The 144179-nt window shown below is 38.2% G+C and overlaps 1 protein-coding gene and 1 long non-coding RNA gene across 2 annotated transcripts; both read left to right on the plus strand.

The window, feature by feature from the left end:
• The first annotated feature begins 13932 nt into the window (after nt 1-13932).
• LOC144284251 (uncharacterized) lies at nt 13933-114432 on the plus strand. Its single transcript, XR_013352614.1, has 3 exons — nt 13933-14000; nt 111886-111985; nt 113161-114432. It is a non-coding gene; the product is annotated as an uncharacterized LOC144284251 (long non-coding RNA).
• A 15189-nt stretch (nt 114433-129621) lies between these two features.
• LOC144284136 (ubiquitin carboxyl-terminal hydrolase 17-like protein 6) lies at nt 129622-131229 on the plus strand. The gene has a single exon (XM_077848482.1). It carries the CDS (start codon nt 129622-129624, stop codon nt 131227-131229), a length of 1608 nt encoding a protein of 535 aa, XP_077704608.1.
• Nucleotides 131230-144179: the final 12950 nt, after the last annotated feature.

A 144179-nucleotide genomic window follows, 5' to 3' on the forward strand; every position in this document is an offset into this window, starting at 1 on the left:
GTGAGCAAGTTTTTTTTTATTCTCTCCCTGCCTCAGTTTCCTCATCTGAAAAACGAGGAGTCTATTCTAGTAGTTTTGAGAGTTTAGTCAATACAGGTAACGTTAAAAGGGCAGTGCTGGCACCAAAATAAACTCTGATATGCTCTAACTCTTCCTTTGACCAGCAACATTTATTTTTCTTCACATAGAACTGTATCTTGCAGTCATTCCTGCCACATGGAGAGATTACATTAATATTATATTATGTAAAATCATTAGCTCAGTAACTATTGTATGAAACTAAAATGCACCCCTCAGATAGGGAGGGGCAACACTCTTCATCAAGCCCTGTACACGGGTATAATACACAAGAATCATAAAGAATGAATATTTTATGGATTCCAACCTAGAAATATTCACATTCTATAGATCTGTGTTCAGGCCAAGGTTCTGCATTTGTAATAAGGGGCCTCAGATATGAATGATTTAGGTAATCCAGAGAGTAGCCTGAAGAGCATTATTTTAATTGTTCTACTTTCATCCTTTTATACCTGCAGTCCTCCTAGTTATATTAGACAGGAGTGATGGGATCTCTAAAATCTACAGATCATACATAAATTGCCCATGAACAAACAGGGGTGGAATGGATAAACAAATGTCCTTTTTTTCCCAGGAAAGCTGGTTACTTCGCTCCCTTAGAAAAAAATTGACTATCGCTTTTCTACTCCCAAACTAGCTCTTGTTATTTAAAATACATCTTATTAAAATTACTTCTGTTATAATTTGGAGATCCTTAAATTTCCATCTGGCTATAGCTTCATTCCCTGTCATAGCAGTGCCTTTGCCACAAGCGTCCAAGGCATGATTATGCCAATCAGTCATGTATTAGAACATTTTCTGTTTTCCCAAGAGCATGTCTAAGAAGCGAAAATTAAAAAAAAAAAAAAAACACTCACACACCCCTCACAGTTTATAATCTGATTTTGCATGAGAAGTCTGCAAAACCACAATGATACGAAAATCTGTGAGCATCTTGCACCAAGACATTGATGGTATTCTGGTTTTTCGATATCATGTGGATTCTTTAAAAATTAATTTCTCATCTTCCGAGTAGCTAAATATTTTGAAACTATGTAATTTTTCCATCACAGAAAAAAGAATTTAGAAACATATTTCTTGGCATATCATTCCAATGGGAATTTCATGCAAAAGTAATATTTTAACAGCAGGCTGGAAGGAAGACTCATTGCCTTGTCAAGTGCCAGTTACAAAATTAGACACAGCCTTAAAGGGAATAAATGGGGGATTAAAATGTTTTTGAAGCTGCTCATTTGTCTAAACTTTATTAAAATTTCCATGAAAGGGTAATGATATTGATCGACATATTGTCATATATACAGAACAAAAACAAAGTGAACGGAAGAATGATAAATTATTTCGCCTTAAAAATTCACGTTACTGATGGCCAGTGCTATCTGAACTGTATTTAGATGAATTAAGCAGATGCTACCCTTCTATTTCTAACAAAAGGAATGAAATTCAAATCAAAACATAGGAAGGCAAATCTCAGAAAAGTATGTGAAGGTTTAAAGCGGCCACAAGTCTACGAGTTGAGATGTCCTTAGCAAACAATTATTCCATCTAATACATCATTGATATCATTACCATATTTATCACCAGTATGCAATGTTTATAAATTGTGTTGACCTCAGTGACTAATTTAGGTTACAAATCATGAATCACTGTATCATTTTTCGCTTCCGTTTCTTTTAATGTCTGGGTCCTTTCTGGTTTCAGAGTGATACATTCTGGGTTCTGTAGTCCTTTGGGCTAATATCTTTTATACAGGGTGGGGGGGGGGGCTGAGCCATCTATCCCTTTGATGGAATCTGCTTTGTAAATAGACTGATGTACACTTTTTGTACACAAATATGTTTGTATACAAATCATGTTTCCTACTTTGAATTTTTTTTTCCTGTGTGTGAATATATCATCATACTCCAGAGTAAACGACTGGATACACCAGGTCTACTGGAGTAGACCGTATCTGGGGATCTCACGGACAGAAGAGTGATGGGTGCCCAGGTGCCTGCTTCTTTCGGGCCCCCCCAAAGAGTTGTCGGTGGGGTTTTAAGCCACACAGTGTTCTGTTTTGTTTCTTAAACTTAGAGGAAACTTCTTTTTAAAATGACAACAAAGGGGATCCCCGGGTGGCTCAGCGGTTTAGCACCTGCCTTCAGCCCTGGGCCTGACCCCAGAGACCCGGGATCGAGTCCCACGTCGGGCTCCCTGCATGGAGCCTGCTTCTCCCTCTGCTGTGTCTCTGCCTCTCTTCCTCTCTCTCTGTGTCTCTCATGAATAAATGAAGAACATCTTAAAAACAAATAAAATGAGAACAAAGAACATAAACCGTTGTGGCCGCGATAAAGGGACAGCAGGGAGGACGGGGACGGCCAGGGACTTCCACGGCAGGTCTTCTACCTCCTGGAAACGAGCTCGTCCCAGACTCTGGTCACTTCGTGGTCTTCTTGGGTCCGCTCAGCGGTCTTCCCCGGAGAGTGGGTGAGATCTGCTGCTTCCCCGCGCCCCGGGCCCCCCAGGACCTGAGGGCTTCCATCACCTCCTTCCGTCCCTCACAGGGCTTGAAGGGGTTGGAGAAAGATCTTTTCCCATGCTGTTTGTCTCATAAAGCCCTATTTTTTTCTCTTCCAGAACCTTCCAGAGTTCGGCTTTGGCGAGTCCCCCGACCCCGTGTCCGAGCACCTGCAGCGAAGGAGGGTGCACGGGGCGGGAGGGCTCCGGGGCTGCGGGCGGCGGGGCGGGCTCGGACACCGGGTGGGCTGGGGTGGGGTGTGGAACTCGCCAAAGCCGAACTGTGAAAGGTTCTGGAAGAAAAAAAAAAAAAAGGGGGGGGAAAGGACCTTATGCACACAAACAGCATGGGAAAAAAATCTTTCTCCAACCCCTTCAAGCCCTGCGAGGGACGGAAGGGGGTGATGGAAGCCGTTTGGTCCTGGGGGCCCCGGGCGAGCCCGAGGAAGGCGCAGATGCTCCTGGGAGCCCTCCGGCCACGTGCACCCTCGTCCCCTGCAGGTGCTCCCCTGCAGCTCCTCACACCTGCCCTTCCGCAGTCACTGTCCCTGCGTGTGGCTGCGCGGGGGCACCCAGGTCCTCCGCCCCGCTCCCCTCCCCCCACCCCCCGCAGCAGGTGCACCCGGGAGGGGGCGCAGGGGGGCCCGAGGGCAGCTGCCAACCAGGGTTCAGACGCGGAGGCGGCGCAGGTGCAGGTGCAGGTGCAGGGACCTCGGGGCTCGGCCGCTTCCTGTGGCCCCGCGCACCCCCCCCCCCCGCCGCAGTGCGCAGGTGCGAAGGCGCCCGCGGAGGTCCACGGGCTGGGGGGGGGGCTCCAGGCAGCGCCCTCGCCGCCAACCCGCAGGTGCCGGAGCGCAGCCGGGTCAGGCCCCAGGCGGGCCCTGCACCCCCCAGGAGGGCCCGGCTCAGCGGGCGGGGCTCCCCGAGAGGCCGCGGTTGCCTGCCGGGCTCCCGAGGGTCTTCCCCGCGGCGCATCCCCTCCCGCGGCAGGTAAGGCTCCGCGCCCCCCGCCCCCGTCTGCTCCAGAGGCCCCTCGCGCCCGCAGGACGCCGGCCGTTGGGTCGTTGGGCTGGTCCCGGGCGGGGCGGGGCGGGCTGTCGGGCCCCCGGCGCCCCGGGCCGCCGCCTGGGTCTCCCCGCGCAGGGCGGCCCGCTGAGGGCTGCGTCCCCAGAGAAGCCACAGGCCAGCCCCGGGGCAGGCCCGAGAGCGCCGGCGGGTGCTCCCAGGAGGAGCCTGGCGGGGCCTGGCGGGCTGCGGGGGGGCCGGGGGGGGCTTCTCCGCCTCCCCCGGGGCAGCACCAGGAAGCCGAGCAGGGACCTGGGGGAGCCTGGGCCGCTCTTCTGTCCTGGAGCCCGCAGCCCGGAGGCTCTGCCAGCCTCCCCCTGTTGGGGCCGGGGCACCCTGACACCTGCCAGCACCTGCCGAGGCGGGGCCCATGGCTGCAGCAGGGCCACCCCCGCCTGACATGACCAGGCCTGGGGGGCGAGTCCAGCAGCTACATCCCTGCACATCCCTAGGAGGGGAGGGAACGGCCTCCCGCCTGACATGACCAATGCTTGGCCATTGTTATTAACCTTGGCCTTAGTCGTTTTTCAGGGCGCTTAGTGGAAGGCTTTTTTTTTTTTATTTTGAGAGACCAACTTACAGCAGGAATCAGTCTTTGATTAATTTGTTCCTTTCTCTGTTTAAAAAAGTATTTTTTTCCATTAATATGTGAGCAGTAGTTTTAGTATATTACACCTCTTAATTTGTAATGCCTTTAAAATTATGATTTGCTTATCATTTAATGTGCATCATTATAAAATTAGATCATAATTTAATCTATGTATTTGTCCTGTATATGAAAGAACAGAAATCTTAGGAGATATTATAAATATGACTGACAATATGGTCTAATTTTAAAAATTATGGTGTCAACACACTTTTACAACTTTCAATATGGAAAAGTATTCACAGAGTTTCTCCCTTGTTTTGTTTCAATAGAGATAATATATTTACACAGTAAAAGAGAAAAATTAAATTGTGCAAAAATAAAGTATATAGGCTCTAACAGGCTCCCTCCATAATCCCCAAATGATAGCCTGTTCTCTAGAAGTCACCAGATATTTTAAGGTTTTAAAATGTTTTTAAAGAAAGACCTTAAAATATCTGGTTTTGTTTGATTTGATTATTAGTACCATCGTTCTAATGAATTCAATTAAAACATAATATACCAATTTGAGTTTACACATCCTGTTGTCCGTTCTTACAGGCAATAAACGTGGGGGTCCAGCTTCTGGAGGCAGTTAGGTCTTGAAAAAAAATACCTGAACACTCTGTACCTACAGTCTCTAATTTTTAAGCAGAATAATGTTAACTTATATCTTAAAAAATCTGTTGTTAGGATTCATTAAAATGCATTCAGCGTTCAAACTGGAGAGATTTACAAGTCAGTATCATGGCTATGTACATATTATTAACGACATAATTAAGGTTAGCGATGGTCTCAAGTAAGAAAACATGTATCTTTTTCTTTAAACCACGTGAAGGAGCATGTTCAAGCTCTCAGATTCAATTCATTCTCTTTCTTACACTTTATCAACTGCTTAAAACAATTATCATATGTTAGATTGCTTTGTAATCATACCATAACTACTGGTACAGTATTGTGATTTTCTTGGAGTTAATATCTTGTGGATATAGAAAAGTCATATGAAAATATTGCAATTTCTATAACCTAATTTTTTGATTGGGAACTACATTATCTTGATCAAAGAGCCATCTTTATCTTCTTACTTCTCAAGTATATACATGTAATTAGATTAATTGTGCTAAAAAGACAGTCTTCATGGGGCCTCCTTTGTCTTCCTTTCATTTGAATCTTGTTTTAATTTTCCTAGAATACTTTCTTAGGTTAGTTTGGATACTGGAGTTGGCTGAGTCAGAAATGACTCCAAATAATTGTTACTTTAAAAAAAAAGGTAGTTTGTTTCTCCAATAAATATAAGGTAAAGAAACTCCATAACTGTCTTCTGTTTCATTGCTCCATTATCTCAACACATGGCTTCATTCTCATAGTCCAATATGTCTACTCCAGTTTCCTCTATGATATTGTGATTTATGCATGAGGAGTGAAGCGATGAGGAAGGCTGGGATGTAGAGGGAGGATTTCTTTCTGTTAGGGAAAGAACCCTGACAACTCTTATGTTTATAGTGCAATGGTCTGAACTTAGGCCTAGAGCCATACTTAGCCGCAAGAGAGATTGGAAAAGTTTGCTTTAGCTGGATGACCATTGCTCAACAAAATACTCTTACATTGCGAGAGGAGGTTATTAGAGGGCAGCTTGCTGTCTCTGCCACAGTTCTTGCTCTTGAAAAGATAAGAATACTTGCATATCTTTCTTTTCACACGCAAAATTCACAAAGTTCTTTCCATTATGTCACCCATCCCAGGATTCCTAGCTAATGTGTGGTCTTCTCTTTCAGGGTCAATTATAGTACCAAGTGGTCTGACCATATATAAACTGAACTTAAAAACAAACAAACAAACTAAAAAACAAAGGCAGCTTATCTGTACACACTCCCCTCCCCATGCCAAATATGCAGTGGTTTGGTTAACATAGGCAATCGCAATACAACATACAATTTGAAAAAGGGTAAACAGAAATAAAACACTGAACAACTGCTCAAGAGCTATTATCCTATTTCGCTTGGTCAGAATTATGAAGCCTTTAGGCAAAGGCAGAGAGGTAAATCCCCTGGTAAATCCATATGTCAGCCCTGTACTGCTTTCTAGGACAAATCCCTATGTCCTTCACAGTTGAAATTTGTTGTGCTAAGTGGTCCTTCCTTTTCTGTTGTCTTCTGTACCCTTTATGAGATCTACAGAGCATTTGCAGCTAAAGTTTTCCTGATGCAGTTTTGGGATAGAACACTCACAGGCTTCTGCAGACATGTAGTCTCTGCAACAAAACATTTTTAGGAGCACCTGGGTGGCCCAGTTGTTTAAGCATCTGCCTTTGGCTGAGGTCATGATCTCCTGGTTCTGGGATGGAGCCCTGAGAGTCAGGCTCCCTGCCCGGTGGGGAGCCTGCTTCTCCCTCTCCCTCTGCTCCCTGGCTCTTGCTCTTTCTCTCTCTCAATCTCTATCTCAAATAAATAAAATCTTTTTACAACCTGACAATACATTTTTTAGCCAAAAAAAAAAAAAAAAGAAGAAGAAAAAGGAGGTTTCTAGTGTTTTTACTTTTCATCAATTTCCTCTGCAAATGAACCCAGATGGAGAGCCTATCTGGACATAGAGATTAAACCTGAACACTCTCATCTGTGTATTGGTGTTTGTGGTTTGTCCTTCAGGATCTCTCAGATGATAGGAAACTGCAACCTGGCCAGTTGTTTAACATTTAACAGTTATCACTGAGATCTTATTGTACCAAGTTGTATTGTCAGTACAAGTTTGATGGTTGTCCAATTTTTTTGTGTATTTTTCAAAACGTAGATCTTTTAGAATTATGCATTTTTCATCAGAACTTTGAAAACTCAAAAAAAAAAACTTTGAAAACTCATGTCTATGTGTTTATGTCTGGGAACTCAATGTGCCTTTCAATTAAAAGATTTATCAGACAGTTGTCTAATTAGTTCCCATAGATAATTGCATCAGTCTTCCTGGCCTTTGTCAATGTATCTATAATCCTATAACCAATGTTAGTAAAAATGTTACTTTTTTTTACATATTTTCTAACTTTGTTGGGATTTATAGTTTTGCTGTGATTTTAAGAGGAAAATTAAATTTAAAATGTGTTCCCAATCCACTTCCATTTAAAACAACAAAAAACATACAGAGATGTGAATAAAGACTAGAGCTTTACAAATGAGAATATTTACCAGGACTATTTCCAACTCCCAAACTATTTGGGAAGACAAAAGTATTTTAATAATACAGTTTTCTTTTTATCTATAATAAGTAAAAGTGTAAGTTATAAATTCATTTATTTTTACTTTTAATTTTTTGTTGTCATTGACGTATTTAATATGATATTATTCACCATACTGCATATTACAAAGTTAGTGTTACATTCTGAGAATTTTGAACAATAGAACTAAGTTAAAACGATCGACTAAATATATCACAATCTCTCCCATGACTGTGACAGCATGAAAAGCAAGATGTATTTTATATGTAAATAAATGTGGTTTGGAGCTACGTTTTTCATTCTCAAGTGATAGTAGAACTTTCTGATTGATGGCTTTATGTTAATAAATAGCTGCACTTTGAGAGACTGGGCTGTTGGAAACCACAAAGCAACTGAACAGTGGAGCAGTGGAGAGGAGCATTTGTGTGCATTGTGAATGAAGTTACATATTTATACTTAAAATGCTATTTGTCATACATTTTAAATCTTTTGACCTCATATGAAACTTTATTGATCAATCTTTAGAACTATTTTTTGTTTATCTCTGTATAAATTCACACATATTCATCAATCTGTCTACCTGGGCATGATTTAATTAAATGAGGATTTCACCTGACTTCTTAGCTGATTTTGATAATATACCCACATTTTTTTTCTTCAAAGCCCCTAAAGAACAATGTACAGTAAATAAATGTATAAAAACTCAAATATTTATTCTTTTTCATTACTAGGCTTTTGACATAAGCCTAGTAATGTGCTTCACAATAGGCCTGGACAAGTATGATGAGAGAGGTAGATTATTCCAATGCTAAAACTTCTTCCTTGTCTCTATTACTCCTTTAAACTTTGAATCTACTTGTATCCTTTCCAGTTCATAAATTATTCTTTGAAGGATATGTTGTAAAAATATCCCTAATATTGGCTCCCCCTGCCCTTGAAACCATATTTTGGTGACTCGGAGAGCTAAATCTGAGTGAATTTAAAAGAAATAAGATATTTTGTGGGGAACTTGGGTGGCTCAATCAGTTAGGCATCCAACTCTTGATTTCAGCTCAGGTCTTGATCTCAGGGTTGTGAGTTCAAGCCCTATTTTTGACTCCCAGTGTGGAGCCTACTTAAAGATGATATTTTTAAAGGGGAGAAAATAACTTGTGTGGGACCTGAGAGAAATGGCATCAAGCTAGTTTGTATTATCCATTTCATTTTGTTTTGTTTCTTAGTATGTAGAAAGGAACTGTGTGTGTGTGTGTAATATTCCTGAGAATAAAATTGCACAAAATATAGAGTAAGGAAGGAAGAATAAAAAATTGCTAGAGCATAAAACTTAAATGGACAGAGGAGATTCTGTCTAGAAAATAAACAGATTCAGTTAGTATAGTACTTTGACAATTGATTCAAGTAACAGTTGGAAAGAGAGTACATAAGGTGCAGATCCTGAGAGTGGGTATGTGTGGTAGTGGGATTCTGTAGAACATTTTTTTAATGTTGAAATTAAACCAGCAAAGGGTAAATCAGGACATCTCCTGAAATTAGGGAAAAGGGAGGAAAGAGAGCTAGAATTTTTGAGGAGAGCAAAGACAGTAAAGGAGCCATCTAGGAGAGTGGGAGATGAAGGACCTGGAGTTGTGTGATTGTTGGACAGCCTAAAAGTTCCTAAGGTTTGTGCCATCACATAAGTAAGGCTGATTAGTTGCAAGAATGCAGAAATAAATGTAGACAATTGGGTTAACTCAGAAGTGGTGCTTTTTCCAAGTGAGTTTAAATTAAAAAAAAAGAGGGGAGAGACAAGGAATTGGTAAAAGAAACATTATATTGATTGACCATGGTATTTAAGATGGCTAAAGACAAGAGGACACCCAATAGGTAAGAGGCAGTGGAAATGCAGTAACATTTGTAGCCCCTATGGTGTAGAGAGATTCTTGGAGCCTAGATCCTTTTTTTTTAAGATTTTATTTATTTATTCGTGAGATACACACAGAGAAAGGCAGAGACATAGGCAGAGGGAGAAGCGGACTCCTTTCAGGGATCCGGATGTGGGACTTGATCCCGGACCCTGGGATCATGCCCTGAGCCAAAGGCAGATGCTCAACTGCTGAGCCACCCAGATGTCCCTGGAGCCTAGATCTTGAAAGAAGTGACCTCAAATGCTAGTTGGCAAGGATCAGAGAAGGAAATGCCTGAAATTGAGATGAAAGATATGCAGAAATCTGTAAGGACAAGATCTGTGGTGAGTTGCTTTTGTAGGGTGAAGAATAGGAACATCAAGGGAGAGGACTCAAGGTGTCAGAAGTGAAGGTGTTGGAAGGATCATCTATACACATACTGAAATCCCAAAAAGACAGGTAACCAGTAAACAGGATGACAGTGAATTGGGAACTGAAGTCATCCAAAAATAAGGATTAATAATGTAGGTATTGGGAAACTGCATCAATAATTTTCATAATTGGAAATATAAAGTAATAACAAGAATTTTATTTTATTTTTTAAGATTTTTAAAAATTTATTTAGTCATGAGAGACACACACACACAGAGAGAGAGAGAGAGAGGCAGAGACACAGGTAGAAGGAGAAGCAGGCTTCATGCAGGGGGCCCGACGTGGGACTCGATCCTGGGTCTCTTGGATCATGCCCTGGGCTGAAGGCAGGCACTGAACCGCTGGGCCACCCGGGATGCCCTAACAAGAATTTTAAATGCAGATAGTTTTAGGGAAATGCAGGAGATAATAGTTTTAAGGATGGGATGAAGAACAGGAAACACACCTTTTTTATATCCAGACCCAACGGTTCAACATCTTTTCAGTGGCATAGAGAACAGTTTCTATGTATAAAGACTATGTAAAAGCACTGACCTCTCAGGCAGAGTGCAGGTTTATTGGAACAAAAGGAGTAAGGGTGTTCAGAGAAAATATGAAGACAAAGTGGATTTTGCAGATGATTGGTCATTTCAAAAGGCATGATAGAAAGAGTTCAGGAATTGGGGAAGGCTTAAAAGTGATGAGAATAAGGAAGATTTAATCAATTTGTAGATTGGAATGCATAAGATGCCTAATAAAATGAAGGTTTAGGCTTCCTGTGATTACCTATTTGCACAGGATGAGAGGGCATAATGAAATCAATTCCATCATATTTGAGACAGATGACAGTGGCAAGGCTATGGATTTTAGAAGGGAAGGACATCCATTGATGTCTGGAACTTACTCATGATCCCTGTCAAGTGAAGCCAAGAGATGAGCAAAGTAAATTTGGGGCAGACCGAAAACCAAATTCGGAAGCTATGAAAAAAGTAAATGGCACTTGGCATGGTCAAAAACACAAAAAGGCCAGGTAGGATGAAGATAATTGAGATGAGGTCAGAAATGTGGCTAAAGGCCAAACCATGTAGAAACCAGCAAGCTCTAAAAGACTTGAGTTTAATTTAGAGTGAAATGAAGAGTCTTTAGAAGGTTTTGGGCAGATTTAGATTTAGAATGGCTAATATGAGATTTGTGTAAAATAAATATCCAGGTAAGCAAAAATGGTAGCTTAGAAAAAAGGCACAAGTGATAGAGGTGTTGAGAATTGGTAGGATATTGCCTATATTTTGGAATGAGGTCCAAATTAGATTTTTTGTTGGAATGGATATACACTTGAAGGACAGAGAAGAGTCAGAGATCATTTAAGATCCTTGTTCTAGCCGCCGACCATTGAGTTTCCATTTACTGAGATGTAGAGGGCTGATGGAGAGATTTTGTCTATATGGAGATAAAGTCAGGAGTTCTGTTTTCAACAAGCTGTATTTGAGATATCTATCAGACATGCAGATGGAGCTGTTAAATGAGAAGCTGGTTTTATGAGTCTCGAGTTCATGGATAGGGTTGAGGATTTAATTTACACTAATATTTTATGCTTTTATTTACATTTTTTCCTTAAAAATGTCATAGTTATACTATTGGTATTTTTTAGTCAGCATTTTAACTTTTCTCTGTATGTTTTTAAAAATGAGTGACACTTTCCTCTTTTCACCTTTCTTACCCTGCCTTCTGCTCATTCCTTCGAGAAGTTATAATTTGATTTCTATACTTATTAACTCTTCATTCATGATTTTATCTCCCTTTGCATTGCCCTTTCCCTGGGAACATGGTCCCATTTTATTTGCCTGCTCATTAAGTGTCTCTTTTCATTCTCCTCTCATTCTCCTATTCAGTTCAATATTGAGCTTTTCTTTTTTCTTTTTCCTAAAATAAAATATTTCATTTGAAAAATCTCTAGTATGTTATCTTATGGATGCAGGGCCTTCTCATATCAGTCTTGTTTTTTTATATATTTATTTTAATATTTTTATCTGCTGCTTTATACATTAACTCTTGTTATAGAAAAATTATTACCTGTTTACTGAATTTGATCTCTTACGTTTACGAGATTATCTTTTCTGAACATTTTGCTGATTCTTGGTTTTATATTCCTGTTTTGAATCTGAGATTCCCATTAGGTTGTTTTGAGAGTACTACATATAGCTTACTATACCCTGCCTCCAGGTCTGGTGCTGCATGTGTGGTGATATATACTTCCAGATGGTATGCCTATCTATGACTGGACCTTTGAGCATGGAACCTTTTGATTAATCTGTGTCTCTTGCACAGGGTTCTTTTCTGCTTTCTGACCAAAGGGTCCTCATTATTCCCTCCTTCCCTTAGGGTAGATGTTTCTGTTGCCTACTGTTTAGTATGATAAGTGAGGGATAAAAAATCTGATTAGCCTGGTTGTCCCTCCAAACATTCCAAACATTCTAAGGCTTTTCCCTATCTCCAAGATGTCCCACATTTGAGTTCAGAACAACTCGTATAACAAACAGAATTGGTATAGAAATGAAAGCACACTCTGAGTTTAGTCACAATCTTCCTACCAAATGTATGCCAGGAATTTAACTAAATACTTTGTATGGAATTAACCATCAGATGCATGAAATAAATCATATTAGTATCCCCAGTTTGCAGAAGAGGGTTGTATCAGAGTCCAAATCATTTTACCAAGGTCAGTATAAAATAATCCATCCAATTTCCGTTTGGCAACATGGCCCATACCTAATCCACCATGATTTTCTAGCAGGTCTCAATGAGATGTGTGTGTGTATTTCCTTTTCTGTAATTTGGGTGTTGTCCTTTGTCCACTCTGGATCTCCTATTTCAGGAATGACTCCTTTTTGTTCTACCTATCTTTTCTCAGTGATGTTCTCACATCGTTGCCCTTTCCTGGGGAATTTTCTTTTTTCTGAATTAATAGTGAAGGGATAATACAAATTACGGGCAAAGTATTTTTAGCAATTATCTATATTCATCATTTTAAGTCTAGCTACAACTTTGAAGTATTTAAAGTTTCCAGCACTGCAATTATGGCTGTTTTCCATGTTTTAATTGTTACTCTTTGTGTATGAATGTGAAAAGAATTTAGGATAAATCTGAATTCTCTTAAATTATATATAGCATTGTGTTTATGTCTACATTCCTATTTTCTTTTTTTTTTCCTATGGAAAGGGTCCAAAGATTTCATTAGTCTTCAAATTGTAGTAAATCACAAAGACACACTATGTAGGAGAAACATGTCCCTACATACGCATATAATACTATGCTTCTATTTTCTAAATAAAATGGGAAACTAAAAAATGCATACAGACCTAGCTACATGAAAATAAATATTTTTCATTGGATTTACCATTGGAAATGAGGGTAAAAAGAGATCCGTGAAAGTACAAAAATGCTAAATCCTAAATCTTGCAAATATAGGAGAACAACAAATGAACATTTCTCATTTCCTCATAAAATGTAACATTATTTACAGACCACATAAAACACGCAAAATCGCTGTAATGGTAGTAAATATGTATTATCATTCTAAATCAAGCCATAACTAATGACACTCTGGGAAAGGTTTAGCTTATACTGAGGCTAGGTGTCTTGCAAATGAAAAGCTATTTAAGTGCTAAAATCAATTGACTATATAATACCATGTTTTCTGATGGGAATAGTGCACAAAAGATGCCTGGAAGTTGTTTGTTACAATGGCTAAATCAGATTCTACCTCTGGTTATTATCAACCCATACATTCGTCATTATAAACTGCTTCATATTTATTTTATTATATTGATTTACTTTAGCACCCAAGACAGTTTGTACTCCTACAAAATTCAGAAAACATTGATTTACTTAAATTATTCAATACTTTACTGTATGGCTATTATGTCATTTAACATTTTAGACAAATCAATACAACTTTTTTTAATTGCCTGTCACATACCTAAGGTATCGCAAATGTGTATCGCTGGAATCATTAATTTGCACTATGTTGATGACATTTTTATAAATCAACTAGCTTAAAACCATAAAGTGGCATATGTGGGGGGAAGTACTAGGATATGAAATGAATAATTTAAGCTAGTTGGAATATATAACTGCAGAATACTTTATTAAGTTTATAATAATTCTATTTCTCAAATAGCTGAAAGGTGGACTGCTGTCTTCTGAGGACATTGTGTATGATTTCTTTCCCCTCTTTTAAGTCTACGTAAGTATGACAGATGAGATGCTAAGTAACCTCAATGCAATGTTTTCTATTCTGAGAACTCTTCTATGGAGAATTTTGACTACAAGGTAGAGGAACCACACTGTATTTGTGCAGAAAAAAATATACTTCAAGCATATTTTTGTATATCAAGTGATAGTGTGCTATCCTTGTGTTTTAGACGAGACCAAAATAATCAAAATGGTAAAAAGAACTCATCCAACAAAATGATCATCCAAAAGTGTTATAGGTCAACTTGCTGACACTATGTCCTTTTCGAACATTCTAGAAAAAGTTATTGTGCATGTCTCAGTTTTCAACCTAGGATATAAGGCCTGCATGGGCAAGAATTTACATCTGCTTTACTAATTATATATATATATATATATATATATATACATACACACACACACACTCATATGTATATATACACACATATATTACATATATTTTACATGTAATTACATTCCTAATAATAGGTAATCAGTAAATTCCTAATAATAGGTAATATAAAAGTAAATATTTCTTGATAAGCAATGGATCAGAAAGTATGATAATTGTTCTGTATTTTATTTAACTTGGGTACTAGCACATGATGCTTGAGGAAGCTACATTTGTATTTTCCTACTATATCTAATAATATTGTGTTACATAAAATATGTGCAACATAACAAAAGTTCATGTTTAAGTGGATATGGTGGTCATATTACATTGAAGCTGTATTTGAACCCAGTATCATTATTGCTAAGATATCAGCTATACATTATAGAATGATGAGAAATATAGCAGAGCTTGAAGAAGAAAATAATAGTCACCCAAAGTCACAGCAGCCAAAAGATAGCAAGATAAATACCATTTGTATTTTGGAGAATAATTTTGCACTTGCATATAAATTACTATACTCCAAGACTGCCCTGACAATTCTGTTTAATACTGTCACATATCAAAATACATTTAGAATTACCTACTTTAAATTTAGCGATATTGTAGCCTTGAAGAGTGTATATTGTATGAATGAGTGTGTTGTTACAGTTATACTTGTAATAATTATTTATGTAACTATTTAGTCATTGATTTTATACTGTGTTTGAGGCATCTATTATGATCCAGAAATAGCTGTAGATAATTTCTTGCAATTGAAGAACTTTAGGTCTGAGAAAGGAAAGTACAAATGAGAACCTTAAAAGTGTGCTCGAAGTGATAGACTACAGGAAGAACACGGTGTAGGAATATGAACTATATCAGTGCTTCTAAAATCATGTCTAAAGCATCATTACCCTCTCATCTGTCATAAACTAATACTTCTGAAGAATCCAACAAGAAACTGAAATTCCGGAAAAATGAAAACAAAACATGGAACATATCAATTTTCATTATTAGGTTTGGTAAGGATAAAAGTATATCCAATAGATCAAAATAAACATAGCATTAAAAAAAGAAAATATTCACAAAACATATACTTGTTGATCCTTAAAAATGAACAGACTGGAGATGAGCTACAAGAATCAGTTTTGCTCTAATAACACTGTGTCCTTACACATCACACCTAGTCAGAAATTTATGAATGAAATAGCAGTTCCCTGTATAGAATATTTTTAGGTCCACTTTAAGGAGGTCTATCAATATTTACAGTTTTTATTGTGGTGAAAGTGCTTGTTATGTACTTACTACCAAATCTAGAGTGGATTATAACCTCACTACTTGCAGGAGGTAATACATATTTAACCTCTTATATAGTTTGAAAAATATATGTCAAAGAAGCGAGACAGAGGTGCATGTTGATAAAAGTAGGAGAGGAGATTATAAAGCAAGTTCAGCATACTAATTTATAATTTTTATCCAAATGTAGAGTTATACTTGGTTTTTGAAGTATACTCCCCTAAAAATTTATAGTATAAATCTTTTCAGTTTAAGCAAGTTTTTTGATGAAAAAATGTTTAAAAATAGATTCAAATCCGTGGATCTATCATTGATTGATCTAATTAATGAAAAATACAAAGCAGGGATCCCTGGGTGGCGCAGCGGTTTGGCGCCTGCCTTTGGCCCAGGGCGCGATCCTGGAGATCCGGGATCGAATCCCACATCAGGCTCCCGGTACATGGAGCCTGCTTCTCCCTCTGCCTGTGTCTCTGCCTCTCTCTCTCTCTCTCTCTGTGACTATCATAAATAAATAAAAATGTAAAAAATAATACAAAGCATTGTATTAAAATAATAAGGGATTGGTGATAACTTCCCTCTTTTATATTTTTATAAGTTCCTATTTAAAAAGTTTTTATTTTAATTCCTGTTAACATACGTAGTTAACATTAGTTTAAGGTATACATTACAGTGATTCAATACTTTCATTCATTACCCTGTGCTCACCATGACAAGTACACTCCTTAACCCCCATCACCTATTTAATCCATAGCATCCAGCCTCCTCCCCTCTGGTAACCACCAATTAATTTGTTTGATTAAGAGTCTGTTTCTTGATTTGTATCTCTCTCTCACTCTCTCTCTCTCTCTTTTCCCATCTGCTCATGTGTTTTGTTTCTTAAATTCCACATATTAGTGAAATCATATGGTAGTTGTCTTTTTGTAACTTATTTTGCTTAGTGTTATATTCTTTGGCTCCATACATATTGCTGCAAGTGGCAAGATTTCATTCTCTTATGACTGAATAATATTCCGTTGTGTATATACATATACACTACATCTTCTTTATCCATTCATCAATTGATAGACACCTTAGACTGCTTCTGTATCTTGGCTATTGTAAGTAATGCTGCTACTTAAATTCAAAATGTATGAAAGACCAAAATGTGAGACCTGAAAGTATACAAATCCTAGAAAATAACCCAGGGGTAACTTATTTAACGTCGACTATAATAGCAACTTTTTTCTAGATATGTCTCCTGAGACAAGGCAAACAAACACAAAAACTATTGGGACTACATCAAAATAAAAAGCTTTTGAACAGTGATGGAAACAAGTAAAATTCAAAGGCAACCTACAAATGAGAAAAGATATTTGCAAATGACATATCAGATAAAGAGTTAGTATCCAAAATATGTAAAGAACTTCTAAAACTCAACATCTCAAAAGCAATCCATTTTAAAAAAAGGGCCGAAGACATTGACATATGAAAAGACATACCATCAGGAAAATACAAATCAAAACTACAATGAGATACCACCTCACAGCTCTCAGAAGGGCTGCAATCATCAACAGACATGGGGGACAATTGCTGATAACTTTCAACTAAGTACATATTAGCATCATGACCTGTTTTACTCATAATTGTTAAATTATGGAACATGTCATAACATTTCCTACAAATGTTTTTCTTCCAAACTTCCAACTTTATTTTGTGCCCTTGGATCTTATCTGCCATGTTGCATTCCTTCCTTGTGTGAAAGGATTAAAATCATTAAAAATACCAAAGAAAGATTGACTATCCAATTCTCATCATTGAAGAGTTGGAACCAAACTGGTTTCTTATCTGACAGGAACATTGAGAGTTGATTCTTCAGTTCCAAATTTGCAACTGTACTCTTGCCATTGAAAAACATTTTACTTCAGCATGAATTAACACTTGTTTACAGTCAGTTCTTATATTATTAATTGAGCAAATATTGATTTTAATACATCGATTTATATATTCACAATTTTAATACATGTGATCAAATATATTTAGTTTGTGCAACTTACTGATTTTTTTGGCCAAGTCAATCTTACTAAGGAAACTAGTATTTGATTTATATTTTGATGCACCAATATTAATTTAGTGCAAGCTTTTGCCTTTAAAACATATTTCTACTCAAAACCTGAAGTGTGAAGTCCATTTCACATCTCTTCGTTGATATAACACAAACACAGAGCTAGCTGTATTTGTTGGTAGTAGATCCTCCAACCCCCCCCAAAAAACAGAAAAAAAAAAAACGGCAACACAATTCTTGCTTCGTATCACCATTAAGATAATGGACACAAATGCCTGTATTGGAAGTATTCTGTATTAACAATTTCTGTGCATTTGTCAAGTACAATGAAAAAGGCTTTTCTGGATTTATTTGCTCAATAATTGGTCTTTTATATCTTTAGTCAGTTGCTGACCACTCCCAGGTATAGTGCCGTTGGAGAGTATCCCACGAGCTTCCTTCTTGCATCAGATTCACCTAACATTTCTAATCAGTATTGTCTTTCACACATGTCATGGCAAATGTACGTGTTAGATATTAGTTTGTTGGTCTTACAAAATCAAAGTGCTACTTTATAAGAAAAACTGGAAAATAATAATGTTTATATGTAAAATACCTATCTGCCTCTGTCAGCTTTTTTGTTCAGTAGTTTTTCAGGTAACTTGCTTTGAATTTATCCCTATTAATATTATGAATGTAAATGCTGATTAAATTTTGATGATTTCATGGCCAGTTAATCTCTGCAAATAACATAGTGAACTTCATGCTTCAACAATAGTTTGGGATACAAAAACTGAACTCAGTACTTAATGAAGCTGGAACAGATCATTTGGATCTATACATTTCAGAGTCCTTTCCAACATTATTATTTGGTTTAGTAATATTGCACATTCAGAAGTTATGTGTTTTTTTTTTCAGGAAAAATTCAAATGAAGTTTGTTTTACCATCTTTGAATTGGAATTCAAATATACATTTCAGGGATCCCTGGGTGGTGCAGCGGTTTAGCGCCTACCTTTGGCCCAGCGTGCGATCCTGGAGACCCGGGATCAAATCCCACATCGGTGCATGGAGCCTGCTTCTCCCTCTGCCTGTGTCTCTGTCTCTGTCTCTGTCTCTCTCTCTGTGACTATCATAAATAAATAAATAAATAATTTTAAAAAAAACAAAAAAACCCCAAAATATACATTTAATTTTCTAATTTGTCTAATACTTAATAATAAAATTTTTAAAATAGGCTTTGCTAATTTTTTAAAAGATTTTATTTACTTGAGAGACAGTATGAGTGAGAGAGAGAGAGAGAGGAGAGGAGAGGGAGCACAAGCAGTGGGGAGGGGTAGATGGAGAAGCAGACTCCGTGTTGATCAGGGAGCCTAATATGGGATTCCATCCCAGGACTCTGGGATAGTGGCCTAAGTGGAAGGCAGGCAGACACTTAACCCACACGGCCACCTAGGTGCCCCAGGTTTTGTTATGAATTTTAACCTGATAAAAATATTTTTTTCTTGAAAAACATAAGATGATTAGCAGGATAACATTAAACTTTTCCATGTAATTTAGAAATATATCAGAAAGTAGAGACTTTTCAGAGTAAATCTATTTATCATAATTGACTTGAGTTGTGCTCTAATTCTCCTTCTGTAAGGAAAAAGCAAAGATAAAGTTGCTACTATGATCCATTCAAAATGTTGTCTTCAAGATTTCTGAAGTGTCCTAGCCAGAAGCATATCCCATAAATGTATTCTGCAGGCAATCTTTAATGCAGTAATCTAAATTGTTCAGATATGGGATATACATTGCAAATATTATTGTCATTTTTTGTATTACTATGTCCTTACAGTTTATCCCTAGTAAAAACATGTTTTCCACTACATGTGATTGATTCTGTCAAATACAGCTTCACATCACACTCCTTGCTCATGCCTATACCTGAAATTCTCCACAGTCCCCCCACCCTGCTAGGTGGCATGCTAGGGTAGTCAGCGCTTATATTTTACATGTTAGAGTAAATGTTACCTCGGAGAGGCATAATCAGAGTTAAGTGAATTCTATTCATTCTCTCAAAACATCCTATACTTGTAGAACCTAATCCAATTTCATATTATGTATCTGGCATGTGTTACAGATTTTGATAAAGTTAAGGACCATGTCTCATTCCTCATTATGCATCCATTTTTTAACGTGCTGATGATACATAGGAGGTCTTTACTGATCACATGCTGAATGAATACTTGAATATGATTATTTGCAATGGCATAGGTTGAATATATATATAACTGAATGCTTTTTGGACTTGCCAATGATTTCCAACCTTGTCAGTCACTCAACTGGATGATTTAAGTTGCTTTATTACTGTGTTTCTGCTTGCATTTGACTCATTAGAATCAATTTAAGACAATCAAAGTTTTGTGTTTTTAAAAAGAAAGCCAAATTAACATGTAGAATCAGAAGCAATTAAATCTGTATTTTAAACATTTTCAGTATGTCCATATGAGACATAGTTAGTTTCATAAAGAACTATGATTCATAGCAATATATTCTCTTAGTGTTATATCTCAACTTACTTCTACACAGTGTAATTAATTACCTGAGGAGCTTCTACTTAAACATTTCTCCCAGTAGGTCACATGATTTCTGTGGGATATGCATTTTCATTACCAGTAGCACAGCTAATGTGATAAATAAGTGGAATCACATCTTTAAGAGTGCAATTATACAGAGGGATTGATGGCTTCTATAAAAGCATCTAAAACTTAGGCTAATAATGCTGCATATTAGGTGTGACTTTTTAGTAGTTTTGAAGGAAAACCAAATTGTACATAGAATAACACTTTAGAAAATAGAATAACCATGTAATTTGCAGAAATAAGAATGACCTACCTACAAAGCTTTGGATGAGCAGGAGAATCAGTTGTTGATGGGCTTGAAAGCATTTGTCTTACATATGACTTTTTTAAATATACAACTACTTTTGTTCTATCAACTTCCTAATTTGCAAATTCTAGGCTTAGATCCTAAAGTATGTTATTTTATCACTAGTATCACTCTATATTACTAGTTAGCTGTTTTATTTTATTTTTTTGTTTGTGAAGGACAAATTGAACACTAATTAATTTAATTTGTGTTAACATTATCTCTAAATAATCTGATTTGGTATGATCCCATTACCAGATTCCCTTACATAAGAACAATCTCATTAACAAGGCCCTGAGATGTCACTTTAGATCCATTTGGTAACAGAGATACAGGCATAAACTCATTACATGAGGCACTCCCCATTCTTAAATTGATGAGGTTTGCTCTAGCTATTGTTTGGGAGTAATATGCCTATAATCTAGTATTTCTGGAAGGAATAAAGAAAATCACTGTTTTTAAGAGAAAAGCTTATAAAGAGAAGGAAAGAGGAAGGAAAGGAAGGAGGGAAAGAAAGCAAAGACAGACTGAAAAATTAAAGGTATAAATGATTTCTTAATCACACTACACAATAAGGTAATACTTATTAAGTTATAGAAACATTTTAACCTGCGCTACTCAACCCCATAGAGGTTCTGATTATGACTCAATGCTATTAAATTATTTGAAGACAGACAACTATAAATACTTCGCCATTGTTACTGAGACTGTCTTGTATCTTCAAGGAAACTGATATGAATGTGCATCTCTTATTTGAATATTCGTTAAAAATTAGCAATACACCAAGTCTACTGACAGTATTTGATTGATAAATCTAAGATCCTGTGTTATTTCAGTACCCTCCTCTTACTGAAATATTGAAATATAATGGGTGGTTGAGTACGGATGTGTGCAGGAAGCCAATGCTCAGGGCACCAGACAGAAAGCAAAGCTTCTTTATTTCCTTTATGTTAGGATTCAAACTGAAGTACTGTGGGCAAATTAAAACTGATATGACAGGAAAGTTTTCTGATACCCTCTTTCATTTCCAAGCTGGTAGATATCTGGATTTTTTATGTGGCTAAAATGAAAGCATGAATTGTAGGGAGATAAGTTTTAATTTTTTTTTAAATGTGTAAGTTTTATTTAGGAAAATAATAGCATTATAAGCTATCTAAGGAAGAATAGGAGTTTCTACCTTAATCCTTCTTTCCTGATTCCCACTCCCCAAAGGTAAACCTATGCGACTCATTCATCTATTTCTTCTGGCATGTTGCATTGTATTTCTAAACACTGGAATCGCTAATGTCACAATTTCTAGATTTTTCTGTTTATGAATAGTTGTCTGCCTGCTGTGGATTGTGATGATGTAACCTTGTTCAAAGTCCTGTTACCCATCTTCCTCGCCACATACTTTCCAGTGCTCAAGTCTCAGTTCCTGGCTCAATGTTCTACTATTTAATTTTATTATTATAATAATAAGTAAACTGGCTCCCATCATTTATTGTTCCTATTACATTTCCTGTTTGGGACAGCATTTTGCTTTTCTTGGAGCTAGTAATTATTTCATGTGAGTGTATGTGTGTATTTTCTTTCTTCCTATCACTGATTGATTAACCTAGGCTTTCCAAGAGAACTGTAGAACTCATCTCAACATGCTCAAATATTTTATCAGGTAAGATATCCATTCCATCTTTTTTTTTCTTGGACTCACGTTTCCTGAAACACTTGGTGTTCATCTTGCTTCCTGAACTGGTTGTGTTCTAGATCTGACAAAGAGCTGTTGTAGAGGAACATTTTATTTTGTTCCTGGGAAGTCTTGTGCCTTTTTTCTGTATTGAATACTTATCTTTTGTTTCCCACACTGTTTATTTTTTATGATTCACTTTTATCATTTTTATGAAACATGTACTCTAGTAGCTTTCTGAAAAACAATACATGAAGATAAATATTTTGAAGCTTGCTATTCTTAAATGGTCTTTGTACCATTTGATATATTCTTTATATCCTTTGATATTTAGGTTGACATTGATATCCATTTTTGATTTAAATATAAAGTTTATTGATATTTTGGTCAAAACTGCAGGTTTTTTACTATTAGCTTTGTGACACTCACTAGCTACTTGCTCCCAATATTTATTTGCATTGTTTTCCCTTTATTTCCTTTGTGGTGTCTGTGTGCTTATCAGAAAGACATCAACTGGGGATCCCTGGGTGGCTCAGTGGTTTGGTGCCTGCCTTTAGCCCAGGGCGTGATTCTGGGTCCCAGGATTGAGTCCCACATCAGGCTCCCTGCATGGAGACACAGCCCTCTGCCTGTGTCTCTGCCTCTCTCTCTCTCTCTCTCTCTCTCTCTCTCTGTTTCTCTCATGAATAAAATCTTAAAAAAAAGACATCAACTATCTACCATTATCAATTAGATTTGGTTACTGTAGAGACTGAATAACGGTGGCTTAAATCAAATATTTCTCTCTTCAGGTAGCTGTCTAAATATCCTCAGTTGAAGGCTGACATGATAGCTCCCCTATATTAGGAATCTAGTTTATTGATTCTTAAATCTCTACTGTTCCACCATATGGCTTCCATTTTATCATTTGCCATGGCTGGCCCAGCCACTTGCATGCATGTCAGTTAGCAGGAAGAGGAGAAGGGAGAGTAGGGCACCCATTACCTTTAATGGCATTGCCAAGAAGTCACACATATCAAAAACTTTATACTTTGCAAGCCAAAAAAATATAATTATTTTCTTTTCTGAACACTCCATTTGCATAGCATTGTGATATATTTTTAAAGAATGCATTTCATTTATGTTGCCTGGCTTTATACATTTACTGGAATTTGTTTAAAACTAAGAACGCTGCCTCCTAAAAACAAACAAACAAACAAACAAACAAACAAAAACCTAAGAATGCTGCTTATTTCTTCTGAGCTGTTTCGTTTTGTTGGTTTTTTGTTTTTGCTATTGGTATGGACACATGCATGGTGATCTCTGGAAAACTATAATTAAAAATAGGGCAGTAAGGTGGCGATTGGAAACACTTTTTGGATGGGTTTCGTTAACAGAGTAAAGAATTTTACCATAGTGTGGTTAATAAGAGTATGTTAATCCACTGGGCAAATCTGAAATGTCATTATGTTTTGACGTTTGGTCTGTTCCACTGCTCAGAAAGAATCCTGGGAAGTATGTTAAGAAGAGAGCAGAGGGGTGTCACCATGCGCTTTGCAGGCTTGCATTCATTCTTAATTTCATTCCTTCTCTGAGTTTAGTTATTTGATTCCAGAGCCTTACTAACCCAGCCTTCTCAGAGACGTTACTTTCTCTATTATGCTGTGGTGGGAAATCTACATTCTCTTGGTAGCAAAGCCTTGCAGAAAAAAGTCTAGGGGCCTCAGTTATACTACTTGCAGTCTTAACTCTCACATTCCAGCCTTCAGAGATAGTTGTTGCATCCAAAGTTCTGAGACCCCTGTTTTCTGTTGGATAAATTAGCTGCTATTAATTGGCTCCATGACTGTAAGGATTATCTTCCTTTCACTGCTAAGTCAGTTGTCCTTATTTATCTACTTTCCCTCAAAATTCATCAACATTTTTTATCTGTACTTGTACTGGAATACAATTTGATATTTTATTTGTATTGCTGGGGTTTAAGGAGGGAACAGAGAGAAAACCATTGGATAAATCCTTCGTACATAAGTGGAATTTTCCTAAATTTACTTATGGAGTAGCTTTGAGGGTAACAAAGGAATATTTTATCTTGTAAAAAACAAGAGCAGGGAATAGAGATGTGTTGCTCCCAAATGGCAAACTGCTGAGATTGCACCTGTATGAGATACCTGGAAGCTAGATCTCAGGTCTCTGAACTCTCATCCTCAGCAAGCGGACATGACACAAAGCAGGAAGGCCAAGAAAGACTTCAGCAATGAGGACAGGCCATTTTTCAATTTGTAGGCTACCCAAGCAGAAAGAGGACCCTCCTGAGACATAGTCATGTTCTATCCCTCTGTTAGAACTGTCAACCAGATGCTACCTAGAAACACAGATCTTTGATAAAGTCCTGTCTTTTGTCAACACACTAAAAGTCTTATCCCTATTACATCATAAGACTCATAACACTTCTTTTGTGCATGTTACTAAATTCCTCCTACTGGAACTTTACTAGAACCAGGATTAATCTAATCACTGAGTAGTTAAAAGTGTGACAGGAATCCTGAGATTTTGCTCAGCCTTTCTGAAATGCTTTAATCAACTTTTAAAATTACCTTTCTTTATAAGCTAAACAATTATTTTTACGTGTGATATAGCCATAATTATGGAAAGAAAAGCATTGAATTAAACATACTACCTGGAGTGTGGCTAGTTACATTAGACTGCACTTGGTGTAATAGTTTTTTGTTACTTCTGTAATAAGTTGCCACAAACTTAGTAGCTTAAAAGAACCACAGAAATTTATTATGCTACAGTTCTAGATATCAGAAGTCTAAAAGGAGTCAGAAAGGCTGCATTTCTGTTCAAACTCCTTGTGGGAAAGGGAGAAGGCAAAAACTGGAATCTGTACCTTTGCCTCTTCTAGTTTCTAGAGAGCATCTTTATTCTTCTCTCATGATCCCATCATCACATCGTCTGAACCTCTGCTTGTTATTGTATCTCCTTCTCGGACTCTAACCTTCTGGCCTCCATTTTATAAGAACCTTTGTGATTGTGTTGGGCCCACCTAGGTAATCCAGGATAATGGTCTCATCTCCAGGATTCTTTTTTTTTTTTAATGCCTTTTAAAAAACTATTTATTTATTTATTTGAGAGAGAGAGAGAGAAACAGATAGAAGAGCCTAAAGTAGGGAGGAAAGGGAGAAGCAGACTCCCTGCTGAGGATACCATACAAGTGGGTCTCAATCCCAGGAGCCAGGGATCATGACCTGAGCTGAATGCAGAGGCTCAACCAACTGAGCTACTCAGATGCCCCTCACCTCCAGGATTCTTAAGGTAATAACCAGTAGTCCATTTGCCATGCAAGGTAACATAATTACAGGTCTGGATATTAGGAAACAGACATCTTTGAAGAACAATTATTTGGTCTACCATGCTTTGGAATCATGAAATTATCTCTAATTATTAGATCTACTTACAATACTTAGTATGTTGTTACTTAAACACACACACACACACACACACACACACCACAATATTCCAAAGACTGTGCTCCATCTTAACTTTCTCTTAGGTAAACATTTTTCTTCCAACATAGGGATTTTATCCCCAAAATATATAGCTATCATTTTTAAATAATGAACATAGTTCTATTATATAAAATAGTCATTTACAAAGATGTTTTAAGATGTGTGTGTTAACAGAAATGACAAACATAGGGGAAATCTTGTATTTCCTTTTGGATACAATAGTAAACATGCTATGTTGTTACTCAGTCTTAAAAAAATTGTGTATGTTGACAATTCTAATGTTAATTGTGTATTTTGTACTAAGAAGCATGTTTGTGTTTATTGAGTTCTTTTTGAGTCTTTTGCCAATCAGTTACAAATAAATGGAACATGTAGTTATTTGGTTAAAATAACCGTTGAAAAATAGATATTTGTGCAATTTAGTTGCTAAACTCATAGAAAAAAACTATAATATATTGAACATGTGCCTGTTAGTTATTCTAAGCCTAACAGTTTAAATCCTAACCTCAGTGAGATTTCCATGTTAATTGAGTATGCCAACCAGGTATCTAGCTATTCTTGGAGTGTTGTCATTTCAAATATTTGGTCACCTTCTTTTCAGACCATTTTGTTTTGGAAAATATGCTCAGAATGCAATTAAGATATACTTTGAGAAACTGCAAGGCACATACCAGGAGAAATGTTAGCACACACAGAAAAAGCAAGAGCCACTTACTTTTGTATTACTAAACAAGCAAAGACTTACTTTGTATAAGAGAAAAAATCCACATAGGCTTTTTGTGTACCCTCAGTTCATGTGCTTTGTTAATTTTTTAAAACTTTTATACATGGGATTCTTAACTAATTTGATTCTTTTTTACTGGCATTCATTAAGCTTTTCCTCTCTCCTGGATCTCCTCAAAACATAAACACCCAAATCTCTCTCATCCTTGACTTTCTTAATTTCTGCACCATTTTCATCTCTGCCAAGTTTCTTGAAAGAACAATAGGCCGGTATAATCCCAATTCATACTACAGTGCTCTGCCTTCAAATTTATAACTCCCTTTTTCCTCTGAAACTTCTTTCTAAAATAAATTCTATATTCAAAACAAATAGGAATTCTGAGTGCCTGTCTTGATCATCAATTGTTTAAGTATCTGTGTCATCTTCCTTTTTTATTTTTCTCCTGTACCCCTCCATATTTCCTTTTTCTTTTAAATCTGAGGATCTGAGGATCCACCCCATGATATGCAGGATTCCAAAATGGCAGCCCAAAACTGTGCCACCCTATACCTGTGAAATATGATGTAATATCACCTCTGTGATCATATCATGTTGTATAGCACAGGAAATTTATTTGATTGGACATGAACTAATCCTGTGAACCATTTAAAAAACAGTTTCTATCTGGCTTAGCAGATGGAAACATTTGAAACAGAAGGATGTGATGCACTGTGGATGGCTTGAAGATAGAGGAGATTATCTGACATGGAAGTAGGTGGCTTCTAGAAGCTGAGAGCAGCTCTCATTTAACAGACATTGAAGAAATGAGGACTTCAGTCTTACAACTTCAAGGAACTAATTTTCTTTTGAGAATCCAAATGAGCTTGAAAGGGAGAGCCCTGAATTCTGGATGAGAAAATAGCTGGTCAACATTTTGATTTCAACCTGAACAGAGAATCTAACCAACCCTGCTACACTTCTGACTTACAAAAACTTGAGTTATTAAGTGGGGATTCTTTTAAGTTAAATGGTTTATGGTAATTTATTACACAACCATAGAAAATTAATATATATTCTTTAAGATGTTCCTTTTATTATTGATATTTTTGTATACAGGAAAATGCCATCCTGTCTTGATGTTTAAAAACCACTTGAATATTCATAAACACTATATATATATATATGTTTATATTTATAAATATAAAGAGGAACCAGTTGTTGAAGGCGATCAGTTTATATAGTCAGATTGAGAACAACTGAATAGAAATCATCACTCCATTAGTCAATATAGACATATAACAGGCATTCAGTGTAAAATCCAAGTTCAAGTTCCACAGACCAAATGTTTTATATTTAAACAATATTTTGCTATCAACCATCCTAGAAATAGTCAGAACTTTATTCATGAATTTTAGTCTAGAAATCTCCATCGATTTGAAACAAAATTGCATAGATAACCCAATTATCCTTCCTTTCACACTTGTTGATTTCTATCTCTGGAGGATTATTTTCAACATACTTGTAGAAACTAAAAATATTTAAGTTCAGTAGTCTAGAATAATACTTCCAAAAGTATTTTATTTTTTTCTTTTTGAATTAAAAAAGGATATGTGAATTAGAAATGCTAAATACCTAAGAGTTCTCATCTGAATTCACTGATATATCTCTCTTGTAACACAATACCAATCCATAACAACTGAAAATAAAAATTTAAGAAGAAAGCAATAAGTCAATATGGCAGTCACAATAAAGAATTTGCTATCCAGGGCAGCCCAGGTGGCTCAAGCAGTTTAGCACTGCCTTTGGCCCAGGGCCTGATCCTGGAGACCTGGGATCGAGTCCCACGTCAGGCTTTTTGCATGGCGCCTGCTTCTTCCTCTGCCTGTGTCTCTGCTTCTCTCTCTCCTCTCAGTGTATTCTCAGAAATAAATAAATAAAATCTTAAAAAAAAGAATTTGCTATCCAAAAATTTATATTTGTATATTGAGGCATTTGCCGCACATTCAGAGTGTCAAAAAGAAATATCTGTATTACTTTGTTAAAAAAATAGAATCAGGACAGTTCAAAGATATACAAACTCGGTGAGTATGTTGTGTTGAAAGTTTTTTAAAATTGTTTTACAGACGGCTAAATCACAGGTGATCAACTACATTTCTCCCTACATTTTTATTTTTATTAAATTTATTGAGCTAAAGTCAAAAGACAGAGAGAAAGAGAGAGAGAAAGAGAAAGAGAGAGAGAGAGAGAGAGAGAGAAATGGGGAAAAAAGAACATAGATCCCGAGTTATACATTATGTAAGTTTGAGATACTGAGTTTATGGTTTATCAAAGATTTGACTTGAACTATACTGTAGATTAATTGGACCTAACATGTATATGCAGAACATTTCATGCAATAGCAGGATACACATTTTTCTCAAACACATATAGCACATTCTCCAGGATAGACTGTGTATGAAGTAAGAAAACAAATCTTAGAAAATTTAAAATTGAAATAATAACAAGTATCTTTTTTTGACAATAGTGATATGTAACGAGTAATTAGTAACAGGAGGAAAGGTGGAAAATTCACAAATATGTGTCAATTAAACAATATGCTCCTGGACAACCAGTGGGTCAAAGAAAAAATCAAAAGAGGAATAAAAAATATCTTGAGAAAAATAAAAAGTGAAACACAATATTCCATATACACAGGATGGAGAAAAGACAGTCATAAGAGGGAAATTTGTAGTGATAAACACCTAAATTAAGAAAAAAGAAGGATCTTAAAGAACTTACCTTACATTTCAAGGAACTAGAAAGAAGAAACTCAGAAGTTTAACAGAAGGAATGAAATAACGATCAGAGCAGAAATAAATGCAATAAAAAATTTAAAAAGCAGTTGAAAAAATCAATGAGACTAAGAGCTGGTGTTTGAAAACATTTTACAAAATTTGACAAACAAGCTATATTAAGAAAAAAGAAAATTCAAATGAATAAAATCAGAAATGAAAGAGGACACAATGCAACTAATTATATGCCAATAAATTGGAGGAACTAGAAGAGACACATGGTTGTAAACATACTAACTACCAAGACTCAATCATGGAAAAATAGAAAATCTGAAAAGACCAATATTTAGTAAGGAGATTGAATCAGTAATCACAAATATCCAAACAAAGAAAACCCCAGGACCAAATGGTTTCACTGGTGAATTTTATCAAACAATAAAAGAAGAATCTTCACAAACTCTTCCAAAAACTTAGAGAAGGGAACTCTTCTAGCCTCATTGTATGAGGCTAGCATTACTCTGCTGCCAAGGTCAGATAGAGACACCAAATAAGAAACTATAGACCATATCTCTGAGGAAAATAGAAATTTGAAACTGGATTCAACAGGATATTAAAAGTCATACACCATATCAAGTAAGATTTATCCCTGGAATACAAGGATGATTCATCATACATAAATCAATCAATGTGATACAGGTTTATAGAATAAAAGTTGAAAATGATCATTTCAATAGATGCAGAAAGAAAGACATTTGATGGAATTCAACATCCATTCATGACAAAAACTCTCAATAAATTATATGGAAGGAACATACCACAACTCTATGTGATATATTTAAGGCCATTTATGACAAGCGCACAGCTAACATACTCAATGAAGAAGGAATGAAAACGTTTTTATACAAGATCAGTAGTTAGACAGGATATCTGTTCTTACCACTCCTATTCAACTAGTTCTGGATATTCCAGCCAGAGCAATTAGATAAGAAAAAGAAATATCCAAGTCAGAAAGAAAGAAGAAATATTTGCTGTTTGAAGATTATATGATCTTATAGATACAGAAAATTCTAAGGATTCCACAAAAAAAGCTATTATAGCAAATTCATTAAAATTGCAGGATTCAAAATCAACATAAAAAATTAGCCGTGTTACCGTAGACTAACAACAAGATATCTGAAAAAAGAAATAAAGAAAAGAAACTCATTTACAGTAGCATCAAAAACAATAAAAACCTGTATACTGAAAACTGGAAGACTTGGATGAAAGAAATGAAGAAGTTGTAAATGAATAAAAAGATCCAACCCCATGTTTGTGGACTGTAAGAACTGATATTAAAATAACCATGTTACCTCAGACAAATCAAAATTCCAATGGATTTTTCTCCTAGAAATAAAAAGAGAATTCTAAAATTCATACAGAACCACAGATGACCTTGAATAGCCGAAGTAATCCTAAGAATTAAGAGCAAAGCCAGGGGCACCACACTTGCAGATCTGAAATTATATTATAAAGCTATCATAATCAAAACAGTATGTTACTGACATAAAAATAGGTCGTAGACTATGGAACAAAATTGGGATCCTAGAAATGAACCCTCAGATATATAGTTTAGTAATATTTGACAAGGCAGCCAAGATACTTAATGAAGAAAGTAAAGTTTCTTCAATCAATGGTGTTTGGAAAACTGGATAATCATAAGTGGAAGAATTAAATTGGACTCCTATCTTACACCACTCACAAAAACTACCCAAAATGGATTAAAGACTATGAAACTCTTAATAAAAAAAAAACATAAGGAAAAGCTTTATCGGTTTCACAATGATTTTTGAATATGCCACCCAAAACACAAGCAAGAAAAGCAAAAATAAATAAATGGAATATGTGAAATTTTATCATAGCAAAAGAAAAAGTAACAATACAATGGGGGAAAAAACTATGTAGGTTTTTTTTTTGTAAGGATATAATATTTGTAAACTATCTGTTAAGGGGTTACTATTTGAAATAGTAAAATATGTTCAAAATATAATAGCAGAAACAAAGCAACTCAAATACTATGATTTGTAAAATGGACAGATGCGAATACACTTTTCCAAAGAGGGCATACAAGTGGCCAAAAAATATATTAAAAGATATCAATATCACTCATCAAGGAAATGCAAATGAAACCACAATGATATATCCCCTCAAATCTGTTAAAATGGTTGCCTTTTAGAGAAGAAATAATGAGTGTTGCAAAGAAGTGGAGTAAAGGGACCATTTGTGTGCTATTGTTGGGATTGTACATTGGTACAGCCACTACTGAAAATAGTGGAGGAACTGTTGATATGTCAGTCAAAGGGTACAAACTTCCATTTAGAAGATGACTATTGGAGAGCGCATGGTTCAATGTGGTGACTATGGTTAACATTGCTACATTAAATACTTGAAAGTTACTAAGAGTTACTAAGTTACTTGAAAGTTAGTACTTTCAAGTACTTTCAAGTACTAAGTAAGTTACTTGAAAGTTTTAGTAACTTGAAAGTTACTCAAAGTTACTAAGAGAATAGATTCTCTCTCACACACATGTAATTATGTGAGATAATGGAGGTTTTAACCAACTTTAGTGTGGTCATCATTTCACGATACACAGAAGTATCAAATCACCATTTGTGTACTTTAAACTTACGCAATGTTATATGTCAATTCTATCTCAAAACTCCAGAAAAACTAAACTTCGTTGGTTAGGACATTTTTGAATTACAAAAATATGGGGAATACGTATATAGTACGGTGTCCACATACCTCAGATCCAGTTCCCTCTATGGTGAGATCTTACATTCTAGCATGGTACATTGCTATAGCTAATGAACCAGTACTGATGCATTATTACCAACTTACATAACTTGAGTTTTTCTGTTCCAGGATCTCATACCATATTACATTTCCATTTTCATGTCTCTCCAGACTCCACGGTAACGTTCTTCAGACATTCCTTGTTTCTGAGGACCTTATCAGTTTTTTAAATTGCTGGACAAGTGTTTTGTAGAATGTCTATCTGTTGGGATTTGTATAATGTTTTTATGAGAGTAGACTGAGGTTATGTGTTGTGGAGGAAGATCATGGAGGTAAAGCATCATTTCCAACATGTCATATCAAGTGTACATACTATCAACATGACTTGTCACTATTGATATTGACCTTGATCACCTAATAGAAATGATTTTTGTCAGATTTCTCCACTATAAAGTTACTCTTTCTTACTCATCCTATACTGTGCTCTGGAAGAAAGTCAGTATACACAATGCAAGAAAATAAAGTAGTGTTGAATTTCACACAGATTTTAAATTTTTGTGAGTATATGCTGATATAAATAAATTATCAGATGAATTAATCAACAGAGGAGACAAACCGATGCAGAAGAATTCCAAATTTCTGTAGTAATAATTTAGTTCAAGAAGGTAGAACCCCGTAACTTCCCCCTCCACTTTTTTTTAATTCCTGAGGGACAAAGAGGGAGGCAGAGACACAGACAGAGGGAGAAGTAGGCTCCATGCAGGGAGCCCAATGTGGGACTCGATCCTGAGCCAAAGGCAGATGCTCAACTGCTAAGCCACCCAGGTGCCCCAACTTCCCACATCTTAAGTGACTTTCCTTTTGACTTTTTATGTCTGAGCAGATATATTAGATGACAGACTAGGAGTAGAGAATATTTAAGCATATGATGGCTGGTATTTTCCAAAAAAGTTAATAAAGTCACTTACATTCTTATTCAAGCATTCTAATGAAACCCTAAGCTAAGCATTATACTTACTAATGACACAGTGGAACATTTAAAACAAAAACTTAAAAGTTCTTTGAGAAAAAAATTATATAAAAGAACAAAGAAATTATATGAAAATTAGATAAAAAATTGGAAAGAGGGATCCCTGGGTGGCTCAGCGGTTGAGCTTCTGCCTTCAGCCCAGGACCTGATCCTGGAGTCCCGGGATCAAGTCCTGCATCGGGCTCCCTGCATGGAGTCTGCTCCTCCCTCTGCCTGTGTCTCTGCCTCTCTTTCTGTGTCTCTCATGAACAAATGAATACAATCTTTAAAAAAATTGGAAAGAATTTCCAGGAAAGAGAATAAAAATCTTATTAGTGAAGTGATAGATTTGAAGCCTTGTAAACAGCTCCCAGATTTCTAATGTATTTTCACAAGGGTATACTTTTAACTATACACAGCCACCCATACATGCATATATATTCCATACATTTGAGTTTTCTACATGTACAAAACTCAAATGTACACTCACATGTCTCTGTGAGTGAATGTGTACATGTGTGCATGTGTCAGTATATGTGAATGTGTTTGTGTATGTCTAAGTGAATAATGTCACTATTAGCATACTCCTTCATGTGTCAAACAGTTTGAGAAATTCCTTGGTTTATTCCATGGGAACTTTCATAAGCTGGAAAACAAAGTGTCTTAACTGGTAAATTACAAAATCTATGATATGTCAGGAGGTTATATAAAATTACCTACATTTAATATTAATGATCATTCATTCTCTTGTGAATATATATTGATAAATTTTTTCCAATGTATGTGATTTAAATACTTTTCATCATGATTTAGAAAAAATGGTGAAATTTGATGGTTTTGGAAAAATAATTTATGATACCTCATGCACAAAATATCTTCAATCAATGTTTGAATTGGTTTTATTTAAATCTAAGTATTTTTCTGATTATTTAGAAGGGCATGTTAATTTCTTCCTACATTTTAAGTTATGTAAAATGCCATCAATTATTTATGAAATCTTATTTTGGCAAATTTTAGCCATTTCCATTTTCACTGACAATAAAATTGATATAAAGATGCAAAGGTGCTTGTCACCTACGTTGTTGGCTTTTTTTTTGTTTTTTAAGATTACAAAGCTACAATGTGAAAAACTAAAGATAAATCTTGGCATTGGCAGAAATATGGTTGTCTTGGGGTGCCTGGGTAGCGCTGTTGTTAAAGCAACTAACTTTTGCTTTTGGCTCAGGTCATGATTTCAGGATCCTGAGACCCAGCCAGTGTTGGGCTCTGCACTTTGTAAGGAGTCTGCTTAAGTCTTAATTGTTTTCTTTTTTTTTTTTTTCCAGAATTTTTTTCTAAATGACATAATCTTGCTTAAAACATCACCCAGAAACCCATTTGCTCTGACAAGAGACTTTTTAATTAACAGTCACATCTGTGCTATTACACTATATTTTTGCAAAGCTAGCAACAACTTAAACCACATTATTAAATCATGAAAAAAATGCATAAATCTCAATGGACTTGTTTGGTGTTTCAAGAGCCAGAAATAGTGATCCCTATGCCTCTAGGGTCTTGCCTTGAATTACTTAAATGTTTTGTAATGATATTATTAAATATTTAACAGTCGAATATTTTGAGCTCCTTTCAAATATAAATGACATTAAAAATTAACCTGTTTAAACTATTAAAGGTTACCTGAATGAAATTGATTAGAAATATGTTTCAAATCTATTTAAAGTAGCAGTGGTGCTAGAGGATGCAATTTTCCAAGAGATCAATAAACCAATAGTTTAATATTAAAATTAAATATATATCAAACTTTGAAAATATAGGGGGCCTATAGGTCTGGGTCCGTTTAAAAACATTAAGATGAATTGTTCTTGCTATATTGTCCTCATCTAACTTCTGTATACAAAATCTTTATTTAAAAAAAAGACCGGCCTTATTATATATATAGCTTTATTAATACCATAAGATCAAATGCTAAATTCTCCTCACCTTCAGGGTTTTCATATTATTTCTTTCCCTTTTAATGTATTATTTTCTAATCATTTCCTGAAAAGTTGACTAGAAATTTTGCAACGTCTTTTTTACCTTTAAATTAGAATGCACATCCTAACTCAGGAATTCATATTTAATATTTGATAATAAAATATTACTGAAATAGGGGAAGTGTGAAATCTATATTTATTCAGTAAATTATTTTCTTTTAAAGTCTTTATCAAGTTAATAGCTATATTCTGCCCTTAAAAAGTATAGGATTTCAGAATCATAATGAGGTACATATTGAACATATTAATATTAGGTCTTATTAAGGAAAATATAATTGTACACAGTGGAAAAGCATTTAATATTATGTCAAATCACTTCATGGAAAATTGTTGAAGCTTTACTCAACTTTAAATCAAATGCAAATCCAAGAAGTAATTATAATTGATTTTATGGACGAGTAAAGCAGAACTTTTAAAAATCTGTTTCTTAGAAAGTTGTGAATAACACAATTTAATTTGTCTTGATATCACTGGAGAGCAGGAAAAGCTGATTTAATTTGGTAATGATAAGACTTGTCCTCCTTTTAAATACAATATTTAAAATATCTCAGCTAAATCTAATGATTTACTGATTTATATAAAAAATTCAGTGCAGCATATAATAATATTGTTTTGTCACAGAAAGTAAAAAATAAAATAAAGAAATAAAAAGAAAGGGACCATGAACTGTGGTTCTGTAATTTAGAAAGAGGAATATGTGAATGTTTGATGTTTTTAATGAAAGGATAGTTGTAATTGGTATTATTTAATGCAGTCTATACAAATAAATCTATACCTATACCAAGGAGCATGAGTACATGAATTTAGAGTGTGACTTTTTCCTTTTTATCTTTGTGAAATACTTCTTTTAAATTACCTTTTCTATTTATGCATTCATTAAATAAACCTACACAATATTTTATTATGTCTAGACACATATTACACATTTTCATGGAGATTTATTATGCAACATCATGCCTCTCTTCTTGCAGAATTACAAATATTATATATACCATATAATTGAGATTTGGGTTGCTAAATGCATCTCATCTTTAAAATGAAACAGACTTTAGTAACCCAAGCCAGAAAAACAAAATAGGATTAGCTTTTGATTTAGGAGAAAAAAAAACAAAGCAAAACAAAAACAAGAAACAGAAAAACTACATCTTTTTCTGAGGCAGCAGAGAAATAAGAAAAGTTATTTCAGATGCTGTTAAGGTTGTAGGTAGTTAAGTACCCCTGGTGACTGGGGAAGTGTGAGAGTCTCAGAAAAACTGCTGTCAATAAACATTTTACAAAGCTGTCTAGGAAAGTGGAAGAATGTAGAAAGATTATCGATATTGGAGTCCTTGAATCTTCATTGATGTCCATTGGTAGAGTTAGATGATTTGCCAAGATAGGGGTTAGAATCCTGGGTAAAAGAAATGGGAATGATTATGGTAGGATTAATTCAGAATTGGAAGATGAGGGACGATTTATCTCAGGGGAAAGAGAATTTTTTAAATCATCAAGAAAGTGATGGGAATGGTGAACTGTATTGTCTGCATTGGCCAAGAAAAAAAAAAAGTCAAACAATAAACGGGTTGTTAAATTAGAAAAATTGTTATTTCAAAGACTTGCGTATAACAATAGAACTGATAAACACAAGTGGTGAAAGGAAGGGTTTGAGTGAAATAGTGTGATAAAAAGTAGAGAAGAGGACTATGACATTGAATCATCAAGGACAATTTTAGGTACAGCTCTAGTAGTAAGTAGAGATGAAGGCTACTTGAGTTTACTTTAAAATATATTTCTCATGAAGATGAAGTCTATAAACCTCAGTTTCTTTAGATGACAAAAAAAAGATAAAGTGGCTTATTGAAGTATTGCTAAAATTAAGTAATAGCAAGTGATTGATATTGCACCAGGCACAGTGTTATATATTCCATCTATGGGTGAATTTTTAAAATTCATTCGTTAATTTTTTTCCTCTTTCTTCTTAAAGGGATGGTATGATTAGTGATCCCTTTAGTTTCATTTGTCAGATTTGTGTTTTTCAAATGAAATATTGTCTCTGTCTATAATCTACTTCCTCATGGATTTCTGTATGTCTTCCTGAATTAGTTTTGTCTATCCTTTCACAAATGCAATTCAGTATCAAACCTATCTCAGTCATCTTTCATGTGCAGTGCCTTGGCCACTAGCCAAGTCATAAAGTCTATCAGACTTTCTTTTTTTATTATTATTATTATTTTTTTCTATCAGACTTTCTGAAAGCTGTTTTTTGGTCTCTGGGTATCCAGCCCACTGTGATTTGTTTAATGGTTTGACGTTGCTCAATACCTCTTCTCTAGGCATTGTAGATTGTCTCATTATATCAATCTCACATAGTTTCTTGAGTTTCTATCAAGCATACAAGAAAATTCTTCTTTCCATTATTCTGCAGATACTCTGCCTGCATTGTGAGCTATCTATCACCCAAAGAAAAGAGTAAATCTAAAGAGTTTCTCTTTATCTGCATCAGTAATTTCACATCTAGCACTGAAGTTTTTATTTTCATGTAGCTTGCTCAAGTGTTCCTTTTTCTCCTATTACATTTTTCATTAAAACGATTTCTGTTTCTTGGCATGGAGTCAAACTAGAAATAATTATTGACTGATTTCTCCATCATTAACTTTGAGAGTTTCTTGCTTGTTGCTCAGCCGTTTGTTTGTAGATATATTAATTACAGAATCTATTTCACATACTTTTTTCTAGTATTTGTTTTAACATCTCCCGTGTCTTCTTGAAAAACCTAGAATCTATCAGCCAGATATATAACCCACCTTCTGTGAAATAAGACAGGATAGAAAATTCATGGTTACACTGTAACAGTCATTTGATCTATTCCTCTGTTTATCACTCCTACAATAGGTGATTCAATCTCAAACTCAATTCTCAGTTTTGTTCCAAAGTGGAGATTTTCAGGGCAGTATGAAGCTTTATTAACTCTTTCAGCTCACTGGGATTCCATTATAGTTTGTGCTTTAATGTATGAGAATTAAAGACTTGGTAATAGTGTGTATTTCTAGTAGCTCATCAATATTAATTGCATTTTCATTCACTCATTAGATTTATCTGGGGGTACTCACTGTTATAATTAAGTTGCTTTTAGGTGTACTAAAGGCAACTTAAGTGCCTTAGGTGTACTCTAAGGGTTTAAAAGCAATACTTTCTGAAGGTGCCAGGTTGGTGACCAGAGAGTAACCAAGACCCTGTGAAAATTGGACTATTATATTGACCTCCATTTCACTATTTTTTTTCTCATTAATCTTTATTATGTACCTATTATATACTACATTTAGTGCGAAGCAGCAAGGGTATATAAATATATGCTAGCTTTTTTAGCACTGTTAGTTGAATAGTAACAGACATATTAGATCTTCCTGCAGTGATTTCTTTGGCTCAACAGGCAGCCAATTAGCACTCTAAGACGTAGAACTATAACATCACAAACAAGCTATTTGCGTATTTCAGTACTAAATTAGTTTTCCTTTAATTCAATGAAAGTAATGCTAATGATAAAATCTGATGAGTGAACATGCATTCTCAAGCATTTTCTTTTATCTCCAATTCATTTTATTTTCCTTTATCACTTTTCTTCAACATTGAAAGGGACTCATTAAGGAAAATACAAAGATATTAATGTAAAGATTTAACTGATATAAAGCGTACTGTCCAAGGTACAGGTACATATCAAATAATTTTAGTTAAAATAATGGCACCTGGGAAGCATTTTAGAGTATGGTAATCTCGAAGCTTGATAAACTGGAAGAGCCATCTAGATGTAGTTGCATACTATCTTCACTCAGCACATTTACAATAAAGAAAACGAAAGATATTTAATTTACCATTGTATTAAGAAATATTTTATGTTCAACAAAAAGTTTACTTTAACATTGGGATTGCTTTTTAATTTATGTTTTTTAATAATTCCTTCTAATGACACAAAACCTTCGCTTCAGTTATATTCACTAAGGAATTTCATTCACTAAAAAGCATGTACTAAATCTGATTTGTTAAAAAAAAATCCTGGAATGCCTGGGTGGCTCAGTGGTTGGGTGCCTGTCTGTGGCTCAGGGCGTGATCCTAGGTTCTGGGATCGAGTCCCGCATTGGGCTCCCTGTGAGGAGCCTGCATCTCCTCTGCCTGTGTCTCAACCTCTCTCTCTCGGTCTGTCTCTCATGAATAAATAAATAAATCTTTAAAAAATCCTTTCCATATTCAGATAGATGAATCTAGTAGTTATGAAAGTATTTCCATAATTTAAATTCAGCCAATCAGTCATGGTACTATTTGGTGTAGTTTTGTTGGACTCTCTAGATAACTTAGGTAATTGGAGAATTACTGCAGATTCTCTGGCAAAGGTGTTTTTATGGGAATAGTGAAGAACTCAGAAGAGTTCTTCTCAACAAATAGTGCAGTGGAACTTGTGAGCTGCGATAGCAAATATGTGATGGCAAGATGAAGGAATTATTGACAATTTTCATACAACCAGAAATGCCATAGAGTATAATTGCACTTCTATTTTACTTGCTACAAAAAATAATTCAGAAACATTGCTAAGTAAATTATTATACAAAATTTCCACAACGTATATTTTATATTTTTGAAAGAGCTTTTTAAATTTAATTAAATATATCTTTTAATCATATATCCCTCATGCTCAATTTAAAAAAACAAGTGAAAAGAATTCATTAAGATATGCCTAAATCTTTTCTTTATTCATATTCTGGAATTTTAAATCTAGTTATTGATTAATTGGTGTATCCACATCTGTGTTTTTCTGTACAGTATTTTCCTCTGTGATTTGAAGAGCTTCAGTAATGTAGGATTTCTGAAAATGTACTTTTTATTTTCTTTAAAAGTTCTTTTAGGCTACTGACATCTCTTTTATAACATTTGATATTGCCATATTCTTTGTATTATTGTCAACAAAAGAATTGCAGTCCAAGCTAGCATATGTAAAGGAAATAGAATTTTCATTATAAAATTCCTTTAACCAACTATGATTACAGAACATGTTCTAATTTAGGAAATATTAAAACACAAGTATGTGTATATGCATACGTGCACACATAAGTGATGAAAAAAGTTCATTCATTTATAATGTTCTTAACAACATTGAACCCAAAAAACCCCAGCAAATGCTTTCCTTTAGCCAATCTCTATTATCTCAACTTTGAGTTTTAATATTTTTTCTCCTTTACCTTTACTTTTCTTCTGCCTCCTTCTCCTTCCTTATTTTCTTCACATATTATAAAGGTCATTAGGGACATTTATTTTATTATCATGCATGATACTTTCATACACCTGATTCATTACTGTTAGGTACTTGGAGATATTGTTGAAAATGCCAAGGTTCTCGTCATCAATAGGTGTTGAAAATGAAACCTATAGCTTATCCAGCTACATTTTATTGTACAGTAAATTGATATTTCACAAGGATACTATATATAGACAATTATATTAAACAAGTAAAATGATGTATTAAAAGTGTTTATATTTTAATTAGTAAAATTGCCCTAGGTAATTTATTTGATTATATGCCAATTATGGGTTTTATAGTATTGAAAGGAATCTTTCATCATTTTTCCACTGTTTTATGAGGTTAAACCACACTAGTCTTTTTAAATTCCTGTTAATCACCATGGCACTGCTCTGTTTTCCTGTTGCATGTATGAGTCCTTTCCCATGAAGTTTATTCCTTTAGAAATCCTCATTCCTTTGCTAGATCTCTTCTCTAAATATGATTCCTCTTTGGTAAGTTAATTAAAAATTAACATTTGAGTTTTGCATTTTTGTATCCAGTTATTATGAACAAAGATGATACATATATTCATGTGAAGGTTTCTGTGTGAATATGAGTTTTAATTTCTCTAGGATAAAAGCCCAGTAGTGCAATTGCTCTGTTTTAATTTTATGAGAAACTGACAAATTGTTTCCCAGAGATGTGGCAAGCAAAAATTGAGACCCCAAATTCCCACCCTATAAACTCTTCCACTTGAGTACCAGTAACAGCTGTGAATATGATGAGAAATATTCCTGTGATATGGTCAAAGGAATTTTGAAGACCTAATTAATGTCCCTAATCAGTTGACTTTAATATAATCAGTAGAGAGGTTATCCCTATGTGGATCAGACATAATTAAATGAGCCCATGTTAAAAGATACTCAAAGCAGAGACTGATCTCTTGGCCTGAGGAGCAAATGGGCATATTGCTGAGTGGGCCATGTCACAAAGACCCAGAAGTGGCCACTAGACATTGAGAATGCTCTCCAGCCAAGAGCTAACAACAACAACAACAACAAAAAAAAGAGGATATCAGTCACAAAACTACATATGAATGAATTTCTCAAACAACCTAAGGGAGATTGAAAGTGCTTCATTCCTTGATTCAGGGTCCACATTTAGGGAACACCTTAATTTCAACCTTTTCATACCCTGAGTAGAAGATCTATAAAATAAAATATGTGGCTGGATTTTATCCTCAGTTCTTGGGACATAACCTTTAAGCTCTTGGAATTTGCTAAGTGATAGGAGTGTCTATTATTCATCATGAGCCAATCAGATTGCACCAGATAATGTATGCTAGGAAGGTGACTTATGGTGGGACCCTAGGTAGCCAATGCTAAGGAAATGGCTCAAGATGGGGTTTGGTCAAGACAGAAAGACCATGTGGTCAAAGAGTTGAGGCTTTAGGGATTAAAGGGGGCTGGCTTTAACTTGAAACTTCTCCCTGAATAAAAGAAGAGTGAAACATAGAAGACACTGGCCTTTTAGTTGTGCTACCTGAGGGGCCAGTTTCTGCCTTGCTTCACATGGAGTGTTGATGGAATAGCCAAAAATAAGATACCTAGAGGCAGGTGAGAAAAAAATAACATGGTAAGCTGCTTGCTTGCGGAAGGTGAGATGGCTCTGTGAGATTGAGAGAAAACAGAATCTGAGGCTTCTCCCCCAAGAAAGAGATAAAGTGTTGAGTATGCCTGCTATGGCCCTGATCTATCAATGAGCTGTTGGAGGAAGTAGTTTGTTTCTTTTTACGTGGAATGCTGAAGGAACTGGCATAATTTAATGAGAGCAACTCAGAACAAAGAAAAGGCGCAGGTGGCTTACTGTACCCAGACTGGCTCAGCAACAGAGAGAGAAGGTACAGAGTTAGACACCTGGACAAGGAAGGAGGGATAGAAATAAAGCATGCATCCAACATACTGGCCTATTGTACAGCAGTCAGACACCAGATGGAACAAGAGATTATGGGCTCCTAAAAGGAAAAGAGGGATCCCTGGGTGGCGCAGCGGTTTGGCGCCTGCCTTTGGCCCGGGGCACGATCCTGGAGACCCGGGATCGAATCCCACGTCGGGCTCCCGGTGCATGGAGCCTGCTTCTCCCTCTGCCTGTGTCTCTGGCTCTCTCTCTCTCTCTCTGTGACTATCATAAATAAATAAAAATTAAAAAAAAATTTAAAAGGAAAAGAAACCAGTCAATCCTTTGTTCAGTAATTTATATAGAGAAGTCCAGAGAAGACACATATATACAGAAAAGGCTTGAGAGACTCCTAAAATCTCTCCCTGGATTGACAGGTGAAGATTTTCCTTGTCAAAGATGGTAGATAAGGACTTGGAGAGGTGGCTATTTTTTCATATGCACAGACAGCAACACAAAGATGTAAGGAACACAAAGGATCAGGAAGCCATGACACATCAAAGAAAAAAAATAGAAATCTCCAACAAGAGACCTTAAAAAATGAGATCTATAAATTGCCTGACCAAAAAACAAAACAAAACAAAACAATCACTTTAAATGAGCCTAGTGCATTAAAAGGAAACATAGCAACAGTAAATGAAATCCAGAAAATGATGCATGAACAAAATAGAAATATAAAAAAGGGGGAAAAAAGAGCCAAACAAAAATTCTGTACCTAAAGAATACTGAACTGACAAATTTAATAAACAGCTTCAACAGCAGACTCGATCAATCTTAGAAGGAAATAACAATCAGCAAAGTTGAAGAAAGATCATTTAAAATGATCAAGTTAGAGAAGCAAATACAAAACAGAATGAAAGAGTGAAGAGAGACTAAAGGACTTATGAGAAACCATCAAACAAATCAGTATATACACAGTAGGAGTCCCAGAAAGAGACAAGACAGAAAAAAAAAAGGACGGAAAACTTATTTTAAAAAATAAAGGCACAACAAAGGATCTGTACTTGGAAAACTATAGAACACCCATGAAAGAAATTGAGGAACACAAAAAGAAACGGAAAGACATTCCATGCTCATGGATTGGAAGAACAAATATTGTTAAATGTTTATGCTCCCCAGAGTAATCTATACATTCAATGCAGTCCCTATCTAAATACCATCAATAATCCTAAAATTTGTATAGAACCAGAGAAGACTCTGAATAGCCAAATGAATATTGAAAAAGAAAACCAAAGCTTGTGGCATCACAATGCTTCACTTCAAGTTCTATTACAAAGCTATAATCACCAAGACAGTATGGTACTGGCACAAAAACAGACACAGATCAATGGAACAGGATAGGGAGCCCAGAAATGGACCCTCAACTTTGTGGTCAACTAATCTTTGACAAAGCAGGAATGAATATCCAAAGGAAAAAGACAGTCTCTTCAACAAATGGAGTTGGGAAAATTGAACACCCACATGCAAACTCATTTTATGATGTTGGCATTACCCTGATACCCAAACAAGACGAGAACACTGCAGGAAAAGAAACCTATAGGCTAATATGCCTGATGGACATGGGTACAGAATAGTCAACAAAATACTAGCAAATTGGATTCAACAGTGCATTAGAAGTATCAAACACTGTGACCAAGTGTGTTTTCTCTTTGGGATGACAGGATGGTTCAAAATATACAACTCTAGTCCTTGGGAGTTTTTTGAGTAGACAATTATATCACCATGTTAATTTTTTTTTATTTTCCCAAACTGTAGATCTTTTTATTTCATTTTCTTGCCTTATTGCTCTGTCTAGGATTTTCTGTACTATACTCAATAGGATGCTGAGAGCAGACATTCCTGTCTTGTTTAAAGGAAAGTCCTGAGTGTTTAACCACTAAGTATAATGTTCAAGCTTTCTTATTCCTTACTGATTTTCTGTCTACTTTTTATGTGAGTTATTTGTAAAAAAAAAAAAAAAAAAAAAAAACTTACTATGATTTGCCTTGTTCTCTTTTCAGTTCTTTTTTATGTATTCTGAAGTTTTGTTATTAAGTTCATAAACATTTAGGATTGCTTATTTCTGGTGAATTGCTGATATCAATAAATAGTGATCATTTTATCCCTAATAATATTTTTTCTCTTAAATTTATAACATTTTATTTTCAATAGCTGCATCACTCACAATCTCTACTTTTTAAACGGGATGATTAGCCTATTTGAGTTTGATTTGGCTGCGATATGGTTAGATTTGTATCTATCATTTTGGGCTGTGTATGTGTGTATGTGGTTTCTTTGTACCTTTGTCTTAGTCTTTCTTTTTTAACTTTCTTTTGAATTAACTGAGTTTTTCATGACTGCCTGTTATTTGCTTTGTCCATTTATTAACTGTAATTCTTTGTGCGTGAGATAGATTACTTTAAATTTCCTAGTATACATTTCTACTTGTCATATTATGCTTTCAAATAATATTGTATCACTTAAAACTTATGTAAACTATAAAATGAATATTTCCATATATACTTTCCCATGCTACATGTAATATTTAAACATTTCTTTCTACATATGTCATAAGTGCCATAAAACATTCTTATTATTTGCTTATAAACAATTATTCTTGAAGGGAATTTAAATAGGAAATTATATTTATTCACAGATTTTTAGTATTCTTCATACTGGGTTGTTATGTGTTAATATTTTATTCTAATAACTTCTATTAACATATTTCAGGGCAGATCTGTGGGTAATGAATCCTTATAGTTTCTGTATATTTGAGTCTTTGCCTTTGTTTTGCCTCTGTTTTGCCTTTTTTACTGGATATGAAATCTAGGTTGACAATTTTCTTCTTCAGTCCATTCAATTGTTGTTCTATTATATTTTGTATTACCTTGTTTTAATCCTGTAATTGTTCTTCTATCCATAATGTGTCCTCTTTCTCTGATTACTTTTAAGTTCTTCTCTGTGTCTCTAGCTTTGAAAAACTTCATGATCACGTGCCTTCGTGTAACTTTCTTTGTATTTCTTGTATTTGGAGTTTGTTGAGCTTCTTGGATCTGTGGGTAAATGATTTTCATAAAACCTGGGGAAATTTTTGCTCCTATTTTTCCTATTCTTCTACCTTCAATCTGGCAACTCCCTTTGGATGTGCCCTGGGCACTGTCTCCAGGCAGTCAGCTGAGATGTTGATAGAGGTCTTATTTGTATCTCTCAGAAATCACTGTCCTACACTGACAGAAATTATCTACTTTTTTGAAAGCCATTAACTTATATATTGTGTTCAGTTTTTGAGGCATTTTAGGAGGATGGCTAAGATACTGTGGCCAGAAGGTTCTCTCATCTTTTTAAAATGATTTATTCTAGGAATGCCTGGGTGTCACCGTGGTTGAGCGTCTCCCTTCAGCTCAGGGTGTGATACTGGAATCCCAGGATCAAGTCCCCACATTGGGCTTCCTGAATGGAGCCTGCTTCTCCCTCTGCCCGTATCTCTGCCTCTCTCTCTTTCTGTCTCTCATGAGTAAATAAATAGAATCTTAAAAAAAAATACTTTATTCTGAATGGTTCTCCTCAGGATTTCCATCTTACTTGTTTATTGATTCACTCATTCTTGTGAAGCATGATGCATTATTAGATGAATTTGAAGTACAAAAATAACCTCTGATACTTAAAGTCCTGACATGAAAATGCACACTCACTTTAAAAAGCTTTTGTTTTGTCTTCCAAACTTACAAATTGCAAAACATTCCAAGAATCCGTTTTTGTGCAGGGAATCTCATTTCATTTTACAGATTTAAAAAGTCAGATATGTAATGATATGAAATGTATAACTCCTGAACATTTCCTCTCATGAACTTTTCAGATTTATTTTATTTTATTTTATTTTATTATTTTATTTTATTTTATTTTATTTTATTTTATTTTATTTTATTTACTAAATATTTTATTTATTCAATTGAGGCAGAGAGATAGATAGATAGAGAGAGAGAGAGACCATGAGCAAGGGGAGAGGCAGAGGGACAGGCAGAGGGAGAAGCAGGCTCCCCAATGAGCTGGGAGCCCGAGGTGGGGCTTCATGCCAGGATCCAGAGATCATGACCCCAAGCTGAAGGCAGACACACTTAACCATCTGAGCCACCTAGGAGCCCCTGAACTTTTCAGATTTATATATGCAACTGTCTTCTTAACATTTTGGGTTGGGTACAAAATACAGATTTTAAATTTCATTAAAAAGAAAGGGAAGAAAAGGAAAGCTAAGGAAAGAATTTAAGGGAGGGGAGGAGGAAAGAAAGAGAGAGGAAGGAAGGCAAGAAGGAAGGAAGAGAGGAAGGAAGGAATGAAGGAAGGAAGGAAAGAAAAGAACACAATTGTAGATTACATACTCTGTCTCTGCGTATCTGCTCTCCTATTAGCTTTTCTGTCTTGGTAAATCCCGAAACTGTATATGCAGCTGCTTGGGTGGGAGGAGGTGTGGGAAAATCTTACAGTTCTTTCTTCTCTTTCCTCCAACCTCAAACCATATCTACTCTAATTCCTAATATATCATGTATTTGACCAGTTTTTATTTCCTATCTCAGTAGGGTCTTTTCCTAGACTATTTCAAGGATTTTGACATTGGTTACTTCAGTTTGCCTACTTCTTTACTTTTTGAAACTTGCATTTTCTCTCCTGAACACTCCCTAAACTTTACTTTCTGAACTTAAATTCCTCACCAACAACCAGAACATGCCTCCCCATTTCTCATCAATCTTCCTCACATTTGCTTATTCCTAACCATGAATCATAATATGACTTTTGCTAACAAAACTTACTTGAATCCATTCTTCCTTCCATTTATCTCATTTCTGGACAACTGAATTTGTTGATTTCTTCAGTTTAATCCTTTTCTGAACTCAGAGCTTTTTTTTCTTTTCTTTTCTTTTCTTTTCTTTTCTTTCTTTCTTTTCTTTTCTTTTCTTTCTTTCTTTCTTTCTTTCTTTCTTTCTTTCTTTCTTTCTCTCTTTCTTCTTTCTTTCTTTCTCTTTTCTTTCTTTTTCTTTCATCTGCCTGGAACTCCCTTTCCTTAAATCTCATACAGATATTTAATTTAGGTATTATCTTCTCATTATTAACATCATCAGAACTGGTGAATTCATACTGATCTCACTTTGATTATATAACATTCCATTTTTGTGGGAAGAGAAAGAGCATAAATTTGGAAATAGTTATTTGAGATAAGAAGGCCAAAGATATAAATTATTCTTGGATATCCATTTATCTTCTGTCTTCATCATAGTAACATCTACAAATGCTTTAATCAGAAAAATTACTCTACTAGTAAAAGTAATTATAATAAAATGCAATCATTGGAAGCAATTTCAGTAAATATAATGAGTGAAATCCTTAATTATACATTTGAAAGAGAATAAAAAGTTTTTGGGTTTTACAAACGTGAAAAGTAACAGCATAAATTAATCTATTTTTAAAAAAATAAAAAAAATAAGTTAATCTATTTTGAATAATAAAAGTCAATCAAACTGCTTAATAAGAAGATAAAAATCATTAATAAATTTCTCTATTATGGCTTCTCTATAATACTTTGTCTTTTAAATAGGCACTATTTGGATCCCTGGGTGGCGCAGCGGTTTAGCGCCTGCCTTTGGCCCAGGGTGCGATCCTCGAGACCGCGGATCAAATCCCACGTCGGGCTCCCGGTGCATGGAGCCTGCTTCTCCCTCTGCCTATGTCTCTGTCTCTGTCTCTCTCTCTCTGTGTGACTATCATAAATAAATAAAAATTTTTAAAAAAATAAAAAAATAAATAGGCACTATAAAATAATTTTTAATTTTTTTAAAGATTTTAATTATTTATTTGACAGAGCACACATAATCAGGAGAAGTGGCAGACAGAGGCAGAGAGAGAGGGAGAAGCAGGCTTCCCGTTGAGCAGGGAGCCCAATATGGGGCTTGATCTCAGGACTCCTGGATCATGACCTGAGCTGAAGGCAGATGTTTAACCCACTGAGCCACTCAGGTGCCCCTAAATTTTATTATGAAAAAACTTAGATGAAAGAAGACTAATATGATTCCTCATGTAAGCATCACATAGTTTCAATGATTATCAACTGAAGTCTAACATTATATTATTTATATCTTAACTGCTTATAAACCATACTTTTACGTATGTAAAAGTTTAAATATGTATCTTTAAAAATTATTTCTTTAAAAAACCATAATGTCATAATCATATGCAAATTTTAAAACCGTATCCTTTAAAAATCATTGTTCTTATGTTCCCATTGTCTTAAAGATTCCATTACTTTTATTTTGTTTGAACCAAAATTATTGTAATTTATATATACATGCACATGTTCACACTAAACTCATTTATCTTCAAGTTTTGTCTCTGTTTTTGTTTTGTAATTTATTTGTTGACAAAATCTTTTTCCCATAGGATCATATGCAGTCTGTACATTATTGATTACACCTTCATACTATTTTTGGGACATTTCTCTGACATCTGTGTTTCTGTGTTTTTAAAATGAGTAGCTAGATCTATAGGTTTCAACAGAATCAGGTCTAACATTTGGGCAGGACTATTTAAGTAGTATTATAAGTAGCATTTAAGCAGTATTATGTTCTTTCCTCAGATACTAGATGGTGTATGACTGTCTCCTTTTGTGATGTTATCAGTTGCGCTAATTGATATCTATATTTCCTTTTCCATGATAGGTTTATTAAAGGGAATTTAATTTTTCTTAAAAATGTGAATCATGGTTCCATGATAATCATAGTACTTTTGGCAAAGTTTATTCATTAGAGTCAGTACATTTAAAGGTACGTTTAAACTTAGCTCTGATAGAATTATCATGAATTTTGAATGGAAATAATATTTATATTCTGTTTCAACAACTGATTACAATAAATGCATTTCTTTAAACATGTTTTATATAAATATGTATCATAAAATAAGGATGATTTACTGTACTCAGATGAGGCAGTATTTTAAAATTATCAGTGGGATATCTTTCACATGTTAGAATTTAATATTTGATTAAAATAAATTTTTAAAATACTTGGCCATAGCATATATAGAAAATACACTCAAATAATTTTGGAATTTGTTTATAAAGCTCACATCTAATAAGATGCAGTTAGTGTTATGGAAAATGTTGTTTCTCTTAAAGCTGAAGAAATCCTTTGCAATGAACTAGACCTAACATTTTAATGCTCTAAACAGTGACTTTCCAAGTTATCATTTCAATGAGTGGCTGCACTAATAGGAGAGTGCATATTTCTAAGCATGATACTAAGCAAAATTGTGACGTAAAACATAACTGCCACACTTTTTTGAAGTATTGTTGATAATCCCATTTTTTTATGCAAAAGTAGCTCTTTTTCATTTACTTCTATCATAAGGCCTTTCTTTTATTTCTCTAAACACACTATTCTACACCAATACGTATTATGTCACCACTGAGGTTTTCTTTCTTTTTTTTTGTACTTTTTTTCTAGAGTGTCCTGACACACTAATAATACACACACAACTCAGCATGTTCAGATTTATATTCTGTAATAGCTAGTGTGTATGTTCTGATCTAAACAAAGTAATCTTTGGTATTTTTGACTTTATACTTTATCTTTCCATTTATTTTTTAAAATTTTTTAAAAAGTTTTTATTTATTCATGTGAGACAGAGAGAGACAGAGAGAGAGAGAGGAGAGCAGAGACACAGGCAGAGGGAGAAGCAGGTTCCACGCAGGGAGTCTGATGCTGGACTCGATCCTGGACTCCAGGATGGCGCCCTGGGCCGAAGGCAGGCACTAAACCGCCGAGCCACCCAGGGATCCCTATCTTTCCATTTAAATTTAAAAACTATTAGGCAATTTTCTATGAAAGTGACATATTTACTAGACATCATGAAATAATGCATACAATTATTTGTCTTTAAATGGAAATCTTTAGGATGAATTTCTTAATTATATAATCTCATTTTAGCTTTACTTTTATGTTTAGCAGATATTAAGGTTTCATATAAACAGTAATTCCATGGAACAATCAGCAGAAGTGTTTCAAACTGTGTAATCTACTAGTTGGTGACACTAATTTAATAGCAATCATTGAGGTTGGCTTATATAAGCGACTATTATAGTTAGCTTTATGGGAAATAAATTATACCATGTACTACCAGGTTAATAATGGATGATATGCTAAACTATTTGACTTGTCTCTCTTAATAAGCATACTTGGTTTTGCAAATAGAAAAAGCTTCTAAGTCATCTATCCTATCAAATCTCCCTACATCTTGAGTAGCTAGCTACCTGCTATGTGTTATAACTTCTTGTACATTTGCATGTTCCATTTTAAATTCCAGTGTAGTTAACATTTTTCATTATTGTTGATATCAGGAATATTATTTGTTGTGGAAATGAAATCCTTTTCATATTTGTAGCAAATGTTTATATTCATTATACAACTTCTTGTTTTCTGGTATGTTTTAAAATCTGTACATTTTTATTTAGTAAAAGGTACTTATCTTCTATTTTTGTATGTTTTCTGTTTTGCTAAAAATTTTCCAACATTAAAAAATAATTTCCACAGTTTTTGTAATTTTATTTGAACTATCAAGCTTATTCCAAGTCTGTATTCAAATGAAGGCTTTTTCTGGCAAGCCAAGAAATAAAGACCCCAGAAAAAATTTTGTAAAATTACCTTTTTCATTTTCTCCTTCTATTTGGCGTTACTTTCCTATGGCTATTTCTTTTTCAATTACATTCCACATGTGGGCAAAGAAAGTTTGGAAGATCCAAGATTGCATAACTCTTCTAACTAGTGATCCTAGAGGAATAAAGACCCTCTCTTTCCCATAAAATATGTATCAAATCTCAGTAAAAACCCTAATTTGCTTGATTTGGTTCACAAAAGGAAGAGAGGACCTCTCAGTCACCCTAGAAAATCATCACTCTGAGCCAAGTAGTGGGTGTGGGAAATCTGATAGGCAGTCCCAGGTGGACCATATGCACTGAGAGAGAGAGAGATGGGCACAGAATATGCACACACTTAGAAATGTTTCTGAGAGCTGACATTTTGTTTGACTAACCCTGAAATTCATACTATTGTTTCATCATATAAAGGAATAAAGACCCCCGATCAAATACAAACAAATTATATCAAGATATTTTCAGATGAGATCCTTAAGTGTTTCGAGTGGTTCTACCGGAAAGAGTGCATCAGTTAGCATGTAGTGTTCTATGACTGAAAAATCACATTTTCCTCCCACTATCTCATTTATTTCTTATCGTTTCCATTCTGTACTGAAATGCCCATCTCTTTATATACATGTTCACCTTTTTCACTGGAGTGTTTATTTTTAAAGTTTTTGTCTTTGATAATTCCAACAACTGGGACCTATCTAAGACTAGTTTTGTTTATTACTTTCTCTACTGATGGTACATCCATTTCTTGTTTCTTTGTGCATTTTGTAAGTTTTGGTTGAAGTTGGATATTTTCTGTAAGCTTAAAACACTTAGGAAAATCGTATCAATGCATGCAGACACATTTCTTTTTTCTGCCAGGTTTTTACTGTGGGTTGTTGAGTCAGTCTATTTCAGAATTGATCTGGGTTTGGTCCTGTTGTTGCTATGGTTATTTGCACCTTACCACAGGCTTCAAATTCCTCTAATGTTACCTTGTTTTTAGTGTGGGAGTTGGATTGCTTAAGAATTTCAGGGATGTTGCTCTACCCTCAGTTTTAGGTCTTCCCTTTGTGACTACTCCTCGAGAAGATTATTACTCATGCTTCTAAATTTCCTCAGTGGTAAATTGTGTTGTCATTTAGTACTTGCTAGCCTAAGGTTTGGGGTGGAGACGGGCCTACAGTAAATTTCCTATTGTCTTGATTTAGCCTCAGACTCAGGCAGACCTTGTATCCCTGAGTCATGAAGGTGAGGTTTTCTCAATGGTCCTCTCTGTGCTCCACTTTAGGGTGACTTGAATGGACTGAAGCTAGATTTCCTCATTCATGTCCTAGGAGTAGCGGGAGTATGTTTCTGATCCCTTCTCTCGGCTACAGTGGACCTTAGCCTGAGTTCCAAAGGCAACAGTGTTTGCGATTCTTCTCCCAGTATCTTGAGGCTTTGCCTCATGGGAAGAAAGTAAAGAGGATCCTTCTGAGGTGTGTCTTTCCCACAGCATGTGCTGCTCCCTTCCTCTAGGTTTATACAACAAGAGATTCTTGTTCTGGCCCTTCATCCTGATTCCATCTTCCTCGTGCATAGCTGTCTTAGTCATTCCATGCCGCTATAATTAATCATCATAGCCTGGGGGCTTAAATAACAAACATTTTTCATAGTTGGAGAGGTAGAAAAGTCCAAGATCAGGATGCTGGCATATCTTGTGTCCTATAATGGCCTACTTCCTGATTTGCATCTGGTCTTCTTCTCTTTGTACCTTTGCAAAGAGAGAGAATGAGAGAGAGTGTGTGAAAGAGAGTGAGAAAATGAGTGAGAGAGCTCTCTCATGTCTCTGCTTTTAAGGGCACTAATCTCACTCATGAAGGCTCTACTCTTCGAACCTAATGTACCCCCAAAGGCACTGCCCCCTAACAGTATCACATTAGGGTTAGAACTTCACCATATAAGTCTAGGGGTGACATAAACATGCAGTCCATAACTACCCAATTAGGTTCATGGACAATAGCTTGGGAGTGAATGTGGATCTTGGATCTGAGGTTCCCAGGGTTTTATGTATCCTCATAATGGCCCACATTTGTCTTTAATAATTTTTTGAAAATATAACCTGCATTATTTGTAGCAGTTTGTATATCACATGGCATCTTCTGGATGTATGCAAATGCTTGTGATTGGTAACTCCTTGGAGTTGACTGTCTTCCCTTAGATTTCAGATTTTGCCTTGTCCTTATTTTTTTTTCTGAGAAGTTCAAGAAGAGTTTTGCTTTTTTAAAAGTTATCTCGTATTTTTTTTTGAATGGGTGGGATTAGCATACTTTCTAGTTTTGTTTTGTTTTGTTTTATTTCCATCTATGGCGAACCCAGAATTTACCTGCTATTTTAATTTATTATTATGAATCATTTTAATTTACAATGTTTGGGTTGCTTATTCATATTTTCCTCAAAATATTTATTGAACAGATAATTTTATAAAGTCTATGCTAGTTTTAGACAGCATACAAAAATAAATATAATCATTGTTGGGATAATGGGAAACTATTCCTCACTCTTAATGTTTTTTTTTTCACATGGAGGACATACCATTAGAATATCTTTGATATCTCCCTTCCTTCCTCCTTTATTTATGGGAAGATGAGTGGTATTTTGTCAGTGACTTTGAGAATAAACCTGGGAGTGTATAGCTCAGTCCACTATTTTTCTCTAATTTTACAAGTCAGATTACTGGGAGCCCACATTTTGTTCTTCAGGACAGATTTTTTTTTCAAGCTGACTATACATGGTAATATCTGAAATAATTCCAAAGCTACCTATCGTTGGGTAAGTAAGTTTTCTATGGGATTCGGCATTAGAATCTGTCACTGCCTTTCAACTATATCACCTTCATTGATAAAATAAAGCAATGATATTAACAATAATAAAGATTCTATTTTATATGCTGTATGCCTTATTATTCTTTGCCTATCTCAAGTAGAGTTCTAATAAAGATAGATAGAAAAATATATTACTTTCAAGTCCCTTCAAATAATAAGCAGCAGCATTATGACAGTCATTAATATTTCTTGATTGATGTGTTAATTTGCTAAGACCTCAATGCAATATCTAAAATAGTCCTCACAATTGTTACGAGGTTGATAGGAATATTTTTTCTTACGGTATATTATGGCCACTTATCTTAGTATCATCATGACTCATGATGATAACCTTTTAAAAATTCCTACCTCATAGAATTTTTAGCCGATCAGTTCTATTTATTCCGCTCTTCTCCATTGCAGCTGTTTTCAACATGTGTACTTATTCCTTGCTGTATAACCAGTTATCAACACCTTAGTGGCTTAAAAAAACAATTATCAACTCATAGTTTCTGTGGATTGAAAATCTGGGTGAACCTTGACAAGAGGCCTCTTGCTCAGGATCTGTCACAGGCTATATCACTTAGTTGTCACCTGGGACTCCAGCCTCCTCAAAATGTGCCTGGGGAAGGATCTGCATCAAGCTCACTGACATGGTTATTGGCAGGTCTCAAGTTGTTCTTGACTTTTGGCCTGAGATAACAGTTGATTGCCTCATGGACAAGGTGGCTCACAACATTTTGAGAGATAAAGAGAAAGAGAGAAAGAGAAGTGGGGTGTGGGAAGAGGAGGAGGGTGCTAATATAAGTGGCATATCATCTCTGTTGCCATATTCTATGCATTAAAAGCAAGTGACTAGGTTAAGCCCACACTCAAGGGGAAAAGCTTATAGAAGTGCACGGGAGCTAGGAACTGGGACACATGAAGTGGCGGCACTTAGTGTTAACAACCATGATTATACATAAGACCTTGTTTTGTATTTTCACCACCCCACCTCTGACATTTTAAACCTAATGCATCAGTCTTTGATTTCAAGCGCTTATCCTTTCCACTGTCTCACACATTGTCAGCCAATTCAACAGTGCTATTCAGACTTCTAGGGCTTTCACTCTTCTTTCTTCAACTCTCTGTATCTCTGTTTTCTCTTCTTTTCTAAGCTCTAAAACTTTTATGGAATGTACTCATTATATTACTGACACTGTAGTCAAGAGCTGAAAATCTTGTTTTCTTTTACATTGCTCTTTGTAATAGAGTTTCTGAAGTTATTATAGGCAAGGAAAAGTGTACAAATAGAATACCATTTCATTATTGTATATGTGACCAATTTATGGATGCATAGCTTTGGGTGAACACTGTTGAACTGTACATCTTGAACCATTATAGGGTCCAGAAAGCACAACTCCCTATTAAGCTTCAGGGACAGCTGGGTGGCTCAGCAGTTGAGCATCTGCCTTTGGCTCATTTTGTGATCCCCGGGTTCTGGGATCCCTGCAGGTAGCCTGCTTTTCCCTCTGCCTATGTCTCTGCCTCTCTCTCTCAGTGTCTCTCATGAATAAATAAATAAAATCTTTAAAAAAAAAAAAAACTAAAGCTCCAAAAAAATCATAGATTTTTAACCATTAGCCTTTACTCTACTAGTGGTTATTGTGGAATAAAGGATCTGATGGGTTTTACCACTTTGATTATCATATTCTCAATTGCAAAGATTCTTTAAAAAAAAAGTCAAGGGAGTAATACTAACAAAATCCATAGTAAGTTTTTTTTTTAATACCAACATAAAATTTTAAAAATATATTTTCTAATGCTTTTAACCTCACCTTTTTCCTTCTCAAAACCAGATGACAACCTTGCTTCCTATGAGGGAAGTCTTTAGGCTCATCCACCAGTTTATCTTACTGTGTATCCATCCCTGTTTCTTCATTTTGCCTTCTCCAAAGAGATCAATTTCTGCCTATGCAAAGTAAAATCCTATCTCTATATGGTAAAGACTGACCCTTTATGTCTTTCTAGCAAAGTAAGTACATCACATTTCTAGTTCACTGTGTATCTTTTCCTTTCCAATCAGTTTCTCTCCCTGAGCATATAAATGTGTTTAAGTTTTTAAGACCTTAAAAAAAAATTCTGCCATGATTCCACAACTCTTTATAGCAAGCTTTAAAAAGGAAACCTTTGCTCCCAAACTACCTTTTTATTACCCATTCACTACTTAACCCACTTAAATCAGACTCTTGTACTCAACTTCCTAGTGAAACTTTTCTCGCTAAGGTTATCAATTATCAATGACATTTACTACTAAGTACGTTGAGCACTCTTTAGGCCTTATCTTAATTAAACTCTTCTGTGGGTATTTGACATTCTTGATCATTCTTTTTTTTCCTTTGAAATTCCTCATGGACTTTACTAAGATCTTTATGTGGCTCAAGCAGGCATCAGTTTATACCTGCCTTCAAAATTGCTCAAGGTAAAATGAATTCAGCCAAGCTTTATAAAACAGAACTTTGTGAGAGCTCATTCTTAAGTCAACTGTGCAGCAAAGTAAATTCAAAACCATTATCTGAGGTTAATTTTGACTGGCTTGCCTGGAGACACTCTTAAGGCTTCTCTCCTCATATACATTGGATGTTCTTCAGTTCCAGATGCTTTTATTTTTAGACTGTTCAGCTTCGTGGAAGATTATTAATCCCCGAATACATTGCTCAATGAATACCTTATAATAGTTTTCAAGTAATCATTTACTGGGGAATATAATCTTGTGTTTAACTTCTGTGACCTTTTAAAAAATAATCTCAATCTGGAGAAATGATATTGAGGGAGGAATAGTGGTTAAATATATGCAAAATACCCCCTCTTTTAGAAAAGCCTGTGTACTACCACACTAATCTTTCCCTAACAAGAGAGATGACATATATATATATATATATTGTATTTTGTTGATTCCATATAAATTGCTGTATGTGGAAGACACAACATGATATGCCATTAAGAACTTGTGTTTTGGAATAAGACAACTCAGGGTTTGAATCAGTTCAGTGAAGTCTGAATTAGGTAATCATGTAAAATATTATTTCCACTCACTAAACCTAAAGAAAATCATAATAATATTCACCTTAAGTGTAAGTTTGTGTTCAATTTCAGAAAAAAGTCATGCCAGCAGTATTCAGTATACTATTTCATCTTGCTTGCACTAATAGTACTTTTAATATTACCACTAATATTGAAGTTCTCAGAAATCGGAAGCTTCTTTCAAACATGTGCTCAGAGGAGTTTATCATGAGACTATAGGACCTAGTCTCTGTTTATCAGCCAGCAAACTATGTGTAATGCCTTTTCTATGTCTTGGGAATCCTCGTTTTTTCCTATACGATCACCATGGTTTATAAGTTGTATATGGTTTATTTTAATAGTATTCACATGTATTTCCTAAAACGTGCGTGAGGAGTATATGTGTAAGCACCTCTTTTCCTCATTCACTCAAGATATAAACTTTTGGGGGTTAGAAACTTTTTTGTTCTTGTGTTTTGGTTAGATTTTTAGATTTTTAGGGTCATTAGTTTATACAATAAGTGATCATTAGGAAACATTTCAAAAACAATTACCAATTGTATGCATACATAAACAAATGATGAAATGCAGTATATTATGACTATTTGGAGTTTTATCTTATATCTGTTCAAGATTGTATCAATAATTTTAATAAATCTATGTAAAATATAAAATTTGTAGATGACACTTGCAGGAAAGCGCAACAAAGATATCTGGTAAAAATTGTATGTAAAATTTTTACCTTTTGGGCACCTAAAGTAGCTCAGTCAGTTAAGCATCCAACTCTTGATTTTGGCTCAGGTATGGTTCAAAATTTCTCTGTGCAAATACACAATGAAGAAAATAGAGCTTAATAGCAACACAAGTAAAAATAACTTTGGGATTTTTAAGCTTAAATGGGTTATAGGATTTATACTTCCAGGAACATGCAATAGACATATTTTTCTTCTTCTTTCATTTTAATGCAACTAAAAATCCATCAAATTATATTTAAAACAATTAGAAGATGACTCTGAAAGTTGAGGGAAAGAAGACAAATCAGGTAGGGATCTGGGGATACAAGGAACTTCATTGTAGTGAAACTCCTGTCTTTATTTATTTGTTTAACCTCATATATCACATGCATATTTAGAACTGAAGAAACTAGAACTAGAAATACCAAGGAGCAGACAAAAGAAATGTCCCAACAAAAGTCTTTTCTCTCTAGCCAAAGGATCAGGAAAGAGTAGCCTAACATTACAGAAAACTTGTAGACAAAAACTGTGTTTTCCAAACCAACACCCCCAAAAATTGTTGCCACCCACCCACATCCCTGCCAGGACAGGCCCAGTGGAAAGCCTAAAATTTTGTATTCCCTAGGCTGAAATGATATTATCAGGTTCCTAATTGACATTTATAGAAAAGTCTACCAAACACCCACAGAATTCATAGTCTCTTCAAGTGCTCGTGAAACACATACCAAGATAGACCAGAATCTAGTCCTTAAGAAAAAATCTCAACAAATTTAAAAGAATTTAATTTTTTTAAAAGCATGTTCTCTGACCTCAATGACATAAAACAGAAAGACAATGAGAAAATTCCCCAGACACTAGGAAACAAAACAGCACACTTCTAAATAATCTATGGGTCAAAGAGGAGCTCTCAAGCAAACACACACACACACACACACACACATACACACACACACGTGTTGAAGTGAATGAAAAGGAATCCAAGAAACCATAACGTATTAAAATATACGGGAACATTTGTAGCAAAAAAATGCATATATAAGAACAGTAGAAATGTCACAGATAAACATTCTAAGCGTCCATCTTGTATCAGTCACCTTGGGCTACCAAACAGAAGACTATATAGGCTGGGTGGCTTAAGCAACTGAAATTTCTTTTCTCACAGTTCTTGAGACTGGATGTCCAAGATCAAGGTGCCAACAGGATAATGTCTGGAAAGAACTCTCTCCTTTGACGTAGATGGTTGCCTTTTCACTGTGTCCTCACATGGTGGAGACAGAGAACAAATTCTCTGATGTCTCTTCATCTAAGGACATGGATTCTATTGGATCAAGGCCTCACCTTTTTTTTTTTTTTTAAGGCCTCACCTTTTTGACCTCATGTAACCTTCTTCAATTTCTCATCTCCAAATACAGTCACATGAATTTGGGGATCAGGAGGATAAACACTCTATAACATGCATCATGAAATGAAGCAAAGTGAAGTCAAAGCAAACAGAAGGAAGGTTATAAAGATATAAGTAGAAATAAATGAAATTTTAAAGAGAAAAAGCAATAAAGTCAATGACATAAAGACCTGATCCATTGTAAAGATCAACGTATCAGATAAATTTCTTGACAAATAAGAGATAAAACACGAATTATATTTGAACAGGAACATCACTATAGACCCTGAAGATTTATTAAAAGTGTTAAGAGAATACTGTAAAAAAAAACCCTGCACATATATATCCCTTGAAAATCACAAGCTACTACAATTAAGTATAAGTCCAATAATTTGAATCGTCCTATAACTATTCAGGAAATTGAATTTCTTTAAAAACAACTGAAAAAGAAAACTCTATGTTCAAATGATTTTCTTGGATGAGAATATCCACAATATCTAAAGAATGGATTCTACACAGTTTCTTATAGGAAACAGAAGAGGAAGAAATTCTCCCAATTTTTGTTTCTTTTTTGGTTAAATTAGAATTTTGCTGATACCAAAGCAATAAGAGGACTGCCCAAAAAGAAAAGAAAAGAAAAAAGGAAATAGATACAGAGAAAAATCCTAGTGTCTGTCATGTATATAGAAGCAAAATTTGTAACAAAATATTACCAAAAAATATTTAGCAATATATAATAACTTTGCAGAATGCCCAAATTGAATTTGAATTCATTCAAAATGATCCATGACAGTAAGAGATTAAAGAAGATAAAGTCCACGTTCATATTAACTGAAACAGAGAAATTGACAAAATTCAACACACATTCATTATAAAAACTGTCAGAAAAAGAGGAATAAGGGACCATTTTGAAAATTTCATAAATAAGTTCTACAAAAGGCCTTCCACTAACATTGTTCTTAAAGTTGAACTAACAATGCTTTCTCTCTAAGATCTGTAATGAGGCAAAGACATTTACTGTCATCATCATTAAGCAATAGAGAACTAGAAGTTCTAGTTAATACAATAGGACAAGGAAAGGAAATAAAAACATACAGACCAGAAGGGAAATCATTAAAAGTGTCTCCTTTTACAGGTGACATGATCATCTCTGCTTAAATCCCTAAAAGTCTATAATTTTTAATAATCATTTTTAAATTATTGAGATAATCTACATAACATTGTATGAGCTTCCAGTGTACAACATAATGATATGTTTATATTGTGAAATGCTCACCACAGTAAGTCAATAACATTCATCACCATATGTAGTTACAGTTTTTTTTTCCTGTGATAATAACTTTTAAGATTTACTTCCTTACCAACTTTCAGATAAATTTTTAAATAATCATAAAAGAAATCAAGGCATGTCTAAGTAATTGAAGAATCAGAGACATGTCTTGCTCATGGTATGAAAGCTTCAACATAGTAAAGTTGTCTGCTTTGCCCAAATTGAAGAGGTTTAGGGTACTTCCTATCCAAATCCCAGCAAGATTCATTCATTCATTCATTCATTCATTCTTTATTTTATTTTATTTATTTATTTATTTTATTTTTTAGGTATATGGGGCGGAACAGAGAAGAGAGAGAAAGATTCTTAAGTTCTAAGTCCAGCCCAGAGCCCAACAAAGGGCTCAGTCTCACAACCTGGAGATCAGAATCAAGAGTCAGACACTTAGCAAACTGAGCCACCGAGGCACATTGCAAGAATCTTTATTATAAATATAGTTACTTATAAAATTTATATGGAAAGACAAAAGAAATAGAATAAGGAAAGGAAGAAAAGGAGGGGCATTATACTATCCAATTTTAGAACTTCCTGTTTCGCTATAGTAACCAAGACTGTATGATGTTGACACACACAGAGATAGACACAGAGATCAGTGGAATTGAATAAAGAATTCACAAACAGACCATACAGATATTTTTCAACTGATTTAATACTTGAAGTGACAGATGCAATTTAAGGGAAGAACAAGAGCTTTTGCAAGAAATGGTACAGAAGCAATTGGACATAGATTGCCAAAAAAAAAAATCTTCAGGATCTAAGGCTAAGCAAAAGTTAGTTCATTTGATACAAAAAGCATGACAAATAAAAAAGAAAACTGGATCAATTGGCTTCATCAAAATTAAAAATTTGCTCTATAAATATCATATAAGAGGACAAAAATTCTAGGTACAGGCTAAGAGAAAATAATTATAATTCATTAGAGATGGTAAATAAGTAAGTTTAAGATGTTCAACATCAGTAGCCTTTAGGAAGTTTATTATTAAAACTAAAAAAAGAAGAGTACCTGGGTGGTTCAGTTGGTTGAGCCTCCAACTCTTGGCTTAGTTCAAATCACAGCATCAGGATTGTAAGATAGAGCCCCTCATAGGTATCCACACTTAGCACAGAGTCTGCTTGAGAGATTCTCCTCCTCTGCCCCTCACCTGCTGTGCGCTCTCTCTCTCTCTCTCTCTGAAATAAATAAATGAATCTTAAAATAAAATGGTACCACACATGTATCAATATCACTAAAATAATAAACAGTGACACCAGTAAACAATAGTAAGGATCTGGAGTAACTTTAACTCACGGTGATGGCGAGAATGTAAAATAGTACAGCCATCTTGCAAACCTTTGACAGTTTTTTTTTAATTTAATTTATTTATTCATGAGAAACACACAGAGAAAGGCAGAGACAAAGGCAGAAGGAGAAGCAGAGGGCTCCTACAGGGAGCCCAATGTGGGACTCAATCCCAGGACCCTGGGATCACACCCTGAGCCAAAGGCAGATGCTCAGCCACTGAGCCACCCAGGTGCACCCCTTTGACAGGTTCTTAAAAAAGTAAACATGCAAGTATTCCATGTACCAGCACTTAGATTCCTGATCATTTATATTAGAGAAATGACAACATGTTGATACAAAGCCTAAACCTGAATGCTTATGCTTGCTTTTTTTTTAAGAATCAAAAACTGGATTCAAATGTCCTCCAACAAAAAACAGTTAAGTAGACTGCAGTTCCTTCATACTATGGAGTACAACTGAACAATTACAAAAAAACAACAAACATATAATGTTTGTCCTTCTCCGACTGACTTACTTCACTCAGCATAATACCCTCCAGTTCCATCCACGTTGAAGCAAATGGTGGGTATTCGTCATTTCTAATAGCTGAGGAATATTCCATTGTATACATAGACCACATCTTCTTTATCCATTCATCTTTCGTTGGACACCGAGGCTCCTTCCACAGTTTGGCTATCGTGGCCATTGTTGCTATAAACATCGGGGTGCAGGTGTCCCGGCGTTTCATTGCATTTGTATCTTTGGGGTAAATCCCCAACAGTGCAATTGCTGGGTCGTAGGGCAGGTCTATTTTTAACTGTTTGAGGAACCTCCACACAGTTTTCCAGAGTAGCTGCACCAGTTCACATTCCCACCAACAGTGTAAGAGGGTTCCCTTTTCTCCGCATCCTCTCCAACATTTGTGGCTTCCTGCCTTGTCAATTTTCCCCATTCTCACTGGTGGGAGTTGGGATCTCATTGTGGTTTTGATTTGTATTTCCCTGATGGCAAGTGATGCAAAGGGAATATAAGGGAAGGGAGAAGAAATATGCGGGAAATATCAGAAAGGGAGACAGAACGTAAAGACTGCTAACTCTGGGAAACGAACTAGGGGTGGTAGAAGGGGAGAAGGGCGGGGGGTGGGAGTGAATGGGTGACGGGCACTGGGTGTTATTCTGTATGTTAGTAAATTGAACACCAATAAAAAAAAAATAAAATAAAATAAAATAAAAATTAATGAAAAAAAAAATAAATTAAAAAAAATAAACTCTATGCCCTGCAAAGGCTAAAAACAAAAACAAAACAAAACAAAAAAAAAACAAAACAAACAAACAGAAAACTACTGATACATGCAACAACCTGTATATTTCTACCGAGAGGGAAATAAACCTCAAAAGGTAACATACTGTTTTGATCCCGTATATATGACATTCTTGTAATTATAATATAATAGATAATAAAAAGAGATTAGTGGTTGCCAGGTGTTTGAGGGTGTGAATTTGAGAAGGAAGTTGGTATGTTTATATGAAGAAAAAATGAGGGATCCTTGCGGTGAACTACATTTTTGTTTCTTGATGGGATCAGTGTCAGTATTCTGGTTGTGATATTGTACTATAGTTTTGCAATCCATTCTGTCTTTGGAAGGAACTTAATAATGGATCTATAAGAACTCTCTGTATTATTTTTGCACCTGCACGTGAATCTTAAATTATCACAAAATAAGAAGCTTAGCTAAAAAAGAAAAAAAAAAATACAGAGGCATGTGTCTTACAAAATTTCAGCATGATCTATAACACCCTTAATATTTAGGAAAAAAAAGATATCTTTTTGGCATTTAACATGCATAGTCCAAAATCAAGCCAGGATGACTGGATTTAATTCTTCATAAACACCTTGAGTGTTTTAGACTAATTGGGGTTTATTTATAACTGGAAAACAGGAATGAGTAATAATTTAAAACTGTATGATATGCTGAATTAGCAACTATATTCAAATATTTGAAAATTTATACAGTCATATTTTCTTTTTTCTTTAAATGAATACTGGAAGTAATGGCAGAAGTATCAGTGACACAGGTTTCATTCATCAAAGAGGAATTACTATTTATAATATTTAATACCTATTAATTGATTTTTACCTGGGGATATTATAAATACTTGATGTATATAATTCATTTAGTCCTGAAAACAACATAATGTGATCATTAATTATACTACCCACATTTTACAGATGATGAATATAGAGGGTTAATATTGGCCTGTAGCAGGGTTAACTTTTGAGTCAAAACAGTTTGACATTGAAGCTTTTGCTATTAATAATTGTGCTATAGTATTTTTGCTATATGTTAGTATGTTTTCCAACTACAGTGGAATGAACTAGAAATACATAACCAGGGCAGCCCCAGTGGCCCAGTGGTTTGGCACTGCCTTTGGCCCAGGGTGTAATCCTGGAGTCCCGGGATTGAGTCCCACATCGGGCTCCCTGCATGGAGCCTACTTCTCCCTCTGCCTGTGTCTCTGCCTCTCTCTCTCTCTCTCTCTCATGAATAAATGAATAAAATCTTTATAAAAAAAGAAATACATAACCCAAGAAAGTTTATTAGCCTCTTTATTCACTAATCCTGTCATTTGACATCTATAGACATATTTCCGAATTTCCTTAATTCAGATAATGTCAGCAAGTTTTCCTTGAACAGTACTTTGTTGTTTGAAATAATGTAATTGGAAGAACATCTTATATTAAAATTTATATGAATAAGAATGTATAAAAATTAGGGATCCCTGGGTGGCGCAGCGGTTTGGCGCCTGCCTTTGGCCCAGGGCGCGATCCTGGAGACCCGGGATCGAGTCCCATGTCGGGCTCCCGGTGCATGGAGCCTGCTTCTCCCTCTGCCTGTGTCTCTGCCTCTCTCTCTCTCTCTGTGTGTGACTATCATAAATAAATAAAAATTAAAAAAAAAACTTTAAAAAAATCTTTAAAAAAATGTATAAAAATTAAACATAAAATGACGTCTTTAAATGTATATTTTCTCTGTATATGTAAATTTATATATATGTAAGAATATAAATATATAAATGTATATATAAGAATATATAAAACTTAAACATAAGAGGATATTTCTTTAAATATATATTTTCTCTATATGTATTCTTGATATATATTATATGTAAATATGTATTCATGATTATATGTTACATATTATATATATATACACTATGTAAATGTCAATCAGGAAAAATATTTCCTCATATTCAGACTTATGCCTGATTTTGTTTAATAATGAAAGCATTGTATACTTTTCAGTTGTTTTGATAATCTATAAATCTTGTTGCCTTGGAGCATCTAATTCATTGATGCTTAGGTGAATGCAAGTCCACTGTATAGAATTCATTTTTTTAATGCAATTTTGAACTATGGGACTTGAAATCCAAGCAGTTTAAAGGGAAATATATCTTCTTAATTTCATTAGCTCTTGGTTGTAATTGTTGACTTATTATAATAGAGTTTTATGAAATGGAGGTCACAATCAGACAGGGCTGTGGGGACAGGGGAGATTTTCCTTTCTGTCACATGTAAAGTCTAAAAAATAAGAAGAGAGAACAAACATTGGCCTACAATACAACCCACATCTGGAACTCCTCTCTTCATAAAAGTTTGGTTGGAGTAATATTGGAGGATTTAAGAAAAATGCCTGAGGAAGTTCCATCTTTTGTCGTGTTTAGTTCTTTGCCTCCTACACCAACCTTGTTGCAGACATATTTATGGAATCTTATTTAATCTGGTTATTCAGAAGGAGAAACTTGCTTTAACTATTCTAAATTACCCTGCATTTTTATTTTATGTGAATAATATTCACTTTGGAGAGGACAGTCTTAATATGGGGTAGCACTGTTGCCAAAAGCTATAGTGAACATCTTTTTTTATGATGATGTTAGAATCACAGCAGACCCAAGAAGGCCAACAGAGATTATATAAACAGAACCAAGGGGGTTTTCAGAAACAATGATAGCTGATGTTGGCTGTCATGTCAGGGTAGATGGCCATACAAATTAGAATATGATATTGTCATTGCATATGAGATACATCAACCAATGACATCATCACAAGATATAGGCAGATATCTACTCAGAGGAAAATCTGGACCAGTATTTTCTTAGCAGAGGCTACAGAAAATAAGTGTGGGATACTATTTTCACTTTACCTTCACAAGGTTAAGTCATATGAGTCTACTGTGAATCCACTCCATATCTTGAGAAGGAGTAGTAAGATAAATGTGGAAATTTTATAGAAATGTATTTTACCTAAGAGACCATAAGTTTCCTTACGGATCTATGTGAGTTATTGAATTAGAATAACTTTCATAGATTTTAACAAATACTAATCTCTCCTATCATGTGAGAAAATTTAAGGGTAATAAAATGGTTTAGATACATGAAAAAAGGACAGAAAAAGATATGTTGCCTGTATATCTTAATATAATATCAGCAAATTTGGATCCCCATATTAACAATGGTAAAGGGTTATAAATTGGGGGGGAAGGCTATACTAAAGAAAGATTATAAATTCTATAGAAAGATCAGGGAAATTTTCACATGCAAGAAAGAAAGCCACATGTATAAAATTACTGGGTGAACAGAGATGCATCCGATGCTACTGGTTGGGGAGAGCATCTTATACAGAGGAATGAGCCTTTGTAATATACTATACATTACTATACGTTTCAGTTTGTATTTGAAAGAAGGAGTTTTAGAATCGTCAACATTTGAGGTGCAAATGGAGCTATGAATAACAAGATTGGGCTAGAGAAATATAAATAATTATGTCATAGATGGTGCACTTAAATGTTTCACAAAAAGAAAGGCTATGGTTTAATTTGTGTTTTGCCTTGATCATTCTCCCAATAGTATGAAAATTTGATGTAAAAAGGTAAGATACACTGAGAGGGAGGATTACTTGAGAAGTAGTAGTTGTAGTCCCAGAGATTCAAGATGAAGACCAATTTAAAGTAAGTAATGAACTGTACGGATAATTAGGTGAAAAGGTATTTGAGAGAGACTTAATGGGAGTCAGTCAGTTGTTGGCTAAGCTTATCGATAAAAGTAGAGATCTGGACTACTTCTTGAATCTGAGTTTTATGATTGGGTGGAAATTGATGCCATTGCATAGTTAGCAAAAGCAGGCATGAGGTAGATTTGAGCTAAGGAATAGGTCAGGGTCAAAGAAGAGAAAATGAACTTACTTTTTCTCATGTTGAATTCTTGTTATCATTAGCACATCTAATAGGAGGTGTCCCACAAATATTCTGTTCAGAATCTCAAAACTAGAGATCTGAATGTGCTGGTTAGTTACATAGCTGTCATCTTTACATCTTTCTCAACTTACTGAGGAAAATTAATATATTTTATTAATCTTTGAAGCCTCAAATGACTGAAATATCACATAAGTTGTAAGTTCTTATGGTTTCTTTCTCAAAAAATAAGTTACAGTGAACTCAAGTTTCTTGTACTGTTCTAGTATTCTTATATTTCCTATGGTGTGGAGGTTGCGAATGCCTAAAGTTTTAAATTGGCATAGAATGCTTAAAATTATGGTAACATATTTGATTGAAGTATTCATGATTGTCCAATTATAATGATAAAAATAAGATCATGGGGAAAAAAAATAAAAACTCTTTTTAGTCCTTAGTGGCAGATTGATATGTGACCATTCATTTGAGCAAAAGAAATTTCTACATTTCTTCATAAACTGAAACTAATGTGGTTATTTATATGATGAAATAGAAAGTAGACTTTAAAGATTTGATTCAAATTCAACTGGAATAAGACATCAAATCAATATATTGAAATTATTCTATCATCCATCTTTTCTTGAATGGATTATATTGTTTTAGAAAAAGGTTAGTTTATTTTTTCATTCATTCTGATTAACTAACAATCTTGCCAAAAATGGAATGCCATGGATAATGCATCAGTATACTCAACTCAAATGTTCAATATTATTCTTAATACAAATAGCTTGTAACACCCAATAAAGTCACTTTTCTTTGACATGAACTAAAATATCTAATAAAGGGGTGACAAAAGCACTAAAATGAAAGCCATCATTATATTGAGTTAGAAAGAGATTTATTTAACTGGTTAGGATTCTCACTAGAAATAACTGCATTCAATTTGTTAATAGTACTGTGAGGTTTTTTATAGGCTGCAATTTTTTTAACTGTTCCACTGATAGTTCAACATTCACAGGACTAGCTTTAGTTCCACCATCAACTTGCTGTGTGAATTTCAAATTTACATTTGGCAAAAAACAGGAAATTACTTTACCTACAGTGCTTATTCTGAAATATAATTTAGGATATGGTGTTTATTCTTCTGTTTTTTAATAGCATCTACTGAGAAATCACTTTTATTGGGAATCCAAACAACTGGAATTTATTTCATGTTCTATAATTTTATGAGAAGCAACTGAAAATAAACAGGCTGATACCATGACTGTATTCATAAAAGGAACTTAGAGACTATGGTCAGTACAAAACCTATATTAATGATCCTACTTTCGGCAACAAAATACTGGATGTGTATGAAACAAACACATGCATATTAAAGATGCCTATTACTGATTGAACTATTAGAGGAAGATGATAACCTATTTTCTGAGAATTTTGGCTCTGGCATCTAACTGCCCAGATTTGAAACATTATGGCTCACTGTTAATTATAGCATTAAATGCAGGTTATGTTACTATAACTTTAAAAAGTTGTAAAAAATATATATATATATATATATATATATACATACACAAATATTTGATCTTGAATTCATTAGAAACCTTTATTCATTTTTGAAAAATAAACATAAAATAACTGATAATAATCATCTCCATTTTATAAGTAATCTCCATTATATAAGTAAGGAAACTGACATAACCATGTTTGAGGAGCATCCCAGATTTATCAGCTAGTATGTCTACAAACTATGTTCTCACACTGACTTAGTCACCATAGATACCTAGCATATTTGTTTTATTAAGAACACTGTTGTACCTGTATTACTGCAGAATAGGAAACAGGGCAACCTATATATCTCATAGGACTCAAAGAAATATTCTGTATCTAGAGAATATAGTCTGAATTGAAAATTATAAATATAATTTCTGTATCCAAAAGGTATTACCAAAATAAGAATTGGGCTTTTAGTTGATGATAAATTTAATGCAGGTATTTTAGGTGCTATTTACTAGAAAATACCAGATAATCCTAAATAGCTATTGTCATTATTATTCTTTGGGTATACCTAACTCTGCTGTTTAAAAAAACAAAAAAACTAAACTAAACTAAATTTGCATTTCTCACTCTTTCCTTATTGGAGTTAATGAATTACAGTTATAGATTCATTGCATTTATGTAGATCTCCCTCTGATTATTTTTCAAAACTCTGATGTATATTTTATTATTCTCATGTCTAAATGTCGACTTCAGTGGCCAGTAGACCCATGGAATACACATGCAGCCTATACTTTCTCTATGGTTGTTCAGGAAGTCTTAATACATTTGGTTTTGTTTACTCATTTGTTCTAATTATCTATAGATATCTGCATTTGTGGACTTGCTCATGTTTCATTTGTATTGGGAAATAGAAATTCTATAGGTATACATATATACACACATATATATGATGAAGTATTACTCAGCCATCAAAAAGAATGAAATCTCGCCATTTGCAATGATGTGGATGAAGCTAAAGCATATTACGCTAAGCAAAATAAGTCAGAGAAAGACAAATACCACATGATTTCACTTGCATATGGAATTTAAGAAACAAATAGTTGAACATCGTCTATCTCTTTCATTTTCACCACTTACAATATAATGATTATAGTTTCAAATCCCCCCTCCTTTTTTTAAAATTAAAAATAGGGAGCATTTTTTCATGAATGATGACAATGGCACTCTACCATAGTGATCTTCCTCCAAAATGCTCGTAGCCCTGTATTATCATAAGGAAAATACCTGAAAACTCCCAATAGAAAGACTTCCTACAAAATGCTTGAGCCAATACTTCTAAAATTGTGAAGGATTTCTAAGAATCAGTCATAGTCAAGAGGAACTTCAGCAAGATGACCACTAAAGGTAATGTGGTATGGTGGATGGGACCTTAAAACAGAAGAAGTACATCAAGTAAGAACTAAGGAATCCTGAAAAAGGTATACACTTTAGTTAACAATAATGGTTGGTTCACTATTTATGCATGTTAGCTAACAACAATATTGGTTCATTAATTGTAACAAGTAGACCATATTAATGTAAGATGCTGATAATAGAAGAATTTCAATGTAGAGTATATGGGAATTCTCTGTAGTACGTTTACAGTTTTTCTCTCAAACTTCAATTGTCCTAAAGTGAAAAGTATATTTAAAAAAAAAAGACTTTAGAATGTCTTTGGTTTTGGTTTTGCTTTATTTTCACGTTCCTGAGGCTCCCACTCTGAAACTTTAAAACAACGTTAAAAAGTCTGCTAATAAGTATATACATCAATCTCAGGTAAAGTAAAAATTGACGTTTCCATATCACACATGCTTAAAAGAATGAAATAAAATTTCCCAAAGTGCAGTGTAAGATGGTTACTTAAATGCCCTTCGTAGACTCTGAAAGAGAGATTAGCAGGAACATAGATTGCTAAACTGCCTCACTGCACTGATACTCCATGATTGACTTCCTGTGACAAATAGTAAATGAGATTTTCTTTTTTAAAGACTACAATGCCACAGTGACTAGTTTTTCTGCCCCAAGCATTGTAGGTAACCCAGAAGCCAAAATAATGTCTCTCTCTCTCTCTCTTTTGAGAAAGAAACATCACTTTTATTTTATCAACAGAAGAGATTAATTTCAGCACAGTTGATCTCCATGAATACATTTTCTTTCAGACATTGCCAAGGTCAATGGAATTTTAACTTGTCTGGTACATTTGTGCTGGATATACAGTTTAAGCCTTCCAAAAGCAAATATAACTTACAATCTATCAAGGTTACTTTTTAAAGTTCAAGTTGAATATTTCTGTTTTGAGCTCAGCCTTTGCAAGCTCTGCTGGTTTTTTCTCTTTGCCATATCCCTTGACTTTTTTTTAAATGTACCTAAAATTTCTGATTATATTGATTCAGATTTTTTAAGGGAAGTAGAGATTATTGGATCAAGATGGTGAATACCTATGTGCCCTGAGCTTCTAAGCATAAACTCACATTGATGTTTATCTTAATTAGAATAATACTATAATGAAGAAATTAGATTTGTCTATATCTGGAAGAATGGGTGATTTGGTGGACTTTGTAGATCATGTGCCTTATGTGATTGGTCTATGTATACTTTTAAATGGATCGCATCAAACAGTATAAAAAGTACAGTAATGAAATAATGTGCACAGCTGAAAAATAAAAGTCTTGAACTTATATACTTTACATCATTTAGTTTTAAGCTAAATTTAAAATTCTAGATATTTATCTTCACATATTCAATCCATTTGAAAATACCTCTAAGTTTTTGTGATTTATGATTGGTCTGGATGAAGGGCTCCATTGAAGCTGTTTCTCCAAAGTCTCCAATTCCCATATACTCAGTTAAAACAGTTATGAGCTTTGACATATAAGAGTTCTGTTGTATATCTAAAGAGTAACGGGATCCCTGGGTAGCGCAGTGGTTTAGCGCCTGCCTTTGGCCCAGGGCGCGATCCTGGAGACCCGGGATCGAATCCCACGTTGGGCTCCCGGTGCATGGAGCCTGCTTCTCCCTCTGCCTGTGTCTTTGCCTCTCTCTCTCTCTGTGACTACCATAAATAAATCAAAAAAAAAGTAAAATAAGATTCGGTCCATCTGGAGTGGTATATTAGTAAATGAATATTACTTTATTTTCAGTTAAAAAAACCTCTTCTTCGATACATAGACTTCTCTATCAATGCACAATATAAACATTTTGCAGTGTTCATTTGGAAATGATGATCTGCAATAATATAAATGTGACATTTTTAAAAATGGGAATTTCAGACACTGAAAGAAGATAATATTACAGAGGTTAATCATACAAATAATTTAGCTTTCTCCTTGTTTCTTTCAAAACATCTATTACTCCTCTCCTTTCCTTTGATGATGGAACTTTTCATTTATTTTGAGAATTGTCCCTCCTGTACACTGATGTGATCTACAAATGCAACCTTCGATATAGGAAACATCATGGTAGACTTCTGAGACCGGCCAATGTGTGCCATCCCCATTTAGTTAAGAAAAGGATATTTGACCAAAACTGAAATAGTCATATTTATTTTAACAAATTGAAAGGGATACAGAAAAAGGTGAAAAATTTCCATAAACATTATTTACAGTAAATCCTAGCTCTTCTAGTGTTTATTTGTGCTACTGTGTAGAGACCTCTTTCAAGAGAATGGAATCTACATATAGGCACACATAGCCAAAAGACAGATGAAATATGACTGAAGAACAGTTTTGTTTGGTTTGGTTTTCCCTTCAGGAAATTTTTGGATCCTTTCTCAAGTCTTGTCTAAGATTATTTATTGCTTGAGCTTCTTAGTTAGATTTTGAATATGTTTGATTTGGATTCCTGTTATTTTTATTGGAAAATAACTGATTCATACCTGAAAGTATGAGGATGGCTACTTCCTTGACCTGTGGTCTTGGTCCTTTTGTGTGTGTGTGTGTGTGTGTGTGTGTGTGTGTGTGTGTGTAGAGTAATATTGCATGGGATAGTCTATGACAATTAACTTACGGGAAAAGGGAAAACAGTTAGGAAAAGGGGCCTACAACAGTGCTTCTGAATAAAATGACAATATAAACTATCTCACTAAAGAGAATACCACCTATGCTTTATAAAATTGTTTAGAATGATTGATTTTAGAATGAGAAGCAGAGTGTGCTCATGAGCAGAAGAGGGGCAGAGGGAGAGGGACAAACAGACTCGGTGCTCAGCACCGAGCCCAACACAGGGCTCAATCTCACAACACAGAGATCAAGCCCTGAACTAAAATCGAGTTGGACATTTAACCAACTGAGCCACCAGGCACCCCTCACCTTAAGCTTTTTAGGAAGTCATAACTGCTAGAATAGTTTCTCTGAGGATATAATTTGTTAAGATCCACTTTGTGACAATGGCCACTGAAAAATCATAGTTCTTTTTTTAAAAAAATCTACCCTCAAAATTATATAGTCTCCTTTGAATTCTTTTGTATTGGAAAAATACTAATTAGTCTGTGTGGGAATACAGTGAAGAAATTAAATGTTTACATGCCAAATCAGTAAAATCTAAATGGGCAGAATTGAAGAATTCTGCCAATAATCTACATTTAGCGCCATTTTTCATCCAATAGAATTATGACCCCATTTTGATGTTGAAATTAATGTTATGTTTTTATGGCAGAGACTCTTTATTTCCTTTAACTTCTGGATGAAGTGATGTATACTTCTGGATTTCACAATTAAAGAACCAGCATTTACTAAGTTATAATTAAATTTAATTAATATGTATGAATGTTTTTCCTCTTACTAAAGGAAGAAAATATTGGAATTAGTTTTAGAGGATAACGTGCCAATTTAATACAGATATCAGACTCATAGTATTGAAATTTTGGCACATGTTGCTTTTTGGAATATTCCAGTAAATCAAATAATTTCATGTGGTATATAAGCTTAATGGCATTTGAAACTGCAGTGCCCTGGCTTGTTTTAAATCAGAATTAAAGATGTGCCAACCTGTCACAACGCCTATGCACAAAGTACACTACAGTTCTCCACACCCCTTTGAGTTCATATCAATCATTTCAAAATTACATTTTTTCCTCAGAATGAGCTGTCACTACCAATTTGAATAGTGGCTGTTGAACTGGAATTCATCCAAATTTTCAGCAAGCCATTTGGTTCATTATATCACAAACTAAATGACTTGCAAAACCATATTTTTTCATACTGTTTTCAAGCAAATACAATACTATCTCTTCAAAGATTGCTGCAATAAATTAAGATATTTTTATTCAAATATCTATTAAGACTTCTATTTTGTTCCTGCCTTTGTGCCGTTTCTGATTCACTTTCCAAAAATGAGCCAAATGCATCAAATGCATTTCTTAATATCAAATGTATTTTGATTCAGCAGGACTTTACCTCTGGTTTATCTGTGATCACCAAATTACACAGCAATCTTTGTGATGTCTCACCTCGGTTCCTGTTATAAATGTGTACAGCCTAGAGGCTATATGATAAAGATGCTGTTCAGGGTAAAATAGTATTTGTGAAACACGCATCTGAATACAGAGTTTTGTTTTGTTTTGTTTTGTCTTTTTTTCTCATTTTGCCACATTTACCATACCTGGCATTTCATAAAAATCTTATGATTTAGGATTATTTTTGTATTGTTATCGGTCACAAAGTGTGACACAGTCTGTTGCATGGGACAGAAATTGTGCAATCAGCTGCAATGTTTCTTAGCAGAAAATATCTGTTGCCCCCTTCTTTTTAGGTTTCTGTTTTCATTTTATTCGAGAAATAATATATAAGGTTTTATTTTTTCTTCAGGAGGAAAATAGTTTATCAACCACAGTGATTTCAATCTATATGATTTGAACATAAAACTTTGTTCAAATAAATTCTGTAAACCCCTATGTAAATTATATTGGTAGATTACTACCAGTGATATCAAAGAAATATGACAGAAAACATGTTTCACAATTTCTGGCAAAGATTAATACCTAATACCTTGGAGATATTGTTGAGGTAAAATAAATAAAGTCCTGATTGGGATATTCAATTACAGGTTGAAGACCTCAATCTGACCACTACTTGCTGTGTCACGTTGAGTTCCTTGTGTTACTTATCTCTGTAGATATCACCTACTTCACTCAGAAAATGGAGCTAACAGAATGGTGAAAACTGGTCAGTGACTGTCAACTTTCCTATATTTGCCCCATCTTCTGAGTGCCAACCAAAAGAGAGCTGAATATGCTCTCCAAACTCATCACATAAGATGCCCCTCTCCTATGACGGTTGTATTTCTTGGATTTGCTTGTTTCACTTAGCATGATGCCCTGTAGTTTTTTTCTCCACGTCATTGCCAATGGTGGGATTTCATTTTTTTTTTTGATGGCTGAGGGTTGCTGGAGGGGAGGGTAGTGGGGGGATGGGGTCATTGGGTGATGGGCACTAAGGAGGGCATATAATGTGATGAACACTGGGTGTTATATACAACTAATGAGTCACTGAACTCTACCTCTGGAACTAATAATACACTGTATCTTAATTATTTTAATTTAAATAAAATAAAATTCAAAAAATAGGAAGAAAATCTTAAAGAAAATGGAGCTAAAACACTAAACTGCTTGTATCACTGGAAAGCTCTAATGGCAAAACAAAATATCAAACGCAGAAGAATCTCAGGTACGGTAATTGTCACAATTCAGGAAAAGTAGAGAAATCACCTGTTATAAGGATGCTGAAAAATCCAACTTAATTTTATCTACATTTTCTCAAGTCTGAAATTACATCTCTTAAACACACTTGCATCCTACTATCTTTTGACGGCATCAGAAACTTAAGTAACTTGCGTTTCCCTAGACAGCCAATAAATTCTTTGTTGAATGTATTCTATTCCTTCTGTTTTGCTCTGGGAAATCTGCAATCTCATGTGAACAAACTTTTCACACTCTTGAACGTTTGCAATCATTGTATCGATTCCTAGTTCTTTGCTCTCCATCAGGGACAACATATAGCCCACTCCCCTGACTAACTCACAGAAGTGATGGTGTGGGTTACCACATTACTACCAACTCTTTTTTCATTTGCAAATTATTGATCTGCCAGTACCATTAAAATGGCTTCCTGAGAAGTTCATGTCTCCTATGTAGGCATTACTCTGTGTTCTCGTCATCGTTATTTACTTACCCTCAGGTAACAAATGCTTGTCCTATCCTATTTTGATTCTATGGTATATTATTTAAAAGTACATTATATACAGGTTCTTAAATTCTTTTGTCCAGCCATTTTTTGAGGTTTTATATTTTTACTTCCTACTTCACCTTTATTGAAGTACAATTGACAATTAAATTGTAAGACACTGTAAGTGTACATTACAATCATTTTTTAAAATAATATTTATTATCCATGAGACACAGAGAGAGAGAGACAGAGACACAGACAGAGGGAGAAGCAGGCTCTGCGTGGGGAGCCTGATGTAAGACTCGATCCCAGGAACGCGGGATCACAAACTGAGCCAAAGGCAGATGCTCAACCACTGAGCCACTCAGGTGTCCCACATCATAATGATTTGATATACATATTTTAAAGGCAAAGAAATTACTGCCTCCCTTCCTTTTAGGAGTTTTATGGTTTCAGGTCTCACATTTAGGTCTTTAATCCACTTTGAGTTTATTTTTGTGTATGATGTAAGAAAGTGAACCAGTTTCATTTTTTTTTCAGGTAGCTATCCAGTTTTTCTATCACCATTTATTGAAGAGATTATCTATTCCTCATTGTGTATTCTTGCTTCCTTAGCTATAGATTAATTGATCATATAAACATGGGTTTGTTTCTGGGCTCTCTATTTTGATCCATGGATCTATCTTTGTCTATCTTTGTGCTTGTACATTACTGTTCTGACTTACTCTAGCTTTGTGATATGTCTTGAAATCTGGGATTGTGTTACCTCCAGTTTTGTTCTTCTTTCTCAGGATTGCTTTGGCTTTTCAGAGTCCACACAAATTTGAGGATTATTTGTTCTAGTTTGGTATTTTGAAAAGGATTATATTAAATCTGGATAGGGATCCCTGGGTGGCACAGCGGTTTGGCGCCTGCCTTTGGCCCAGGGCCGATCCTGGAGATCCGGGATCGAATCCCACGTTGGGCTCCCGGTGCGTGGAGCCTGCTTCTCCCTCTGCCTGTGTCTCTGCCTCTCTCTCTCTCTCTCTGTGTGACTATCATAAATAAATAAGGAAAAAAATATTTTAAAAAAATCTGGATATTACTATAGGTGGTATGGACATGTTAGTAATTTTGTTCACCCCCGAGCATGGAAAATCTTTCTGTTTGGTTGTATCATCTTCACTTTTCATCATCATTTTTTAATAATTTTCAGAGTACAGGTCCTTTGCCTCTTTGGTTAAGTTTATTCCTAGGCTTTTTATTGTTTTGGTGTAATTGTCATTGAGTTTGTTTTCTTAATTTCTCTTTCTGCTACTTCATTATTGGTGTATAGAAATGAAACAGATTTCTGTATATTAATGTTGTATCCTCTGACTTTACTTAATTCATTTATCAGTTCTAGTAGTTTTTTGATGGAGTCATTGGTTTTATCTAATATGGTATTATGTCATTTTAAATAATGAAAATTTTACTTCTTATCAGTTTGGATGCCTTTTATTTCTTTTTTGTTTGTTTCTTTAATTGTTGTGTCTAGAGTGGGTAGAGGACCTGAACAGACATTTTTCTGAAAAACACATACAGATGGTTAAGAGACACATGAAAAGTTGCTTAACATTACTAATCATCAGGGAAATGGAATTTAAAACCATGATGATGTATCACCTCACACCTATCAGAATGCCTAAAATGGAAAAAAAAAAGAAATAACAAGTGTTGGCAAAGATGTGGAGAAAAAGGGAATCCTTGTGCACTGCTGGAGGGAATGTAAACTGGTTTAGCTATTACGGAGGTTCCTCAAAATTAAAAATAGAATTATCATATGATCCAGCAATTCCACTATAAGGTATTTACCCAAAGAAAATGAAAACACTAATTTGAATAGATACACTCCTGTGTTTATTGCAGCATTATTTATAGTAGCCAAGATAATGAGGCAATCCATGTCCATGGATAAATGAATGGATAAAGAAGTAGCATCCACTTCTTATGTATATATAAGCTATTATTCAGCTATAAAAAAGAATGAGATCTTCCATTTGCCAGTACCTGGATGAACCTAGAGAGTATAATGCTAAGCAAAATGTCAGAGAAAGACATATTCCATATGATTTGATGCATATGTGGAATTTAAGAAACAAAACAAGAGACAAATCAGACTCTTAAATTCAGAGCACAAACTGGTGGTTGTGGGGGGATTGGTGTGGGTAGAAGATTGTTGAAATAGACAAGATTCAGAATATATGAATCTTGATGAGCATTGAATAATGTGTTGTTGAACCATTATATGGTACATCTGAAACTGTTGTAACACATATATCTTTTTCTTTAATATATTTATCTATTTGAGAGAAGGGGGGAAAGAGAGAGAGAGAATGAGCAAGGAGAGAGAAATAAGCAGACTCCCCACTGAGCAGGCAGCTTGACCTGGGACTCTACTCAAGGACCCTGAGGTCATGACCTGAGCCAAAGTCAGACACTTAACCGTTTGAACTAGCCAGGGCACCTAAACAGGGACACATATGTTAATTACACTTAAATTGAAAGAAAAAGAAAGGAAGGAAGGAAGGAAGGAAGGAAGGAAGGAAGGAAGGAAAGAAAGAACGAAAGAAAGAAAGAAAGAAAGAAAGAAAGAAAGAAAGAAAGAAAGAATAAGAAAAAGAAAGAAAGAAAAGAAAAGAAGAGGAGAGGAGAGTTGAGGAGGGGAGAGGAGAGGAGAGGAGAAGAGAAGAGAGGAGACGAACACCTGGGTAGCTCAGTCAGTTAAGCATCTGACTTTATGTTTTGGCTCAAGTCATGATCTCAGAGTTGTGAGATCGAGCCCCATGTCAAGCTCTGTGCTGAGTGTGGAGTCTTCCTGGGATTCTGCTCCTTACCCCCTGCTCACGTTCTCTCTCTCTCTCAAAAACAAAAACAAAACACATACAAAAAACAAAAAACACAAAATCTTCCAGAAGATAGAAATGCATGGAGACTCAAAGCATACTAGTAGTTATCAGGGGCAAGGGAACAGGGGGAGAGGTAGTGATGGCTTAATGGGTCTTCTCTCATGGTGTTTTCTTTTATTTAGCATGATGAAAATATTTGGGAGCTACAGAGGTGATGGTTGCACAATACTGTTGAGTGTACCAAATGCCACTAAATTGTACAATTTAAAGAGATCAATGATTAATATTACATGAATTTTACCTCAATTAAAAAAAATTTAATATGTATTATAAAAATTTCTAAAATTTTATGTCCTAAAATTTCTTCTAACAACTTTCTTGGGATATCCAATGATATTTATTGTCTCAGCTTCTACTCCTCAGTAGCCATTTTTCTCTATCTTATTTAAGATTTTTCCTTTCTTCAGCTGCCTGAATAGCAAGTAGTGTCTCATGTTTTCCACAGTTAGTTTCCACATATCATGTGCTCTCCCTTTCTTCTAAGTCTTTGTTTAATCAATTGAATGTATTCTTCCTCTTTTATATACACTTTACATGTGCTTATTTTGTTATTTCTTTTGTCTACACGTTTAATTTAGTTTATTTGAAAATGGCATCTTCCCTTAACCTTGATCCCACATAAAAATTTATCCTATTATACCCATTAACAACACTCATCCTTAATGGGAGACATAAAATAAGGCTAAGACATTACATCTGCCTATTGTATTGCAGAAACTGTAGCCTGTGGGTCAAATCTGGCCCAACCCTTAATTTTGTAAATACATTTTATTGGAACACAGCAATGCTCATTCATTTATGTTGTCTATAGTTCCTCTCACAGTATAATCACAGTATTGAGTAGTTAAGACAGAGACACTATTGCTCACAAAGCCAAAAATACTTGCTATCTGGACCTTGACTTTTATAGAAAAAAAAATTTCTAGGGCAGCCTGGGTGGCTCAGTGGTTTAGTACTGCCTTCTGCCCGGGGCCTGATCATGGAGACCCGGAATGGAGTCCCGCGTCAGGCTCCCTGTGGAGCCTGCTTCTCCCTTTGCCTGTGTTTCTGCCTCTCTCTCTCTCTCTGTCTCTCATGAATAAATAAATAAAATATTAAAAAAATTCTAGACTCCTATATTAGAAAACCAATAGCTACTTTACGAGGGAAAACTAAATCTCAGTGGATTTGCATAATGAAAAATTTTTTCATTTAATATATATATATATTCTCACATAAAATCCAACCACAGGCAAGGTAGAGGTGATACAGGAGAAAATACGATTACACATCTCTCAAAGGTGTCTGTCCTCTGACATTTAACTGGCACAAGGACAAGAAAATATATAACTTCTTCCACCAAAATTCCTTGTCCAGAACTCACCAATTATAGGAGTTCCAATCTAGTTGTAAGAGGGGTGCAAAATGTTCCCTTGGCTGGTAAGCTTTTATCCAGCACAAATGCAATATTATGGCAGAGAACTATATATTTTTGATGGGCAAATAACTGTCTCTGCCACACGTATTCGTAAAGTTCAGAAAGATACTACAGAGTTGATTTTACTGCTGAGTTTGAAATTGAAAAAATTGAGTAGTTGAGGGGGCCAGTTATTAAGCTGCTCTCTCTGTGAGAAGCATCTCGTCTACCCGGTTTTGTAATGCTGAGACTGCACATCACATTACTCCCTGGCAAACTGTTAGATAAAAGCAGCAGTTGTCTCTGGCACCATTTGGTTCTGGTCGCTACCTTCTTTTTTTGACCTTGTAGAACTAGTTCAGTCATGCTTCCTCAGAGGTGAAGAGTTACCAGGATGTCCTTGAAAGTGCTCTCTCCTCAAAGGTCCATATCCCTGTTCCACGGAGAGAAAGGTCTCCAAGATCACAGGGTCACAGAAGGAGGCTGTGACAATCCTGCCAGAAGTCCACCTCTTATCTCCAGGGGGGCCCTTTTCCATTTCTGGATTCCCATAGCATCAATTCCCAGAGAGTGTTTGCTGGATCTGGCTGAAAAGATACTGGTGACTTATAATGTCAGATACTACTGGAATGGATGCAGTAGATTCCAGTCAGGATTGATTTGGGGACTTCAGGTAGGTCTCACATGTAAAAAGAAGAGCTTCAAAAAGACTGTAGAACACAATAGCTGAGAAAATCCACTATTCTTTTCCCAAAAAACATTCCTGAAAGGAGAATTGCTTTCCCTGAGTCCCATTGTTAGTTACACCAAATACATTCCTTCAAATGTTTGGATCCACTTTGTACAAAAAGCAGTTACAAGGCACTATACCAAGTGATAAACAACATCTAATTTATCAATTAATAAACATAATGTATATTTTATTCACCCATTTCTCAGGCTTCTACATATCGTTCTTGTATTTTAAAGTATCGGGTACCTGTTACTTTTTTTTTAAAGATTTTATTTATTCTTGAGAGACAGAGAGAGAGAGAGAGAGAGAGAGAGGCAAAGACACAGGCAGAGGGAGAAGCAGGCTCCATGCAGGGAGCCTGAGGTGGGACTCGATCCCAGGACTCCAGGATCACTGCCTGGGCCGAAGGCAGACACTAAACCACTGAGCCCCAGGGATCCCAGGTACCTGTGACTTATTGAAGTCTTACTTCTTCAAAGCCACTTTCTCGCCATCTTACCTCCATTGTTCCTGCATATTTATACCTTTACTGAAATCTGTGTTCTCCCATCAGCTACAATGCCCACTGCCTCATCCCCACTGACAACTAGGTTCTGTAGTTAACCCTGGTTATCTTTTTTTGTTAAAATCTTCTCTAGTCTTCTCTTTTCAAAGAAACCAATTAATTTCATTACTTATTTTTCTATTTGTTAAGCAGAAATGTATTTTTTAAATTATTAAATGTAACTTGCATTAAGAAACATGCATAAAGCATTTGAATGCATTTAGAGAAATAATTATATAGTAAGCAACTGTGTGAACACCACTGTGGCCAGGAATTAGAACATTACTAGTACCTTAGTAGATCCCTGGATTCTTTTTCTGAATTCTAAGTCCCATTCCTCTCAGGTATCTACTCTCCTGACTCAAATTTCTTCTGTATTTGATTCTCTTCATAAATTTATCACTTAAGTTTATTCCCAAATCATAATTTAGCTTTGTCATATTTTTAACTTATATTCATGTACTCATGCTTTCCATAATTTTTTGACTAGCTTATTTCCTACAGTATTTTATTTGTAAAATATATCCATGTTTCTGCACACTGCTACAGTTTACTCATTTTTACAAGTGCATTATATTTAATTACATAAATATGCAGCAATTTACTCATCTATTACATTCCTGATGGATATTCAAGTTCTAGATTTTTATGATAATTAACAATGGTGCTAATGAACATTCTTGTACATGTGTCACAGTCTATATGGACAAAATTTTATATAGAAAAAAGAGAATCATTATTGTTTTATAGGACATGTATTATTTAAATGTTATTGAATAATACCAAAATGTTTTCTAAAGTGATTCTTATCAATTGACATTCCAACTAGCAATAAATTAGAAATTTTATAGCTCATAAGTTTCTTGGTTTCTTTTTTTCTCTTTCTTATAATTTATTTAGTGTACAAGTACAGTTCTAATTTTACATTTTCCATATCAATAAGGACACTATTGAAAGTCCTGACTATTCATTACTGTTTTCTTTAATATATTTTAATTACATTTAAAACATTCTGTAATGATATTTCTCATATATGATTGCATATATTCTGAACATTTCATGTATTTTTATGTAATTTTTTTTTAATTTTTTATTTATTTATGATAGACAGAGAGAGAGAGAGAGAGAGAGGCAGAGACACAGGCAGAGGGAGAAGCAGGCTCCATGCACCGGGAGCCCGACGTGGGACTCGATCCCGAGTCTCCAAGATCACACCCTGGGCCGAAGGCAGGCGCCAAACCGCTGCGCCACCCAGGGATCCCTATTTTTATGTAATTTTAAATGGTAGCTTTTAAAATCTCATTTTCTGATTAGCAGACTATATAGAAACAAAATAATAAAATTTATTTTCTTTGTATATATTACATATACAACAAATATACTAAAAAGTACAATCATCATACTAAAAATTCATAATGATTATAATATAGTCATTTTTCACTATTTCCTGTATATATAATCTCAGTGTTTGCAAGTAATTACCATTTTTAATCTAATTCTTTCAAATTTTATTTTATCTCTTTTTCAGATTTATTGAGGAATAATTTACATAAATATAACTTAGATGACCTAGACCATAAAATTTACCCATTTTTTAGTGTCCACTTTTGTGATTTTTGACAGACACATGCAGTCATGTAATCACTGTCAAATAGAGAACATAAAAAATTTCTATCATTTAAAAATTTTCAGACCCTTTTGTCTGAAGACAGCCCACTGCCAGCCTTTAGCCCCCAATGACACTGCTTCCTTCCAATAATTATGTCTTTTACTCAGTAATAAATCAATGAATTCAGACATATAGAGTCATGTAGACTTCGAGCCTGTCTTTGTTCACTTAGCATTTTACAGTTTGTATTCATTAATGTGGTTGCATGTATCACAAGTTTATTCTTTTTCATAGCTCAGTAGAATATCATATGGATGTGCCAACATTTATCAGTTGAAGGATATTTAGGTTGTTAGCAGTTAAGGCACTTTGGGAGTAATTATGAAAAAAAATGCTATACATAATCACAGCAATCTGGAAAGTATTGTCAATCTTAACAATATTAAGCCTTACATTTATTTTGGACACGTGAATCACCAGATTATATATTTTATAGTTTTATGTTCTCGGTATATTTTATAACTTCTAAATTTCTTGTAACCTATGTAAATTTTAGGCCTGTTAGGATCCCTTATTTTCCTCACAAAGATTTTACTTTCATTGAAGTCATTTTCCCTTAATTATTTCAGGAATATTATAGTGAAAATGCAAAGTACGTTTAAACAATTGGTCTTCATAAAATTATCTGATATATGCCTACCATGCAGTGTACATCTTCTTACTAAGATTTACCTGCAACATTTACAATTTAATAATTTCATGGAATCTACATGCAGATCCAGAGTAAGGGTTTATATTTAAATGTTACCTCTCAGATAAATATTTGTACATTATTACAATACGTATTTGTTTAATTTGAGTTATATAGATTCCTTATTAAAGATATAGTTCTTCAAAAAATATATAAAGCACTTGGGAACATAATTATAAAGAGAAAGATGATAAAATCAATGAAATCGGGATCCCTGGGTAGCGCAGCGGTTTAGCACCTGCCTTTGGCCCAGGGCGCGATCCTGGAGACCCGGGATCGAATCCCACGTCGGGCTCCCTGCATGGAGCCTGCTTCTCCCTCTGCCTATGTCTCTGCCTTTCTCTCTCTCTCTGTGTGACTATCATAAATAAATAAAAATTTTAAAAAATCAATGAAATCCATGTGTATTGCAAGAATGGCAAGAATTTTAGCACACTTTAAGGATTTTAAAATACTTTTCTCAAATTTCAGAGAACATATCAGAGTAATTAAGAAAAGAACAGTGACGATACTCCTGAAACTAATAAGCAATTATAGCAAAATTGTAGGTTGCAGGTAAATATACAAAAGTCAATTGCTTTCCTATATATCAGCAATGAATGAGTAGAATTTGAAATAAAAAAAAAACACGGTGCTATTTACATAGAGTGCTATTTACATTAGAACTCCAAAAATAAAATTCTCAGGTATAACTCTAATAAAATATGTACAAGATCTATATGAGGAAAACTACAAAAACACTAATGAATGAAATCGAAGAATAACTAAATGAATGAAGAAGAGATATTCCATGTGCATGGATATGGGGAGACTTGTTATTGTCAATATATCAGTTCTTCTCAACTTAATATATAGATTCAGTGCAATCCTAATTTACAATCCCAGAAATTTATTTTATGAATATTGATAAAGTGATTCAAAAGTCCCTGAAAATCCAATATATTATTAAGGCAGAAGAACAGAATTGGAGGACTGATACTGATGTTAAGACATTGTAAAATGACAATAATCAAGACAGTGAGATTTTGGTGAAAGAACAGCCAAATAGATCAGTTGAACAGAATAGAGAGCCCAGAAATAGACCCATATATAGACGACTGATCATTGACAAAGTAACAAAGGCAATATAGTATAACAATAGAGTTGCTTCAACAAATGGTACAACTGGGAACACTGAATCTACATGCCAAAGAATGAATCTAGATGTAGACCTTGCAGCCTTGACAAAATTAACTCAAAATGAATCATAGACCTAAATATAAAACACAAAAATATAAAATTCCTGGAAGAACATAGAAAAAAAATCCAGATTACCTTGGGTTTGGCAATGACTTTTTAGAGTCAAAATCATGATCCATGAAAGAAATAATTGGTAAACCGTATTTCATTAAAATTAAAAGACTTATGCCCTGTGAAAGACAATGTTAAGAGAAGAAAAACCATTGACTGTGAGAAAATGTTTGTAAAAGACTGTTCTTCAAAATAGAGAACAAACTCTTAAAACCCAACAATAAAAAAACAACAGTTTGATTAAAAATTAGGCCAAAGAAGACCTCACCGAGGAAGATACGAATGCAAAATAAACAAATGAAAAGATGCTCCATATCATATGCCATCAGGAAATTATAAATGAAAACAACAATGAGTTATCACTACACATCTATTAAAATGCCCCAAATCCAGAACACTGACAACACCAGTACTGCCAGGCATGTAAAATGGTATAGACACTTTGGAAAGTATTTTGGCAGTTTCTTACAAAATCAGCATACTTGGGGATCCCTGGGTGGCGCAGCGGTTTGGCACCTGCCTTTGGCCCAGGGCGCGATCCTGGAGACCCGGGATCGAGTCCCACGTCGGGCTCCCTGTGCATGGAGCCTGCTTCTCCCTCTGCCTCTGTCTCTGCCTCTCTCTCTCTCTCTCTGTATGACTATCATAAATAAATAAAAAAATTTTAAAAAAACACACAAAAAAACAAAATCAGCATACTTTTACCATATGATCCATATTTATTAGTATTTACCCAAAGTAATAGAAAACTTCTATAACACAAAACTGGCACATGAATGTTTTTTGCAGCTTTATCATAACTACCAAAACTTGGAAGCAACCAAGATGTCCTTCTGTAGGTAAATGGATAAATATAAAATGTGGTACATTCAGACAATGGAATATTATTTAGTGCTAAAAAGAAATGAGCTACCAAGCCATGTGAAGACATCAAGGAATCTGAAAAAGCTATGTACCCTATGTTTCCAAAGATATGACTTTCTGGAAAAGACAAAACTATGTAGATGATAAAAATAACAAGCAGTTGCCAGGGGTTGAGAGAAGAAGGGATAATTGGCAGAGCAGAGGGGATTTTTAAGGATTATTTTAAAATGATGTGCACAATATCATAATGACAGATACATGTCATCATATATTTATCCACACCCATAGAATGTAAAATAATACCGAGATTGAATCCTAATGGAAACTGTGGATTTTGGAGTGGTTATGATGTGTCAGCATAGGTTCACCGATTGTAATAAATATACCACACCAGCGGGGGATGTTGATACTGTAGATAGCTATGCATGTGGAGCTGAGTGCAGAGAGTATATACGAATTCTCTGTACTTCTGTCACAATTTTAGTTTCACAGCAAAGTGAGAAAAAGTTATAGAGATTTTGCCATAACTTTTCAATTTGGCTCTGAACCTAAAATTACCCTAAAATATAAAATTTTAAAAATATTTTAAAAGATAAAAATAGTTAAGTACAATAAAGTAAAAAAATATATAATTATATATAGTTGCAATTAGTCACAGTGTATAGTGCAATTAGCCATATAACTTCATATAATTTTATTTTTATATATGGTAATTCCTTCCTTACTTTTATTACATTTTTTTCTTTTTTAAACCACTAGTTAAATGTTTTCTTTCCAATGTTTATTTTATCATCTATCTATTTATCTGTCTACCTATCTTCATCATCATCATCTATCTATTTGAAAGTGCATTATTATCCATAAACCGTTTCACAGAGGTTGAGAGCTGTACTTCACTTATCTAAGAGGAACGTGGAGTTGAGAATTTAACAGAGAAGAGTCATGTGGTGTATGACTACTTACACTTTCCAAATAGGGCCACTATGACATATCCCACCCCACATGCCGTTACAATATGACAGATAGTCTTACCATTGGCTGAAGGGTTCCATTCCTCTCCACTTTGTTGAATGATTTGTTTCTGTATCCCCAAAGAAGATGGCGTAAGTAAAGCTATGTGTTTTCCAAAGGCAGGCATAAAAAAAATCATGAAATCCTGCCTTGTTCTTTTAAGAATCTTGCTCTTGAAACACAGACATCATGCTGTGAGGAAGCCATATAGTAGCCCCTTATAGCTGCTCTAGTCTACAGACCAAGATCTAGCCTGTAGCCTGAATCAATCAACACACATATGAAGGAGCAAATCTTCATGTATGCCAGCATCCGCCTGTCTAATCATCCTCAGCATGCCAATCACCTCAGCTGACAACATGTGTAGCAAAAACAAGTTATGCTTGCCAATTGCTACTGAAATTACAGTTTCACTATCGAAGTATCTACTGATGGTTATTAAGCCTAGAGTAGGTCATATACATCAACAGACATTGGGAACATTATAATACATATGCAGTAGGCTTAAAGATCAATTTGACCATTTTAACAGAAATTTGGATGCTTTGGAAGATATTTCCTTTTTTTAAGATTTTATTTATTTATTCATGAGAAACACACAGAGAGAAAGGCAGACACACAGGCAGAGGGAGAAGCAGGCTCCCTGCAGGGAGCTTGATGCGAGACTTGATCCCGATCCCGGGACTTTGGGATCACGCTCTGAGTCAAAGGCAGATGCTGAACTGCTGAGCCACCCAGGCATCCCATTTGGAAGATATTTCTACAAGAAAAATATGAAAGTGTAGGCTGAGTTGGAGTATTTGGAAAGAAATATTTTGTTTAGCATTTTAAAGATCTGTATAAAATTTTGAGAATAGAAATTTATAATAAGCTTGTAGAAATTTATGAAAATGTAAAATAAAATTCAGTTAAGTTCAGATAATACAAATGTTTTCAAAAAAGGAATCATGATGGTATTTTTGACTCATCATTAAGCATTATTATAATGATAATATTATTAACTGAGGATTTAACTTTAAAGAATCATATTTACTGGTAGAAAGATAGCAGTGGATTTTTTAAAACCATGTTTTTCTATTAAAGGATTTATTTAGTCATAAAAATTGATCAATCAAAAATGATATAAACATTTTTATATAGAATGATAACTGTAGATATCAATAGGATTGCCAACATTTTAAACTTCAGCACTAGTTTTTTATAAGATACACTTCTATTACTCTAATAAAAATTAACATAATATTTGAAAAAGTATGGACCATGGTGTTTAACAGTTTATTAGTGTATTAGAGTCAATATTAATTGAAATAAAGAAAATAGAATGTCCTCAAAGTCCTGTGTCCCTTTCTGTAAATAAATATGAATTTCCCAGGCATTAACTGAGATCTCAGCTATAATCACAAAATACAACTATAAATACCTATATCCTAGTCCTAAATTTATTTCCAATAATCATGATCAAATCTGAGTCTCCATTAAAGAAATCACTGAACCTAAATCATTTTTACAGGCAAAAAGATGCTTATAGTATGTTTTAAGTAAGGTGTGAGCCATGTTTAATAGTCTTTTCTGAGATATTTTTCATGTTATCTTGCTATTCTGCACAAAATATTTAGTTTCCTGAACATTTTTGTCACACCACAAATTATGAAAGAATTAAACACTTGAAACAAAATATAGAACAGCTTAAAGTACTATTTTATTAGCTTGCTTTTGAAAAAGGCTAATGTATGGTACCTAGAAGTATGAGAGAAGATTGAGATTATCTGTAAAGAAAAAAGAATGAGCTATAAAGAGGGTACTGTGCACGCCATGACAGTGTAATACCTACCTGTACAATATTGAATTTCCATCAATTCATTTCATAATTGACTGCAAAGTTTATACATTTTCAGCAATTGAAAGTACTCTCAAAATGCCACAGAACATTTTCATGTAAGACTTTTAAAGGCTTCTGAAGACCCAACCAAGCAGTGAACATATATATATATATATATACCTGGGATTTTTCTCAATTATATAGAATGTACTTGGTCTTTGGAGTATGAACCACCAAGATACGTGCAAGAAATCTTCATTTTAGGAGAACTTCCACGGAAGTTTTCCATGGGGCCTTTTTCCTCAGGTTATGTAGCCAAGTCAAGCTGCCTCTCAGATTATACCAGGTAAAAGCCACCAGTAAACAAGTCGGCCCTACCCAAGGAGGGGTCAAACTAAAGAATGTTTCAAAAATCATTATTTGACTCATTCCTCCTTATCTTGTCAAGAATTGACACCAGAATCTCCAGTCATCCCTGGAGCTAAGTATGGAGATTTTTTTTCCAAACTAGCAATAAATAATTCTACTTTATGCATAGTAGGGATTCAGTCAAAACTTTTTTAAGATTTTATTAATTTTTGAGAGAGAGAGAGACAGAGAGAGAGAGAGAGAGAGAGAGAGAGAATGAGCCAGGAAGAAGGACAGAAGGAGAGGCAAACTCCATGGGAGCCCAATGTGAGACTCAATCCCAGGACCAGAGACCTGAACCAAAGGGAGACGCTTAACTGACTGAGCCACCCAAGTGCCCTAGGTAATATTTTTTAAATGCCTGTAGCAGTGTAGAGTCCTACCAAACAGAAACCATAAGGCCCAGTAGGATGAAAACTATGCTCTGATGCAAACTATACTTAATTAAAAATATATATATATGCAAATTAAAACCGGAACCAATACATGCCCTTCTAATAATATGGGAATCTGTAGCAATAATTACCAATAAATGAGGAAGGCCAGTCTATTCATTCATTCAGCCTGTCAATTAACAAGTATTTGTTGAGGACCAGCTATTGCTCTACATGGCACTTCCCCTGCTACTTTATTAATTTTTAAAAAACATGTAAATGTGAACTTTATTGGACACTATGAGTCAATTAAAAATTCACATTATATTCAAATATCGGTTATTATGGTAAGGGGTATTATTATCATGGGGCTTACTGCATTTAAGATATTTCTAAAAGTCATAAAGAGAAGACTGACTTAATATCACAGAAGAAAAGGATTTTGCATTAGCATTTTTTTTGTTTATTTCTTTACCATAAATGCATATATTCTCTAGCATTTGATTTTGACCTGACAATATGACTCTTGGTTTTTGGCAATGAATCTGTGCATTGTCAATTTTATTTTAATTGAAGATCTGAAATTATATCAATGGCCATAGACCCTGTGTAGACTTAATATCTCTGATCCCTAGTTCATCTTGATAATTTATTAGGTATTGTAACTCATAGAGATCAGCATAAAGGCAACACATTCAACTGTTCTCATAGGTTTCGTCTTTTGAGGGGATAATTATGCAAACCTCAGGAGGTTTTGAACAATAAAATCCTATGATTTTTGCAATATTGTTATGGATGGAACCTGAGATGTATTTTCCAAGTATTGCAGATTTACATTAAATATTTTAAATATCTATCAAATATAAAAATATGCTTTTCTGCATTACTATTCTTCATAAAATGCTTGCTTGTATTGTTTTTAGGAAGAATATTTTGACTTCTCACTTATGGCCCTACTGCCAAATATGTATCACTTAATAGAGGAAGAAAATAAAAATACGAATTTAAACTGTCCTATGTTTTTCAGAAGACTGTACTTTTATGGCCATTTAGAGCACTGTAACTACTTGTTTTTTGCTCTCCTTGCCAAATTTTTTCCCAAGCCACAAATGTCAGTTCCTACTCATCTGCTGCTCTGTTTCTTACTGACACCCTACAGATTGCTTGAGTTGTATTCCAGCTCAAATTGGATCATTTGAGTAAAAAAGGAATTTTAAAATCTGTTGCTTGTTTCTTTAACTTCTTTTACCTCCTTCCCATACAACTTTATACTATTGTAAATAGAAATTTCTATTTATAGATCCCAGGAAATCTTTAATTTAAAATAAGAATTGTATATGTCAAAGATTTTAAAATGCCAATCAATCATGTAGACATTTAAAGTAATGGACACAATAGTTCTATAAAAACAAAAAAAATATTTTTATTAAAATGAATTTTAATAGCATGATTTCGATTATTTTCAAGTAGTTTAAGATAAACTGTCTTTGGTAAAAGGAAATCTAAAAAAATTCTCAACACTTTAGAATACTTTAAATGATTGATGATCTTTTGCAATATTTTATGAACATCTAATTCTAACAAAAATTTAATGATTCGGGATCCCTGGGTGGCGCAGCGGTTTGGCGCCTGCCTTTGGCCCAGGGTGTGATCCTGGAGACCTGGGATCGAATCCCACGTTGGGCTCCCGGTGCATGGAGCCTGCTTCTCCCTCAACCTGTGTCTCTGCTTCTCTCCCTCTCTCTCTCTCTCTCTCTGTGACTATCATAAATAAATAAAATTTTTTTAAAAAAGAAAATCTTAAAAAAATAAAAATTTAATGATTTGGAATCAACCACAGTCAGTCACTGACATCACTCAGTGGCATTCTAAAGTATGCAAGAATTTATTACCATTACCATATCTTCTATATATATGGTTTCCCATTTTTAGTAGCATTGTAGCTCAACGATATACAAGATCCAATATTTTCATGTTCACCCCAAGTCTTACTTTTAGGATTAAAAAACAAAAAAAAATGTATAATTCATTCATATTTAGGCCAACTTTGAAATTTTACTCTACATATATATTACTTGAAAGCTTGTCTAATAGCTAATTTCAGTCTTCACTAGCAGAAATACAATATATGTCTAGAAGTATTTAAATAATTCTCAAACATAGTAATTCTGATTCCAGGTGTCCTCAGACCATGTTTTAGGAACATCATACAAAATATTAGGTGATTAATTACAGCACGAACTATTTACCACCCATAAGAATTTTTTTTTACTGGGCACCAGGGTGGCTCAGTGGTTGAGCATATGCCTTTGGCTCAGGTCATGATCCTGGGATCCTGGGATCGAGTTCCACATCAGGCTCCCTGGATGGAGCCTGCTTCTCCCGCTGCCTGTGTCTCTGCCTCTCTCTGGGTCTCCTATGAATAATTAAAATCTTTTTTTAATGTGCTATATCACTCACACAGAATTCTGGTAATTCAGTAGTAAGCATTCTAAATCATATGACTGGACTTGGTGGGTTCATCATTTTTTAGATAGAGAATAAATTCCTTAAGGATGTTAGATGTCTGGACAATCCAAAGCCCCTTTTGAAGTGTGATGCTATCCATAGTTTAGCAGCAGTTACAGAAAATGTTAACTTTTGGATTTATCTAAGAATGCATTTTTTTCTTCCTGTATGTTCTAAAGTATCTTATAAATTCTTTGTAGTATAACTGCAAAGCAGTGGTGATTCAAAACTGCAGATTGGAAGTAGCATTGCCATTAATTATAGGACAGCAGAAACAATTGAAGAAGGATGAATAGGAGTCTTTATTCAGAAAATATTTAGTGGCTGACATTGTAGTGGTATCAATATCTATAGGATGATGATAATATTAGGCAACTGAAAAGGAATGGGAAAGAAAGTTATTATATACCACTAAAGAAAAGAGTTGCATCATATTGCTTTATAAGTGCAAATTTAATTTTACATATAAAAGAAGAAAATGGATGCTATCTTTACATATCTGAAAGGGTAATGTCTTATTCTTCATTTAGTCAGAGGTCTGCAGGAGTCCTGGGTAACTATAAGTATCTAGCATCATTTCTGTAAGATTTCATTTGAAAAATGAGGGATGTGCTTAATAATAATCCATTGGTTTAAAGAAGAAAGAGCTAACCTTTATGAACTAGATTCTCAATTTCTTGAGGTTATTGAACTATTTCTCCATATTAGCAAGCATGACTCAGAAATGTGGTTTAGAACTCTTGAATTATTTATTGAGAGTTTATTTTTTAATATTTTATTTATTTATTCATAGAGACACAGAGAGAGAGAGAGAGGCAGAGACACAGGCAGATGGAGAAGCAGGCTCCATGCAGGGAGCCTGATGTTGGACTCCATCCACGTTCTCTAGGATCACGCCCTGGGCTAAAGGCAGTGCTAACCCACTGAGCCACCTGGGCTGCCCTTATTGAGAGTTTAAAAAAAGATTTTTAAAACTGCAAGAGATACATTCATAAGCACTATAATTAAATATAGAGAGAAGAAAAAAAATATGTTCAAATGACCCAAAGGAAGGCAAGATAAAAAACAAAGGGACAACAAACAGAGGACACATTTAAAAAAATGACAGAGCTGTACCATCTCAGAAGTTATATTAAATATAAGTGATACTAATATACCTCCCCCAAAAAAGAAAGACTGATAGAGTGGATTAAAAAATAAGACCCAACTTTGTCCTCTTCAAAGATTTATTTGAGCGTAAGAGGGACAGAGAAAGAGAATCTCAAGCAGACTCCCTGCTGAACATGGAGTGAAGCTGGACTCTATTGCAGGACTCTGAGATCATGACCTGAGCCAAACACAAGGGTCAGGTGCACAACTGACTGAGCCATCCAGGCGCCCCCCAACTCTGTGCTCTTTATAAGAAATTCATATCAAAGTCAAATTAAATGACATAGGTACATGGAAAGTAAAAAAAAAAAAAAGGCAAACCAAGAAACAGGCTCTTAACTATAGAAAGCAAACTGATGTTATCAGAAGGGAGGTGGGGGTGGGAGATAAGTTAAGAAAATAAATAAAAACAAAACAAAAGGAAAACATACAGATGATAGTAAAGAAAATTACTAGAGACAAAGTGAGGATAAAAGGACCAATCAGGAAGATATAATGATTGAGATGTGTACATACCAAACAGTAGAGTTTCAATACAAATGAAGCTAAAAACTTTTAAGATCTACTCTCTTAGCAACTTTCCGATATGCATTACAGTATTAGTAACCTAGTTACGATGTTGTACATTATATCGCCAGAATTCATTTATCTTATTAGTAGCAGTTTATATCTTCTGATCGCCTTTACCCATTCCCTCCAAGCGCCCTTGACTTTGGGAACCAACAATTTGCTTTACATTTCTATGAAAGATTTTTTTTTGAGATTCCACATATAAGTTAAATCACATATAAGTGTCCTTTCTCAACAACCTGACTTATTTCATGTATTATAATGGCTCTCAAGTTCATCCATGTTATCATGATATATTACATTTTCTTTATCCATTTATTCACTGATGGGCACTTAGATTGTTTCCATGTCTTGGTTATTTAAATAATGCTACAGGATACATAGTGCTGTAGATATCTCCTTGACATAGTGACTTTGTGTCCTTTGGATATATACCAAGAAATGGAATTGCTGTGTCATATGGTAGTCCTATTTTTAACTTTTTGAGGAACCTCCATACTGTTTTCCATAGTGGCTGCACCAGTTCACATTCCCACCAACAGTGCATACGGGTTCCATTTCATTTATCCTTGTCAATACATTATGTCTTATATTTTTGATGTAGGTCATTCTAATAGTATGAGATAACATCTCATTGTGGTTTTGTTTTGCAGCTCTCTGATAATTAAGTGGTATTGAGCACTTTTCCTATACTTGTTAATTGTCTATGACCCTTCTTTGGAAAAAATGTTTATTCAATTCCTCTGACCATTTTTGAATCATTGTTGTTGTTGTTGTCATTGAGTTATATGAGCTCTTTCTCTCCTTAGGATAGTAACCACATATCACATACGTCATTAATAAATATTTTCTTCCACTCCATAGGTTACTATTTCTTGTTTTTGATGGTTTCTTTTGCTGTGCGGATTTTTAGTTTGGTGTAGTTCCACTTGTTTATTTTTGGTTTTCTTGTCTTTGCTTTTGGTATCAACTCTAAAAATGCATTTATTTTTGTTATTTAAGTTGTTTTCTACTACTTGTACTCTCTTGATAGTAATGGATTTCATAATACTTCCTAAATTTCAAATCAATGATTGCTATATCGAGATGTAATACAAAATCAATTATGGATGATATAACAATTAGATAAAATAGCTAGATAAAATGTTGTTGTGCTTCCCTGTGTCACGTAATTACTGTGATATGTATTAGAAAGAATAAAATAGTATAATGTCAACAATAAATGTGCATGTATTTTTGAAAACCTATTGATAAATACAAAAAACTACAAACCTGCAAGAGCAGATAAAGATTGTTATGCATATGAAGGGTTTATTCTTTGAAAAACTGCTTAGTAAAGATACCACAATATAATCTGTGCATTCTCCTCCTTTATGAGACTCTTTCACACATCACATTGGAATGGATTATACTGACAACAAGGCTAAGCAATACAGTGTCTGTTTCTGTTACCACAACAACAGTAGTCTTTACATGGCATGGTTTTCATTCTGTGTTCCTGTTAATCTTTCTTTCTTTCTTTATTCATTTTTAAAGACATTGATAGAAGGCACATAATCTTTGTATACAGTAAACATTACAATTTGAATAACTATGCTGAGGTGGAATTTTACATGACAGTAGGGAATTCACATGAGAGCAATTGAAACACATCACTTTATTATACTTAGGAGTGTAACACTTAATTTTTATTTTATCACTGGATGTCAGGTACCTAGCCTGATTCTGTTTCCAAGTCTGTAATTTTGGAACTCTTTAAAATATTTTTGTTGGCTTATTTTAACAAAAACTTTATTCAAAACTGCAATGAAGTTTTATTAATATTAGAATTACCTCAAATTTTGAATATCTTAGATAATTATTGTGTTTAGTGACTTCATAAAAAGAAAATGACTGAAGTTCTTTTTGTCTGGCCATTGTAATATTTCATGAAAGTATTTTTCATGTTATAATATCTGGTATGCATATTATAGCTCTATGTACACATATATAACTATATCTCTATGTGCATATATTTTTCTGTCATTGTTTTTATTACTAAATGTGTTAAACTTAAAATGAAAATTAAAATAGGGATCCCTGGGTGGCGCAGCGGTTTAGCGCCTGTCTTTGGCCCAGGGTGCGATCCTGGAGACCCGGGATCAAATCCCACATCGAGCTCCCGGTGCATGGAGCCTGCTTCTCCCTCTGCCTGTGTCTCTGCCTCTCTGTCTCTCTCTCTCTCTCTGTGACTATCATAAATAAATAAAAATTAAAAAAAATAAAGTATTAAAAAAAGAAAATTAAAATATAACTCTTTTAGCTTTGTATTTATTGCATTTTAATTATATCTCATGTGTCAGGGAGATGGTACTATTGCTGCTTCTTTTAATGTATGAAAAATATGACCAGAAAAATATTTGAGAAACACATGAGAAAGAGTCGGTAGTACTTTTCATATTTCATAATGAAAAAAGAAATATTTCTTTCTTTAATTCCGTATCATCAGGCAGGATTACTGTCTTGATTTTTATCAAGTTTTATGAAAGTTCACAGGTGTGAAAGTCATACTCTTCTATAATTTAATCTATCATAGTTCCCAGACAAGCTGAAAATGAGAAGAGTAGTTGTAAGTTAAATTTAGACGACTAATTTTTTTTGTAAATTTAAGTTAGAAATTTAATTGATAAGAATGATAGTGAGGTATTTTAGAAGCCCTACATTGTGGAAGTGTAAGATACAGATAAAACGAAACATATATGTGAAGACTAATGTCAGGAATGATAAAACAAGAAAGCATAGGAAGTAAGAGAGAAAGTTTGGAGAAGATCAAAACAAAGTTAAAATTGTAATACTTAGACCCTGATATATAGTCTTAACAGGAGTCTAATTTAATGCTGAGTGATTCTGAACTATTGAATTAAACTGAGATAAAATTCTTTAAACCACATCATTCACCTTCTGAATATAATACAGTGAATTAGTGTCGCCTTATACATTATTCTTTGCTCGTCTCAGCCAACAGTAAAATTCTTCACCAGCACTGCTTCAATATACCTTTTACAAATATCTCTGCAACTCAAAAAAAAAATATCTCTGCAACTCTTTCATATTCCTTTGCCTAGCCTTGGCACTAATACTTCTGATAAACTTCATTTCTGCCCTATTGTAATAACAGTAGGTGTAGAGCTTATTTTAATGTCAGTTTTGGGAAAGATATGCATAAAGCATAAATTTTTCTTATACTCACATTGAATTTCAAGCCTTAAAAAAATCTTGCTTGTCCTATGAATGAAAATGTTGAATAGAAAAAGTAGTTTTTTTCTTTCCATTTATTTCAATTCTAAACAATTAATTGGTTATTTTAGTAAAACTATAATTTTTTCCATTACCCAATTAACTTTTCCCTCTATTCATGCAATAAAAAAAGTCAACACATTCACAATTCATTTTTGATATTCCCAAACAGAGCCAACATCCTTAGAGTAAGATCATAGTTTCCAGGATGTCTACCTACTTACAAGAGTATAAGAAAGACATTCACACAAACGACTGAAGCCAAATTTTCTTATGGTTTCTTTTCCTTTTATTAGGGGATAAAAAGTTCAACATCAGAAAAACATCCTATTTCCTGAAGGTGCTCAATTCCATCAATAGGAGTTAAGAGAAGACCTATGACATATGTGCAACTTGCCCCTTCCTAACAGAGTAGAATAACCCCCTTCATCCTTGCTAGACATACATATCCCAACTAGGACATTGAGCATCAGCATCACAGATCAAAAAAGCAACAATGTGATTGAAATAAGAACCTACCTTCCCCAGCCCACATGTTTCTTTAAACAGAGATTAAGAGAAATCTTAGATATCCATTCTTCTCTCCATCCTTTCACCCTGTTTCTCCATAATTCTATGCAACAAGCCCACCAGGATGATTGGGAATTAAATTTCTTCCATATCAGTGACAATAGGAATCACAGGTCAATCTTAACTCCAAGACTCTAAGTTTTATACGTTTTTCGGGTTTCTATCAGTTTCTCTTCCCTATTACTCCCCCACACTCTTGAAGACTCTTCAGTGTTCCCTTATAATTGGAAGTTGCCCAGATCCTCAATGTCTTCTTTGAACATTCTTCTCAACATTTTGCTCTGTTGTGAATTTGGCCTTCCCCGAAAGTTAGTGTTTTCCTTGAAGTTCACTCAAGTGGTGGCTCATTGTTGTTTGTTTCTTTTCTGAATCAGAGAACACTAGTAGGATAAATGCTAAAAATGACACCTGGGCACATAATTTTCAAACTACCCGGAAAATAAAGCAAAAGATAAACTCCTGAAAGAAACCAGAAGTTGAGGAAAAACACTTTACCGATAGAAAAACAGCACTTAGAATTGCATCCTACTTCTAAGAAACTATGCAAGCAAGAAAAAAGTGAACTACATATTTAAAACATTGAGAGAAAAATAACATCAACATAGAATTTTTTACCCTACAAAATTATGCTTCAAAAGTGAAGGAGAAATAAAGGCTATTTTAGACAAATAAAATTGAGGGAATTAGTTGCCAGTAGATGTGTACAAAACTTTGAGAGTTTCTTTAGAGTGAATAGAAATGATACACATTGGAAACTAATTTCCACATAAAGAGAGAGCATTAACGAAGTAAGGGAAGGCAAAATTTAAACTGTTCCTATTGTTAATTGATCTAACCGAGAACAATTTGTTCAAAATGATACCAACAATGAATTTGATTATACATACTTATATATATATGTATATGTATATATACATGTATATATATATATATATATAATGAATATATACATGCTTGTGGATGCCCATATACAAGTAAATTGAAAGACACAAGACAAGAGAAAACAGGAGGGGACTAGGATTGTGGTGTTATTATAAAGTACTCACAGTATCTGTTAAATGACATACCATTGTTTGAAAGTGGTCATGGATTAGTTGTAAATGTATATTGCAAACTACAGGGCAACTAGGAGAAAAAATGTTAAAAACAAACAAATCAAGTATTGATATGCTATAAAAAAAGGAGAAAAATGTAACTGTAACTGTCCAGTTAAAACCACAAAACACAGAAAAAGAGTGGAAGACAAAAATAAGAACAGGGCAAAAATAATAACACTAAAAAACAATAACAGAAACAAATGTGTATATATAGAGAGATAGATATATGCTTGATCCTCCTTTAATTTTGAATGCAGCCACTTTTTTTCCCTTCCTCTCTTATGATCTCACAGGATGAAAATTCCCTTAACTGACTTGATGGCTTTTCAGTTTCCAATGGAGTAGAAAAATATTTGCCACTCTGCAGAATAATTGCTATTTAGAGAGATGCACAGTGAAACTTTATGGACAGAGAAAGGTGTAAAGGTTCAGAGGTGTTTTTTAAAAAGAAGCAACATTTAGACTGACATTTAAGGTTGTGAAAAAATCTAATAAACTGGTTGGTGAGTTCAGGCCATCTAAGAATAACAAGATTGAGGATATTATATTTATCAGCATTCTTTAGAGTGGGGAGCCACTCATTTAAAAAAGGCAGCAATTTGTTCAGTACTTGGCCTACACTCAGTATATACTGCTGGAACCCAGACTTTAGAGAAATTTGTTGAAATTCTCTGTACAACAAAAAGGATAAATTTGATCCATTCAGTAAGAAAGGATGAAAAGCTGAGGACTGTTTGAAGGAGGGCAGAGGAGATCCAAAAAATGCAAGAAAAGAAAAGATAGAAAACCAAGAGCATCATGGATGAAAAAGTTTCTTGAGGAAAGAATATTTTTGCTATGTGATGCCTGAGATACATACACTCTTCTTCAACTTTATCAAATTTTAGTAAAGTACATATTGCTTACCAGTGCTTCTTATTGTAGGAAAATTTTAAGATGGATTGAACTCAGAGAGAGGAAGAGCTTATATTCACATCTTTGTGAATGCATGGCATGTCAGGTGAAAAGCTGGAGGAAAAATATTTCAGTTGGTATCAGGGTTAACTGAGATCTGTCATTTTAGAAATTACTCTTTTTTTAAAAATTGAGCTTTATTTATGAAAATAAAAATTGTAACTTAACAGATGCCTTATAAATTAAATTAGCTAATTCTGTAGGATATTTCTCGCCTTATAAATTTCTTTTTTCATATACTATAGACCTAATGCTTTGTGGAACCTGCTTTGGGAAAAGATGGCTTCACTACCAAAAATGAACGTCAACAAAAAGAAAAATATCTGAATACAAATGAAATCTGTAACTATTTATGGAAAATATTTTCTATTAACCAACCAAGTAGAAATAGCTAGAACAAAAGGAAAGATTTTATTTACAGTGTTTTCATTCCTTAAAATAAGGGCCCGTGAATGGCTTTTTGTCCTTTCCTTTTTTAAGTCAGTATTATTAGTCAGAATAGGCTGGGTTAATGCAATAATAAATAAACCCTGAAGACCTTAGTGCTTAAGCCAAGAACAACTTTGTGTGTATGTATTTCATACCTTGATGATTTGAGAAAAAATATGTAATGTTATAGATAAGTAGGGAGATAGATGAGAGTTGAGTGACTCTCCTTTATAGCATGATACTCTTTAAAATTTGGGCTGTTTGGATGTTCTAATTCTATCATCTATTAACTACTCAGATGAGAGAATTTGGAAAAAATATTTATAAACAATCAAACTATCTATGATACGGGAGAGCTTGGCTCTTATCTCACAGAGTCAAAGAATGAATCTTGCAGACAAAGGAGAGTGAGTAAAGGAATAAAAGTTTAGTAAACACAGAGAAAGTTCTCAGAAGTGAGAGATGTCCCTACTGGGTTGCCACTGCGGGCTTGTAGGGTTGGTCTTTTACTGGAAGCCAACCAGGGAACTTAAATCTTTTAATATTGTCTACTGATATCACCACTGGGTAAGGACTAGTGATAACGTCTTTGATGCCTTACTTCTTCTTTGGGGTCTGGTTATCCTTTGTTGGTCACAGATGACTGTCATAAAAAGATACCCTCCTCACCCACACCTAGGGCAGGGTGGTCTGGCTTGTTCCTTTATCTCTGGTTTCCTTATACCTCAGCATTTTGGGGATTTTTGTGAGCCTACTTCCATGGCCCCCTACCTAGCCCTGCCTAGCCCCATTTGTCCTTAACTCATATAGTTGCCTTGGCTCAAAAGTAGCAAATAGGTTGGCTAAATGTCCACTGTCAAGAGTAATTAAGGGACCTCATTTAAACACAGGAACAAGGAAATGTAAACAGGTTTTTTTGGTAAGACTAACACTCTTCTGCCAATGTATTTTTTTTCCTATAAGTTTGGGGAAAGAAATCTACTTTTGGTTACATTTTAGGTGGTTATGAAATAATCATTTTATTACTAGTTTGAACATTGAAAAATACTGCCTCTTACCATACTTTAGCACTAAATTTTATTGATCAGATTTTCATATTTATGAATAATTCACTATATGAGATAAAGGAATTGTAAAGCAAGAGTTATGAGTGAAGGAAACTGTCACCTACCTGACATGTAAAAATGGAAAATGTGGCATATTGAAATTATGACTAATAATAGGAAAAATCACATTTCTTAGAATATTGGTAAGGTTGCAAATACACACACATAGGAGCATTTCATCATTATAATAAGATATAAAGAAAGTTTGAAACTAATTTGAGATTGATAATTGCTACATCTTATTTGTATAATTGAAATTTAAATCAGTAAGTATTTTTTGAGCATTTATGTTGTTCAAAGCACTGTACTAAACACTGGGAATTAAAAATATCAAACTGCTGACATATTCTCCAAATACAGAAATTTACATTCTACTGAGGGACACAAATAAATATGGTCTCTACAAAAAAAAAAAAAAAAAACAAAAGCAGATAAATGATTGTCCTATTAAATGTGTGGCTTTCAATGGGAAATTTGGAGGTAGAGATTATTTCTGACCCAAGGTGTTGAGAATTTTCCTGGGAAGAGGTTCTCATTGAGTAAAGGTCAGATCATGGTTAAGCAAACAAGGACATGAAGATATTATCTGTAAGAATATCCATGGACAAATACACAAGAAAAGGACTTTTCAGGAGATGTTCTGGGGGAAGAAATGCTTTATTTGGCTGCAGCACATAATAGGATAGAATAATAATATTAGCAATATGTATTATTAGTGGTAGATAATCCATTTAATACTTGCTTTGTGATAGATACGATTAACACTTTACATATATTAATTCTTATACAATTGTGTAAAGTAGGTTATATTATTATTCTCATTTTCAGAGGACAAGTGAGATTAAGTAACTTTATAAGTGTATACATCTAGTGAGTTATAGACCTGAAATTCAAAGCCAGATCTGGCTGGTGAGTCAAAAAAAATGTAAAAGTGAATTTAGTATTGGATAAAGTGCTTTGATTATTGGGCAAGATACTTTTAACTTCATTGAGCACATGTTGGTCTGTATTTGAGTCAGATGGTGAGATCTGCTTTCTATTAGAACAAAATTAAGAGCAGCCTATAAGGTACATTGAAATAGGAAAAAACAAAATGGTTAGTAACAGCTTCTGGGCCTGAATTTTTGTTGGTGTGATTTAGGAAAGTGCTAATGAAGTGAAAAACATGATTTTGTGAAACAGACTCAAAAATGACTTGTGGGGGAGAAGATACTGCTAATTAGAAGAAAATAAATGAAATAAAGCATGTATCAAACACAGATCAGAGTGGAAATTGTAGTAATTTTACAACCCTAATTAAGAAGTGAGAATTTGAGGCACACGGATGGCTCAGTCAGGCATCTGACTCTTGGTTTCAGCTCAGGTTATGATATTAGAGTCATGAGATTAGGCCTCACGTTGGGCTGTACACAGAGTGAGGTGTGAGATTCTCTCTCTCTCTTCCTCTGGACTTCTTGCTTGTGCTCTCTCTCTCAAATAAATAAATAGATTTATTTTAGAAAGAGAGAGAGAGAGCATGAGTAGGAGGAGGGGCAGAAGAAGAAGCAGACTCTGTACTGAGCAAGGAGCCTGGCATGGGCTGGATCCCAGGACCCTGGGATCATGACCTGAGCTGAAGGCAGACACTTAACTGAGCTACCCTGGTGCCCCATAAATAAATAATTCCTTTAAAATTTATAATTAATTTATATAGGTATGTAGTACATATCCAAGAAAGGAAGGAAGCCTAAAAGGATAGGTCTGTTACTGTGAGCCACTGAAATTCAAAGGCAGTTCATGACCATAGCAAAACTTAGTAGAAAATTATGATGATGAAATGAATTATGAATTTCCATAACTATGAGATAAGAGAGATTGCTTTCTAGGATAATCAGTCTACAGAACTAAACAGTAGCGCAGAAGGTTTCCATTTCACTAGAGCAGGGCCAACACTTGACACCAACGAGCTTCCCAATTTGTCCCAAACTAACAGGAGGAGAATAATACTTAATTATTGTTTTATTGTTAATGTTCCTGATGACCAATGATGTTGAGTATCTCATCACACATTTACTACATTTAATTTTTTTTCTCTGTAAATTATATCATTTTAGGTAGGGAAGCAGTATTATTATTTTTTTTTCAAATGGTTTGACAGTTTTTCCCTCTTTTACTAGACTATCTTTTCTCTCTTTCTTTATGGTACCTAATTCCATAGTTGATTCTATCTCTGAATTTTCCCATTTTGCAGATGGGTCAGATTGTCTGTTCTTGTGAAAATTGCACACTATTTTTATTACTATGACTATAATAATGTCTTCATAACACCCAGGGAAAGACTTTCCCCCATTCTTTGTTTTTACAGCCTGATTCACCTTCAAGATCTTTAGTATAAGATATCCTATAACATACACATGTTTATAAATGTTATAAATACATAAATTTATAAATACATAAATATTATAAGGTTCAGCAATTTGCCTAAGAAGGTTTCTGGATTTTTATTAATATTGAATTTGTTTTGTAGCTTGGAATCTTGACCTTGTATAATATTATCTGAATGCCACGAAGCATAAATGACAAACATCTTTGCTGCAGCCACTTTCTCCAGACTTCCCAGCTATTTAGTTCCTCTTTTGGTTTGCTGTTAATCATTAATAATATCTTAGCTCTTGTTCCTTTTACTAGTTGACCATTAGAAAAAAATGCTTTTATAGGTTGATCGTTTTATTTACAATATTGGGAATTTTTCTTATAGCTATTGTTTTGGCTTATTGTTTCTGTTGTCTCCCACCCGTCCATCCCCCAAACTCCAGGCTAAGGACAATGTCCTTTAACTATCGATGCTTTCATTTTGGGATAATGACAATAATCCCTCCCTTCAAATCCACTTACCTCTATTGCACAAGTGGCTAGGTGTCATGCTAGATATCAGGAATTGTATCTCTAAGTAAGAAAAGGAGAATAGGCATTTGATGACAAGAATATTGGTATTGTCCACTTGAAATAATTTTGCTTTTTTATTTTTCTAATTTACTTTTTAATCACCTAGCAAAGACATTTCTTAATAAATTCTTTTTGAGAGATTTATATCTTGAATAAAGAGTTGGTTCCAAAAGTCCCTGCAATATTATTAATTTTTTGCTATATTGAAGGAAGAATCTAGAGCTAAGTGTTTATTTGAAAATTTAAGTTTTAGTGTTTAATCGAACAATAATAGAATTGCTAAAAATTAATGCTGCTTTTCATGCACATTGTCTATTAAACTGTAATTTCTAACAGGTAAAATATAGTGATCTTTTAGCCCATAATGCTATTAGGCATTGAAAACAATAATTATTTGCCAAAACATAGTATAGTGGAGGGTCTCCATGAATTCACATTTGTAGATTTGGTATTAAAGATTAAAGTAGGGGATCCCTGGGTGGCGCAGCGGTTTGGCGCCTGCCTTTGGCCCAGGGCGCGATCCTGGAGACCCGGGATCGAATCCCACATCGGGCTCCTGGTGCATGGAGCCTGCTTCTCCCTCTGCCTGTGTCTCTGCCTCTCTCTCTCTCACTGTGTGCCTATCATAAATAAATTAAAAAAAAATTTAAAGATTAAAGTAATGCAGAATGTTAAAAAAAAATGTGTGATTAGAAAACATCAAATGAAGCCAATGTGTGACTGCAAAGCTATTTTGCCAATCCTGTGTACTCTCAGTCATTTAGCAAATGATGATGGTACATTTTATATAACATTTATGAATGCCTGCAGGCAACATTAAGACAATTCTTCAATTAGCTTAACGGACATATTCTAGAGGAAACAAAAAACTGTTAGTTATTTTTTATATGATTTAGCAGGAGTAAAAGCCACAGCAGAATTGGGAAAAGAAAACATTGATGGCAAGCTACAGATGTTATTTCAAGGACAATATTGGAATGGTTATTTCAAAGGGTATCATCCTGTTAAGAGCTGAACTCTGAGTTCTTTTACTTCCCTAAGATCACTTTGAAATGGAAATGATAAGAACCTTTAATGTCTTGCCCAAATAGGAAGGTGCGCAGAAATCAGAGCTATGCTTGGCAAGAGATAAGAGGCATTACAAATAAAGCTGGGATGAGCAAGTATAACATGCATAGTCCCAACAGAATAATCAGAAGATAGAATGGCCCAAGACTGCAAGTGGAGATATAGGAGTAGTTAGAGATACCTTCTTTATGTGTTATCTTCTAATAGTGACTATATAAATATTTATTCTGTGAGTAGGGATATTGTGGCAAACCTGGATCAAAATTGATATGCACATTCTTATTTCCCTCTAGAAATATCCCCAAAGATTTTCTACATGATGTTGTTTCCTCTATTAAAGCTGAAGTAGAAATTATTTTAATCTCATACAGCCTTGGTTATATCATGTATTAACCTATCTGTGTAGGAAAAAAAAATGTAAGATGAAACTGTGGAAGGCTACATTCAGATTTTATGTTAACCGTAAGTGCCAGAAATAAAGAACACAATATACTTAAAGTTGCACTCAGGAAAATTTCATAGATATGGCTAATAGAGTTACGGCACTGAGTGTATCATCCTGAACTCATTCTGTACAAACACTGAACTCCAGAAGAACTTGACCTATTTTTTTTCTGTTTACCAGAGAGCTTGTACAGGGAACTTCCTACAATATCGATACTTATTATCTTTCTTTTATTGTTATCTAGAGGGAGCACTTTTTTAAAAAGTAAATGGAGTCACCCCTGTGTATCAATAAGGAAACTTATAGCTCAGCATTGGACAGCTGAGACCAGCAGGGTGCTCCTGCTGAATACAGATTCATCGATTTTTCTCTTTCTCAGAAAGTTACTACTCCATTTACTCTGTCAAAACCCTTGCTTCCAGGCGATGTAGGAACATGCTGGATGTGAAGTAAAATCACACTGCTATATAGGTGTCTGTGATTGTTGCTTATTTAGACAAGTTTCAGAAGGCAAATAATCTAGTGTTCACTTACATTATAGAAATAAATAAACCAAAAACCCCTTATAGATAAATTAGTTCATCTAAGTTTATAAGAATATTATGTAACCCATAATAACTGTCTTCTATGTGTAAGTTTTTCCTTTCCAACATATAAATACATATTTAGTAATGACTATTTCTTCTGAAATACAACCTTTTAAAAAAATTCCTACTGAGAGAATAAGTGATTTTTAACACCTGCCATCTAACAACATTTTTAGAATAATTTTTAACACTATTTTACCTTACTAAACGAGCTTATTTAAATTAAGATCTTAGTTTGAAAACTGGAGCTTAGTTTATCACTCAAAATTCTGTTTGATTATTTTTTAAATCTACATTTTCCATTTTATAAGAATATAAGCTTGAATGTGAATAAGTAAATGCTTATAATAAACTTATATAACTTAAATTTTAGAAAAGAGGTATGTCTATTGCATAACTGTAAATCAACATTTCTTTGCTTTTAAGTCATTGCAATAATTCTAACTGAATTTTAGGGTACATCATCAAAGATATATTTTTAAAACTCCAGCTATAATTTTTTCCCTTATATGAAAAATATCTTCAAATAATCATGGTTTAAAATTTTGAACAAAAATTTTGAAATCTGGGATCCCTGGGTGGCGCAGCAGTTTGGCGCCTGCCTTTGGCCCAGGGCACGATCCTGGAGACCCGGGATCGAATCCCACGTCGGGCTCCCGGTGCATGGAGCCTGCTTCTCCCTCTGCCTATGTCTCTGTCTCTCTTTTTCTCTCTCTCTCTTTCTCTCTCTCTCTGTGACTATCATAAATAAATAAAAATTAAAAAAAATTTTTGAAATCTTACTGATTATCAGATATAAGCCTGAGAGTATTATTTTTTCTGAGAGTATAAAATTAAGAACACTAGAGTAACTGATAATGTATGCACTTTAGGGAATGTGAAGCAAAGTTTTCAGAGAGATCCCAGATAAATATATCAATAAATTCATTACAAATACTGCCAGATATTTTTCTTTGTTTTTATTTTTGTTTTTAATAGCACAGACAACTTTTTCTCCTAACTTTACTGATTATTGTGACAAATAGCCTTCTTTGCCATGATCTTGCCAACCTCAACCAAGGTTTATACTGCCACCTAAATTTAGAAATGACATCTTTTATTTTTCTCTCTGTGGCAAAGCTCTGTTAGTCTGAAATTTCATCAAAGGTATAAAGTAGCATGTCATCTTTGACAACGACTGGGTACAGCAGGGATATTGAATTAAGGCATCATAACATGTTTAGGGAGGCATGATAAAGTTGTTAGGTAGTTGTTCTATTGGCATAACAGAAACTCTCATAAATTACAGAGTTGTGATATAGATAAGGAAAATATAATGCAAATGGTTAATTAGATAAGGACCATTAAAATTGTAAAAAGAGCCTGTTACAGCTATATTTATATTTATACTCCATATCCATTACCTTTTTAACATAATTGGTAATGAAATATTGAAACTACATTCCTCAAATCACTGGATTTCAGTACTCTTACCTAATAGGTCATAATATAAATGAAATAAATAAGTGAAATGAATATTACTCTTAAAGTGTGTGTGTATACACTCTACATTTGACTGTAACAATCAATATTTTCAAGCCTTCAAATATATAGCAACTCTACTCATTTTATCTGGACCTTGATTTCTCTCTAAAAATTTGTACACGAAGTTTTTAAGGATTAAATTAAATCTTTCTAGCCATTTAAATATAGTGTGCTTAAAGAAAAAAAAATGAAGACAGTGTGGTGAGTTATTACTACAAGAAAGACTTTGAGGACCTAGAAAGTATAGTCTTCTTCCAAGTCAGACTTTTAAGAAACTTTTATTAGTGTTCATTCTGAGGAAGTGACAATTTATCTTGATTGTCATTTTCTATTCATAAGGGGGGAGGCAGTTTGGTTAACATGCATATGGCTGAATGGTTATAAGAACAAATTGAGTCACATTTTCCTTAGACACTTTTGTAAGTTATTTTGTACTATGAGGTCAGTAGTATCATAGTTTCTCAGGGATATGATCTTGACAGTAAAAAAGCAACTGTTCAGTTTCATTAAAAACACAAGGAAGTAAGGATATACTTAGAAAGCATCATTGAAATACTCCATTTATTTCTCTCTAATGCAATTCAGGTGTTCTTCTGCATGTTCTAGGACAGTGCTTCTCAAACGGTAATGTGAAAACAAATCACCTGGGTATCTTATTAAAATGCAGATCTTATTCAGTACAGCTGGGTTAGATCCCAAGGCTGGATGTCTAGCAAATTCTGAGGTAATATTAATTCTGTTGTTTCCTTGAAATACGTTTTTTTTTTTATGACAGTCACACGCAAACACAGAGAGAGAGAGAGAGAGGCAGAGACACAGGCAGAGGGAGAAGCAGGCAGAGGGAGAAGCAGGCTCCATGCACCGGGAGCCCGATATGGGATTCGATCCCGGGTCTCCAGGATTGCGCCCTGGGCCAAAGGCAGGCGCCAAACCGCTGCGCCACCCAGGGATCCCCGAAATACGTTTTGGTAGCTTCTAGGTAATGCTGTTCCTTCTGGGTTTTTAAACCACATAAAATATATGACATTCGTATATTTTTATATGAAAGGTAAAATTTAACACCCCTCACATTTACACTTTATCATAATCTAGATTATAAGAGACTGGTTTTATGGTCTTAATTTTATGTTCAAAAAGGCTTATAGTTAATACCCCCATTTGATTAAAAATATTAACCAAATTAGATCCTAAGACTTCAGATATTTTGATCAATTTTTCTCTATTAGCAATCTTCCACATTTACCATTGGTTCGACATAAAATGGACTCTAATAAAGCATTCATAACTCACTGACAGAGTGCCACTTAAAAGAAAACTGATGGATTTTATACAGATTTTAAAAAGAGGAGAAATAAAATAAATTTCTTTCTGGGATGTTTTGGAAAACCCAAATACTTGTGTTGTTATCTTTCCAGGCTTAATTCATTAAGTATCCTTAATGAATAGATAGATTCATATCTATCTATGATATGAATAGATATCTATTCTATCAGATATAGATAGAATATATAGATTTCTGTGACTTTACCTAGTTTAGCACCCAAATCTATAAAGCATCTGTGTTGTGAACGGTAACAAAAACTGTGATGAGTTCCATGTGTCTTTATACGTCTTTGTGTGTGTGTAAATTGTGAACGAGATTAAGACAGGGAGATGAGACAAACAGAAAAGAGAGAAGGAAGAAAGAAAACATCAGAAAAGTGCAATTCTAAATTAACTGAAGCAGCTGAAGTCTGGGATTTATATTTGCTCCATCTTGTTCTTCGAGACCACAAACCACTGTGCTTCTGCTGCCTGCATTTTCTAACTGGGTAGAGAATCACCTGATTCACCGCCTTTTTGCCTTTGCTTTAATGACATGGAAGATCCATATAATAGTGGAATTTTATTTCTTACCTGAAAGTCAAGAAGGGCTGAAAAGATATCCCTGGTGGTGTCTTCATCAGATTTGTAAGATTCCACCCAAATCATGTTGTTAGTCTATTACAGTTTGTGTGCGTGTGTGTATGCTGGTTGAAAGATCTCCATCAGTTTTCTTTTTAGATACAAGAAAACCTTTAAAATTGATTACTGATAGTATTTGTAAGATTTTTTCCTCATATTGCACCCCAAATAAACAGTGACACAAAGCAGGACATACTACTACATGCTTTATTAACCCTGAGAAAATATTCATTACCTGATTCATTCCTGCAGTGCATTATTTCATTTGGCAAAAAGTCAACAGAAGAGAACAATCCTCCAGACTGGCTTGATTTACAATGATGTGGGGTGATTGGTTGAAAGATATTTGGACTGGTTGCACCTCCAAAATGAACCAAACCTGAGATGCTATACCCTGGGTTGGTTCCCAGATCATAACTATCTAGTAAACAAAATTATATCTAGGGTGTTCTCAATATCTTCTCCACTGTAATCATTTATAGAAAATCTCTTTGTAATACTTTTTTATCAACAATTCTTGTATATAAATGTGTTCCACTTAGGATCTAGTTTTGTAGCTTCCTTTTTCACAATAGGAATGAAGAAGGGGGGCTAAGCTCTTGTGTTGTCTTCACAAAACCGTCCATTGGGTCTTGTATTGCTATTATCTAGAAAGGAGGGATTCACAGCATTCTCCTTACTCCTGAAAATTTTCCTCCTCCCTATTGATATGAGAGAGCCTGGTTCTTGTCTCATGGAATCGAAGAATGAATCTCAGAGATGACAGAGAGTGGGCAAAGCGGTAGTTTATTAAGCAGAGAACAGAGAGCTCTCAGGAGTGAGAGGGGTCCTGACAGGGTTGCCCCTGAGGGCTTTTATGGTCTGTCTTTTATAGGAAACTGATCAGGGAACTTGGTGAATTTCTTGTCAATATCAAGGTGGATATTTAGAACAAACATCGTGGACTGGTAACCATCATAATAACTGACAAGATGTTCTTATAAATATCATGAGCCCAAACAAGGTGTTCTCTGCTTTCTCATGACTATCTCCTACATAATATTCCTCTACACCAGGGATTTCTGTGAGCCTAGTCAGGTGGCCCATGGCCTTGAGATTCTTGTGCATCTTGGTTTGAGCAGGGACTATTGATAACCCCTTAATGACATACTTCTTCGTGGCCTGGTTTCTGTTATTAATTAATAGCCACTCAAGGGAGGTACTCCCTCACATTTTGGAGCTAGGGAGCCAGGTTTATTTTTTCTGTTTTTACTGTCTTATCTCTGTTTCCTTGGGATGGGTAGGAGTCTAACTCTGGGACCTTTCTTATCTTTCCCTGCCTAGTCCTGTCTGCCCCTAACTCCTTCCTACATCAGTATCAAATTATCCCACTACTCAAACTTTCAGAAAAATTATCTCAAGAGACCAGAACTCATCTTCCCATGCCTTTTTTGCCTATTTGTATCAATAACAACAACAACAAAAAATCCCCAAATCCTAGGCTTTCTTTAAAATCACAGCTTCTCATGCTCTTACGGATGCCATCCTGACATAGCACTAGCACAAACCTATATTCTCTCTCTCTCCAAATATGGAAAATTTTTCTCTACACTTTCTGGAACCCACATCTCATCAATTTATTATGATGACTCCTTCCATATCTCTTCCCACATGAAACCTGAATCTTTTCTATGACTGTTAGGCTGTGACGCTTCCTTTAAAATTCTCTGCAAATCACTGGCAATGGTGATGAATAGGTGTATTCTTTACTCTTCATTACAACTTATGTACCATAGTCTCTCTCTCCAACTAAAACCCCCAGATTTCAAGCCCATGTCACCAGATGATATTGCCTACTTTGACATTCAGATCAGAAATTCATAGGTCCTGGTGCCATGTCCATTATAATATGCCTTGAATATATTAGCTTGAGGTTATCACTTTCCTTTTACAGTATACCTGTCTTGAAAATTCTGGTTTTCCAATTGTTAAAAAAAATATTATTAAAGAGAGGAAAATGCCTTGTATGTATCTAGAAAACAAAACTCTCCATCATGTCAATAAAATTTAAAAAATAATTTAAACAGAAGGAATCAAAGTGGTAAAAAATATGTAAATATTAGTTCTCACCTTACTAATCATGGGAATGCAAGAAGCTGTGAAGACTACATATCCCCAAAATAGGCAAACTTTTTTGACAAAAAAATAGACAAAAACTAGTATGTCAGGTACTATCAATGATGGTGAGAATACCAAGAAAAGAGAACTCTAATATCCTGCTGGTGGCAATGTGTTTCAAAAGCATTTATAAAATATAAATTTGAATAACAAAAATATAAATTTTCAATAAAGTGAATATACATATGACGTATGGCTCATAGATTATATTTCTTGGTATTTAACCTGTAGAAGTGTGTATCAACATTGTAATTGTGATAACCAGGAAATAAGTAAATGTTCATCAGCATGTAATTGAGACATATTTAGAGAGTGTGCTCTCATATATTAATCAGTATTATGATTTTCTACAGTCAAGAATCTAAGTATATTTTTAAAATTGTTAAGTGCGAGAAGAGGGGCAAGATGTCGGAAGAGTAGGATCCCCAAATCACCTGTCCCCACCAAATTACCTAGATAACCTTCAAATCATCCTGAAAATCTACAAATTCGGCCTGAGATTTAAAGAGAGACCAGCTGGAATGATACAGTGAGAAGAGTTCGTGCTTCTATCAAGGTAGGAAGACGGGGAAAAAGAAATAAGAAACAAAGGCCTCCAAGAGGGAGGGGCCCGCGAGGAGCCGGGCTGAGGCCGGGGCGAGTGTCCCCGGGGCAGGAGAGCCCCGTCCCGGAGGAGCAGGAGCTGCACCAACCTTCCCGGGCGGAAAGGGGCTCGCAGGGAGGTGGAGCAGGACCCGGGAGGGCGGGGATGCCCTCGGGTTCCCTGGGACAGTAACAGACACCTGCGCCCGGGAGAGTGCGCCGAGCTCCCTAAGGGCTGCAGCGCCCACGGCGGTGCCCAAAGCAGCTCGGAGGGGCTCGGGCAAAGGAGGAGGCTCGGCGGAGCGGGCTGCAGGGCCGGAGCAGCTTGGGGGGTGGGCTCGGGCGGGGCTCCGTGGAGGGGACTGTGGGGCGGGAGCAGCTTGGGGTGGCTCGGGCGGAGGAAGAGGCTCCCCGGAGGGGGCTGCGAGGTGGGAGCCCGAATCCAACACTGCAGGCCCCGCAGCACAGGGTGCCGGGACACACCCCAGGATCCGGCCTCCCCCCGGGACAGGCAGAGGCCGGGAAGGCCCAGGACAGCGAGGACGCTCCTGCCCCGAGCCTGTCCCGCCCCGGAGTGTCCAGGCCCTGCAGACCGAGAGCTTTGTAGTTATTGCAGGAGCTGACTCCAGGGCTCCAGACCTGCCGCTGCCACTGGGGCTGTTGCTCCTGGAGCCTCACGGGGTAAACAACCCCCACTGAGCACCAGGCAGGGGCAGAGCAGCTCCCCCAAGTGCTAACACCTGAGAATCAGCACAACAGTCCCCTCCCCAGAACACCAGCTAGACAGACAAGTTCCAGGGAAAGTCAAGGGACTTAAAGTACACAGAATCAGAAGATACTCCCCCGTGGTTTTGTTTTGTTTATTTGTTTATTTGTTTTTTTTGCTTTTCTTTGTTTTGTTTTGTTTTGCTTTTTGATTTCTGTTTGCTTCCCCCACCTTTTTTTCCCTTTATTCCTTTTTCTTTCTCTTTTTTTCTTTTTTCTTCCTTTTTTCTCTTTTCTTTTCCTCTTTTCTTTCCTTCTTTCTCTCCTCTCTTTTTCTCCTTTTCCCAATACAACTTGTTTTTGGCCACTCTGCACTGAGCAAAATGACTACAAGTAAAACCTCACCTCAAAAGAAAGAATCAGAAACAGTCCTCTCTCCCACAGAGTTACAAAATCTGGATTACAATTCAATGTCAGAAAGCCAATTGTCAGAGAGCTGGAGAAAAGACAGCAAATAGATCCTACACCCAGCAGAAGAAGAGGGTTAAAAACGATGTGAGCAGAACTCAATGAAATAGAGACCAGAACTATGCGACTGATCAACAAAACCGGGAGTTGGTTCTTTGAAAGAATTAATAAGATGAAACATTAGCCAGCCTTATTAAAAAGAAGAGAGAAAAGACTCAAATTAATAAAATCATGAATGACAAAGGGGAGATCACTACCAACACCAAGGAAATACAAACGATTTTAAAAACTTATTATGGGCAGCCATACGCCATTAAATTAGGCAATCTAGAAGAAATGGACAGATTTCTGGAAAACCACGAACTACCAAAACTGGAACAGGAAGAAATAGAAAACCTGAACAGGCCGATAACCAGGGAGGAAATTGAAGCAGTCATCAAAACCCTCCAAAGACACAAAAGTCCAGGGCCAGATGGCTTCCCTGGAGAATTCTATGAAACGCTTAATGAAGAAACCGTACCTATTCTACTACAGCTGTTTAAAAGATGGAAAGAGATGGAGTACTTCCAAACTTCTTCTATGAGGCCAGCATCACCTTAATTCCAAAACCCAACAAAGACCCCACCCAGAAGGAGAATTAGAGACCAATATCCCTGATGAACATGGATGCAAAAATTCTCAACAGGATACTAGCCAATAGAAGCCAACAATATATTAAGAAGATGATTCAAAATGACCAAGTGGGATTTATACCCGGGATGCAATGCTGGTTCAACACACGTAAACAATCAATGTGACTAACCATATCAGCAAGAGAAAAAAAGAAGAACCATCTGACCCTCTCAATAGAGGCAGAGAAAGCATTTGACAAAATACAGCATCCGTTCCTGATCAAAACTCTTCAGAGTGTAGGGAGAGAGGGAATACTCTTCAGCATCTTAAAAGCCATCTACGAGAAGCCCACAGCAGCTTTCCCAATGGGGAAGCACTGGGAGCCTTTCCCCTAAGATCAGGAAGAGGACAGGGATGTCCACTCTCACCACTGCTATTCAACATAGCACTAGAAGTCCTAGCCTCAGCCATCAGGCAACAAAAAGGAATAAAAGGCGTTCCAATTGGCAAAGAAAAATTCAAACTCTCCCTCTTCACAGATGACATGATACTTTACATAGAAAACCCAAAAGAGTCCACCCCAAGATTGCTAGAACTCATACAGCAATTTGGCAGTGTGGCAGGATACAAAATCAATGCCCAGAAGTCACTGGCATTTCTGTACACTAACAATGAGACTGAAGAAAGAGAAATTGAGGAGTCAATCCCATTTACAATTGCATCCAAAAGCATAAGATACCTAGGAATCAACCTAACCAAAGAGGTAAAGGATCTATACCCTAAAAACTACAGAACGCTTCTGAAAGAAATGGAGGAAGATACAAAGAGATGGAAAAATATTCCATGCTCATGGATTGGAAGAATTAATATTGTGAAAATGCCAATGCTACCCAGGGCAATTTACACGTTCAATGCAATCCCTATCAAAATACCATGGACTTTCTTCAGAGAGTTGCTACAAATCATCTTAAGATTTGTGTGGAATCAGAAAAGACTTCGAATACCCAGGGATTTATTGAAAAAGAAAACCATAGCTGGGGGCATCACAATGCCAGATTTCAGGTTGTACTACAAAGCTGTGGTCATCAAGACACTGTGGTCCTGGCACAAAAACAGACACATAGATCAATGGAACAAAAGAGAAAATCCAGAAGTGGACCCTCAACTTTATGGTCAACTAACATTCAACAAAGCAGGAAAGCCTACCCACTGGAAAAAAGACAGTCTCTTCAATAAATGGTGCTGGGAACACTGGACTTCCATAGGCAGAAGAATGAAACTGGATCATTCTCTTACATCATACACAAAGATAAACTCAAAATGGATGAAAGATCTAAATGAGAGACAAGATTCCATCAAAATCCTAGAGGAGAACACAGGCAACACCCTTTTTTTTTTTTTTTTTTTTTTTTTTTTTTTATTGGTGTTCAATTTACTAACATACAGAATAACACCCAGTGCCCGTCACCCATTCACTCCCACCCCCCGCCCTCCTCCCCTTCTACCACCCCTAGTTCGTTTCCCAGAGTTAGCAGTCTTTATGTTCTGTCTCCCTTTCTGATATTTCCCACACATTTCTTCTCCCTTCCCTTATTTTCCCTTTCACTATTATTTATATTCCCCAAATGAATGAGAACATATAATGTTTGTCCTTCTCCGACTGACTTACTTCACTCAGCATAATACCCTCCAGTTCCATCCACGTTGAAGCAAATGGTGGGTATTTGTCATTTCTAATACCCTTTTTGAACTTGGCCACAGTAACTTCTTGCAAGATACATCCATGAAGGCAAGGGAAAGAGAAGCAAAAATGAACTGTTGGGACTTCATCAAGATAAGAAGCTTCTGCACAGCAAAACTGAAAGACAACCTGCAGAACGGGAGAAGATATTTGCAAATGATACACCAGATAAAGGGCTAGTATCCATGATCTATAAAGAACTTATTAAACTCAAAAGAAAAGAAACAACACATCCAATCAAGAAATGAGCAAAAGACATGAACAGAAATCTCACAGAGGAAGACATAGACCTGCCCACCAAGCACATGAGAAAATGCTCCACATCACTGGCCATCAGGGAAATACAAATCAAAACCACCATGAGATCCCACCTCACACCAGTGAGAATGGAGAACATTAACAAGGCAGGAAACAACAATTTTTTTGTCTGCTTTTTATTAAAAAAAAGACCATGATTCTTTGGGAGGTGATACAAGATTGCTTTCCAGTCAGATAATAATTTCCACGATTTCTGTAATAACTATAAATTTGAAAGTTTCTCACTCTCCCCACCCCAATTCACTTTTGGCACCTGTGTGTGAAATGTCACTTCCAAAGAATGGGGGAAAATATGCTGAATACTGGGTTTTCATCACATAGTACTCCTTTCCTGAGGAAAAATTTTCTGGTTGCTAAATTGAGAATATTGATACAAGAATGCTTAACAATATCTCATCAGTAAAAGCCTTTTTCTAACCAACTCAATGGCTGTCTCAGAAGAAAATTACATAGAAATGGCATCCAATTCTCAGAGGTAAAAAGGCAATGGCTTATCTTATCCTTTTCCACTTCTCCTAATTTTACATTTAGAATTAGAGCAAATCTATGAGAGGTAGTAGAAGGTCTGGCACAGGCTCTGGCTTCATGATTTGAAAATACAATTTCAACTCATCACATTCTTCAGAAGAACTCATTATACTTAAAGGAAGCACACAAAGAGGGTCTCTTCACCTCTGCATGCAGAGGTTGACCAGAAGGACATACATTGGTTACCAACAGAGAAGGATGGGCCTGGAGGTGTCTGAATTGCCTCAGGTAACGCAGGGCCCGGAGATGCACATCTGTGCCTGGCATGTGCTGTCTTAGCAATTGCATAAGTTTCATAAGGGACGGAAATTCTGGGAACTGACAAAAGTCTTCCCCATAATAATCCAGCCATATTTCCAGCATGCAGGAGATGGCCCTGGGGAGGGACAGGCGGGCACAGGCGTCAGAAGACAGGGCTCTGTCACATGCAGGTGTCCCGGGGAAGCCCTGCAGGACACGGGGCCCCGGCCTCCCGCGCGGGGTGTCAAAGGCCAGTCCTGCTCCTCGTGCCCCTGCCACCTGGCGGTCCTGCCTGCCACAGGCCTGCTCCCCGAGGAGGGGCTGGCACGCAGCCTCTGTGTGGGGAGCCCAGGCCCAGCGGGGTGACCATCAGCGTCTCTCCTGGGGAAGCGGGGCTCCCTCCTCAGCCTGGTCCCTGTCCACCTGCCCCTTGAGTCCACTGGCAGGTGTCCGGGGACTGGGGGGGGCGGGGCGTCTGGCCTGTCATTGCCCTCACTGCACACACTGTCGCTCTGGGAAGCTCCAAGGCAGGAGGGCTCGGGCTCTGTGTCCTGCCAGGCCTTGCCAGGAGCCGCCCAGGACCGCCACCTTCCCTCCTGTGGCTCTGGGCTGCCTCCCTCCAGAGGGGCCCCCGGGGGTGTCCTTCCACTGACTCTAATATCCCATCTCCCACAGGGCGAGGGCCGCCTGGTCCGGGAGCCATCACCGGCCGTCCTGAGCACCTGCTGTGCCCCCGGGTGCAGGTGCCACCAGATTGGGGAGTGCGATGCTCCCCACCCCCTCTGCTCTGGGTCCCAGGTGTGGGGCAGAGAGAGGGTTGGGCGGGATGGAGAAGGTCTCCCTAAGGGGTCCCAGTGCCTCCCACCAAGCCCGCACCCCATCCACCGCTCTCCTTCGCTCTTTTCCCAAAGGGGCCTTAGACCTTTACCCTGTCACGGGAATTGCCGATATGTGGGGTGAGGGTGCAGCCCACCCTGCCCCACAGCCCCCTCGCTGCCCTCCTGGAGAGGGAAGGCCCTCCTGCAGGAGCCGGAGTCACTCACAGTTTCCAGCGCTGCAGGACCACGTCATTATTACCCCATGCATCTACGATGCACCCATTCCTAGAGGAGAGCGGGGGCATCCCATGAATTGTCCTGTGGACACGACCTATCATCATGGGGGCTGTAACCCTCTGACCCCGACTAGGCCAGAGCCCCGGGGACCGTCAGCTCTGTGCATGGGGCCACGCGCAGCTCCCAGAGAAGTGCCCGCACCTGCTGGGGCCTCCTGAAGGCTTGAGCATGAAAGGGCTCTGGCCAGGCCCTTGGCCCATATCCTAGTGGCTTGGGGGTTCCCGGGGTCCCCCAGTCTGGCTGCCCCAGGACACAGACCCCCAATGGACTCTCAAACCTCCCTTTCAATGGGGAAACAGGCCGCTCAGGACCCTGGTGATGGGGGGGGTGGGGAGGAGGAGGCACAGGCCGGTCACGGGGGAGGAGGACGGCTGCTGAGCACAGGCACAGCCCCTCTGGCCGACCCGCCACAGGCCAAGACCCGGGCTGCCCTCCAGGACCCCGCTAGGCCCTGGGGGACCCTGCTCCAGGCGGGGGAGCAGCCCGAGGCCGGGAAGCTCACACCATCCCCAGCCTCCCCAGCAGCAGGTGGCCCAGCCCTGGGCTGCGGAGGGGCAGGTGCTCACTCGGTGAACAGCAGGTCCAGCACCTCGTGCGTGGTGGCGAATGTACGATAATCCTCCAAAAAGCTAAAGACGTAGATGACGTCCCTGTGCTGCAAGGCGAGCAGCAGTTGTCGGACTTTGTGCTCCAGCAGCTCCGTCCGGCTGAGCTTCTTCGGGGCGATCCGATGCCCCTTCCTGGCCAAGGCCCCTGTACCCTGAGGTGGGACAGAGGGGATGTGCAGCCTGCAGGGAGCCGCCGGGAGGCCTGGGATCCCGCCCCGGCAGGCCCTGCGCTGGGGCCCCGTGGGCTTGAGGAGCTGGGACTCCCTCTCCCGCTCAAGCTCCCTGCCTGTCTCTTACACAAACAGGACCAACTATGCAATAGAGAAACAATCTCAGAGGATAAATGTTCAAAATATTTGGATCAGTACAAGGACCTCCAGAGACACAGAGAGAGAGACCGAGAGAGGCAGCCACACAGACGGAGGGAGAAGCAGCCCGTGCAGGGAGCCCAGGCGGGGCTCGATCCCGGGCCTCGGAGATCAGGCCTGGGGGAAGGCAGGCGCTAACCGCCGGGCGACCAGGCCTCCCCTGAGGGCTCTATTCTGATGTTCCCACACATCTGTGCGCAGGGACTCTGCATCTGGCCCAGGCAGGGGCAGGGCCATGGGGGCAGGTGTGGGGAGGGGGGGATCCAGACTCATGTGGGAGCAGGAGTGTCGGGGGGCCCAGGGGGTAGCAGGCTGGCTTCTGGGACCCGGGGCCCTTCCTGCCCCATCGGGGCCCGGGTGTCGGGGGGCCCAGCCCCTGCACTCACCCTGAGCCCGCGCTGGCCTCTGGTAGCTGCGCAGGGCACCTCCCTGCTCCTGGAGGCGGTGGGGCAGACGACCCCTTCCTCCCGCTCGCGCCCCACGTCCCGGGTGGAGCTCTGTGGAGACAGTGCCCGGCAGCCAGGCAGGAGGCCTCAGCGCCTGGTCTGGCCCCCTCGGCTGGGCCGCACCCCCAGCTGCCTCCACCCAGACACCCCACAGTGCAGGCGGCACCCACCGCCCCCGGGGACAGCAAAGGGATTCGGATGCAGGGCCTCGGGGTGATTCCGGGGCGGGTAGAGGACCTCAGGAACCCTGTTTCCCCCCTGCCCACCTTGACATCAGGGTGACCCTGAAGGGATCCCCGGGGAATGTGCCGCCCTGCAGTGTCCCCCAGCCTGCATGGGACCTGCCCACACATCCCTGGTTCCCTGAAACTGAGGAGGAGGGGATGAGGCTCCCAGGATGGTGGCACCGGGGGCCTGGCCTGGCCTGCGCTGTGTTACCTGACGGCGCCTCCTGATCATCGCCCTGACGCCTTGGTATCTATGCTGGAGCCAATGCCTACAGCATTGGAACAAGCCGCACCCCTGGGGTTCCTGGGAGCCAGAGCCTCCAGAGGTGGGCCGGCAGCAAGAGAGCATCCTCCAGTAGCAGATGTCTCCAGCCAAGTGAGCCTGAGCTGGGGCTGCACTGGATGCAGGTGCCTGGTTTGGGGGGTTCCAAGTTCTGTTGGGCTCTGTGACACGGAAGTGAACTCACTTCCTGGGACCCCCGCCCTGACCCACTCCTGGAGGAAGCTGCAGGGGCAGTGCTCGTGCTGCCAACGCTTCCCCCCTCCCTGCAGGCAATGGCCTGTGCACACAGGGACACGACCGCAGCCCTGTCCACAGGCCCCAGGGAAGGACTGTGTGCAACCAGGACCCCAGCCTGGACACACGCCTGGGTTCAGACACGACTGTCCAGTCTTCCCCACTTTGACCCCAGAGAAGCCGTTGTACCCGTCGGGGATGGTCAGCGTCTGGCCTGTGGGACAGGGAGTATCCTAGCGGGTGCTTCCCCCAGACGTCCCCATGCCACTGTGGCCTCATATCTATGACCTTGGAGGCGGGTGTCACCTGCAGGACATACCTCCACCCACACATTCTTCCTTCATGTGTACATGCGTCCAGGTCCAAGAGGTCCTGTGTGCACACATGTGGGCACTGGTACCCTCATTCTGGAGGCCCAGAAGGTGACAGTCCCCCCGGGCAGGGATGGGCAACAGCTTCCCAGGATCCTAGGCTCCTGAATCCAAGGTAAACCCTGCAGAAGGTTTCGTCTGGACTCCTGTTGTGATTCTGAGTCTGGGGTTATGGATTTGCTCCCGAATGGGACCCTCTGTGCCCTGTGACCCTGGGTCAGGTGTTCAAAACTGCAGCTATTTCAGAAAACCGATCTTTTCCTCACCCTTCAATTCATGAGTTACACATCCAAGAAGACTGACTCCACACACATTTTTCCAAATTAAATGATATCTATGTTGACACGCATGTTCACTATCTCATGTGCTATTTAGAAGAGTCCAGAAGGGGGTGGTTGTCCTATGTCTTCTGGAACGCTTGCTTTCACAGAACTGAAGCTCCAGTGCAGCTTGTGTGTGCTGACTGTGTCACAGCGATGGGGAAGGCTATGGGCCATGGGGCAAGTGCTCAGGAGGACAAAGGATCAGGCTCTGGGCCAGGCCACATGCAGACATGTTCATGACCAGGTTAATGGAGGACATTGTGGTGTTTGTCCAAACGGGGGCTCCTTTGTTTCCTTTTTCTCTTCTCTTGGACATGGAGCTATTCACCAGGAAGCAGCAGCCTTGCAGGCAGGACTTTCTAGGAGAGAGAGGAGTCAACATGCCTGTGCCAATGTCATTTTTGCTGGATTTATTCACAGGCTAAGTCATTTGAAAACAGAAGACAGTTATGTTTAAAAACTACCATGTACTGGGCCAAGACAGTCCTGCCTTTGTAGTTTCTGTGAAATCAGGTGCAGAGCGGCAGGAAAGTCATCTCATCTCCTATTATGTGAAAGTCAATATGTGCATTGTGAGGAATGAGAAATTTCTAGGTGTAGGATGGAGAGATGATGGAGGAGAGATGGATGACAGGGAGGCTCTTCAGCGATAGATGGACACACCCTCGATGTAGAAATAGATATGGAGTAACATTGCTCTTGAGAGCTACTCCTCAGCCCTCCTTCCCTGCTTGGAAGGTCCTGGCCAGGGGTGAAGCAGGAGGACCCATTACTCGCAGGGCAATATTATCAGAAACTTCCTGGCACTTACAGGGTCTCAACCTGATCTACTCTTTTCCAAACCAATATTGACCTCCCAGTAGGCCCCCAGGCTTCCAATGAAAGCCATGGTTTCCCCAGGTGCAGAGGCTACACAGGGGATGAGCAAGGACTGCGGAGCGTTGGAAGCACAGCACAGGAAGGATTTTTCACCTTTCCTCAGCAGGCAGTGTCCAGCTGTGGCAACATTAGAGTTGCAAGGTGGGAACCACGTCCCCAGACCTTCTGTCAATACTCATCGTGCCTCTGCAGCTCTAGCAAATGCACACGCTGCAGCCCAAAGTGTGGAGCTGCACACCTGCCAGCCTGAGCAGCTGCACAAAGTGGGGTCCTTTGGAAGCCTAGGAACAACTTGGGCTGGCCAGCGTCGCCCTCTGCTGGTCTGAGCTCACGGTGCAAGGCTCCTGTTGTGACCTCCCCTATGGAATGGGAACAGGTGGGTGGACTTGCTCAGGTGTGGGTAGCACAGGTGGGAGAAGGTCATCCAGGAGGTGCTGGCCACAGCGTGCAGGGAGCTGAATGGATGATTATAGGGGATTTCATAATGTGAGCGTGTGTGTGTGTGTGTGTGTGTGTGTGTGTGTCTGAATGCAGATGTTAATCCAGCAGAGGTTTGGATACCGAAATTTGCACAGATTGACTTGCATATGTGGATTTTTCTGTGGCTTTTTCCTTCATCATTCATGTGTCCTGCCCTATTGCCATTTCACTTAAGATTCCTGTCAGTTCAGAACAAATCAAATAAAAGACACTTCATTGGATGTAGTCATTCAAAATCTAACTCCACTTTGTGAATTTAAACCCTTTAATTCCAAAAATACTTGTCAGTCTTCATTCATCTAGAATTCCTGGATCCAGAGCTGTAGAGGATGGTTGGTTTTCCAAAGCAGCTCCAGCCAGAATGACTGACACAGGATTTCAGGGCACAGAGGGAACTATTTAGGAGGAGATCCACAGCCCGGGCTGAGTCAAACTCGACTTAGACATGATTGTTGTCGGAGAGAGAAAATTTCAGGAAGAGTGACAGGTCACTCATCACTAGAATTTTCAGGGCAGTTGGGGCTTTGGAGGACAGGGGTGTGGGATGGGCAAGGTCTGCTCTTCCTCCAGGTAGACCCTCTTTCCTGAAACAAACCCCCAACACACGCAGATACTCAAAGAATACACACATCCATACATAAAGGAATGATTATAAATGCTGTCTTAGAAAGTCAAATGGTATTCCACCTGTTTTCATACCTCATTAGATCTCGTTCCAATGTATTTTAACTTTTTGAGGCAACTGACACATATTTATTTTACGTTGTAAAAGAGAAGAGGATACTTTCTCTACATGTGTGTGGATTCCTCAGGATAGGCAAACCACCAGCTATGCCTGAGCATCCTTTATTAAATAAGCAAAGGTAGAGTCATCAGATCCTGCTACATCAGTTAAACAACATTTGAGCAAGAAGCGTATTCTACATCCAATTTGAAAATTCCCAAATAGGATTCGGTGCATTTGACAGAAATTAGGAGGACAGTGGGCGTTCCAGCTTCCCATAAATGCATCCGTATCTACTGTTGGATTTGAACTAAGGTATTGTCATCCTCTAACCCTGTTCCTATGCACATCATAAACTCAAAATTGATTCATCACAATACTTGTATTTTCATAATTACTTACTGAATATATTAGGCATTGTGTATGTACCAACTCCCCGAGGAACCTGAGATAATTGATTATTCTTATCGCAAGAATAAATATATTTAAAAATTCAGTGAGGTCAACTGTGTAAAACACTGGCAAATTACAAATTCAATGAAATAAGATAGTGAAGGGGCAAGATTGTCGAAAACTGGGGACCTCCGCTCAGCTGGATCCTTGATGGTAGGTAGATGCTATCCGATCATTGTGAAGAGCTAGGAATCCCACCTGACGTTTAATAAAAGAATTGCTGGAGCAATTCAGTAGAAAAGCGACCACCCTCTGCAAGGTGGGAGATGCGAGACGTGAATCCAAAGTGATATATCAGAAGGTGAATGGCAGGGCGGGCAGTTTACACACCCCAGAATCGGGAAAGGGAAGGGCCACAGAGCCCACATTGCAATCTGCCTTGGCAATCTGATCCGGTGAGACACAACCTTGCCTGAAATGAGCTCAGGTGGTGAAATGGGCAGACACTACTTTGGACACAGTATCTCAGAATTCTGAGTCCCAAAAAGAATGGGGGTGCCCACGGGGGTGGAGTTCCCAAGCCTTGGTGTGTGGACACTGGTCATGGCCAACAAGAGTGCGAGGGAATCTCAGCTCAGTTGGCCCTAAAACTGGAACCACTTTGCCTAATCGGCTGACCACTCTCCACATGGGAATCCTGCAAAGGACAGGGAAGTGGGGACCCTGCCCCTTCCCCTGGGATAGGCAGAGAGTGTAGGTGCACCACCGGGGGACAGCTCTCAGTGCAGAGACCCTGGAAGGAACAGTAACAGGGCAACCCTCTCTCTTCTCCTGGCAGACTGGTCTGGGCGCCCACCACAGGCGTCTGCAGCATCTGGCACACCCCAGTGACTCCTGCTTGGCCCTGAGTGCTTACTGAAGAGCGGGACCCTGATCTTTCTGCTCTGAGGCTGGAGATCAGATTCCAGCCATTTCGTGTTGGTCTCCTAAAGAGGCACAGAGGGCTTTCAAGGAACAAAGCCACCCAGGAAAACCAGAAAGAGCTCACAGTGAGCCCAGCCCCGAGGCAAGGGGACGTGTAAGCCGGACCAGGAACAGACCCTGAGCATCAGTGCAGCAGGCCCCTCCCCCGGGAGATCAGCTCCCAAGATGTCATGAACACCATGTGTATGGACATCAAAGGGCTGCGTATTCCAGGTGTGGGACAACACAGTATAGAGAATGTGACTGTTCATCTAATGATTCCTATATCTGCAGTTTAAACTTCTATGATGCTTTTTTGTCTTTTTCCCCTTTTCCACTGGTTTCATGTTTTCTCAACTCTTCGATTTTAAGACATTTGGTAACTTCAATTTTTTACACTCATATTTTATAGATACATTCTTTATGTTTGGCTTCTTGTCACTGGAATGAATTTTATTGTTCTCCATATACAAGTTTTGCTTCTTGACAATTTGAGATTTAGTGTCTCAGGCTCATGGTATATCCATAACCTATGCCAGCTTGTCCAGATAACTCTGTCTTCCTCCATATCTGGATGAGACTGGATTTTCCATTGGGAAGATAGATTTGGTCTGCTTTGCTTTGGTTTGGTGTTTTGATGGCAGGGAAGCAAAAGACACGTGAGGTGACTAGAGGGGAGAGCACAGGCCTGCCCAGGACTTCTTCTGCTAGCCTTTCTCCCTGGTCTCCCTGGGCACATGGACCAAATTCCCTCCAAGCACATGAAGTACCAGTTCTACTGGAGAGCCCAGCCTGAAGGCCCTTTGCTCAAGCCTACCTGCCTCCTCACCCCTGTGCCCTATATACCTGCAGGTCCAAGAATCCTTAGGCTACTTTACTATCTCCAATCCCGACATTCCCTGTGAGGATCGGCCTTCCTACCCTTGGACCTCTGGGATCCTCATATTTCTGTTGTGGCATGCATCCCTTGAGTGCCCAGAAAGCTGCATTTTCCTCAGAAGCCATGAGGTAGCAATAGGGCAGCTTTCATGGAATGAGACAGGGGACTGAGGCTCCAGGGATCAGACTCTGACCCGGGTCACATAATGATTGCATGAATGGGAGGTACTTAGGGCTTGAGGGTGGGAGAAGGATCCCACACCATGGCTTCTCTACTGCCCTCTGAATTTAAAAACCTAGTGTGCACATCGAGGAGCTCCTCTACCCTCCATATGCACAGAGAGAGGGAACACCCTTGAACAGGAGCTCTGGAGTGAGGAAAGAGCAGTCAGTTGTTTTTCCTAAAAAAGAAATCCTCATGACACAACCATGGATGTGCTTTGGTTTGGTTTCGTTTGGGTTGGTTTGGTTTTGCTGAGTTTCATTTGGTTTGGTATCACATGGTGTTGTATTGTTTCCATTGGCCCACTTCAGAGATATGCCTGAGAACGAGGGACAGAGAGAGAAAGAGAGACAGTCAGAGGGAAGTACCCAGTCCTGGGTCTCGTGCTATTTGGACCATTACATGCCCACTAGTCAAACATTGCCTTGTTAGGAAATCATCTGGAGGGAGATAAATCTCCATGCTCAGGCCTCTGAAAGGAGGCATCATGATCCAACATTGAAGTGGGTTTCAGGATATATAAAGAATGAAACCGTCAACTCATCCCATTACAGACCACGTGTGACCGAGGCCCCATGCGGAGCACATGGCACCCACACTGGATGCTCAGGGATCCACGTTGCCTGGGTAGTACTTCATGCAGAACACTGGGTGTGCAGGAGACCCTCAATGTCTACGTATCCCCTGAACCTATCAAGCTGCTGTTTCCTCTCAAGTAATTATGGCTGGAGGAATTAACATAACTATGGAGAGGTTCAGAAATGCTGAGCAATAAAAACCCCACAAAACAAGATCAAAAGAATGACATGCACACTATTCATTTGTGCTAATATTTTATTAACAGTAAAACACTACACACAATTCTAAATTAACACTAAAGAATAAACGTACTGCCTGGGTTAAATATCGACAATCACAGTTTCGGCAAAGCTACCACCACTGAGTCAAGAAAAGCTCATCTCAGGAGAAAACACAGTGTCCATTTGCAGGGCCCACAGCGGCTGTTCAAAGGTGAAAACCCAAATGCAGACATGTGTACGCCAATGAGAGCTTAAAGTCTGAGTTTCTATTTCCATTGGAGTGACAAGTGCTCATTCGAAATTCCCTCCATTTCTAGGAGAATCTATTTGCTGAAGAGAAAATTGACATTCCAGAGGGAAGAGTAGCCTTCTCCACAGCACACGGATTTCCCTAAAGAAAAGTGCATTGTGTGCCTTTGGGGTTCAGTGTCTGTGCACAGCCCCAGAGCATGAGAGGCAGCAGGCTGTGGACCCGAGAATTCCCATGCAAAGGAGCTGAGCAAGTGCTGATTCCCCACATGAGTCCAGGAGGGGCCACGTCCTCAGGTCCGCAGTCACCACTTAGGGTGCAGTGGGGTGGAGACAATGTCCGAGGCCAGGAGCTGGCTCATTCGCTCTCAGTGTCTTCTGAGGATGAGGACACCTGTAGGTCACCGTGGAGGACACTCCAGGGGCCACAGACACAGGCTCCAACCAACATGTGGGGGGCAGGAGGGCCCTGAGCAGGGCCTGGCTTCTCGGGAAGAAGGATGAGGGAGCTGCGAGGAACCGGGAGCTCCAGCACCTTCTGTTCAATCTGGTGAAGACCATTCTCAGGGGCTGAGTGGGGGCCTGCGCAGAGGGCGGCCGTGGGGGCTCAGTACACGGCTGCAGCATCTCCAGGTGAGGTGTGGCAGGTGTGGGCTGGGGGCCCTTTCTTGGCCGGAAGGCAGGTGTCTTCCTGGGCTGCAGGGGCCCGGCTGTGCATCCACGGGCACGTCTGCTTCCTGGAGGACACAGACTCCCCGAAATCCCCACAGGGGCTTCCACAATGATCCCGGAGGTGTGCTGGCTGGGGCTCCATCACGGTTTCTTTCAGGAGTTCTGGGACCTGTCTAGGGGCATCTGGACACATTTCTTGCCTGGAGTCTGGAGGGGCATTTGGGAATTATATGCCAATGCGTTGCTGACAGTGGGACGGGTGTTCTCCTCATGATACTTGGGTGGTGCCTGGGTGTGTCCCAGCCCATGGTCCTGGGAGCCAGCCTGGGGACCCTCGAGGGAGACTCTGCAGGGCCTCTTGGCTCTCTGCTGCACAACCAAGCTATCAGCCCTGACAAAGGGTTGGTGACCCGGCTGAGGGGTGTCAGCCATCGGCACATCCTGGGCACCAGGAGGTCCAAAAGTGGGCTGTGGCTAACTTGAGGGCTTCTAAGATGAGAGGTGGAATGGGACCGGAGTCTTATGTCAGGGGGCTGAGTACATGGTTCCATCGGCAGGGCAGGGTCAGGGATAGAAGGCCTCCTGGTGGTGTAGACGAGCATCAGCATGTGTGGACGCTGTGGGAAAAGAGAACACACGGGACTCCATGAGTTTGGCCCCGGCACCAAGGCAAAATGAACACTTAGGAAAGAAAGAAAGAAACCAACAAATGCCCACGACCTTAGTAACCACCCCCTCCCCCGGAACAGGGAAAGAAAGAGTTGGGATCTGTTGACCTAGGAGTAGGGAATCTGGCTCCAGGACTCGTCCAAACAAGGCCTGACAGGATGCTGTTGATGCCCTTGAGACATGGGGGGGGACACGCAAAGTCCTGCCTCACAGCGATGCTTCCTCCATTGGACCAGCGCTTCCATCCTCTCTGCTCATGAGGCGATAGGAGTCCTGCAGCTGGAGAGTCATGGTGGGAGCTCCTGAGTGGGGATGGGCAGTGTGGGATGATGTGTCACAAAGGACAGCGGCCTGTTCTTCTCTGAGGTTGGTATGTGCTCCAGGAGTGCCCGCCAATGACCAACACACGTCAAACAGCCAGTGTTCGCACAAATACCAGGCATAAGGCAACATCATGGGCACCAAGGGAAAAAAGTGTGCAAATCCACGCTGCTCAACTGCCACTGGTCAGAGAGGAAGTGGAGCCCCGCCTCCCCCAAAAGGCCCATGGAGCCCAGCGAGTCCAGAAGGGCACAGCCCGGGACGCAGCGCACACTCACCCTCACATAGTCACAAGATTCCGTGTCTTCCTTCCAGGTGCGCTTCTGCCCCTCCTGGGGTCACCTGGGGAAACTGTGGAGCAGGCCTTTCCTCTGCTCGGCTTCTTGCCTGCACCAGATATCAAGGCATGGAAAGGAGAAGGAACTCCATTCCCTGGCTTCCAGCCGGACACCTGCTCAGGGCTTGGGCCAACCTGGTCCTTTCCCTCCGCAGCCACTCTACGCCCACCTCTGCCCCTCATCCTAACTATCGGGAGCTGAACAGGTCGTCCAGGCAGTTTCTTACATTCAGAATCTGAAAGGGTCTGCCTTGGCATGTGCCAAGCTCCATATATTCACTGGTGCAGGGACACTGCTCCAGCCGCAAACCCCACACCAAATCAGCAGGGACAGCTCCATCACCCAAATGTGGACCCTGTTAGTCTGGGAGCTCCTCTGCCTGCCTCGCCCAGCCTGGCTCTGCCCGCAGCCGCCCTGCACACTGTGCATGAACACGTACACGGGGTCTGTCATATAGCCTTGGTGTTCGGGTCACCAGCCCCATTCCTCACCTTCGTCTCCCTGCCTTCTCCCTCTCAGCCTGGTTCAACAGCCCAGCCTGGTGCCGCTGGTCCTGCTGACTCCCCGGCTCCACATTCTCCTTCAGCCTCCTGGAGCCCAAGGCCAGGGGAAGGAGGGTTGCGTCCCAGTGTGTTACAGGGCATCTGGTGCTTGATGCTTTGTGTCCAAGGTCCCGCGGTCTTGGACAGGTAAAATGAGGCATATAAACACTGGATTTAAGATATACACTCTTGTAGGAAAGGGAGTTTCAAAGGAATGTTTCCCAAAAGAATGTTTCCCAGTGAGAGAATTCCTGTTGTGGTGGACCTGGGTCACACCAAGGCAGAAACTGGTATTCATCAAAACATTCACAATCTTTGTAGACTGGAATATAGTCCAGAGAGATGGAAATGTAGAAGCCAAGCAATGGATGCCATATTCCCAAATAATTGGTTTCAGCTACAAACATTCTGCTGGTGAGGAGAACGAGTTCCTATGTGATACCTGAGCTCCTTTGGGAAAGTGATCTTCCCTGTCCTAGAGCACTAACGTCTAACACTCCTTGGCTCGCTTGGGGTTACTCAAAGGAAAGGACATTCAAAAAGGTTTCCTCTGAACATAGAAACTCTGAACAAATTCTGTTGAGAAAGGTGCAGGGACAGTTAAGGAGGTTGAGAATAATCTGAAAGTTGCCTGTTGTGGGAGGCAAGAATGGGAGCTGGGCTGACCTGAATGGTTTCCGTCAGGGAGGGACCACACCCAAATCCTGTAATCCAATCTAGCAATTAGAGTGGATGAGAGGACTTTGTGCCTTATCCCAGGGCCCAAAAGCCATGAAAGGTGGAGGTGAGGTTCACTATCTGACATTTGGAAACTGGCACAGTGAGAGGAGCATCCCTTTGCGACCCGAAGCTCCTGGTTGAATGTATCTTGTGGACACTGTTTCTGCAGACATGGAGGCTGCCCACCTCCACCCCTCAGAGGAGCCTCAGTTCAGCGCCTCTCCCAAACCCCAGTCATGCTGGTCAAAGAGAGGCGGTGCTGAAGTCCACGGAGGACCCTCCGTGCCCGAGACGACATCCCCTGCATCAAAGACTCTCTCCTCCCCGACTGACCCGTTGGCTCCCGCATCAGCAGGGCTGCCTCCCACCAAGACGCCTCTGAGTTGGAAGAGCCTTTCCCAGGTGGGAGCCGGGCTTCAGAACATGGGCAACACTTGCTATGTGAATGCGACCCTACAGTGTCTGACCTACACAGAGCCCCTCGCCAGCTACATGCTGTCCCAGCAGCACGGGACCACCTGTAGGAGGCAGACATCCTGCATGCTGTGTACCCTGCAGGCTCACCTGACGCGGGTTCTCTGCCATCCTGGACGTGTGCTCCGGCCCCTGCCACTCCTGCTCGCCGCCTTCCACAGACACAAGCAGGAAGATGCCCATGAGTATCTCATGTTCATTCTGGATGCAATGCAGCAAGCGTGCTTGCCTGAGGACAAGCTCTCAGACCCTGAGTGTCCTCAGGACAGCACCCTCATCCAGCAACTCTTTGGGGGGTACTGGAGGTCTCAAATCCAGTGTCTCCACTGCCAAGGCACTTCGAGCACTCTGGAACCTTACCTGGACATCAGCCTGGACATCGGGGATGCTCACAGCGTCAGCCAAGCTTTGGAGCAGTTGATGAAGCCCGAACTGCTGGAAGGTGAAAATGCCTACCATTGTAGTAAGTGTCTGGAGAAGGTGCCTGCGTCCAAGGTGTTGACTTTGCACACTTCCCCGAAGGTCCTCATCCTGGTCTTGAGACGATTCTCAGACTTGACAGGCAACAAAATGACTAAGGAGGTGCAATATCCTGAGCGCCTTGACATGCAACACTGCCTGTCTGAGCAGAGGGCAGGACCCTTGGTTTATGTGCTCTATGCCGTGCTGGTGCACGCTGGGAGGAGTTGCCACAGCGGACATTACTTCTGTTTCATAAAGGCAGGAAATGGCCAGTGGTATAAAATGGATGATGCTAAGGTCAGCGCCTGTGATGTGACTTGCGCGCTGCGCCAACCTGCCTATGTCCTCTTTTATATGCAGAAGACTGATCTGGAGAGAGACCTTGGGAGGGAGTCAGTCGAGGAGGGAGGACTCGCATCTCCCGAGGCAGACCCCACGGTGGTGGGTGAGGCCTCAGGAGAGCCGGGAACCGATCCCTCCGTGAACCATCCTGAGTTGGAGGAGCGTGGGGAAGAGACCCCCAGACAACAAATGACATTAGACCAGTGGAGATGCCTCCAAGAATGCAACCGCCCTAAGCCTGAACTCAATGTCAAGGGAAGAGAAATTGCTCTTCCTGCGAACGCAGTCATCCTTCACCACTCCAAATACAGACCTGAGATGCCAAAGAATCATCCTCAACAGACCGTCGACCTGCTCACCACTGCAGCTGGGATGCTCCCACCTCAGGTGGCCGGGGACGTGGCCAAAGTCCCGCGTGTGCCAGGGAGAGCCAGACCTACCAAGAGGACGAGCAAGAAGGGACAGAGGTCTGGGGAAGCAGTCCAGGGATGTGTCTCCTAACTTTGGTGCACATGGGCGCACAAACCCACACACACAGCGTCACTCACTCCAAACCCGAACACAGACCCATACTGGAAATATTTTGTGTTGTGTGAAGTGTGTGTTCTGTATGTATGGAAGAACCATCTATCTGGTGTGTTCATGGGATATGGCCTTCAACTGAAACTAGAGGACACTGATATTTAAACCTGGGTCTTTGTCATGATCTTATATTGGGATAGTGTGGATTTCATATGGGGTCTATCCAGGAACCTGCCTCTCCTTAAGCCTCGGGGAGAGTGGGGGCCACTTGCAGGTAAGAGGCAGTGAGCAGTCAGGGTTTAGAGTGGATATGATGCTGAGGACCTGGGGTTGAAGTATGTTTGACCCTCTCCTCATGCTCCCCACTTCCCAATGCTTTTCTTCTATTTATATTGAAAGAATTTTGTCTGAACACATAAGTATGTGTTGGGTCTTGCTAGCGATGTGTCTTGGTCATTGCTTGGAAATTGTAGGAAGGAAATTAAGTGCTTACTTTTGGGGCAATAAATGCATCCAGCCTGATTGAACACAATGATTTTATTATGTTCCCATAACTCTCTCCCACATTAAGACTGAAGAGAAGCAAACTAACAAGGACTCTTATTCCAAAGGGAAATGCCCAGCCTCCCACTGAACATAACTTTTTACGACTATTTTGCTACCATCTGCTCTGTGGCACCTCCTGACCCAGAAGCAGTGGACTCTGGATTTCAGACCAGTTCAAAATCAAATTTGGACCTGGGTTGATACCTCTGGAAAAAGTGCCAAGTTCATGAATCTAGCAAAAGCTTTTTGAGGTCATGTTATAGTTGTTCTGTGTTATCATTTCATTTCTTACAGAGGAGTTTGACAATTCTTTGTAGAATAGAAATTATTGCAAGACCACCAAACGCCTCTGAGTGTGACCGTAGGTGTACAGTTGTAACATCACATCATAATGTTATTTTCACTCTGTATCCAAACTTGGACATGCCACCCTTACTGGAAAGTAAGGGACAGTAGGATCTGTGCAGAAGAAATCACATTTTTTTTTAGATTTTCATGTACCAAAGACAGATTAGAGATATAAAGTGTCAGGGTTTCTTTCATGTCTGGGAATTGTGTTTCTTTTGACCAATACAGTTTATTGCATCATAAAAAGTGAGGGAACCTGCGTGCATGTCTTGCCAAGAGTTCCCTAAGAGGACCTGCAGGTATCCCCGTCCTCTGAAGACTGTCATAGGGAATGAGACAGCTCATGGACTCGGGGACTTGTCCTCCACAGCAGAGGACCCTGAGGAGGTGTCTGTTGGAATGAGGATATGTCCCCACCTGGACTGTTGTGGTGAACCAGCAATTCCTCCGCTGAACTGGATGGAAACGGTCAAGTCCACAACGTGCTGGGTGTCCTGCGCCTACACATACACTCCCCCCACTACACAGATGCTACAGTTTTTCTTTAGGTAAATCTATAGGAATGTCAAAACGTGATTCCCAATCCGGAATGTCAAGTTTGTGTTAGTGAAATCTATTTTCTAACAAATGTAGGGAAATCATCCTGGCAATTTGTAAATTGGTTGTAAACAGAAATTAACAAGTTAATCTGAAATTGTTTTATAAATGTCTGAATTTCTGATTTAGAAAAAGATCCCATCCAGAGTTCTGCAAATTACACCATGTTTTCTCCTAGAAGACATTTTCTGTACTTGATATTATTTCTCTGAAATTGTTATGCAGAATATTGCATCTGCTTTGTTTGTTTTTGCTCTAAAATGTTATTAGGAAGTGGTGTGGTTTTTTATTCTTAATAAAAAATTCCCACATATGATTTGGTGTGCAGGCTTTTTCTCCCCAGTATTTCAGAATCTTGAAATAGTTATTTTATTTCCAGGCTGGCTCCTCACAGAGGCTTCTTTGCCTGCTTCCCCTGAGTGGAATTCCACAGCCACCTCTAGGTCACCTGCAGCTCAAATTCATAGCCTCCCCCCATGGGAATTTCTCACTCCTACTCACTGGCTCAATACAGGGGAAGCGCCAGCAGCCATTTAAGAAGAAATGCAATGGGACATAGGGACATTATTCTTCAGAGTCTCTTCAATTATGAGATCTCTGACCAGGAAGATGCTTGTATGAGAACTTAAGGGGGAGGGAGTAGATTGAACCAGAAGCACACCATCTCTGTCCAAGGCTAGAGGAGACCCCTAGGAGGGATGATGGGAGATGGTTGGATAACACACTGTGAGGTCGGACTGTGGAGGCTGGACAGTCAGCAGATGAATTCTTTGGTTAGGTGTCTGGACGTCAATGCTCATCCTGTCCAGGTATCCATTCAAGGGGTGTCTCTATTTATCAAGATCTATTAGTCATGAGGACAGACCAAAGAATCTGCAGAGTCTCCCACAGAACAGATTCACGAGTTCTTTTTTTTTAAGATTTATTTTTTTTATTTATTATAGACAGAGAGAGAGGGGGGCAGAGACACAGGAGGAGGGAGAAGCAGGCTCCATGCCCGGACCCTGAGGTGGAACTCGATCCAGGGTTTCCAGGATCGCACCCTGGGCCAAAGGCAAGCGCCAAACGCTGAGCCATCCAGGCAACCCCAGATTCACAAGTTCTTTCCTGGGAAACTGGAATTGCCAATCCTGGATGGAGTTCTAGGTGGACCTCCTACCTGTTTTCAGGTTACAATGTGTTGAGTCCTGGCTCCATTAACCTGTGGCAGGATGTCAGGCTGGAATTGTTTTCACAGTAGGGATCTGTGCTGAAACTGGGTTTTGGGGACAACCCCAAGGGTAGATTCCATGCCAGTATATGGAGGTTTAATCTGGGAGGCCACATCCAATCAATGATCTGTGAGCTTGACAAGGAGGGTAGGTTCCTGGCCATGGTGGGTGAATGTAAGCAGAAGGATTACCTGACTTCCCTTCCTGAGCTTTTGTGTTTTCCAGCAGGAGAAAACAAAGTCAGGACTTTTCACAGGAGATATCCTAGGGCATGTGTCTCATGGCAGGTTTGAGCTCAGGCAGGAGACAGGAAACAGCTTCTAGGGAGATTGCCTCCTCCCGTGAGGTGTGCATCATCCCATTACCAGCTGCTCCAATAGAAGACACCACAGATGGACCACATCTTAGCTCTGCCTCTCCACTTCATAGAAATCAAGCACAGTAAAGGCATGGAGATGAGAACAATCCATTCCACAGTGATATTATTAAAAGTGCTCATTTTAAAGGGAAAAGAGCCCCATCCCTGTGGCGATAAGGGGACATAAACTACATTAGCCTCCTGTTACCAGAGGGCGAGATGAGAAGGTTTCCAAACAGTGTTTTCGTTTTTTAGAAGAAGCCATTACATTCACTCTTCTGGCAGTGGACCGAGCTAATCCTGTCTTCAGAGTGTAGGGATAGAGGAACATTCCTCAGCATCTTAAAAGCCATCTACGGAAACCCCTCAGCAAACATCATTCTCAATGGGGAAACAGTGGGAGCCTTTCCCCTAAGATCAGGAACAAGGCAGGGATGGCCACTCTCAACCCTGCTATTCAACATAAGATACCTAGGAATTAACCTACCCAAAGAGGTAAAGGATCTATACCCTAAAACCTACAGAACACTTTTAAGGAAATGGAGGGAGACACAAAGAGATGGAAAAATATTCCAAGCTCAAGGATTGGAAGAAGTAATATTATGAAAATGTCAAGGGTACCCAGGGCGATTCACACATTTAATGCAGTCCCTATCAAAACACTGAGGACTTTCTTTAGTGATTTGGAACAAATCATCTTAAGATTTGTGTCGAAATAGAAAAGACCCTGAATAGCCAGGGGAATATTAAAAAGAAAACCATAGCTGTCTTTAAAATTTTTAGTGATACTCTGGTGATACATGATTTGGAATATATATGGAATCAATACATTTTGTTGCATTAGCGATTTTTCCATGTGGAGACATCTCAGTAAATCAGTTCCACATGGTGGCTCTAGCATGTTGGGGCTCACATGCCAGTGATCACACAGAAGCAAAGAATTGAAGGACACAAGGAACCTGAAGACTCCATAAGCAAGGAAGGGAACTCGGGGAGAGAATGGAATTTTAAGAAATCCCTCACGGAGGAAGAGCATGGAGTGAAGACACTCTGGGTGCAGAGACGGGAGACGGTGGTGGATAAGGAAGAGCCCCGCCGTCAGGAGGGAATCCGATGCTGCCAATTCCTTCCAATGTGGCTGCTTTTGCCCTTGGAGTGTCCTAGATAATGTCTGCTTGAGGGCCTTGCTGTCTCATGCTTCTTACCTGGAAATGAAAAATAACGCCAGACATGTGGGTCCCAGGAATGTGGGAGGGAGCCCCGAATCCAGCAGCACGGCCACTGGGGAGTCTCCCTGAGAATCTCTCTCCCTCTCTTTGTCGGCCCCCCTCTCTCTGCTACTCTGTGGTCTCTCTCTGGTCTCTCCCTGTCTCAAACAAATAAACAAATAAATCTTAAACAGAAACAAACAATGAAACGTGTTCATGTCTTGGCATCTATGTCCCCACATCCAAGTCGATTAGATGCAGGGAGCCCGGTGTTACTCAGTATTTCAGGGTGTGGGAAGCACTGAGTCCTTTGCACTTTGCTACACTGACCTGCTCTCTCGTGTCCGATCCACCTCCCAACTCATAGACAATTTAAAGAATTTTCCAACAATGTGGTTTGGTTTTGGGGTCTGCCGTGCACAGTCTGGATCCCTGCTCAGTGTGAGGCTCCGTCTCACTCTCCAACTGGCACAGATCTATCCGCTTAGCTCTCTATCTCAATCTGTCTGATGAATCAATAAAGATATTAAAAACCCTGATATTTTCTCTGCAAAATTCAAACTGTCACATTATTTTTCTAATAACTGTGATTCGTGAATGTTATAATTCATTCTGAAAGGAAATAATGGAAACATTAAATGCATGTATATGTGACCAAAGTTTAAAACAACCTGAGAACGGCCACCCAAATCATAGGAATCAGCATAACCACACATTAATTACCTTTCAACAATGCATTAGTCAATCTTGCCCCAAAGAAATATAATTGTTACATAGCACCCATTAGTTAACCTCAAAACCCACATTCATTCAGTGGAGAATGTCTTTCTGAGGTGTCACCCAAGGACCAAAATTGGAGTGGAAGTGATCTGAAATCCTGTGCCCACCTCTTTGTCAGGAGATTGTCACACAGACAGATGACAGTAAAGTGTTCTGGACAGGTTAGAGTTGCTGGGATATGGAGCAATTCCCTGCGGGAGATGGGTCCTTGCCAGGCACCTGCTCTTCAGTCAAAGGTGGGGGTGGATTGTGAAGGGGCTGTGATTCAATCAACATGATCTAATCAGGCAGGATGCATTTAACTCCTGAAATATAAGCATTTCATTGCCTCTTTGCATTTCCAAATATTATCAAACGCCGGGTTTATGGGTTGACTTCTCAATATATATTTTGTGTCCATAGTTTCCTGAAAAGAAGTCTGTCGCCATACAAGGCTGCAGGTCATCGACTTACACGGTAGTTTGTCATTTCTTTGAGTAGGTGCCCTGGGTTTTCAAATCGGTGCTGGTTGTATATGACCAAACACATTGCTCCCAGCACTCCACCCATGCTGGTTTGGACAAATGGTCTTGCAATATAAAGAGAAGAAAAGCAATGGGATGAGGGATGCATGAGGACATGGTCAGACATGCTCACACTGACCCCAGGTCCTCAGCATCATTTCCACACTCAAAGCTACCTCTCACTGCTTCTAATCCTTTCACCTTCAAGTGGCCCCATTTTTCCACAAGGCTGAAGCAGGGGAGGATTCACCCAATGTTCATCCAACTGTGCTAAATACATCTATTACTAATATCCATAACCTATACCAGTTTGTTCAGATAAATCTGACCTCTTCCATATCTGGATGAGAGTGGATTTTGCTTTGGGAAGATAGGTTTGGCCCTGTTTGGTTGCGTTTGCTTTGGTTTGTTTGGTTTTGTTTGGTTTTTGGATGGCAGGGAAGCAAAAGACATGTCAGGTGACTAGAGGGGAGAGCACAGGACTGCTCAGACCTTCTTCCGCTAGCCTTTCTCCCTGGTCTCCCTGTGCACATGGACGGAATCCTCTCAATTGCACATGAAGTCCCAATTCTGCTAGAGAGCCCAGCATTAAGGCCCTTTGCTCAAGCCTGCCTGCCTCCTCACCCCTCTACCCTATATTCCTGCAAGTCCAAGAATACTTAGGCTACTTTGCTAGTTCCAATCCCAACATCCCCCGTGATGATAGTCCTTCCCACCCTTCGACCTCTGGGATCTTCATAGGCTTCCAGAAAGTAGGGAACATTTCTATTACTGCACACTTCCCATGAGTGCCCAAGAAGCTGCATTTTCCTAAGAAGCCATGAGATAGCAATAGGGCAGCATTCATGGGATGAGACAGGGGCTTGAGGCTCAAGGGGCCAGACTCTGACCTGAGTCACATAATGATTGCATGAATGGGAGTTACTTAGGGCTTGGGGGCAGGAGAAGGATTGCACACTGTGGCTTTTCTACTGCCATCTGACTTTGTAAACCCTAGTGTGCTCATAGAGGAGCTCCTCTACCCTCCACCTACAGGCATCTGCACAGAAAGAGGGAACACCCTTAAACAGATGCTCTGGATTGAGAAAAGTGCAGTCAGTTGTTTTTCCAAAAAAAAATAAAAAAAAAGAAATTCTCTAAATACAAGTATGAAAGTGCTTGGTGTGGTTTGGTTTCATTTGGCATGGTGTTGTATTGTTTTGTTTCCATGGGCCCATATCAGAGATATCCCTGAGGAAGAGAGACAGAGAGAGAACAATGAGAGAGAGAGAGAGAGAGAGTGAGAGAGAGAGACACCATGGCCTTGGTCTCGTGCTATTTGGACGACTTGTCAACCATTGCCTCCTTAGGAAATCATCAGGAGGGTAAAAAATCTCCTTGCCCAGGTCTCAGAAAGGAGGCATCATGATCCAACATTAAAGATGGATCCAGAATATGTATAGAGGGAAACCACCCACTCATCCCATTAAAGACCAACCTGTGACCCAGGGCCCATACAGTACACAGGGCTCCCTCACAGGGTGCACACGGTCAATGTTCACTGTGCAGTACTTCACCAAGGAGAGTGGGTGTGCAGGAGACCCTCAAAGTCTACATATCCCCCAAAACTATCAAGCTGTTGTCTCCTCTCAGTTAATTAAGGCTGGAGGAATTAAATTAACTATAGAGAGTTTCAGAATTGCTGAGACACAATGGAATATTCCTCAGCCATTAGAAACGACAAATACCCACCATTTGCTTCAACGTGGATGGAACTGGAAGGTATTATGCTGAGTGAAGTAAGTTAATCGGAGAATGACAAACAGTGTATGTTTTCATTCATTTGGGGAATTAAATAACAGTGAAAGGGAATATAAGGGATGGGTGAAAAAGACTCCTAACTCTGGAAAAGGAACTAGGGGTGGTGGAAGGGGAGAAGGGCAGGGGTTAGGGGTGAATGGGTGATGGGCACTGAGGGGGGCACTAGACGGGATGAGCACTGGGTGTTCTTCTGTATGTTGGTTAATTGAACACCAATAAAAAATTTTTTAAAAAAGGACGTAAAAAAAAGAATTGCTGAGATTAAAAAAACCCAGAAACCAAATCAAAAGAAAACACATAAACACTATTCATCAGTGCTAACATTTTTAAGGGTAATCAAACACTACACACAATTCTAAATTATGGCTGAGAATAATTGAAATGCGCAGATGAACTATTGCCCATGACAGAGTCCACAAAGCTACCACCACAGTCTAGAAAACTCATCTCAGGAGAAAACACAATGTCCATTTGCAGAGCCCACAGGGTCTGTTCGAAGCTGAAAACCCAAATGCAGACATGTGTACGCCAATGACAGCTTAAAGTCTGAGTTTCTATTTCCATTGTAGTGACAAGTGCTCATTCAAAATTCCCTTCATTTCTTGGAGAATCTATTTGCAGAAGAGAAAATTGACATTCCAGAGGGAAGAGTAGCCTTTGCCACAGCACACGGATTTCCCTAAAGAAAAGTGCAAGGTGTGTCTTTGGGGTTCGGTGTCTGTGCACGGCCCCAGGAGCATGAGAGGCATCACGCTGTTGACCCGGGAATTTCCATGCAAAGCAGCTGAGCAAGTGCTGATTCCCCACATGAGTCCAGGAGTGACCACGTCCTGAGGTCCGCAGTCTCCCCGTGAGGGTGCAGTGGGGTGGAGGACAGTGTCCGAGGCCAGGAGCTGGCTCATTCGCTCTCAGTGTCTTCTGAGGATGAGGACACCTGTAGGTCACCGTGGAGGACACTCCAGGGGCCACAGACACAGGCTCCATCCGACATGTGGGGGGCAGGAGGGCCCTGAGCAGGGCCTGGCTTCTCGGGAGGAAGGAATGAGGGAGCTGCGAGGAACCGGGAGCTCCAGCAGCTTCTGTCCAATCTGGTGAAGACCATTCTCAGGGGCTGAGTGGGGGCCCGTGCATAGGGCAGCCATGTGGGCTCAGTGCACGTCTGCAGCGTCTCCAGGTGAGGTGTGGCAGGTGTGGGCTGGGGGCCCTTGCTTGGCCGGAGGGAAGGTGTCTTCCTGGGGTGCAGGGGCCCGGCTGTGCATCCACGGGCATGTCTGCTTCCTGGAGGACACAGACTCCCGGAAATCCCCACAGGGGCTTCCACAATGATCCTGGAGGTGTGCTGGGAGGGCCTCCATCCCAGTTTTTTTCGGGAGTTCTGGGACCTGTCTAGGGGCATCTGGGCACATTTCTTGCCTGGAGTCTGTAGGGGCTTTTGGCAATTGTCTGCCAATATGTTGCTGACAGTGGGACGGGTGTTCTCCTCAGGATACTTGGGTGGTGCCTGGGTGTGTCCCAGCCCATGGCCCTGGGAGCCAGCCTGGGGACCCTCGAGGGAGTCTCTGCAGGGCCTCTTGGCTCTCTGCTGCACAACCAAGCTATCAGCCCTGACACAGGGTTGGCGAGCAGGCTGAGGGTTGTCAGCGATTGGCACTTCCTGGGCACCAGGAAGTCCACCAAGGGGCCTGAGTCTAACTTTAGGGCTAGTCAGAGGAGATGTGGAATGGGACCAGAGTCTTATGTCTGGGTTCTCAGTACGTGGCTTCTTCAGCAGTGCAGGCTCAGGGGTAGAAGGCCTCCTGGTGGTGTAGACAGGCATCGGCATGTGTGGACGCTGTGGGAAAAGAAAAGACACAACACCATGAGTTTGGCCTCAGCACCAAGGCAAAATGAACATTCAGGAAAGAAAGAAACCAATAAATGCCCACGATCTTAGTAACCACCTCCTGCCCCGGAACAGGGAAAGAAAGCGATGGAATCTGTTGACCTAGAAGTAGGGAATGCAGCTGCAGGGCTGCTCTGGAACAAAGGATGTTTGGATACTCCCGGAGAATGACAGGATGTTGTTGATGCCCTTTAACATGGTGGGGGGACACGGAAAGTCCTGCCTCACAGCGATGCTTCCTCCATTGGACCAGCTCTTCCATCCTCTCTGCTCATGAGGTGATAGGAGTCCTGCTGCTGGAGAGTCATGGTGGGAGCTACTGAGTGGGGATGGGCAGGGGGGTAACGTGTCATGAAGGACACAGGACTGTTCCTTGAGGATGGTATGTGGTCCAGGAGTGCCCACCAATGACCTTCACACGCCAACCAGCCACGGTTCCCACACATACGAGGCATAAGGCAACATCATGGGCACCAAGGGAAAAAAGGGTGCAAATCCACCCTACTCAACTGCCACTGGTCAGAGAGGAAGTGGAGCCCCGCCTCCCTCAGGAGGCCCATGGAGCCTAGCGAGTCCCCAAGCACAGCCCGGGAAGAAGTTCCCCTAGCACAGCCCGGGAAGCAGCGCACACTCACCCTCACATAGTCACAAGATTCCATGTCTTCCTTCCAGGTGCGCTTCTGCCCCTCCCGGGGTCTCCTGGGGAACCTGTGGAGCAGGGCCTTCCTCTGCTCGGCTTCTTGCTTGCATGAGAAATCAAAGCATGGAAAGAAGAAGGAACTCCCTTCCCTGGCTTCCAGCCGGACACCTGCTCGGGGCTTGGGCCAACCTGGTCCTTTCCCTCCGCAGCCACTCTACACCCACCTCTGCCCCTCGTCCTAACTACAGGGAGCTGAACAGGTCGTCCAGGCAGTTTCTTACATGCAGAGTCAGAAAGGGTCTGCCTTGGCATGTGCCAAGCTCCATACATTCACTGGTTCAGGGACACTGCTCCAGCCACAAACCCCACACCAAATCAGCAGGGACAGCTCCATCACCCAAATGTGGACCCTGTTAGCCTGGGAGCTCCTCTGCCGGCCTCGCCCAGCCTGGCTCTGCCCGCAGCCGCCCTGCACACTGTGCATGCACACGGACTCGGGGCCTGTCGTATCAGCCCTGGCGTTCGGGTCACAAGCCCCATTCCTCACCTTCGTCTCTCTGTCTTCTCCCTCTCAGCCTGGTCCAACAGCCTAGCCTGGTGTCTTGGGTCCCGCTGACTCCCCGGCTCCACATTCTCCTTCAGCCTCCTGGAGCCCAAGGCCACAGGAATGAGGGTTGTGCCCCAGTGTTTTATGGGGCATCTGGTGCTTGATGCCTTGTGTCCAAAGGCCCCACAGTCCCTGCACTTTACCTGGGGAAGGAAGGGGCAGGGGTCAGTGCATCCACTCAAATGCCAGTGAACCTGCCAAGCACACGAATGGGAGGCCGTCCTCATGAAGTGGCACATGGGATGAGGACAGGGGACATCCTATCTGGCTAGTGAGGTGTCAGTATAATGAAGACCTCTGGATGCTTACTCCCCGTCCTGTGGAAGGGAGGGAAGGTATAGAGGGAGTGGAGGTGTCAGGTTGAAGACAGGTGGAAACATCATTAAGATTCGGGACAAACACAAGCCTGGATCTGATCTTATGGTGCCCTGAGGCTGATGCTCAGAGCCTCTGAGTGTCCCAATGTGTAGACTGCTGGGATTCCAGCCCATGTCAGGATGACAACAGGGTCTGGTCAATGATCTTCTGTGAGCCTAGCCTGTATCAAGACTCCTGGCAGAGCTCCTGCTTCAAAACCCATGCCAGCCTCCCCACTCACCCTGGGATCCTCCTCCTCTGGACTGGGAACTCCGAGGGCCAGTCCTGCTGTCTGTGGCCTCTTGCCTTTCTGGGGTCTCAAGGGAATGTCGGGCCCAAGCTGGGAGTGACGAGCCACCATGTGTCCCATGTCCTGGAGGGACAAGTCAGTCTGCTTCGGGGATGGGTTTCCGGTAGCCTGAGGGAAAAGAAACAAGAGAGTCCTATTCACCTGACCTAGGCGTCCTCACTATATCATCTTCCCAAGGAGGTCTTAGCGAGCTTCAGGACAGTCTTGCCAAACACACATTTCCCCCTGTCACTTCTCTTTCCTCCTTCCGGTCTATGCCCTCCTGGCCAAGCCACATCCCTGCTCTGATGGATGCCACCAAGAAGGAATGTTGTTCAGTCTGCTTTGAAGGACCCTTGACGACACTATCATTAAGTTTCTCCAAAATCCCTTTTGAAGCAAAATCAGGGACAGAACCTCTCCCAGTTGAGGTCCAGAGGGATCCACCATGGAGGACTCAAAGTGAACAGGCTTCAGGAAAGTGGACTTCCCTCTCTAATATCTGAATGCCCCACCGGGAAAGCCATGATTAAGTCCAAAGTCACTTTGGAAACACATTATCCTCTACTCCATGGGGAGCTGCCCACCTGAGACTATGAACACTTCCATTTCATGTGTTCTTGGCAATGTCCCCAATACAGCCCCACCAAATTGACAAATATATATATGTATTTTCAGCTTGTGGGAACCAGTAAATTCTTTTGTGAAAAAAAAAATGTAAGTTATTTACGAGAGAGAGTGTGTGCGTGTGTAATGGAGAGTGATCACCTGAGCTGTAGGAAGGACAGAGGGAGAAGCAGACACTCAGTTATCAGAAACCCAGTGAGGGCCTGGATCCATCTCCAGACCCTGAGATCATGTACCGACCCAAGTCAGTCCCTGAAACAAGGGAGCTGCCCAGGCGCCCTGATCCTGTGTCTTCTCTAGGCCTGCAGGGCCCACTGAGACATTTACGGGCCTTATGACCCTGCTCGTCCACCACCCCACACCAATGTGCCACCTGAGGCCCCATTCCACTGGCATTGGAACGTCCCGGTGCCCAGGGCATTCACAGCCATGCCTTGGCTCAGTCTCTGTCCTCAGAACATGTTAGACCAGAAAGAGTCCTTAACCCTTGGAGGAAGGGCCAATCCCTCCATCATTTCCTCACTGTCCCATTGCTCTGTCAGGGAAGGTCGGACCAGTGGCCTGAAAACTCACCTGAAGTGCACTTGTGGTCCTCACGCCCATCAGGAGAGGCTGAGAAAGGTCCTGGACAGACTCCACTGCAGGAGACTGGGTGTCCCGTGGGAGAGAGGGATGGTCAGGAATGGCCACTTCCGTTGCTTCCGGACTTTTATACTGCCCCAAGGTCACGTGATGTTTCAGCCACTTGAAAGACATCCACCCAATCTTCTTAGCTGCTGCAGGGATTGAGCCACTCAGCAGCTTCAACAGGCTAATGATGCCCTCATGAGAGCGATTCCAATGACTCCGTGTGTGTGCCTGTGTGTGTGTGTCTCTGTGAATGGAGGTGTGAGTCCATGTGGATTTGGTGGAGATTGGAATTTCTGCAAGTGAAATTATATTGGTACATTTTAGCGTGGGAATTAACCTCAGGACTCATGTTTTCTGAACTATTGGTATTTTACCAACACTTCTGCTGAATTTAGACCTAATGGTATTAAAAATTGGGTCAGGGTTTGAGGTTATTCAAGATGTTATATCCATTTTCTCAACTAACTTTCAGTTAAAAACTGAAATGTAAAGAGCAAGATCTTCCAATCGGCTATAATCGCTTGATTGGATTAAGGGATTTGGGTG

This window comes from Canis aureus, chromosome 15 (assembly GCF_053574225.1).
Source record: "Canis aureus isolate CA01 chromosome 15, VMU_Caureus_v.1.0, whole genome shotgun sequence".
In the NCBI taxonomy this organism is placed as follows: Eukaryota; Metazoa; Chordata; class Mammalia; order Carnivora; family Canidae; genus Canis; species Canis aureus.

Bases quoted from the DNA above. Each gene is read 5' to 3' on its own strand.
- LOC144284136 (XM_077848482.1), top strand. From the start codon at position 129,622: ATGGAGGCTGCCCACCTCCACCCCTCAGAGGAGCCTCAGTTCAGCGCC.